This window comes from Enhydra lutris, unplaced genomic scaffold (genome assembly GCF_002288905.1).
Source record: "Enhydra lutris kenyoni isolate GAN:26980312 unplaced genomic scaffold, ASM228890v2 scaffoldscaffold22, whole genome shotgun sequence".
In the NCBI taxonomy this organism is placed as follows: Eukaryota; Metazoa; Chordata; class Mammalia; order Carnivora; family Mustelidae; genus Enhydra; species Enhydra lutris.
The window spans coordinates 8332425-8455753 of record NW_019154106.1 but is presented as its reverse complement, the minus strand read 5'-3'; the positions used below and the strand labels follow the sequence as shown (position 1 = coordinate 8455753).

General features: G+C 43.3%; 3 protein-coding genes and 1 pseudogene across 10 annotated transcripts in view; 2 read left to right on the top strand and 2 right to left on the bottom strand.

The window, feature by feature from the left end:
• Nucleotides 1-6504: 6504 nt before the first annotated feature.
• Nucleotides 6505-39127, bottom strand: LOC111149407 (HRAS-like suppressor 3). Of its 6 annotated transcripts, XM_022506441.1 has the most exons (7): nt 38675-39127; nt 38005-38187; nt 36270-36323; nt 34925-35002; nt 18143-18245; nt 12417-12685; nt 6505-6746 (listed from the first exon to the last, which is right to left on the bottom strand). In XM_022506441.1, the coding sequence occupies exons 4-7, from the start codon at nt 34937-34939 to the stop codon at nt 6645-6647; spliced, it is 489 nt and encodes a 162-aa protein (XP_022362149.1). In that variant the 5' UTR covers nt 34940-35002; nt 36270-36323; nt 38005-38187; nt 38675-39127; the 3' UTR covers nt 6505-6644. The 6 variants fall into 6 exon arrangements, with proteins under 6 accessions (XP_022362149.1, XP_022362148.1, XP_022362147.1 ...); XM_022506440.1 differs by lacking the exon at nt 38675-39127 and having other exon boundaries at nt 38005-38525; XM_022506439.1 differs by lacking the exons at nt 38005-38187; nt 38675-39127 and having other exon boundaries at nt 36270-37912.
• On the top strand, nt 14718-15867 carry LOC111150247 (annotated as a pseudogene).
• Nucleotides 39128-39185: 58 nt separating the features above from the next.
• Nucleotides 39186-91560, bottom strand: LOC111149406 (atlastin GTPase 3). 3 transcript variants are annotated; one of them, XM_022506438.1, is made up of 13 exons: nt 91476-91560; nt 77965-78179; nt 77678-77821; nt 69003-69107; nt 68473-68523; nt 61910-61966; nt 60224-60316; nt 59174-59312; nt 47490-47617; nt 46814-46870; nt 45065-45136; nt 44245-44676; nt 39186-43498 (listed from the first exon to the last, which is right to left on the bottom strand). In XM_022506438.1, exons 2-13 carry the CDS (start codon nt 78169-78171, stop codon nt 43412-43414), a joined length of 1572 nt encoding a protein of 523 aa, XP_022362146.1. In that variant the 5' UTR covers nt 78172-78179; nt 91476-91560; the 3' UTR covers nt 39186-43411. The 3 variants fall into 3 exon arrangements, with proteins under 3 accessions (XP_022362146.1, XP_022362143.1, XP_022362144.1); XM_022506435.1 differs by lacking the exon at nt 91476-91560 and adding an exon at nt 91139-91184; XM_022506436.1 differs by lacking the exon at nt 91476-91560 and adding an exon at nt 91139-91184 and having other exon boundaries at nt 77678-77818.
• A 7911-nt stretch (nt 91561-99471) lies between these two features.
• LOC111149423 (reticulon 3) overlaps nt 99472-123329 on the top strand; it is a 66910-nt gene continuing 43052 nt past the window's right edge. The window contains exon 1 of the mRNA XM_022506464.1: nt 99472-99789. Coding sequence (XP_022362172.1) covers nt 99651-99789 — 139 coding nt within the window. The 5' untranslated portion in view covers nt 99472-99650. The remainder of the gene's footprint in view (nt 99790-123329) is intronic.

Below are 123329 nucleotides of genomic sequence, written 5' to 3'. Positions count from 1 at the left end.
AGCAGGCTCCCTGCCGAGCAAAGAGCCCGATGCGGGGCTCGATCCCATGGACCCTTAGATCATGACCTGAGCCGAAGGCAGAGGCTTAACCGACTCAGCCACCCAGGCGCCCCTCTTTTTTTTTATTTATTTGACAGAGATCACAAGTAGGCAGAGAGGCAGGCAGAGAGAGAGGAGGAAGCAGGCTCCCTGCTGAGCAGAGAGCCTGATATGGGGCTCGATCCCAGGACCCTGGGATCATGACCCAAACCAAAGGCAGAGGATTTAACCCACTGAGCCACCCAGGCACCCCTGTGTGATTTTTTCTTATAAGGCCACCAGTCATGTTGGCTTAGGGCTCACCCTAATGACCTCGTCTTAATGTGATTACCTCTGTGAAGACCCTGTTTCCAGTAACGTGTCCTGGTGGAGATCCTCCTTCATTCTAAGCCTCTTCATAGAGGCTGAATTCAGGTCTGTCAACTAGTAATGGGACATCTGTCACTCTCGTTTTTTCTGTATTTTTAAAAAGTTAAATAGCATAGCATAATCATTGTGAAATTAGAAATGATGTTCTTGCAAAAAATTGGGACACCTTGGATAAAACTGAAGTTCCCCTTTTTGGTCCCCAGAGATAACCACATATCAGGTTTGAATATATCCTTTCTGTTCTTCTTTGTAAACAGGTAGGTATCCCAATAGGAAATATAAACATTTGGCAACAGGCCTTATGCAAACCCTTTGAGAGTACATGTGTTTTGGAATTCAAAGTTTTTTGGATTTTAGATGGAAAATTTTTAAATTGTGTATAAGCGTGAGATCGAGGACAGGAATAGGCATTCAGGTGATACCTCCTGACCAATCATTTACTGTTTCTGCAGGGAAAGGCAAGACTGATTCATGAAATGGGATAAATAAAGCTTATAAGAAGCCTCACGTCCTTTCAAGACAGGTTTTTCCTTCAAAGGAGTTGGCCACCTAACTTGGGTTTTTAGAGCTTTTTGGATTTCAGAATTACAGAGAAATCATGCATTTTGTAGTTTTGTATGTGTGTTTTTGTTTTGTTTATATATAGTATTTTACATGTATTAGGTATTTTTTCTCAGGCATCATTTTATTGTTTTAACAAAGTAATACACAGAGAGAGATACAGTTTAAAAGTCAGTAGTATTGGAATGTTCATAATAAAAAAGAACACCCTTTTGACCTCCTATTTCCTTTCTCCAGAGGCAATCGCTTGTCTTTGGGCTGTGTCTTCTGCTATTTACTTCTAAATTTTTCAACAACATACTTAGACTACTCCTTCTGGATTCTTACAATTGAAATATTAATAACTTCTTGTATAAAATTAGGGTTTAGCACCTTTACACTCTCCTGCCCTCACTCACACCTTCCTTCCCCTCATTCTTCCAATAGTTAGATCACAATTTTTGGCTAAAAAAGTATTCAGTAGCCTTATTCTATGGGTATATTTGTATGTTCTTCCTAAGGTTTCTTGTGAATTATGATTGCATTTCTTTTTTTTTTTAAGATTTTATTTATTTGACAGAGAAAGACACAGCAAGAGAGGGAACACAAGCGGGGGTGGGGGAGTGGGAGAGGGAGAAGCAGGCTTCCCGCCCCGAGCAGGGAGCCCCACAGGGGGCTCGATCCCAGTACTCTGGGATCATGACCTGAGCCGAAGGCAGACGCTTAATGACTGAGCCACCCAAGTGCCCCTATGATTGCGTTTCTTGTAATAAATTACCTGTATCATCTTCTTTGTTAGTTTAGTGTTCTCTGTGCTCATCACTAATGTGTCCAGAAAGAAGGAAGAGGCTCTGTTTCAGGCTCTGGTTTATTTCCCCCCGGGGAAGCACCACGCGTGGGCACGGCGCTCTCCTCGTCTCCTCCTGGACTGCCTCTTCTCATCCTGGTGCACAGCTGTCCCCCTGGCAATTTCTACCCCCACCCCCACCCCCGCTTTTTCCCCTTGATGTAGACTTTCAAGACCTGCTCTTCTAGCAATTTTCAAATATAGTGTCATATTTTGACTATAGTCAGCATGCTGTACATTACATCCCAGGACTTATAGCTAAAAGTTTGTACTTTTTCACTCCCTTCACCCATTTAGCCTGTTCCACACGACCTCTGGCAACCAACTACTTTGCTCTCTGTATCCATCACCCTGGTTTTTTGGTTTATTTGGGGTTTGGTTTGGTTTTAGAGTGCACATATCAGTGAGGTCATACAGTATGTGTCTTTCTCTGACTGATTTCACTTAGCATAGTACTCTCAAGGTCTACCCCTGTTGTTGGAAATAGTAAGATTTCCTTCCTTTTATGGCTGATGAATACTCCTCCGAATATATATACCACGTCTTCTTTATCCATTCATCCCCTGCTGAACGCTTAGGTTGCTTCCATACCTTGGCTATTGTAAATAATGCTGCAATGAACACGGGGGTGCATATGTCTTTTTCAGTTACCGTTTTTTTTTTTCCTTTGGATAAATGCCCAAAAGTGGAATTGCTGGAGATGGTAGTTTTATTTTTAATTTTTTGATGAATCTTCCTATTGTTTTCTGTCGTGGCTGCACCAATGTGTATCCCCACCAAAAGTGCATGAGGATTTCCTTTTCTGCACATATTCACCAACACCTGCTATTTCTTTTCTTTTTGATACCAGCAATTCTAACAGGTGGGGGGGGGTGTCATTGTGGGTCTGATTTGCATGTCCCTGATGATTCCTGATGTCGAGGGCTTTTTCATGTTGGCCATCTGTATGTCTTCCATCTTCTTAAATTGAATGACTAACTTGTTAATTCATACTTTTCTCTTTCCTAATCTAAGGATTTGTGTTATGATTTTTTTCTAAGCAACTCTTCAGTTGCGTGGCCCAAAGATCGATATCTAATATTTTTGCTACCATTCAGTTCTGAATATTATCTAATTTCCATTATGTTTCCATCTTTGTCTCATAATTTACCTAACAATGTGCTCTAAGACTGCTCAAAGTAGAAGGGTTTTCTAGCTATCACTTTGTTATTGATTTGTTAATTGCATTAATTGATTTCTTAATTGATAATTTAATGGCATTATGATTAGAGAAGACATTCTCTATGTTACCAGTCCCTTGACATTTGCTGAGACTTGATTTAAGGTCTCGGATATGGCCTGTTTTTATAAATGTTCCTTTGTGCATGGTCAGAAGGAATCTGTATGCCGCAATCGTACTATGTATATATATAGTGCCATATATATTAAATCAGCTTGGTGGTAAGTTTTTGAAATATTCTATATCTTCACTGATTTTTGCATCTCCTCGATTTATCAGTTCCTGATGGAGGTGTATTTCGATCTCCCACTATAATGGAGAATTTGTCAGTTTCTCCTTGCAATAGGCCAACATTCTCAGCATCTATTTTGAGATTTGTATTAGATGAATAATCGAGAATTATTGTATCTTCCTAGCGAGTTGGGACTTTCACAGACCCTCCTGGAGTGTCTTCCTACACCAACAACCAATCCTGTGGTTCTCCAGACACCAACTGGGTGTTGAACAAGTCATTTCAATTTTGACACTGACGCCTGGGAGTAAGGCCTCAGTCCCACGAGACTGCACCCCGCCCCCCTCCCACCTTCAGGTGTCATTCACAAGTCCCATACTTCTGACCATGGGTTATAAATCGGGGTTCCCACGACCCCTACTAGGTTCAATGACTTGCTGGAACAGCTGACAAAACTTAAGAAGGCACTTTACTTATGTTTAGCAGTTTATTATAATGGGTAAAACCCAGGAAAAAAACAAATGGGAGGCCTGCATAGGGCAAGACATGGGGGCAGAGGGAGGCAAGGCACCTTCATGCCCTCCTCAGGCACACCACTCTCCCTACAGCTCATGGGTTCACCAACCCAACTGCTTATCAAGTCTCCTCGTTCAAGAGTTCTTATGGGGCTTCATTGTCAAACTCACTCCCTCTCGCGGAGATCAGTGGGATTTGAGGGGGACGCTCAAAGTTCCAATCCTCTAATGACTTGGTCTTTCTGATGACCCGCCCCATTGTAAGGCTCTCTAGCACCCGCACCTGAGGTCAGCTCATGAGCACACACTTAGGTGTGATCAAAGGGGGTTCATGATGACCAACACCAAATACTCAGGAAATTCCAAGGAGCTCAGGCTAGGAACCAAGGAAAAGACCAAACATATTTCTTATTATGCCATAATTTTTAATGACCTTTGTGGCTAGTAACAATCTTTGCCGTAAAGCCTGTATTTTTTATATCAATACAGTTATGCCAGCTTTTAGTTAGTATGTGTCCTTAGTTCTAGCATATCTTTTTTAATTTTTAAAAATTATTATATAATTCACCGAAATAGATCCAAAGGTCTTATTTTATTTAAATGTTCAGGTTCAAATTTCAGATATATTTTAAAGATTTACTATGTAAATTTCTTAACATATAGAAAGTACTAGAAAGACTGTACAATGACCACCTACATACCCACTGCCTAGACTAAAAACTTTACTGTTTTGTCATATTTGCTTTATCTGCCTCTATTTTTTTTTAAATTTAGGTCATGTGTTTACATAAGCCTAATATCAAATCACTTAATAAAGTTAATAATTCTTTAAAATTCTTTAAGGCCCAGTCCACATTTGAATTTTCCCAATTGCCTCAAATTGCTTTCACGGTTGTTTTTCACATTTCGTTGTTTTGTCCCCAACATGCCTTTCAGTCTAGACAGCCTTCACACACCCTGTATTTCTCCTTCACAGCATGACTTTTCTTTAAGACAACAGACCAGTTGTCATGTAAAATGTTCATGCTTTGAATTTACCTTTTTTTTAAGGTTTGTTTTTTTTTAAGATTTTAAGGTTTTTTTTTTAATTATTATTTTTAAGTAATCTCCCCACCCCATGTGGGGCTCAAACTTACAACCCCAAGATCAAGAGTCACATACTCTGCCAACGAAGCCAGCCAGAAGCCCCCAGATTTTAATCTTTTTATCTGTATGCTTTAAGTGTATCTGCTGTAAACCATATTCCTTGAATCCAGTTTCTAACCGAGTAAAATGTTTATCTCTCACTTGACAAGTGTAGTCCATTTATATATATAGTGATTACCAACCAATATATTTGGAATTCGTTTTTCCATCTTATTTGGTTATTTCTACATATCCCACATTTTTGTACTTAATTTTTATTTTCAACTGAACTGGGTATCTTGGTTTTGTTTTCTTGTGCTTTTTTTCCCTCATTCCTTTTCTTATCTATAATTAGCTTGGAGCTCTCCACTCCACATGGCTCTACCTCTTCTCCCCTTCTGCCATGTGAGACAGGGGCCTTCAGGAGACCCACCCTTTGAGTTTGACCTGTGTCCCCTTCTTTTGGGAGCTTGAGAACTGGTAGGAGATCAACAGAGCTGAGACAAAAAAGAAAGAAAACTGCACCGGGAGAAAATTATTCTTCTATCAACCCTGGGACGCGGATCGGCGTGCGTTTATCCTGGACCAAATTGGGGCTAAGCAGGAGGGGGCTGGCATGAAGCCATGTGTAAGTGTAAGTCCTGTCCGGGCTTCCCACAGGTCTCCAGACAACCAGGGCCGACAGAGGAAACATTTGCAACCAGTTGGAGAAGCCTTGCCCTGTGGAGGGAAGGCCAGCTGGCCCCAGCAGAGAATTTCTGAGGAAGAAATTCAGAAGAATTTCTGAGACATGCAAGTCTCCTCAGAGAAATGGCCCCTTTGACCATCGGCCACGTCCAGCGAGCTATACCAGCAGAACTCAAGGGACCAGAAAGAAAGGTCTTGCCTCATCCCCAACCCTCCCGAGAGGGCTGCATAGCAAGGAGGTCAGTCATGGGGTCAGCCATGGCGGGAAGGTCTGAGGTAACCGTGCACCATGGGACCCAGCCCATGGGGCAGAGCTGACTGGCTGAGGGGAGTGTGGAGCTGAGGGGACACGGGAAGGGGGGTCGCAGGAGGGGTGTGGGGTCCCAGACTTGGGGGTCCACAAGCTAGCCCAAGTGGAGAGGAAGCAGGAGGGCTGGGAGTGGGAGCGACGAGGCCGAGGAAAGGTGTGGAGAGCAGAGAGAGCAGAGGGAGATAGGAGAAGATTTCACAAGATCGGCAAGAGCTTCTACTGACTTCCTCATGGCAGACGTTGGCTTTGGTTTGGTTTTGACTCCGCCAAACACCCACAGATCCAGCTAGAGTCCGAGAAGCCGAGCTGGCTCTAGTTCCAGGCCGAGGGTCCTAGCTGCCTGATGGGTCCTGTTCTGGCCCATCAGTCAGGGCTGTGGGTCTCCCTTGCTGTTCCCTTGTCTCCCCACAACCAGAATTACCAGAATTACCCCAGACCTGAAACAGCCAGAGCTGGGCTGACTCCTGCAAGACAAAGGACACAGCCCCGGAGACAAAGGGAGAGAATAGCGCCCAAGGCCCAGGGCGCCCGCTGGCATGGCCAGGCCCCGAGCCCCACTGCGCCCCCAACAGACTTGACGCCAGCCAGTTCCTGCTGCGTTTTCTCCAGTAAAGTGCTTCCTTGCTGGGCTTTATTTTATTCTGTAAAAATAAGCCTCACTCTAAAACAGAATGAAACCCACAAACCCAACTTCAAAACCTCTGGCACAACCAGACCCGCTCAGTGGATAACGTCCCCGCCGATGGGTCAGGCCCTTCAACTTATTGCTTTTGCCTCTTGTTTCTTGAGAACATGACTCCAATGATGCCCATGGCTGCCAAGCCCACGCCTGCGATGCCGGCCGCCGCAACGACATCTCTGACCTGCAAGAGAGAGGAGGGGAGGTCACATTCTGTCGGGGATCCGAGGATGGGCTGCCCGTTCAACAAGAACACTCAGTTCCAGGAGACTCACGTGCCCCTTGGCCCACCTGATAACTCAGGAGTCAACACATACTGGCAGGGAAATGGGGAGAAAAGGGCTGGATGGGGAAAGAACCCCTGGGTGGAGGCCGCTGGCCAGGGCTGTGCACGGAACCAAGGCCAACTCGACCTACTCTGTGGGTATTTTAAGCCCCTAAATCCCCAGAGGGTGGTTGTGCAAAGGACGGGGAGATGAAGGCGGGGATGGCTGAGCTCCTGGCGGCCGTCAGGCAGCCCTTGTGGCCAGTGGGAGGCGGTGCAGGAACGGCTCTCGAGGACTTACCATATCACACCTGTGCCCCCCGGGAAGCAAGGATCTCTCATGTGTCACTTGTCTTGTTCCTCGCTGCCTCCCCCACACCTGGTTCTGCCAGGCACAAGAGTGCTCTTTACAAGTTCTCAAAGAAATGACCCAACTCAGAGTAGTAGTGAGGCTCTACCTCACATTATTAGTATTTCTGACTGCATCGCTCATACCAGGAAAAAGAAGTGTTGCGAAAATAAGAGTAGAGGGTGCCTGGGTGGCTCAGTGGGTTAAGCCTCTGCCTTAACATGGCTCAGGACATGATCTCAGGGTCCTGGGATCGAGTCCCGCATCGGGCTCTCTGCTCAGCAGGGAGCCTGCTTCCTCCTCTCTCTCTGCCTCTGCCTGCCTCTCTACTTGTGATCTCTCTCTGTCAAATAAATAAATAAAATCTTAAAAAAAAAAAAAAAAGTAGATTTCAGGGTAAAAAGTCCCAAGTCAAATTTCACTCCCCCAGAAACCTGACCAAGAGTAAAGTAAGGCATTTGTTCTCGGTGTCATTTCAAAAGGACCCACAGAACTCTAAATTCTAAGGCAGCAGTGAGAAAAGTTGAGGATCAACCCTAATTATAACGGGATCTTTGGGGAAAGTCAGCTACTGGCAACACCAGGCAGCTCTGGAAACGGGACAGAGAAAGAGCTTCAGCTGGGTCCCTGGGGCCCCCACCCCCACCCACCCACCCAGCTACAACAGAAGTTCGAAAGTTGACTCCTGCAGAGGGTGAAATAGAAGACTTGAGGGCCTGGGAATTGAGAAACACATGTGAGGATGTGGCCATCATGTCAAAAACAATGCTAATTGTGAGACTCTTGGCCCTCCTACCCATCTCTGCTTCCAGAATACTACCTACCACAGAAGAGTCAGGAAAACCTTCCTGGGGGATCTGACCTGCCCAAGGAGAAACAAAAGTTACTTGGGGCACCTGGTTGGCTCAGTCAAGGGAGTGTGTGATTCTTGATCTCGTCGGGGTCACGGGTTTAAGTCCTTTCTTGGGTATAGCAATTACTCAAATAAATAAATAAAACTTAAAAGAAAGAAAGAAAAGATACCAATATCAAGGATTCCCAAACAAACTACCCACCCATATCACCCGAAGTGAAACTTAAAGTCAACAAGCCACTTGTCCCCTCCCAGTTCACTCGAAGCTTCCATTCAGCAGCAAACCCCCTTCGTCATGAGCATATCACCAAGATATGCCAAAAAAGCCAGAAAAGGCAAAAACACAGATTATCCCCTAGAACCTCCAGAAAAGAACAGAGCCCTGGGGGCACCTTGATTTTAGCCCCGTGAAACCATTTTCAGACTTCTGACCTCTAGGACTGAGAAAATCACGCTGGGTTGTTTTTTTTTGTTGTTTTGTTTTTGTTTTTTTTTTAAAGATTTTATTTATTTATTTGACAGATAGAGATCACAGGTAGGCAGCGAGGCAGGCAGAGAGAGAGAGGAGGAAGCAGGTTCCCTGCTGAGCAGAGAGCCCGATGTGGGGCTCGATCCCAGGACGCTGGGATCATGACCTGAGCCGAAGGCAGAGGCTTTAACCCACTGAGCCACCCAGGCACCCCACGCTGGATTGTTTTTAGCCACTAAGTTTGTGGTCGCTTGTAACAGTAGCCATCGGAAACTCATACGGTAACCAGCCCAGGGGAGAGCGGTGTGACTCACGAGCCTTGTGGTCCTGTATTCCAGGTACCGTCTTTCTAACCTAAAGCCACTTCTGGGGGATGCGGTCTACCTAAATTAAGAGAAAGACAGGGAAATGAGAAATGAAGAGATCACGGAACTAGGAAAACCAATCCAAGAGAAAGGCAAAGGAAATCTGAAGAACAACGGAGAAGGGAAGTCCTGGGGTACAGCCATGCAGTTAGCCGAGAGCCAGCCAGCGTGGACAGCAGAATGGCCATCTCAGGGATGGATGTGTCCAAGGAGAACAGCCTGGAACTCAGAGATTACTTGACGGGATTTCCCTTGTGGAAAACCGTACTGAGAACGGACAACGGGTATAAGGAAAACTAAGCAATGTAAGGAGATACTAATTACCTTCAAGAAAGAAAGAAACCCTTCCCCAGCCCCAAAAGGAAATTCATAATATACCACAACACTCGGCTGTGAGTAAAATTTACATAAACATAAAACACTGAGTAGTGAGTAACCTAATAAAAATGTATAATATATGCGCGCCTGGTAGCTTGGTTGGTTAAGCGTCTGCCTTTGGCTCAGGCCATGATCCCGGGGTCCTGGGATGGAGCCCCGCATCAGGCTCCCTGCTCAGCGGGGAGTCTGCTTCTCCCTTCCTCTGCCTCTTCCCCAGCTCTCTCTCTCACTCTCTCTCTCAAATAAAAAAATCTTTAGGGGCCCCTGGGTGGCTTAGTGAGTTAAAGCCCCTGACTTCGGCTCAGGTCATGATCCCAGGGTCCTGGGATCGAGCCCCGCATGGGGCTCTCTGTGTGGCAGGGAGCCTGCCCCCCTTCTCTTTCTCTGCCTGCCTCTCTCCTACTTGTGATCTCTGTCAAATGAATAAATAAAAATCTTTAAAAATAAGTAAACTTTTAAAAATCTTTAAAAAGTGTATAATATAGGGACGCCTGGGTGGCTCAGTTGGTTAAGCAGCTGCCTTCGGCTCAGGTCATGATCCCAGCGTCCTGGGATCGAGTCCCACATCGGGCTCCTTGCTCGTCAGGGAACCTGCTTCTCCCTCTGCCTCTGCCTGCCATTCTGTCTGCCTGTGCTCGCTCTCTCTCCCTCTCTCTCTCTGACAAATAAATAAATAAAATCTTAAAAAATATATATATATATAAAAAAAGTGTATAATATAAAAATCGAGTGTGACTGGGGGAGGGGAGGGAATGATGGTTTAAGCAATTTAACCTTCACTTAGCATAAGGAGTGGTCAAAAGAGCATATCTAAATTTTTTGAATAAAACGATGGTAGTGGAGCACCTGGGTGGTTCAGTCGGTCACGATCCTGGGGTCCTGGGATGGAGCCCTATGTCGGGCTCCCTGCTCAGCAGGGAGTCTGCTTCTCCCTCTCCCCCTCCCCCTCCCCCACTTATGTTCTCACTCTCTTTCTCTCAAATAAATAAATAAAATCTTTTTTTAAAAAAGCTGGTAGTATACACATATTGTTTAGAAATTCAGAAATAGGTAAATGCCAAGCTAAAAGAGAAAAGAATGAGTGCCTGGTGAGACGGGGAGGAGTAAAGAGGGGTTTTTTGAGAACTGGTTATCTTTTCAACTTATATGCTTGCATTACTTTGAAAATCTAAAACTTAAATTTTAAAACACTATTCCAGAAAAAAAAAAAAAAAAAAAGGACAAAGAAATAGAAGCCTGCCTAGTCAGCCCAGAAAGCTGATACAAAAGCTTTTTGTACTCTCCAACTTCAAATGCCAATGCCACATCTAAAAAAACTTGAAAGGTAAGAAGATGATGAGGAAACCATCCCCCAGGGGAGGCAAAGACCACGGTGTTTTAGGAAGACGAGCAGGTGACTCCGAAAACATCCCAACACTTTAGTCTGTTGCCCTAATTTGCAGGCTATCTGCAAGGCCAGTGTGTCCCGCGGCCCTGTCCTCTGCTTCTTTCCCAGTCTCTGAGCCACCATGTCCTTACAGCCCCCTTTCCAGCGCCTTCATGTTTCATCAGGTCCAGCAGCGACACTGAAGGGAACAGACCCCAGTGGAAACAGTTCAGATCAGCAAGAAAGAGAGAGAAAGTTCGGCCTCTTCCTATTTGCAGCACTACCCAGGCGTAGCTCTGGGGACGCCAGACCCCGTGACAATGCAAACGGAGAGTCTGCTCTCATGGCCACTGTCCCCAGTGAAGGCACGATGGCCCAAATCAGCAAAACTGTACTTTTTCCCACACGAGGGCGTGAAAGACGGTCACCAACATAGATCTAGAAATCTCACCCAGGAGCCAAGCCAGGCATTTAAGCAAAATCAAGAACAAGCAAAGAGAAAGACGTTTAATCATGATTTTATGCCAGCAAGTCCAGTGAGGACCATGTACCCCAGATCCCGGGAATAAAAAATATGAAAATACGAACTTTGTATGCAAAACTAACACCCTTACCTGACACGGTCGGCACTGCCCTTGCTCCTCTAAGCACAGAACTTACCTAGATTGTATGCATGTGGCTGCCACAAACCCTTAATGACCATTATAGAGAAGAATTTGGAGGTCTTCATGGGCTAAAAATAAATACATCTCGGCGCTGCCCCTAAGTGGGCCCCACGTGGCTGTGTGTGGTGACAGGAATCCCACCAGTGTCACTGACATCACACAGTACCCAGAGCTGAGGTTCCTAGCAGCCAGAGGCCAGGATGACAAAGTCTGGACCAAGCTACAGACCCAAGATGTGACTGCGAGTCAGTCTTTAACCTTCACAGTAGAGGTCATCAGGCGTGGCTTTGTGGCAGCCACAGCGCTTCTGGCTGGGCGGAGGTGGGGGGGGCGGAGACCCACATGAAAGCTCTTGTTCCCAGCGTTTTCCTTGCTAAATGATTTGTCAGGGTGGGAGAAACAGTCTGCAGATAATGGAGGAGGAACAATGTGCCCCGGTTCTTTACAGAACCTCATGGAGGGAGAATGCATGAGACAGCGGCTTCGTACAAAAGGAACTTTGTCAAGGAAATCAACAACAGCTCGCTGTGAGTGTGCTCAGTGAGGAGGCAAAGGGTACAATCAAACACAAGAGAGGGGGCCCTGGTTAGTCCTGAGAGTGCACATTTTATGGGGGGGACGCACTGACTTCTCATGGGCCGGCTGCTGGGTGAGCTGAATTACCGGAGCTCTGACCCCAAAAGGGCCACAGGTGGGCGGCACAGGTCATAAAGCAAAATATTATGAAACACGAAAGCTGTCCCTCGTTAGAAGTGCTAAGAAATCTTTTTTTTTTTTTTATCTTTTTTTAAACAGGAATTCTACGAGACCACCGAAAATGAGCTGTTTATTCTCTGCGTTAAGGCCTCAGAATTGTTTTGGGAAAAGGAAACTTCTCATGTGCTTTCTTCACTTGGAGCAAAGTTTAAGTGGGTAAAAGACAGAGAGTGTTGTCCAAAACACAGGATTTTTCCCGGGCGGTGACTCACATCGTGGGTCATGGTGCACAGCTGCGCCGGCCCACGGGGCCGACCTGCCCGTCTCCACACCCTCGTCCCCACCCCGAGCGTGGCATCCGTTTCCCTTCTAGATGCCCGATGCCCATCCCCCACCGGCTGACGGAACGGTCTGGCTCCCGGGGATGGGGACGAGGCTGAGGACGCACCTGGTCACTGCGGCGGACTCCGTAGCGCAGCTCATTCACGAAATGTTCGCAGTTCTCACAGGGCAGCGAATAGGGCAGCTCCCGCCCCACCAGCTCCTCCGCCCGCTGGACGATTTTGCTGGGAGGCAGTGGGGAGTACTTATCATCATGTTTGTTATTGACCTGGTACTTGTCTCTCCCAACCACATCACACAGCAGTTCCTTCTTCACTACGGCCTTCTCGGTCAGGGTGGACATGATGCTGGCCGCGCCAGCTCCCGCAACTTCACCTAAGGATTCACAAAGAGAAAACAGAGGGATCAGTGCTGGGCAGGCCTGTATGGATCCATCCACAGGCCCTTGGCACCATCCACAAGAGCATGAGCAGAAGGGAAGGGAAAAGGGAGCAGGGTCAGTTACAGGCTGTGTGGCTTTGGAGAAGGTGCTTGTGGTCTCTGGGCTCTGGCTTCCTAAACTGAAATGAGGAGTGGTAACGTTTCTAGAGAAGTGGACCTTCTATACCCGTGGCTCCTCTGCGGCCCTCTTGGTTATGCAAATATGGGCTGAGCAGCCCCTTCTCCCTGGGGGAACAGATTATGAACCTTCTGTGATTCCATCAAGGTCATACTCCCTTGACAAGTACAAAGCTGATGACTGCAGAAAAGGGGGATGGATGAGGAGTTCCCACCCTTCTTGGAGCAAAGGGACCAAAACCCCGCAGCAACTCCTAGAGGTGGGTCCCCAGGGAGACCCAGTAGGTACACCCGGCACAGCCCTTACTGAGGTTGAAAGTCTGGAAGGGGCAACCAAGCTCCAGAAATTAAACTCCCTGTGGAATACTATTCTGCCATGAAAAAAGATCTTGCCATTTGCAGCACCATGAACGGGCCTACAGGGTATTATGCTCAGTGAAATACATCAGACAGAGAAAGACAAATACCGTATGATTTCACTCATATGCAGAATCTCAAAAACAGAACAAATGATTATAGAAATTAACAAAAGGCAGAAACAGACAGAGAATGAACTGGTGGTTGGTTGCCAGAGGGGAAGGAGAGGGGAGATGGGCAAAATGGGCGAGGGAAAGTGGGAGGTACAGGCTCCCAGTTACACGTGGCAGAAGTAAGTCACGATGATAAAGGGCACAAGCACGGGGAATAGAGTCAACAGGGTTGTACTACACTCTACAGGGACAGGTGGTAGCTACATTCGCGGTGAGAACAGCATACCGTATAGACCTGTCCAGTCATGGCCCCGTACACCTGTAACTAATGGAACATTGTGTGTCAACTACATTTCAAGTAAAAAAATAGAAAACTCAAAAGAAAGGGAGTCTAGGCCAAGGACCAGGATGGTGGGGAGGGGAGGCTGACATCAGAACAAGGCCGGGCAGCCCTCCCAAGGCAGCCAACCTACACAGCTGGGGATGATGGCAAAAGAAGTGGGCCCCAGAGAGACCCACTGTCCCTCAAAGAGCCTCCGTGGCCCTGCTGGGATGGGATCTCCAAGGCCCTTTCCCACAGGGGAGGCATCTTGTTAGGCGGGCCACAGACAGTCTTCCACGTGACACCACGGGACAGCCACAAGCAACAGCAGGAAGGGCTGCTCAGATTCCAGATCTTTCCAAAGACGATTAGCCCCCGTTGCCCTGAGTAGATTCGTGAGATTTTGGAAGAGGAGTTCAGGGGAGTTCAGACTTGCTACCAGCGGGGTGGGAGGCATTTGAGGGAGCCACTGGAATAAAGAATAGAGCTGGTAGCATGCAGAGCTCTGAGTCTGGGGAGGGGGTTAGCCTGGGAATGGGACCAGGTGAGTTTCAGCCCCCAGGCAGGGAGCGTGGCAGGGCTGAGACAGGGGCGAGGTCAGCAGGGTGCCTACAGCACAATATTTAAGGAAGCTCCAACTCTCAGGGCCAGGCCCTTACAGAGTCAATCCCTAAGAGTGAGGCTTCCTTAAGCTTCGCGCTGTGGGTGCCACTCTGGTGGGAAGTTCCATAGGGGAACTCTGGGTTTAGATTCTGGCTGTATCACTGAGCGGTCCTGACATGCCACGTAACCTTGCTGAGCCAACACTGGCCACAGTACAGTCTTGGAAGCTTCCTCTAGGCGTGATGGAAAAGCCAGGCAAGAATTTTAAGGCATTTTCTTCCTGACTGGTCTTGGGTGAGTTCTGTCTCAGAGCTGGTGAGAAACACCCCCACATCCTGGTCATTGCCTTTTCCTCATCCCCCCAGGGATCTGCCCTATCAGCTTGGGGTGCCGTGATGGGAGAGATGGCCGGGCGAGATCTGGCGCTCCAGCGTGGTTAGGTACCAATAGCAAGATGTCTTCAGGAAATGCCAAAACTGGGCACCCTGCCCCCAAGTTCGAAGCCACAGCCATTAGGCTAGATGTCCGATTCAAAGGCATCAGCCTCTCGGACTACAAAAGAAAATACGTTGTGTTCTTCTTCTGCCCTCTTGATTTTTGCATTGTGTGCCCCATGGAGACCATTGCTGTCAGTGATTCAGAATTTAAGAAACTCAAGTGCCAACTGGCTGGTTTGTCTGTGGATTCTCATTTCTGTCACCTGGCATGGATCGACACACCCAAGAAATGAGTAGGACTGGGACCCATAAACATTCCCCTTGTATCAGACCCCACGTGGACCCTCACTCAGGACTGCAGAGTCTTAAAAGCTGCTGAAGGCACCTCCTTCAGGCGCTTCTTTACTCTTGACCATACAGTTTCCTTTGGCAGATGACTGAGGATGACCCCCCCCCCCCCCCCCCGTCGGCCGCTCTGTGGGTCAGACTCTGAGACTACTTCGGGCCTTCCAGTTTACTGAGAAGCCTGGGAAAGGGCCCCCGGCTGGCTGGAAGCCTGGTAATGATACCATCAAGCCTGCCGCGCAGAAGAGCAAAGAATAATTCTCCAAGCAGAAGCGAGCACTGGGCCGTTTTAGGACCAGGCTGCCGTGGGCGGCCAAGAAAACAAAATCTCTTGTGCATATACTGTCATGCTGAAAACACAAGACTTTAGATCCAGTGCGGATGTGGTATGGGGCAGGACAGGCCTCTCCTGCAGGGGCTGGGGCGGCCAGCCTTCTTTCCTCTGCAGAGAATGGCCTGAGCCGCGCTATGGGGTAGATCAACTGATGTGAGAGAGCCAGTAGGGAGACACCAGTTTTGATCTTTTGTGGTTTCTGTTAAACTTGAGCAGAGGGGAAAAAGGAAAAAAAAGAATTTAAAGGAGAGAAGTAACATAATCCAATTCATACTTTAGAATGATCGCGCGGGCTGCCCAGGGGAGGAGGGGTGGAGCACGAGCGGGCAAGAGGCAGAGAGAACAGCCGCAAGCTGCAAAGCTTCAGATGGGCAAGACAGTGCAGACGGTGAGAAGTGATCAGACCTGGAGTCTTTCTTGGAGAGGGAGGCAACCTGATTTCCTGTTGCATTAGATACCGGGTGGAAAAGATCGAGGATGACGCCTAAATTCTGGCCTCCGGCAGTTGGACAGCGTCATTCACAGGAGCCTTTCTTTCAGGGCATGTCAAGTTCAAGGCGCCAATCTGACACCCACGTGGAGATGCCAAGTAGTCAAGAGGTTATACAACTCTGAAGCTGGGAGGGGAGGCCTATGCTGAGGGGGGCTTAGGAAACATCCACCAACGGGAAGTACTAGAAGCCAGGGGCCCAAGGAGATCCCCTGGGTAGAGTAAGGATGAGGGATATAGAGGAAGAGGAGGAGCCCACACAGGAGACTGAGAAGGAAGGCCCCAAGTGAGAGAGGAAGAAAGACAGGCTTCCAATGAAGATCAGAGAGAGGTCACTTGTGTCAGATGCTACTGAGAAGCCAAGTCAGCCTCGACTGGAAGATCAACCTTCGGCTTTGTCAAGATGTGGAGGGTCTTTTGGTAGCCTTGATAAGTGCTCCTTTGCTTATCAGCTCAGAGGGCTGGTGGAGGGACCCAAAAACAATGACAAGAGGAAGTGGATGATGGAAGGTTCACTCTACAGGAAATTAGCTAGAGAAGACGTGAGGTCAAGGGGCTGTTTGTTCAGGAAGTTACTACAGTAGTTTCCATGCCATTTGGAATAACTGAGCAGAGAGGGGGACCAAGAGAATACAAGAGGTGAGGAATTTGAGGAGCAAAGTCCTCACGAAAGTCAGAGACGGGGTCCAGGACCCACATACAGAGGCTGGCTTTTTTTTTTTTTTTTTTTTTTTAAGATTTTTATTTATTTGACACAGAGAGAGAGAGAGAGAGAGAGAAAGCACACAAGCAGGGGGAGCTGCAGGGAGAGGGAGAAGCAGGGAGCCCGATGTGGGGCTTAATCCCAGGACCCCGGGATCATGACCTGAGCCCAAGGCAGATGCTTAACCAACTAAGCCACCCAGGTGCCCCCAGAGGCTGGCTTTTTAAACAAGGACAGGGGCATTTTCTTGCATCTTAACCAAAGAAAAGGCAGACTAGGAGGGTGCAGACTGTGGTGTGGTTCATCAGGCTGGGGAAGGTGCCACACACTCTGGTTCCTTCTGATTCCTCTGTATGTACAGGGTGAGGCCATCAGTTAGGGATAAAGGGGTGGGCAAAAGACAAAGAATGTTCAAGAATGTCACAGCTACCATGTTCACAGCAGCCAAACATGGGAACCAGCCAGTGTCCTTCAGCAGAAGCATGTGTAACAGGCTGCGGTATTTTCATATAACAGAAAACACACAGAATGCAAGAGAAGTCCTCCTACAGCTCACAGACCGAGGACTCTCAGGGGCAAGGGAGGAAGCCAGACCCAAAAAAAGCCCAGGCTTTGCGGCTCCTCCCACACAAAGGTATAGAACAGACAAAACTAGTTCACAGCCAGAGAAGCTCTCAGAGCGGTTGTCTGTCGGGAAGAGAAGGGTGGCTGCAGAGCCATGTGGGAGCCTCGTAGGGTAGTGGAAATGTTCTAGATCTTGATCTGGGTCACTGTCACATGGATGGAGGATTTATTTTTTTAATTCATTGACTATACACTTCACTATATTTTCACACTTTACTGTATTTATGTTATACCTCAGTTTAAGAAGTGCCTTCTTAGCGCAGTAGGCAGCGCGTCAGTCTCATACCTCAGTTTAAGTTAAAAGTTTAAGAAAAGCGGGGGTGCGCCTGGGTGGCTCAGTGGGTTGAGCCTCTGCCTTCGGCTCAGGTCATGATCTCAGGGTCCTTGGATCGAGCCCCGCATCGGGCCCTCTGCTCAACAGGGAGCCTGCTTCCCCCTCTCTCTCTGCCTACTTGTGATCTCTGTCTGTCAAGTAAATAAATAAAAAATCTTTAAAAGAAAAAAAAAAATTAAGAAAAGGGGTGGGGGAATTCTCACAATGGTTCTCCTAGTGAAGCACTCTTAGCTTCAGTTTATAGATAAGGAAACCGAGACTGGAGAGTAGAAACTAGATTCCTCACCAAGCCCACATCCCAAAAGCCCATGCTCTCTCACGGAGTTTTACACCGAAGAGGTGAATAAGTTTAATTAAAACCCACAGTATTTAAAACCATCAAAACCAGAGCCATCCCCTTGGAAGCCCACCTCAGCCCCTGTAGGGGACCCCTAGGATTCCAAGGAGCAGAGTTTGAAAACTATTGCCCCATACCAACCTTCCTTCTTGCAGCACTCAGGAACCAACCACCAGTTGGGGACCAATGAGAGAGGTGGAGTTCCCTGTTACCCACAGCTGCCCCATCTCCCACTCCTCCCAGCCCAGCATGGTGGAGGCCCTCAGTGCCCTTACTTGGAGGGGCCAGGTGGACCACGTATCCATCGCCAACGTAGATGGCCCAGTGTCTGTAGAAAGGGCGGAAGATCTCAATCAGGTCTCCAACCTTGGGCTCTGGCTGCAAAACCAAGAACAAGGCTATTAGAGGTGGTGCAAGTGAGACCTTGGAACCAAGTGGCAGAGGCTGGGGTCCCTTGCCAGAGCCCATCAGATTGGGAGGGTGTCTCCCCGACGTTCCCCAGCTGGCCTAGGGCCTGACCAAGAATTGGCCTGTCTCTGGCCATAGTGTCCTCCTAGCTGCTCACTCGATGATGAGTGGCTGAGTGTGTGCGTGTGAATGTGAGTATATGAGTAAAGGACATTCCTTTCTCCTGTGCACTAGACTCACACCAACGCTTCCGACACCAGATCCGTGGTTTCTCCACACCACGCAATCTAGTCCTCGGTGGAAAAGGACGGACTGGATATCCTACAGTTTATCTCAATTCTGATGCTAACTGCCCGGACCTAACGCAGACCCCAGGGGTGAAGGGCTCAGTCCCACCAGACTGCCCCCCCCAAACTCAGCTGCCAGCCACATGTCCAGATTGTCCCCTGCACTTCTGACTTACTAGCTGTAAATCAGGGGCTTCCATAACCTCCTCCTCTGCTAGAATGGCTCACAGAACTCAGGAAAACAGTTTACTTAACTAGATTACCAGCTTGTTATAAAGAATACAACTCAGGAACAGCCAGATGGCGGAGTGGCGGGGGAGGGGCACAGCTGCCACGCCCTCTCCAGGGGCCAGTCTCCCAACACCTCTGTGTGTTCACCAACCCAGAAACTCCCCAACCCCTTCCGTTTTTACCGGGGCTGTGTTACACAGGCAGGATTGATTATGTCATTGGTCCTAATGATTAACTCACCGTCCAGCCTCTCTCCTCCCAGCCCCGGAGGTAGGGCTGAAATTTCCAGCCCTCTAATAGGTGTGTTCCTCATCACCTCATTAGCATAAACTCAAGTGGGGATGAAGAGGGTTTATGATGAATAACAGAAGACTCTCATCTCTTATCACTCCGGAAATCACAAGGCTTGTAGAAGCCCAGTGCGGGGAATTGGGGGAAAAGACCAAAACTGTATCTCTTATTACTTCCCAAGCAGTGTGTGTAGGGATGAGTGTTGTGTGCTGGGGAAGGTGGGGAGCAGCAGCTAGGAGCCCTGCCCTGCTGGGGATCGGGGAGTACGGAGCAGAGCTGGAGAAAACCTCCAGAGGTTCAAGATCACTTCCATTCAGCATTATTGAGGCGCCAACAACAGACACTACCAAGTGCTGGGGGTGCGGGGCATTCGATTTGGACCAGAATCAGGGGTGACAAGCTTCTCTGGTCCAAGCCAATCTTAAATCTCTTTAAGGAGCGAGGCAACTATCCCTTTAGAAGACCTAGAGAAGGATCCCCTCTGTCCTCTGGCCAAGTCTTCGGGAGTGGGCTCTGACCTGCTCGCTCCTCATGGCCAGACCCGGAGGGATTTGCCTACATCCCATCGCCAAGCTCCATGGACCTGACTTAGAGAGTCCGTCAAGGATGCCCCGGGGAGGACTCACCCATGCATGGCCTGCCTTGGGATAGAAACAAAGGAAGTGGGAAGAGCCAATCACAAACTCCACGAGGCCTATGAAGCAAGGTCAATAGCAGCCCATTTCCATTTATATAAACATTAAAACTGAACATCTATGTTACATGTGGCACGAAAAACATCCTTTCACAGAAATGGTATGTATAAATAAGGTTCTCTTATGCAGTGATTGTAATTAGTCTGCCAAAAAGAAGGCACCCAAACCTTACAGAGAACCTATTTCGGAATAATAGACAATGGTTGCAATTTATGGATCCCACTTGCTTTCCAGAATAAAAGGAAAAAATATTGTTGGTAAGAATTAGGGAGCCTTCAGAAATCCCCCAAAGGGAATTTAACTGGTGGGGGAGGAGGGTTCCTCCACGAATAAGCAAGGACATAAAGACAAGGCAGGAATCCTGCCCTGGGGAAGGCCACGGATTCAACAGGAGACAGTGTGGGCACCTGGGTGGCTCAGTTGGTTAAGCAACTGCCTTCAGCTCAAGTCACAATCCCAGAGTCCTGGGATCAAGTCCCACATCGGGATCCCGGCTCCACAGGGAGTCTCTTTCTCCCTCTGACCTTCTTGCCTCTCATGTTCTCCCTCAATGTCTCTCTCTCAAATAAATAAATAAAATCTTTAATAAAAACAAACAGGAGACAGTGTGAACATCAGTAATACAATGTCAAGGAATGAGCAGTCACTGGTACACAGACCTGAGGAACTCACTGTGCTCTGGACAAATACCAGAGAAAGGTGGCCTGCATGTTGAAAGGCGCCTGAAAAAAATTTTCTTTATTACAATGACAAAAATATCTACAAAGAAATTCACCATAAACACCCCAAGATAATGGGGCAGCAAATGCATGGTGATGAGTAGAAGAAGCCATACCCCAAAAGCAAGACAACATCATATCCCATTTATGTACCATTCCAGAAAAGGTATCATTATAGGACAGAAAGTGATCGGTGATTGCCAGGTGCTGGGAGTGAGGTGGGGAGCAGACAACAAAGGGGCAGGAGGAAACTGGGTGGGGGGGACTGAGCTTCCCCAACTGTTCCGTGTCTGACGGTGGTAACAGTTACACAGTTGTATGTTTTGATGAAAACTCATAGAAACAAACACTAACAGGGGGGCCTGGCTGGCTCAGTGGGTGGAGTGAGCGACTCTTGATTTTAGAGTTGTGAGTTCTAGTCCCATGCTAGGGTAGGGATTGAAAAAAAACAAATATAAACTTTTTAAAAATATATTTTTAAAAAAAGAAATGAACACTAAAAGGAATAAATTAGACTTCAGGTTTTTTCAACACAAAATTTTTTTAATGTATTTTTTTTTTTTTAAATTTTGGGGTACCTGGGTGGCTCAGTCAGCTAAGTGGCTGCCTTCAGTCGGGTCATGATCTCCAAGTCCTGGGACAGAGACCCCAGTCAGGCTCCCTCTTCCACAGGGAGTCTGCTTCTCCCTCTCCCGCTGTCCCTCCCCCCACTGTTCATGCTCTCTCTCACTCTCAAATAAATAAATAAAATCTTTAAAGATATTTGAGAGAGAGAGAGAGAGAGAGAGCACAAGCAGGGGGAGAGGGAGAAGGAGGCTCCCCACTGAGCAGGGAGCCCAATGTGGGGACCCTGGACCCTGGGACCATGACCTGAACCAAAGACAGCTGCTTAACCGACTGAGCCACCCAGGGACCCCTAAAACTTTTTAAATTTTAATAGCTGTCTATAGCTTGAAAGGAAAAAAGTGTTGATTTTTAAATACACAATCAAATTCCCTGCCCCTTTCAAGGGCAAAGGTACCTATTTCCAAATATGCACAAGGTCAAAACATAATACCACTCAAGGACACTTTTTTAAAACAAAGTGATGGGGCGCCTGTGGCTCAGCCGTGGAGCATCTGCCTTTGGCTCGGGTCACGATCCCACGGTCCTGGGATCGAGCCTGGCATTGGGCTCCTTGCTCGGCAGGGAGCCTGCTTCTCCCTCTGCCTGCCGCTCCCCCTCCTTGTGCTCTCTCTCTCTGTGTCAAATAAATAAATAAAATATTTTTAAAAAAATAAAAAATAAAAATGAAGTGAAAGAGAGTGCCTGGGTAGCTCAGATGGCTAAGTACTTGACTTCAGCTCAGGTCACGATCTCCAGGTCCTGGGATCAAGCCCCACGTGGGGTTTCGAGCTCAGCAGGGAGCCTGTCTCTGCCTCTCCTTCTGCCTTTCCCCACTACTCAGGCTCTCTGTCTCTCTCAAGGGAATAAATAAAATCTTTAAAAAAATAAAGTGAAAGGTGGTGGACTGATCTGTGGAGCCCTGCCTGCTAGTTTCTAACTAGTGCAAGGACTCTATGTTCACATGGCAACAGGGATAAGCTTTTAGACACAGAGCTAAGTGGAAACATGAGAATGAGCTCTGCAATGCAACCCCAATTGTATCAATTAAAGATACACACACGCAAACCAATGATACACATCTTAGAAGAAGCACACCTGAAAACATCATTCTAAAAAACCAACAAGAGGGTTGCCTGGGTGGCTCAGTGGGTTAAGCCGCTGCCTTCGGCTCAGGTCATGATCTCAGGGTCCTGAGATTGAGACCCGCATCGGGCTCTCCGCTCTCTGCTCTCTGCTTCTCTCTCTCTCTCTCTCTCTCTCTGCCTGCCTCTCCGTCTACTTGTGATCTCTCTGTCAAATAAATAAATAAAATCTTTAAAAAAATAAAATAAAAATAAATAAAAAATAAAAAACCAACAAGAACAAGAACAGAAGCCTATGGACTAAAGAACGCACACTAAACACATCAGGATGCTGGCCGCTGGGAAGACGGAGGAAGGCATGATAATATCAGGAAACCAAAGAAACCTAAGCCAAAAACCCACAAGACAGGGGTCACGTAGGGACCAGTGAGGACAGGGTGCCATGCACTGAGACAATGAATGTCGTCACCCTCTATCATAAAATCCAGCTAGAGAAACAACTCCATTGAGTCAAAGCGAAGAACTCCAGGAATTAGACAGTATGAGAACAGCAGCCCAGGTGTCAAATTGGTTGCCTCTGCTTATTTTCGTATGCAAGCTCAGAACGGTTTTTACATTTTGAAAATGGTTGGGGGAAAGTCAAAAGAAGGATGTTCTGTGACACGTGCAATTACAGGACATTCAGACTTGAGCGTGCGCAAAGCTTTATTGGCACACGGCCACACCCCATTCATTTACCTCTCGTCCTGGGCTGCTTTCTCTCTACAGCAGATGGGCTGAGGAGTGGCAATGGAGACCGTGTGACCTAAAATCTTCCACTCTCTGGCCCTTTACAGAGAAAGCTTGCCAGCTCCTGCTGTAAGAGAATGGACTGTGATACCTCCCGCACTCATTCCACAGTCTCGGGGGGATTCGCTGCCAGGTGGTTCTTCCTAGGAAGAAGGGGGCTAGCAGGAGGCCCCAGGAAGAGAGCTCCCTCTCCAGCCCAGGGCTCAGGGGACCCCCAGCCCGCACAGTAACCAGGGCTCCACTACGCAACGCAGGCTCTAACAAGGGCAAAGCTGAGACTCTGTGCCCACGGGATTTCAGAACAAAAGGTCTTTATCTTTCCCACAAAAGCAGGATTACAAAGAACTGCATTAACAACCGTTTTCCTTAGCAAGCAAACTGAGGACCAATTTCTGGCCTCCGAAATTATTGGAAAAACAACCTAAATAATTATTAATAGGACCAATTAAATAAATGATCCTGCATTCATATATTCATATGTACATACCGCCGCTAGAGAAAACAAGATGGATTTATGTGAGCTGACGTGGAACTGGTTGAGAAAAGCACATTGAAAAACATTAATATTCCATTTTTGCTTAGAATACATTTTAAAAAATTAAAATAAATACTTTTTTTATACATTTATAAGCAAAGTGTACCACACATTAAGCATGATCTGAAGAAAATACACCAAAATGTTGTATATTTTATACAGTGGGGGTTTGGGATTCAGACTTTGACAAGTTATATTATTTCTTTTCTTTTTTAACCAATATGAGTCACTTTTATAATAAAAACTTTTTAAGATTTTTAGATGGAGAAAAAAAGTTCCTCAGGGGGATGAGCCTGAAGTTTTCTCTCTTCTTTATTTTTTTATTTATTTTTTTTTTTAAGATTTTATTTATTCATTTGACAGACAGAGATCACAAGTAGGCAGAGAGGCAGGCAGAGAGAGAGGAAGGGAAGCAGGCTCCCCGCCGAGCAGAGAGCCCGACGCGGGACTCGATCCCAGGACCCCGAGATCACGACCCGAGCCGAAGGCAGCGGCTCAACCCACTGAGCCACCCAGGCGCCCTTCTTTATTTTTTAAAAAAGATTTTATTTATTTGACAGAGAGAGAGATCACAAGTAGGCAGAGAGGCAGGCAGAGAGAGAGAGGGAAGCAGGCTCCCCACTAAGCAGAGAGACCGATGCAGGGCTCGATCCCAGGACCCCGAGATCATGACCATAGCTAAAGGCAGAGGCCCCAACCCACTGAGCCACCCAGGCGCCCCAATCTCTCTTCTTTTTTTTTTTTAATATTTTTAAGGATCTATTTATTTTAGAGTGAGAGTAAGAGAGAGAGTGGGGTGGGGGAGAGGGACAGTGAGAGAGAGAGAAGAATTTCAAGCAGACTCCTCGCTGAGCACAGAGCCTGGCACAGGACTCCATCTCAGGACCCCATGATCATGACCTGAGCCAAAATCAAGAGCCAGTTGCTTTACTGACTAACCCACCCAGGCGCCTGATGCTTGAGGTGTTTTAATTGGAAAAGGTGAATATTATCTGTCACCAAAGCCTCTTGAAAACATCTCCCACCTGGAACCTATAAATATGACCGTGCTAATGATTCCTAAAAATCAGTAACATTTAAATGTAGGATATAAAACTATAAACAGATTTTAAAATAATATAGATGCATTTGTATCAGGTCTTAGAATAAAGACACTCAAAGGATAAAAGACAAAGAAAAAGGCACAAAGGAAAAGAGTAAAAGGTTTTACGATTTAAAAAATGTTAAAGGTCTTATTATTAGAAATTTCTATCACTGCCTCTGATGTTCATGCTCCCTTTTAAGGGAAAATGATTGCCCATAGTCCCCATTGCCTAGGCAGCTGCCATATTTCATATCCTGTGACCACTGCCTCCCACATCAGTTGGCTGGACCTAGAGAAGGCAAGTAGGTCTCATCCTCTGATCCTCCACATGTGTCCTTAAACTAAGACTTCTTTACTTGACCTAGCTTAAGTGGACAGCTTGCTACCAATAGCCAAATCAGCCCGACTAATACATTCTCTGCATTGAAAAACAACAACAAAAAAAACCCCCCACAAACTACCAAGATAAGCTGGAAGAAAATGACAGAAAATTTAATATCTTTAATATATGAAGAGTTTTTATGAATCAATAAAAATGACTTAAATTCCAAAATTAAAAAGGGGACAAAGGGCATGTTAAATAACTTTAAAAGGAGAAATACATATTACCACTAATTTAACTAAACATATTCTACCTCACTTGTAATCAAATAAATGCAAATTAAAAACTGGTTTGGGGGAAATTAAAATACTAATATTAAAAATAAGAAAAGATACAAGTAAACACACACTGTCATCCATTGCTGATGGGAATAAAAATCAGTACAACTCTTCTGAAGGGCAATTTGGCAATTTTTTTTTATAATAGTTAGTGACTACAATAGTAGCCAACATCTTTTTTTTTAAATTTTTTAAAGATTTTATTTATTTAGTTGACAGACAGGGACCACAAGTAGGCAGAGAGGCAGGCAGAGAGAGAGGAAGGGAAGCAGGGCTCCCGCTGAGCAGAGAGCCCGATGCAGGGCTCGATCCCAGGACCCTGAGATCATGACCTGAGTTGAAGGCAGAGGATTAACCCACTGAGCCACCCAGGCGCCCCAATTTGGCAATTTGTATCACTAACCTTAAAAATATTCATACTCTTTAACTCAATTTCTATTTAGAGACGAAATCTTAAGGAAATAATCTGAAATGCCCACAAAAGCTGTCCATCAGAAAGTGACATCCAATGGCGAAACATCAGATACCTAAAAATTCTATGTAAAAAAATTATTTAATTCTTGCCATATTTAGAAGTGCCTGGGTGGCTCAGTCATTAAGCATCTGCTTTCGGCTCAGGTCATGGTCCCAGGGTCCTGGGATTGAGCCCCGCATCAGTTTCCCTGCTCAGTGCGAAGCCTGCTTCTCCCTCTCCCTCTCCCCGTCCCCTGGCTTGTGTTCCCTCTCTCACCATCTCTCTGTCAAATAAATAAAATCTTCAAAATCTTAAAATATATATATATTATAATTCTTGCCAAATTTATATACTAGGACACTATATGTTTTAAAGTTCTATTTTAGAAAAATACTTAATGACAATAAATGCCCATGACATAATGGTTAATGAAAATCTTTATACAAAACAGCATATTTTTTAAACTTTTTTTAAAAAAGAAAACACATAAAGAAAAGCTGTGGAAATACACCAAAATGTAAACTGTTTATTGGCAGTCAGTGATATCTGGGGTATTTTTCATTCTTTTCTAGTTTTCCAAAATGCTTAAATACACATATATTCATTTTAGAAGCACACACACACACACACACACACCAAAAAAAAAAAAAAACAAAAAACAAAAAAAAACCCTGACAAACATCAGAGTGTTCAGTTTGGGGTAAGTTATACGATGACCACTATGTAATAAAATAAATACACACCACAGAAAGACTAGAAAGATACACACCAACATCTTCACAGGGAATCCTTCTGGGTGTGGGGCTAGGGGCGGTTACTAGAATTATTTTGCTTCCTTCTCTTTTTCTGTATTTTCCAGCTCTCCTGCAATGAGCATTGTTAAGTTCATAGCATGCTTCCTGACATTTTATTATGAAAAATTTTCAAACATAAAATTTCAAGTCTCAAGCGTTCAAAACCGAAAGGGCTGTTTGGTGAACATCTGTGTACCCCACCACCTACTTGCTACACTTGTGTTACTGTAGTTGCTTTATTCCAAATACGCCCACCTGCTCATTCCGTCTGTTGAGTATCTTTAAACTCTTCTTTTAAACTCAAATGATCGTTTTTTGCGAAAAGCAGAGGTTAAGCGCTGAGGGGATCCAGGACAATGACAAGGGCAATAACACTGTGTGACGGGCTCTAACTCTGCTCCCGAACCCACCAGGTTCCTGACTCTGAGCCTGCAGCCTTTATCCCCAGCTGTGGTTCTCGGACTCGAGTCTACACACAATTTGCTGCAGAGGGGGGTGCTGGCATGCTTCCAGGATCACCGTGCCTTTTTTTTTTTTTTAAGATTTTATTTTTATTTATTTGACAGACAGAGATCACAAGTAGGCAAAGAGGCAGGCAGAGAAAGAGAAAGGAGGAAGCTCAGGCTCCCCACTGAGCAGAAAGCCCGACGCGGGGCTCGATCCCAGGACCTTGAGACCATGACCCGAGCTGAAGGCAGAGGCTTAACCCACTGAGCCACCCAGGCGCCCCTCACCATGCCTTTTTAACAAATATTCTCGTCCACCTTAGGGCAGTGCCGTAAGCGGCCAAGGATGCCCACCTCTGCATGCGAAGGTCAAAAAAACCATTTATTTGCTCATTCACTCAACAGATGCTCACAGAGCTAGATTCCAGGCACCAACCTGGCACCTGCACTGTGTCTATGAACGAAATAAAAATCCCTACCTCCATGAGCTTTTGTTCAGTACCAGGGAGAGAGACAGAAATGTTTCCATTTCTTTTAAGCCTTAGTAAATATGTAAATCATCTAGAATATTAGAAGAGATACCTAATAAAAAAGAAAGAAAAGGTAGGGCAGTGTTAAAGGAGCTGGAGGGGAGGGGGTGGGAGCAGTATTAAATGAGGGGTCTGGGAAGGCAGACAGTGGGCCCTGCAGATATCTGGAACATTCAGGCAGAGGGAGCCGCCTGAGCAATGGCCCCAGGTGTTTGAGGAGCAGCCCGGAGGCCAGTGTGGCTGCAGTGGAGGGGACAAAGGAGGAGAGAGGTGTGGAAGTGGTGTTGATGGCTCAGATGAGGCGGGGCAGTGGGGATGACAAGTAACGGGTTCTGGATTTCTATGAAGGTCAAACCTACAGGGTTTGCTGACGGAATGAGGTGGGGCATGAAGGAAAGTGGGGTCAAGACCACCCCAAGGTGATCAGGCCAGAGCAAGTGGGAGGCAGGATGAGCAGGCTCGGGAGAAGTGGGTGCCCCTGCTTGGGGTGCTGGGGTGAATCGCCCACCAGGTGGCCAAGTGGAGAAGCGAGGGAGGCAGCTGAAAACGGGCCTCTGGAGGTCAGGAGTGTGCTCCAGCGTGAGGGCCACTGTTGGCCTCCATGAGCGTGGCTCCTCTCAGAGTTGGAGGCCAAAGTCAGGCTGAACAGGTGTAAGGGAGGAGGGGGAGAGGAGCTGCAGATGATGCTAGAAAAGGTGGCCCCTGAGATTTCTGGTGAAGTCCTGAAGCAGGTGAGAGGGTCCACATGTGGTATAGACGGAATTCCGACCGGAATCCTACACTCACCCCCTCACATCCTCCTGCAATCTGAGAAGGTGGTGGGGAGGGAGTGGCCTTAAGGGGGATGATGGAGACAGGGAAGCAGGGGTGCGGGCAGCCTGAAGCAGAAGCACAGCTGTGAGGGGACTGCCAGCTGCCCAGGGGGGCATTTTTTTTAAAGTTTCCAGGTGGTTCTACAGTGCAGCCCAGAGTGAGAACCGGAGGAGAGGGTATCTGAGGGGAGAGAGCTGTGACCCTGAACGTCAGGCTGAGATGAGCAGACACACCTCATTTTGCACACGGGGAAACTGAGGCTGAAGGAGAGCAGGTCACTTACCCTCTGTCAGTCTGAAAGTGGCAAAGGGGTGGCTGAAGCCCCAGCCTCTTCCCTCACAGGAGAAAGGACACAGCCAAGCCCTCCAGCAGACTATTCGGTCCGCAGCCCCTGCAGAGTCATCCGCATTCACCCCCGCAGAGTCACCTACATTCACCCCCGCAGAGTCACCCGCATTCACCCCTGCAGAGTCACCCGCATTCACCCCTGCAGAGTCACCCGCATTCACCCCTGCAGAGTCACCCGCATTCACCCCTGCGGCTCTGATCCAGTGTGAGACCCTCAGCTGTGGGCCCCGGGCGGGACCAGAGAGCACAGCGACAGCACGTGCAGAAGAATTTTCAACCCAAGCAGTGAAACAAAACAAAAATAAATGTGCTTCTTGGGGCACCTGACTGGCTCAGTCAGGGGAGTGTGTGACTCGGAGGTCGTGAGTTCAAGCCCCGTGTTGGATGTGGAGCCTACTTAAAAAGTAAATAAATAAAATAGATTCCTTTTAAAAAAGTATGTTTTTAAAACATTAATTTAATTTAATTAGTTAATTTAATGTTTTTAAAGAATGTGCTCCGATTCATACACTTCCGGTCCCATTTAGTCTCATTGGTCAGAGCTTTGCGATTTTTTTTTTTAATGAAATATTTCAGATGTACCCAAAAATACAGAAAGTAGGCTACTGAGCATGACTCATGAGCATGTCTAAATCCAGATGGATTTCGTTTTCAGAAAAGGCATACTGACTACAGCCTTGGGGCTCCAGAGTCAGACAGTCTGGGTTCAAATTTAGGCTCTGCTACTTCCTAACTGGACAGCCTTGGACAAGTTACCCAACTTCTCGCAGCCTCAGTTTCCCCAGCTGTAAAGTGAGAAGAACTCACGGGGTTGTCCTGAGGATCAAACGAGGTAATACATACAAAACACTGAGCAAACACCACAAATACATGGGAAGACTTCGGTAAACGGCAGTTTTTGCTGCCACTGTCACTGGGTGTGTTTTCATTATGTTTGATTTGAAAAGTTCTCAGTTCCAGGACCAGCTGGAGATGCCGTGGAGGTTGTGAAACCAGCCTGAGAGCAGGTTCTCCTTGTTCTTAAAACCACATGCTGTGGCAAGTGTGGAAATTCTGATCTCAGCCCCTTCATTCCTGATGCTCTGGGGAAACTCCTGGAAAATTACAAGAAAGACCGAAGTCCAACGTGGGTGCTGAGAGGGGATTTTCCAGCAAAGTGCTGGGAGTTTGGTACCAAGGTTCAAGGAAAAAAGGAAACCTGGGAGGGGCTGGGCATCAATACTGACTATCCAAGTCTGTGTTTTCAGAAGCAGAGCCCATGTCCACCCAAGATTCAGCCCCTCTCTGCTCTACTGCTGTGTGACCTTTAGGAATCACTGAGCTTCTCTGGGCTTCTCTGGTACAATGGAGCCATACAGACCCATCCAGCAGTTTGTGTGAGGAATAACTGAGATCATGGGGCAAAAGCTGTAAAACCAAGTACCTGGGAGAGGGTAGAGACCCTGCGCCCCTGGGTGGGTGGGTGCAGGAAGCATGTGCGGGAGGGAGGTCTAACCACCCACACTCTCCAGCCTCAGCCCTAGAGAGAAGGTAGAGGAGGGGCTGGGCTGACATATCACCTCTTCCCTTGCCAGCTGCTGAGAGAGGAACAGGGGCAGCTCTAGTGAGTACCAGGTCCAGCCCCTATGAGGATCCTAGAAAAAGGAGGCAAAACTTCCAGGGCCCTCCAGGCTCTTGGCCTCCAGGCCTGAGGCCGGGGCTATGCATGAATCGGGACTGCCTCCTAACTCCTCTGGAAACCAGGATGGCCACCACCACTATCAGCACTGCGTGCACACGAGTTATCTGGAATTCTTAACAGCCACCCTATTTTATAGGTCAGGAAACAGCTCAGAGATGGGAAGTAACTTGCCCAAGTTCTCAGTGCTCCCCAAGAAGCAGTGGGAAGATTCCACTGTAGGTTTTCCTGAATCCAAGGGCCAAATTCTTTCCACTATACCAGGGAGTTCGCACAAAGGTACTGACTTCCAGTAAAAGCCACATGGTGAGCTTTGCCTCTACATCACGCTCATTCTAAGCAACTTTGGAACACGGAGAGGAGAGAAATGATCAGCACTGGCCCTGACCAGGAGGTGTCACAGGCTGAACTAACAGGCTCAGAGAAAAGGGGAATCCTCCTATACTACTGGTGGGAATGCAAGCTGGTGCAGCCATTCTGGAAAACAGCATGGAGGTTCTTCAAAGTTCAAAATAGAGCTACCCTATGACCCAGCAATTGCACTACTGGGTATTTACCCCAAAGACACAAAGGTAGTGATCCAAAGGGGCATGTGCACCCCAATGTTTATAGTACCAATGTCCACAATAGCCAAACTATGGAAACAGTCCAGATGTCGATCTGCAGATGAATGGATGAAGAAGATGTGGTTCATATATACAGTGGAATATTATGCAGCCATCAAAAAAAGAAATCTTGCCTTTTCAACAATGAGGATGGAACTAGAGGGTATTATCCTAAGCGAAATAAGTCAACCAGAGAAAAATAATTATCATATGATCTCACTGATATGTGGAATTCAAGAAACAAAACAGGATCGTGGGGAAGAGAGGGAAAAATAAAACAAGACGAAATCAGAGAGGGAGACAAACCATAAGAGACTCTTAATCATAGGAGACAAACTGAGAGTTGCTGGAGGGGAGAGGGTGGGGGAATGGACATAAAGGAGGGCACGTGTTGTAATGAACACTGAGTATTATATAAGACTGATGAGTCTCATAAATCTACCTTAAAACCAATAATATGTTAATTAACTGAATTTAAATAAAAATAAAGGAATAAATAAATAAATAAATAAATAAATAAAAATAAAGGGCTCAGAGAGATACTGGCTGAACAGTAGACAAGCAGTCTCTCCATCCCAGGGAGGTCCGGGCAGCTGCTCTAACAACAAATGACATTCGACAAGCCCAAAGAGGCAGGCAGCCACACACTCAAAAGAGCAGGAAGGTGGGAGCTGTATTCTTTGGGTGCATATAGGGATAACTTGTCCATGGAAATTTTTAAAACCATAAGAACACACCTTGGGGGGTGGTGCCTGGGTATCTCAGTGGGTTAAGCCTCTCCCTTTGGCTCAGGTCATGATCTCAGGGTCCTGGGATCAAGTTCCGCATCAGGCTCTCTGCTCAGCGGAGAGCCTGCTTCCCCCTCTTTCTCTGCCTGCCTCTCTGCCTACTTGTGATTTCTCTCTCTGTGTGTTAAATAAATAAATAAAATCTTAAAAAAAAAAAAAAAAGGAATGCACTTTGGGGTGCCTGGACATCTCAATTGGATAAGTGGCTGACTTTAGCTCAAGTCATGATCTCAGGGTCCTGGGATCAGGCCCTGCATCAGGCTCCCTGCTCAGTTGGGAGTCTGCTTGTCCCTCTCCCTCTGCCCCTCCCCCTGCTCATTTTCTCTCTCTCCTTCTCTCTCAAATAAAAATATTAAAAAATCTGGGGCGCCTGGGTGGCTCAGTGGGTTAGGCCGCTGCCTTCGGCTCAGGTCATGATCTCAGGGTCCTGGGATCGAGTCCCGCGTCGGGCTCTCTGCTCAGCGGGGAGCCTGCTTCTCTCTCTCTCTCTCTCTCTCTCTCTCTGCCTGCCTCTCCATCTACTTGTGATCTCTCTCTGTCAAATAAATAAATAAAAATCTTTAAAAAAATAAAAATAATAAAAAAAAATATATTAAAAAATCTTTTTAAAAAAACCAACAATAGGGGCGCCTGGGTGGCTCAGTGTATTGAGCCTCTGCCTTCAGTTTGGGTCATGGTCTCAGGGTCCTGGGATCGAGACCCACATCAGGCTCCCTGCTCAGTGGGGAGCCTGCTCCCTCCTCTCTGCCTACTTGTGATCTCTCTCTCAAATAAATAAATAAAATCTTTTAAAAAAACAACAATAAAAACATACCAAAGGTTGGTCTGCTGTGTATCAGGTACCAATTTTAAAGAATATTAATGGTAAAATACTAGTGACTTAATTTTAGTGATAAAATACTACTCACCCCTCCCCCGAAGCTATTTCCTTGAAGTTCTAATTGCTGCCGTTATTATTAAGATTTAATTACATACATGAGCCTCAAATGAGCACATTTTTATTTCTTTTTCTTTAAAAAACTTGGTCTTCTACATGGAAGTTCGATCAGAGAACACTCCGTTGTTTAGTCTGCGGACACACAGATTTAGCTACTGTTCCAACAGTAAGTTCCAAGTGGCTCAGAGTGGTTCGAGCTCACGCTGGGCACGGTTTGTGCGTTTTCCTGTGTTTCAACACAAAACACAGAGGAGTTGGCTCTCCCAGTGCCAGAAGAAACTAAAAGAGAAGTGGATCCCTTTTACTGAGAACTAGACTCATTCTAAAACAATGGATTAAATAAATGTCAGTGCCCACTATCACTCAACAGTTTCCTCTAATCTTTTGCAGAAGAAGGAAAACGGGAGAATTTTGCCAAATAAGATAAAAACATATGATGAATTTTCTGGTGACGATGTTTCAGTGAAAATATTTCATATGTGGAGATATTTAAAAGCCACTAGATTGATTTTTTTTTAAAGACATAGGCAGTATTGTAATTTCTGGAATTTACTCCAAAATGTGATTTTTAGGAATCTCTATCAAACCTATCCTCACATTTAAGACTTTTCCTAGTTGTATATTTGTGATTTCATGTGAGAGGAGCTTTTGAAATTAAAATTAATAAAAAGTGCCCTTCAGTCAGCTGTGAGCAAAGACAGATGACAAATCGAGCTCAGCTGAATACGGAACATGGACATGCAAAGATCAATCCTGACAAAGTCACAGACAACTTTCCAGAAGTAAAAGTTCTAAAACAGAAACTGTCTTGTTGCTATTATTCGTGACCATGACCAATCTATAAGCTATCTTTCAAAACTACATTCATGCAATTAAAAACTTCTTTAAAAGATTTTATTTTTAAGCAATCTCCACACCCAACATGGGGCTCAAACCCACGACCTTGGGATCAAGAGTCACGGGCTCTCCTGACTGAGCCAGCCAGGTGCCCCAAATTAAAAACTCCTAAACTCCTAATCCATGACTTTTTCCTATTTTTCTCCATAATATTTACCTTATTTTTCTTTTTCTTACTTTTTTTTTTTTTTTTTACTTTTGCACTGGCATGATTCCACATACAAACCTCAATAAATAAGAAAATTTTCACTGTTTCTTTCCTGGATACTCTTACTATCTGTTTCATGATTATTATTGAAAACAGTGTTGTCGGGGCGCCTGGGTGGCTCAGTGGGTTAAAGCCTCTGCCTTCAGCTCAGGTCATGATCCCAGAGTCCTGAGATCAAGCCCCGCATCGGGCTCTCTGCTCAGCGGGGAGCCTGCTTCCTCCTCCCTCTCTCTCTGCCTGCCTCTCTGCCTATTTGTGATCTCTGTCAAATAAATAAATTTTAAAAATCTTTGAAAAAAAAAACAAAAAAACAGTGTTGTCAGACCGAGGAGAGGGATGCTTAAAATGACCACTAGGGGCATCATCTACGCCAGGTCCACCCCGTTGCCAGTCCTGGTAGCATCTTTTTGTGGACTGAAATAGTAATACCAGTGAATTACAGGGGAGCACTCACTCTGCGTAGGGAGCACTCTTCCCAGCATGTCCTGTGTATTGAGTCTTATACACTCTGGGGAACCAACTGGCTTTGAGACAAGAAGTGCTCAGAACAGCGGCCCCCGCAGGCCTGTGCCCCGCCAAGGGCTGGGTAGGAAAACAACCCCAGGTGGGTCTACATCCGAGGCCGGTGCCCTGAATCCCTCTGTCGCAGGTTCTGCTAGATCGAAGGGAAGCATTTGCTAAGCCCCTTTATGATTTCTGAACCAGATCACAGGTTAGAAAAAGAAAAAGTGAAAGCTGAGAAATTGCTGTCAGGGCTGATCATGGGGTGAGTCAGCCGAGACCAGAAAAGCCCGGAGAAAAGGTTAGACCCAGGCAGGGTCTGGAGCAGCAGGTGCAGACCAAACATCTGGCTCCAGGAGCCAGTCCAGATGTTCTGGTCTGACAGGCGGGAGGTGGGGGGAAATAGGACAGGGCCATCCCGGAGCAAGTTGCCCCTTGCTACCTCCCTCCTCCCGGATGTCCTGCCTGTCCTGGCATTTGTTTCAAGAGGAGTACTGAGACATCTGGACCAGGAGCAGGCTAACCCACATGGGACACCTGATGGCCCGCCGCTGCGGGAGGTGTGGTCCCACATCCTCCAGGACCCTCACTCCCAGTAACAACTCAGGCTCCAGGACAATGAGTCCCACTAAAACACAGCCCTCCCGCAGCCCACAATGTCCCACACTTACCATGGACGCACGCATCTTTTTCCGTCCTGTGGACCCTCAATTCCAGGCTGGAGTTGGGTGTATCCGCTGTGTAAAGGCCTGAGGCAGGGGAAGCAGGAATTCATTATGTCATTAATAGGGAACTGCGTTACCAGGACCCCAGGATACCGCGGATTCTGGCAGAGACCGTGCGCGGTTCTCCTCTAACCCCTCCCAGGGCCACCAGCTCACACTTGGCGTTCCTCACTGGCCCCCTCCCTGTCCCTGAACTTGACTGTGAACTTATGAATCCCTTGAAGAGTCAGGGGAGGCTCACCAGACACCTGAGAGGCGGCGGCGCAGCCCGGGGAGGATGATCATTGTCGCCTACCCACGGTGGCGCTCGCGGCCTGGGGTGCCAGGGGGCGCGGCTGCTGGCAGGCTGCCCCCTCACTTGTTTACGCCCGCCTCCCCCAACTTCTCCGTCTCCCATGCAGCGTTCCGGGGGCTACTAGAGAGCCACCCCGAGCACCTCATCCTTCCTTAAGTTCGGGGAAGGCCGCTCCACCCACCTCTCGAACTTGGGAGGCAGCGCACCGCCAAGGGACCAGGTTTAATGGCCGCAGAGGCTCCAGCCAGCGTAAGGTCACCCGGCTCCTCCCCGCGCGGCTGACTAATGAGAGCCTCGCTGAGCTCCCTGCCCCGCGGCAGGGACAGCCTGTTCCAGCCCCTGGGGCAAACGGGCAGGGATGCCTCCCACTCACCGCCACTCCCTACGCCCTCTTCCACCTAGAGGTGCCCCTGAACCCAGTTCCAGCGCCACCACCTCCTCGCGGATTCCACATACGCGCCTCGGGCCGCCCATCTTGTATTACACAGCCACTTGGATACAAACCACGCTGGACTGTCATCCGTTTACTTATCTCCTCCAATCAAGTGGGCTTACAGTTTAAAACTATATTAAATTTGAAAACCATGTGAAGGCTTTCAGAAGTCCGGCAGAAAGAAAGCCCTTTTAACGACTGGGTCTTAAGCCATCAGATACCCCCCAAACCAAGTCCACAGCTCAAATTCCATGAATGAATGACCAGACACAGGCCCTTCCTGGCACCCGGCTCTGGCTGGACTCTGGCTCCCTAAGAGTGGAACAAGCTCCTGTTCATCCCTCTTGTCCCCACTCCCAGCCAGCCCTACACCTTGCCTTCGAGATGTTTGGGCCACATCCTGGCCCAGTCACTTGCTGGCTGTAGGGTCTGGGACACCCGTCCCCCTCTGAGCCTGGTCTATTCATCTTGTAAACAGAGCGATGGTGATGCTGGACAATATGTAAGATCACAGGTGAAAATACATTCCCCAAAGGGAGAGCTGCAGATGAAATGATGCTTACGAAGCACGGAGCCTGGTGCGTGGCACGTGGTAAATCCTCGTGGGGACACGTCAGCTGTTAACAGGAGGAAAAGCACAGGCTCGTCAATGACATCACACGTCAGTCACCAGCTTCCCAATGGGAGAGTCAGAGGCAACGCAAATACATACCAGAGCTTTATGGGCATTGTTACTTACCCAACAAATCGTTTTGCATATTAAACAAGTGACTACCCGTAAACACTCCAAACCCAAGGCGCAGAGGTTGGGGTTGGAGAACACCAGACTGACTTCTGCTTCTCCTGACTCTCTGCTTTCAGAACTGCCCGGAGGTGACTGCCCATTTCCCGAGTGTTGTGCCAGGGAAAACAAAACAAAAAGCATCCTGACGAATGAGGATGTCAGGAAAGTGATTTTCACCTTCCACACAGCGCTGAAAAGCGGAGCTCTGTAAGACCCCAGGCCAAGAAGCTACCACTTGATGTTGGTGCCGCCACCAGCAAGAGTGTCTCCAGGCCCCTTCCCAAGTCCACCACCAATGTTCCCACGGGAAGCCATGCCAGGATCAAACTGAGCGCTGACTCCAAAGCCTCTGGTCTTTTCTGCAACCACAGCCATGGAGCCCTGCTCTTTGTGTGGCAGGGGACGGGGTGACGGTGGGCCGAGGCGGGGTCATGGTCATTATTTGCAATGTCCCCATTCTCTGCCTTCTAATGAGGACAATGGCTCCCCCAGGAGAATCCAGTGTTTTGGGGTCTCTGAGAAAGTTAAGGAAAAAATGGCTCAAACTTATGCTGAAGGCATGAGACCCTCTGGGGATTCTGAGCAGGTGGGGTAGGACAGGTAGCAAGGCCAGGCCAGGAGAAGGAAAGGGGGAAGGGAAAGAGGGGAGAAAGAAAGAACAGCAAACCACATTTAAAGGAGCAGAATCCATTAGGAGCATTTTGTGAGAACACGAGGGTTTCTGTTACTTGACATTAACTCTCAAAACCTGAACACTCATCTGGGGAAAACTCCCATCAAGGTCAACTGAATATAGTCTTTCTTCTTTTTTTTGAGTAGGCTCTGTGCCCAATGTGGGGCCTGAACTCAAGACCCTGAGATTAAGAGTCCCTGCTGACTGAAAACAGGTTTTTTAACACTTATCTGGGCTACTCTGGTGTGGCTTTGTGACCGTTTGACCAGAAAAATCAGGTTTTCATGAAAGAAAAGGAAGGTGAAGTTTAATTTCCTCCTGGAACCAATTTCTGAGACCCCTTAAGTCCACTAATGAGAACAAATCCGAGAGGCTCTGAAGAGCTTCCCCTGCATACATGTGCAGCATAACCACCTACTTCCCTTTGAAAGAACATTCCTGAAATGTTCCAGGCTTTCTCATTCTCCCATTTGTTAAATGGAGCAATAGTCTGGGGCACTGGGACTGTGATGGGCATTTGTTTTCTGTCTGTCCAGCAGTCTTTCACTTGGTGACTGTGTGTTTCCGGTGGACCTGCCAAATCACGGTGCCACATCACCGTGACTAGGAACACATGTGACCTCAGTCCGGCTCTCAGGCCCCAGCCCCCAGGCTATAGCAACTGACCCTGAAGGAACATAGGACCCAAGCCAGACCAATCAGAAGCCGTCTCTAAGTTGGAGCTATGTACACACACATTCTTAAATAGGCAATGGGTTTTAAAAAAAAAAAAAAAAGGGGGCTCTTCCCCCCAGAGACATTAAAGTGGTGTGATGTAAGCCTGGAACCATCTGTCCCTTACCTCCCCTGCGGCACAGAAGAAATCCATCTGCAAACACAGATAATACAGCCGCCACAGATAAGAGAGGTAATTGCCCTGTTGACACATGAGTTCTTCCAGTGCCTGATGTCAATTTTGCTCCCAGACATCCAGTTACCATCAGTTCTTCTTTGATTCAGCTAGAGTTGAACTCATCTTTGCACACTGATATATGGTAATCAAAGGCAAGAATGTCAATGCACCAAGGACAAACCATAATTTGCTTGGCTTCTCCCCATCCACACACGCCCACTTGCCCCACCTCTTTCCTTCTCCCCGGCTTGTGCTATGGGGGGCATCGCCACTCTGATGGTAGCCCTCCGGTGTGCACCACACCCTTCCTATCCTACCAATTTGTTAGTTTGCACTTTCCCTAACTATACTGCGATGAACGCAAGTGCAACAGCTAGCCTGGCACCTTCCATATGACCACCATGAGAGAAAGACAGAGGGAGAGAGGGAGGGATGGATGGCTACTGACCACACCAAGTATATGGTTTGTTTTTTTTTTTTTTAAAGATTTTGTTTATTTATTTGACAGAGAGACAGATCACAAGTAGGCAAAGAGGCAGGCAGAGAGAGAGAGGGAAGCAGGCTCCCCACTGAGCCACCCAGGCGCCCCCCAAGTATGTGTTTTGAACTATAAACATACCAGAAATCTTACTGCAGGGCCAAATAGGCTATGTGTAGCAATTAGCCAGTATTTGGGAGGTCCAGTGCAATTTCTCCACTGGCTCCAAGGTCACCAGTGATAGATAGAGCTTCATCCCCTCCCAAAGAGGAAGCATTCAACCAGATGGGGCAACCAAATGAAAGTGCTGCAAGTTCAAGGGTCCTCACAAGTCCACGTTACTGTAAATGAAATTTGTGTTTGATTTTAAGCAATACCTCCAAGTCCTCAGCCTTCTCCAGCACTAAGCTAGCAACACCGTCCGGTATGTTTTCACAGGACAAAGAAAGGTGACACACCCGAACCACATTACCACTAACTACCCCAGACATGGAGTTATTATCCCTCCCCTCAGATATCCTATTCACTTTGCCAAGCCCAAATCTATTTCACAGACCTGCCCGTATTAAAGAACGGAGAAAGAAACAAACAAAAAAAAAAACACAAAAAAAAAAAAAACAAAAAAGAAAACAAAACAAAAAAAACACAAGACTTGGTGCTATGATCTTTATTCAATTAAATGACCTTACAACTAAGAAACAGAAAACATGCTTTTAAAATAGCATAATCTCATCCCATTGCACTTTTAAAAACGGGTATTAAATTTTAAAGCCATTCAAAGGCAAGGGTCTGGGAGAAAGAATTTTCAACGAATCATTTTATAAAGAAAAGAAAACGAAAACTTGTAGATGCTCAGGATTAATATGGATCCCTTTAAGGATTAAGTCCATGGCAGCATTTAGCCATCTAAATTAGGAATCTTCAGGAATCAAATGCAACCTTTCCTTGGTCAGAAGAGCACTACAGTTAAATTTTAGTTCTGGCACATGAAAATTCCTTCCAAGGAGGAACATTTTCTTTTGAAATCCTTCTGCTCCTAGACCTGTTTTGGAAAGTTCCTGTTATGGGGGTACTTCTGTCACTAATTTTTAGTTATTTTCTCCTTCCTTTTTGTTTTTATTTTTATTAGCTTAAGGTGTTCTGTGCACGAAAGATGAGAGGTTCAAGTCACAGTGCTAAATTTTCCTTTTTAAAAAACACCCTTCAAAAAGTGGTTTTTTTTTAATCCTAATTACATCTGTTAGTAAACAGGACACTTGTACATTCATTTTTCAGAGAAGGCACTAGGATATCTTAATTTAGAAAAACAGCTTTAACAAGCTTAGCTAATTCTCTAGATGAAAGACATTGCCCCTATGACTCTGAACACGGTGAGCCATCGGTTATAGTCCTGGCAGCAGAGAACCTACCTGGAGCCGCACGTAGCACCTGTCCGTCCGCTCGGCTCTCTACCGGTCTCTGAGCCGCCTCCAACACTGTCTATCAAAGGGATGATTCCAGGGTCACAATCCAGACCCACGAGGGCAATCCCTGACATAAAGCTAGTGAATGGTTTTAAACAAGTCTCCCAAATACGTCTTAGGCACTCTAACATAGATGAGAGCCAAAACAGAACTACAACACGATGTAAGTAAGAAAAACTAACCCAACACAGCAAATGGGCTCTTACAATGGGCTTCTTAATGTCATCTTAAAAAACCACTTACACAGTTTGTACTTTCATAACTGAAGCTTGTCTTCATTGCGCCCTATTCCTTGACTAAAATTTTTTCAGATCTAAATGTAAGCCAGGAAGATGTAGCCCACGCTGGCTTCCTTGGATGGCAGCCAACCTAAATCATCCTAAATTACATTTCAATATTTCTTTGGGGGAAAAAAAGTCTAATGAAGACTTCCATATAAACTACTTAAAGAAAGAAAACTCCAGGAAAAAATAAAAACTTTTTTTTTTTCAATGATTTTTGCCTGGGTTTAGGTCAACCTACTTATCTGTAACATAGGGACCCATCCAAACTCACCCTATCCAAGACACCACTTTTATAAGGCAGGTAAAACACTGGCTATGGCCTGCTAATGGAACGCTCAGCCAGTAACGAGGCAGTTTGTCTGTTTATTTGCCTAAAGCCTTTCATCTCATGTTAAGAGACAAGAGAAAGAATGGATACAGCAAAATGATATTCATAGGCAATTCTACCAAGTACGAAGACAGCGTTAATAGGTAGCCCCCCGCGGAACAGATCTCTTGGTATATCGCTAAAACAGGGTACGGCTCCAAAGACGCTGGATCATCACACATGATCACTTCCCCCCACTGTATCTACAAACCAATCCAGAAAGATTTCTCATGAAAGAATTGAAATTTTGACTCTATTATTTTTACTATAAAAAGCTAATTGGATTTTTAAAAAAATTTTTTCCTGAAATGAATACTTCCTATAGACATTCTAAAAACCTCTTTTTATACGTTAATAGGACAATGCCCCATATAACTGCTGGAAACGTGCAAACCATAAATGCTTCTGTGAAAAGGCTGGTCTGGAGTGGCAGAGCTACACACACCAGGCAAACATTTGCACTGTGAACACCTAAGCAATGTCTCTGACCCACAAACTAAAGGCTGAGGGAAGTTAAGAGGTACAAGACATGCTTTTCAACCTGGTTATAAATCTCCCTGGACTGTTCAAAGCCAGCAATGAGAATGCATCTTTTATTGAAAAAGTTGATATAAAACTACCAATTTACTGTAAAAATAGAGAAAAGAAGCCAAAGAAAACTCATTAAGGATCTTCACTGAGAAAACTTGATCCAATGCTTTTCAGAGCCAGAATAAGTTAACCTATAAAGACAAAAATAATAAGGCTTCCCCAGGGAATTAACCAAATTATTTAAGATCGAAACAGAAATGGTGAATCTGAACAGTAACTAAATCCTAAGAAAGTCATACATTACCACATACTGGTTCACTTTAAAAATTCTAATACTTTAGTATTAAAATACGTTTTAGACACATCATCATTTTCTCACCATTAAAAGCGTCACTTTAGACAACATTTGAAATCTATAAATGTGCCTTTACAATGCATTAAAAGTCAAGTACCTCAACATCTGCAAGGCCTTTAGCGAATATTATGAACCTTCAGAAAGATGTGAGGCCACCTGAAAATGTACCACAATTTCAAAGAGAAGTTTCCAATTCAACAGTCAACACTAAGCATCACTGATATGCAAGTAAACAGTTTTTAGAACAAGCTGGAACTTTCCTAAAATTTAATGGCAATTGAATAAACTAGCAAGAACTTCAGGGCAAGATGGTATGTAGACATGAAAAAAATATAAAATGCTTGGAATTAATTCAGACCCATAAAAATACTTCAGTGGTGAAGTGTTTAAAATAGTAAGAAGAAAATTCTTGATAAAGAGATTACATGTTTCTTTCTTCTGCCTTCCATTCAGACTTCACGTATGTAGAATCTACACTTGGGTTTCACCTTAGCCTTTCTATCTCCCTCCCACAATAAAAATTATCTTAAGAATTAAGGCTCTCCTACCTGAATGTTTATGTAAATACTTACAGGCAAGTTTTATGGAGTTTAAAAACCCACAATTCACCATTATATTATAATCAAAGGAAAAGGCAACTCATAGATAAAATGTTCTTTATCACCCAATCAAGGTAAATAAAAAGATTTCTTAGACACTTCTAGACCATGTCCAGATTTGGGTGTGACTTCAGTCCTCACTAAGCCAAAGCTATTTTAAAGCTACCAGACTAGTCAAGTGAGGTTAAAGAAAGGTTCACTGAACAAAACTGACAATTTTAGTTTTATTATTAAAAAGATTAGTGGCCAGGAGAACAGAAGTAAATGTTTTGGATAAAGACCTGATTTACTCCTAGGCCACATGAAACAGGACAACTGAAGGCAGTGATGTCTGGTAATGTCTTTCCTCTAGTCCTCAATAAAGTTCTGTTCTTATGTAGAACTCTTGAAACAAGACCTCTTAAATGACAACTGTGAGATATATGAACACCTATGTGTATATAAACCTGCAAACGGTGACTCTGACCAAGGCACAAGTTCAAGTGACTTATCAGAGGTCACACAGTACATTTAAACTCAAGCTTTTTTGTTTAAAGTATCACACTTACTCTTTTCATTATGAGCCATTCTGGCTCTTCAAGGCCTGTTTGCCTCTTTTCTAAAAAGAAGCTAGAGGAATGAAGGCAAAAATAAAATAAGAGTATGTTCCAACAAAACTGTCAGCCTGTCAGTAAAAGACCATAGATTTCAGTGTATGGTAGATTTAAATAGGTTGTGGTTTTTCCACACTCTCTGGCAAGCAGGATTCTTTAACATTATAAGATTTTAAAAGTGTAATGGCGTCATTTTCAGTCTTTTGTTCTGAAGCTTTTGCAAGTTTTGTAAACATTTTAAAATAGTAAGGTATAAAAGAACAGACCGGTTTCACCCCAAAACAGCATCTTTCATGAGGTTATTCTCGATTCCCTCCCTATTGTGTCCTCAAAAGCCTGGATACAATCTTAAAAGGCACTAAGTGGTACATACAGGATTTAAAACCACATTTGCAGCTTTTCCCTTTAGCTTTCTCCCCCATAAAGTGCACAAAGCAGAGAGTAATAAGAAAACAGACATAGGCGTGGATCTATATCAGCAAGGAAAAGAAATGCTTCCAATAGCAATGGAAGTAGGTTTAAGAATTTGAAGCCACGGGAAAGGTCTATTAATTTATTACTGCTGAGTTTCAGCTCTTCCCAGGTGATCCCAGATCTGCGTTCCTCTGCACTTGGACCTGGCGTGGCAGAAACCCAGACATCAGGAAGGGCTGGCGGCGTTCTCTTTGGATCCCCTCGTCAAGATGCTATTGAGCTTTTTTATCCACAGGGGGCCTCCCAACAACGGCATCCCTCATCGCGGCCTGAGTGGAATTCCCCATATGAGAAGTAGCCTGCAAGAGTCCATTGATTCAACATATCAGTTAATAAAAGACAACCCAGCACCAAGAGAAAGACTTCGGAGGGAAACCTTCAGAAATCTCTGTCTACATCATGGGTTAGGTTCTCAGAAAATCGGGAAATGAAAATGCAGGTGTCGGGGGAGCCTGCGGCAGCAGAGACTTAGCTAAGCCTCTGCTCTGCTATCCTAGTTGGGTGGGAAGCCATCTTGGCTCCTCCAAAGTTTCTGGCTTAACGGATCCGTTGGCAGTACTCAGAGAAAGAAATCAGGCTCAAGGATCCGTGCACCTGGAAGACACGTCAATGTCAACGGCCATTGGCTTTGTGAAAGATTTAAAGCGAAAGAGATGCCACCCATTAGCAGAACTCAAAACAGAGAAATTTCCCAAGCTCCTGATTTTCAGTGAAGCAAATTAACCTCGGAGGAGGGGAGAATCACACAGGAAATGTGTCTGAAGAGCATGTGGTTAGATGCTCCCCAAGAGCAGCACAGTCTGTCCAAGTCGGAACTTTCTCGCGTCAGAGGGCAGTTTTTAGGCATGGAAACAAACTATGAGGAATAAATATGGACATTCTAAAGAAGGATGAGACAACGTAATGCCTATCGAAAAACAAAAGCCGGCCAGGGGAAGTTTCTCATGCCTTCTTTCACTGTGAAGCTCTTCCAAGTGGCAACACTCTACGATAAAGGCACAAACATCTGTGGCTGTCCCGCAGCCTGGTCCGCGGCACCACTCACCTGCTCTAGTACGTATGCTGCGCCGGAATCAATTGCTCCTCCCAGCTCGCGATACTGACCAGAGTACCTGATATAGCCCCAAGTAAGAAGTGCTATTAACAGCAGCCCAACCACGCAGTTGAACAGCTGGGCCACAATCTCAAGACCAACAAAGCCAGTGAGGCCTGAGGCTATGTACAAAATCACGATGCCCGTGAAAAGCACCGCGGGGGTTCGGAAGGTGCTGAAGACATTCTTGCTGGCATTGTGTTTGCAGAAGTTCTCATAGAGCTCCTTGATCTCCTCCTCCAGCTCCTGCTGGTAACGAAAGCTAAAATCCTGCCCACCCATCTTCTTGGTCTTCCTAAAATGGTCCAGAGCAAGCTGCTTGAATTCGCAGTGCTTCTCCTCTAGAATGTCTGGAGACAAATAAGGTTTCTCTCCCCCACAAACCTAAAAAGAATAAAGACATAACATGTTGAAGATCCCTTTGAAAACAAGTGCCCAATGAAACAAGTAAAAACACTGAAAAAGTCAGAACATTTTAAGATATGAGAAATTAACTTTAAAATGATGACCAAGACCGGTAAAGTCTGGGTTCACTTCCTCTGAAAAGTACACGGAAATAAGCAGAGAGACATTAACTGCACCAGAAGAAAGCTTGCTTTCTTCTTGCTTAGCAATGGAAAGAACTAGAAGACCCCAATGACCAGGGGGACCTGAACACAGCTTTGTTGTCTCGTCGGCTTCAGATACAGTAAACAGGATCAGTTTGGGCTTCCGAAGTCAGGAACAGGACCCGGTGATCGATATGTTAGAATGAGACACGTGCCCAACATACCTCCTCCATGTTGTTATAATAAATGTCTTTGGCGGACGCTGCGGCTGCTAAATTATTGGCTTCAGCGGTGGCCTTTTAAGAAAGGAAAAGCAGAAACTCGGAATCCCCTCTTTTAACGTTCTTCCACAAATAGTCAAGTGCCACCGTCCTCTCACCCTGTCCCATTCTTCCTTTTTTTTAGGATACTTCTGCCATTTTTTAGGTTTCTCCATTTCCCAATTTATGAAATAAAATATTCCTTTTCTGCCAAAAAACATCCTTATACATAGAGTCTTTATCATCAATTAACCTCTAGAAATACCATTAAGAAATAGATGCGGGTTAAGAAATAGATGTGGGTCAAAAAAGAAGGGAAAAAAATTGTCTTTATGTGGACTCAAACTCTAGCTTTCTTTGTGAAAATATTTTGCTACTAAAGAAATAAACATGGGGTGCCGGGGTGGCTCAGTCAGTTAAGTGTCTGCCTTCGGCTCGAGTCATGATCCCAGGGTCCTGGGATGGAGCCCCACATCAGGCTCCTTGCTTAGCGGAAAGCCTGTTTCTCCCTCTCCCCCTCCCCCTGCTTGTGTTCCCTCTCTCGCTGTCTCTCTGTCAAAGAAATAAATAAGGGCGCCTGAGTGGCTCAGAGGGTTAAGCCTCTGCCTTCGGCTCAGGTCATGATCTCAGGGTCCTGGGATCAAGGCCCGCATCGGGCTCTCTGCTCAGCGGGGAGCCTGCTTTCTCCTCTCTCTCTATGCCTGCCTCTCTGCCTACTTGTGATCTCTCTCTCTCTCTGTTTCAAATAAATAAATAAAATCTTTAAAAATAAATAAATAAATAAAATATTTTTTTTAAAGAAACATTTGACAGTAAACGGCCTTATGTTCTGCACATGAAAGTCAGAAATTGTGTTAACAAAATGACATCTTGAAAATAGCAAAATGTTGTAAATAAAAGTGGCTGAAAATAAAAAACCTGACCAGTAAGCAGTAAACAGGTATGCCAGGACGTGTTCTACTAAAGCAGACAACAGGTAACAGGACAATAATTTGTCTAAGATAACTGGGCCTGTTCTACCTGGGTATAATAAAACAGTGCTCTCCACAGTACGTTTGGTGGGAAGACCAGGCCCAGTGAGGGGCTGTTCTGCTTTAACTGTATCCCCATGAATATACACAAAAAACCCAGGGAGCAAGGATGCCTGGGTGGCTCAGTAAATTAAGCATCTGCCTTTGGTTCCGTTGTGATCCCAAAGTCCTGGGATCGAGCCCCATGTCAGGCTCCCTGCTCAGTGGGGAGCCTGCTTCCCCCCTCCCTCTGCCTCTCCCCTGCTTGGCTCCCTCCCTGTCAAATAAATAAATAAAATCTTGTAATAAAAAACAAAAAAAACAAAACAAAAAAACCCAGGGACAGTCACCATGAAGAATGTGGTAAAAATTAACATACTTCAGCATAAACAGGCAAGGAGAGCAACAGTATTCCTTTTTAAGTCTTATTTATTTTAGAGAGACAGCACGTGCACAAGTGGCAGGGAGGGGGGGTAGAGGGAAAGGGAGACAGAGAATTCTCAAGTAGACCACCCCACTGAGCACACAGCTCTATACGGGGCTTAGTCCCAGGACCCTGAGATCATGACCTGAGCCCAAATCAGAATTGGACGCCTAACTGCCTGAGCCATCCAGGCACCCACACTCTCAAAGGACGTGGCTTCTTGCGTGTAGGTCAACAAGTACCAAACAGTATCATTTAGGACGTCAAAGAACTGCTTACCTGAAGCATAGATTTGGGATGAGGCAGATCTTCTCCTTGGTAAATTTTAATATATGCCTTAGAATATAAACATAGAAACGACTGTGAAAAATGTGATTCTGTCACATTTAATAATACTTTAATGTTTAGAAAGTGACCAAACTGCATTTTCCTAAAGACCTAGATCAACACCCAGGAATTAGCAAAAACACAACACACATTTGAGTGCATGTTAGCATTTTTTAGTTATCTAAAACTGTTCTCAAGCAGCACGAGCCTAGCAAGACTAGGAGTCCCACCAGATTCCCCATGCACACTGGCCTCACCACTACCTGTGGGCACAGTGACCGTCCGCCTTGAAGAAGCCATGTCACATCTAGGTGCCGTCTCCTCCTACTCACGGCAACTTCCTAACCACCTCCTGTCCACACCATCTTCCTTGAGGAACCATCTTCCTTTAGCCACAGTAATTACTCCTCTAAGAAAGTGCAAAGAACATCCATTTGGTTCTTAGACCGATACTGCCACCCAGTGGCCCACTCCTGGAAGGACACTGGAGGCTCTGAAAATGCCTCTCACCATCTCCCCCATGAGAAACTTGTCCCTAAGCTTTAAAATAGTAAAATTCAAGTTAGTTTATGACCTAGATCAGTTTTACCAAAAGTCAAATATTTTGATAATTAAAACCCATATTTACCTTAAAATACTCCAAGAGCCCCCGACAGGTGACTTTTGAGCCATTGATCTCCTTTTCCATTAAGTTAGCTGGGTTTAACACAAATGGGATCAAGACCTGTAACTGCTCTTTGAATTCACTGGCAATATCTGTTCACAAGACCACGAAGAAGAAAACAGTAAGCCAAACAGGTTTATTCGACCAAGCTGAGCAGAAAATGCAATCTTCAGTCTACCTATTTTAACATTTGCTAGTTGAAAGTGAGGGGAGGGAGGGGCGCCTGGCTGGCTCATTCGGTTAAGTGTCTGCCTTTGGTTCAGGCCATGATCCCAGAGTCCCGGGATCGAACCTGACATCTGGCTCCCTTCACAACGGAGAGTCCAATTCTCCCTCTGCCCCTCTCCCAGCTCATATTCACTCTCTCTGACAAATAAAAATCTTTAAAAAAAAAAAAAAAAGGAAAGAAAGAAAGAGAGGGGAGGGAGTCCCAACCATGTCTGACACTTTCTGCCCATGACCACATTGCTAATGGACCTCTGTGTGAATGTACCTGTACCGTCTCCTTCCTTCCCTTCTCGAGATTAAGGGCTGCCTAGTCCACAACAGAACACGCAGAATATCCTTCCCCTGGTTTTCATTCCGGGGGATGTAGTCTACTCCCTAGCATTTCACGAAATCTCACTTTTTAAAGAATTTTACTAACACAGTCTTCAAAACAATCAATTATCAACCCTTCTAGTCCTCTCCCTTTACCACACCTTCACGCTCCCCTTGGATCCATGAGGAATCACTATTCATCATCCACTTGCTTTCCTGTTGTTCATTTTTACGCTAAAAGAAGCAGAAGCACCTATTCCTCATGGCATTTTTTTTTTAAAGATTTTACTTATTTGACAGAGATCACAAGTAGGCAGAAAGGCAGGCAGAGAGAGAGAGAGAGGGAAGCAGGCTCCCCGCTGAGCAGAGAGCCCGAAGTGGGGCTCAATCCCAGGACCGCGGGATCATGACCTGAGCCGAAGGCAGAGGCTTTAACCCACTGTGCCACCCAGGCGGCCATCATGGCATTTATTTTCTATTATTTCCTCAAGACCTTCTGGGCCATCCTGAAAGAAAAAAGCTACTATCTCAGGAAAGAGGACAGCTCCTTTGCAGCTTCTATAAAACACCCACTGAGGGTTCAGGAGAGCCATTAATGAGAGCTCCTTCCTCAAAGTGAGAACAAGCTGGTCCCTCTCTGAAGACACAAGGGAATCAAAACACAAGGAATCTTCTTAGGTTCCCAACTAATTCAAACATCAGCTGAAAAGAAAGTAACCCTAATACATAAAACTGAGAAGTCTGACTTCAAATTTTATTCATTCAACAGTCTTCCAGAACCTTTTCGTGGCAGACATTGTTCTAAGAGTTGGGGACAGAGCAGTGAATAAAACAAAGTGGCTTCTAAATTTTTCCAATTACAAATTAAGACTCTCTGTAGAAAAATCTTCAGGTTACTTTTATTTCCTTAGATTCTTTCCTTGGAATATATGGTCCTCTAAAAGCAATTCCTAGATAATACAATGACAATGTACACTCCTGGAAGACATTCAAAATGAATTTAAAAAATCAATAAAGCCAGATAATGATGATTAACATTTGAAGAATACCCCTTCCTTTCCACGGCGCCTATATATTGCTGTCGTTTTTGTGAAAGACTGTACCAATTTATACCTCTCCCACCAACGTATAAGAAGGTTGTTTATAACTCTCAACACACTAGAGTTGTTTTTTTTTTTTTTTTTTTTTTTTTGAGCAATCCCTATACCCAATGTGGGACTCAAACTCATAACCCCGAGATCAAGTGTCAGGCTCTACTGACTGAGCCGGCCAAGAGTTGCAACACATTAGAGTTTTCTTGTTTTTAAAATCGTTACTGACTTGGGCCTTCTGCTTGACAGTACTCTGGACTGGAGAATCTGAGGAGGCCTTCTCCCTGACAAGACCCTGCATCCAATCTGTTCCGTTGCGTTGCTGGACCTGGACGTGCAGGGGGCAGCAAGGAGCTGAGGAGGGGCAGGAGGGAACGGGACCAGAGCGACACACTAAGTTCGTGTGATGCTGCAGCTTATCTGAGGCCGTTCCCTGCGACGGGGAGGGGGTTAAACTTTGGGCAAAATTAACTCCTAAATTAAGCTGAAACCCGAAAGGGGTCTGGAATTGTCCAGGTCAGTAAGCCTCTAGCTCCCTGAAGAGGCACTTATCTCTCTGCAGGAAAAATCAGGAGCAAGTTAAAGATGTCCATTATTGTTGCTTCTATACAACATTGCACTAGGATCCTCATCTTCCTACAGGTCCACAACAAACTTTAAAAATATAAAATGTGATGTGGAAAAAAAAGCAAAAACTCCATTCTTCATTAAGTGTCATAGACAGTACCTACTATCTACACATATAAATTACTAGAAATAATGGGAGTTTAGCAAGTTGCACAAATGAAAAGCATTGGCTTTTTATAAAAGATTTTATTTATTTATTTGGACAGAGAGAGCACAAGTAGGCAGAGCAGCAGGCAGAGGGAGAGAGAGGGAAGCAGACTCCCTGCTGAGCAGGGAACCCGATGAGGGACTCAATCCCAGGACCCTGGGATCAAGACCTGAGCCAAAGGCAGATGCTTAAGCAACTGAGCCACCCAGGCGCCCCAATGAAAAGCATTTTTTAAAAACCTAACAAATTATAAATAATGGGAAGACAGAGTATTCAATAAATGATGTCAAAGTATTGGTATCTGATAGAAAAATAGAAAATGGATCTCTACTTCATACATACACAAAAATTAGTTCCCAGTGGATTAAACACAAATATGAAAGACAATGCCTGAAAGAGAGACAGACAGCAAGGTGTGTGTGCGGGTGTGCGTGTGTGGAGAAAGGAAAGGATTTTCTAAAACAAGACTTAAAAAGCACTACAGGGGCGCCTGGGTGGCTCAGTCATTAAGCGTCTGCCTTCGGCTCTGGTAGTGGTCACAGGTTCCTGGGATCGAGCCCCGCATCAAGCTCCCTGCTCAGCCGGAGGCCTGCTTCTCCCTCCCCACTCCCCTTGCTTGTGTTCCCTCTCCAGCTGTCTCTATCTGTCAGGCAGATTAATAAAATCTTAAGAAAAAAAAATAAGAAAAAAGAAAAAAGCACTACATAAGATCAAAGGTGAATGAATTCAACCACATTAAAACTAAGGCACCATTAAAAAAAAAAAAAAAGACAAGACAGAAAATGGGAAAAGATATGTGCAACATATAACTAACAAAGTTTCATATCTTACAGTACACACATAGGGTCTATACATTGCTGAGAAAGACAAATCCAATTTAAAACTGAACCAGCATGAACAGGAACTGCAGAGGAAAGGAAGCATGAATGTAAATAAATACATGAAAAGATATTCAATCCCATTAGTAACCAGAGAAATGCAATTCAAGACCACAATGACATACTGTTTTATATCACTAATTTGGCAAAAGCTAGGTATCTGGTAACACTAAAGATTGCCTAGGAGATGGGTCAACGGGAATCTCTACATACACTGAGGAAGGCAGCGTAACGGGAGCCACCACTCTGGAACACACTCTGACATTAGCCAGTAAAGGTGAAAATATACTAACTCTACCTTCCAGGAATCCTGCTTTTAAAGCACATACACTTGGGGGACCCCCATACATGCACATATACTAAAATGTCTGTGGCACTATTCATAATAGCAGGAAACTAGAAAAGCTCATGTTTCCATTGAGAATAAACTGTGCTATATTCGCAGAAGGCACAATTATACTACAATGAAAGTGAATGAACTAAAACTACATGCAGTAACACAGATAATATCAGAAATAAAACACTCAGGGGCACCTGGCTGGTTTAGTCCTTTGAGTGTCCGACTCCGATTTTGGCTCAAGTCACAGTCTCAGGGTAGTGGGATCGAGCCCCATGTCAGGTTCCGCACAAAGGGTAGAATCTGCTTGAGACTCTCTCTCTCCCTCTCCCTCGGCCCCTCCTCTCACTCTAAACTAAATAAATAAAATTTTTAAAGATTTTATTTATTTATTTATTTGAGAGAGAGCATGAGACATAGAGAGAGAAAGCATGAGTAGGCGGAGGAGGGCAGAGAGAGAAGCAGATTCCCCACTGAAGCAGGGAGCGAGCCCAACGTGAAACCGGATCCCAGGTTCCTGGGATCACGATCGAGCCAAAGGCAGATGCTTAACCGACTGAGCCAACTAGACACCCTAAAAATTTTTAATTAAAAAAAAAAAAAAAAAAGAGATAAAACACTCAATGAAGGGGCGCCTGGGTGGCTCAGTGGGTTAAAGCCTCTGCCTTCGGCTCAGGTCATGATCCCAGGGTCCTGGGATCGAGCCCTGCATCGGGCTCTCTGCTCGGCGGGGAGCCTGCTTCCTCCTATCTCTCTGCCTGCCTCTCTGCCTACTTGTGATCTCTGTCTGTCAAATAATAAATAAATAATCTTAAAAAAAAAAAAAACTCAATGAAAATACAAGTTAGCCATATACTATTAAGTTTCAAAAATTAAAGAAACTTAGCAACAGACTACATGCTTCAAACACAAATAATGATTTTTTTAAAAATTCAAGGGCAGGGGCACCTGGGTGGCTCAGTGGGTTAGGGCCTCTGCCTTCAGCTCGGGTCGTGATCCCAGGGTCCTGGGATCGAGCCCCGCGTTGGGCTCTCTGCTCGGCGGGGAGCTTGCTCCCCTTCCTCTCTCTGCCTGCCTCTCTGCCTACTTGTGGTCTCTGTCAAATAAATAAATAAATAAAGTCTTTAAAAAAAAAAAAAATTCAAGGGCAAAATAAGCCAAATTGAGAATAGTGGTAATTTCTGCGGGGAGACAGGGAGGTGGGATAGGGAAGTAGCACACAGGAATAAGACAACAGCAGCACACTGGGAATGCTGACTGGCAAACCACAGCCCTGGAGCCAAATACAGCCTGCTCAGTGTAACTGTCAATACAGTTTTCCGAAAACACACCATGTCTTCATATATGCATTGTCTATGCATTGTTACAAAAGCAAAGACAAGTAACTGGCCCACAAAACTTAAAATATTTACTATCTAGTCCATTACAGAAAAAATTCGCCAATTTTGATGCTCATTATATGAGGTTTTGTATCTTACATATGTAAGTTCTATGTATCCTTTTACATATGTAGTACTTTTTTGCATTCTTTTAGATACCTAATAGTACATTTTAAAATTTAATGGTAGCTCTTTGTTTTGATTTGCTTTCATTTCTATTGCCGCTAGTCAGACCAAACTTTCTACCGTATTGGTTCATCAACTGATCTCCTCTTCCCCTACCAGGTGATACAGATTATATTAGAATATAGTCAGTCTTCACAAAATAAACAAATATGCTATCTTCTATCCTTATGTAGACTATAATCACTGAAATATTTTCTCCAATTTTTTGCCTTTTTTTAAAATATGCATATTAGGTATTCAAATCAATACCATTTTTCCTTGACAATTTCTTTTATTCTTCCTAAGTTTAAAGAGTCCTTCCCCAATTCCAGAGGTCTAATAAAATTAAATTTTCCATGCTTTAATTTTTACAATTTAATTTTGTAATCTACATAGACTTTACTTATGCCTCATAAATTAAAATCTGCATGACATTTCTCTCTAAATAGTAACATGTACTTCTCATCTCTACCAATTCCCATCCCATCTTAAATAACTGATCAATTATAAGAGCTCATGACATCAAGAAAATTTTTTGGTTTTTTTTAATCTGTCCCACCTAAGTAAATGGGTACCAACTTTCCATCAAAATACTCTTAATTCCACAGTCTCCTCAGGATGGCGCCAAAGTACGGCCTTTACCAATTTTAAAAAGGGATTAATCCCCATATTATACATCGATTAGTGGCTTAATACATGATAATGGGGACATTTCAATGGGGGTGGGGGGGTGAGTTGGACTCTTCAGTAAATATTTCTGGGACAAATAGGTAGCCACTCAGAAAGTAAGATGCATCTAAACTAGATCATAAATTATAACAAAAATAAAACTAAAAAATCTCAAGGAAAAAAGTGGGACAAATTCTTTATAACGTGGAGTGAAAAACTGTAAAATAGTGTACAGACTATGCTAGTCTGTGTACATTCATATTTGCTTGCACATACTGAAGAAACTCTGGAAGCCTGGAAAAGGAAGAGACTTTTCACTGAAAACTTTATAATTCTTTTAGGGATTTTAAACATGTCAATGTATTACCTATTCCAAAAAACAAAAACAAAAACAAAAACCACCCTTTTTTTAATGGTTTCAACTTTTATCATACTAAAAGACTAAGAATTTCAAAAACATTTCACTCAAGAAACTAGCACAATCTAGCACCAGACTGTTCCTATATTTGATTTTACCCAGATTTAATAGACCCTCAGCTATTAATGCTTCTACAAAGCCTGTACCAAAACACTGGTTTTAGACTCAGAACAGACAAGAACTACCCCCTGACAGACGATCTCAAAATCTCATGGTGTCAAAGAAGATCGTGCCCTACAAACTCTTCTGTTTAATTTCTAAGTAAACAACTCAGTGGCTACTGCATTAGGTCTCTCTGCTCTAGAAAACACAAAGATGACAGCTTTCTTTATGATGACGACAGAGTCATCTGTGTCTGTTGAAAGGGTCTCAAAACTGAGCTAATCTAGCTAACAGGAAGCAGCAGATGAGCAGCGATTAAACCAAAACTAGGACTGTGTTTGGTGAGTTGTTCCCCTCTGAACAAATGGTCATTCTTTGGGAGGAAAAAAAAAAAAAAATACAGCAAAATAAAGTCACTAAAATAATCCCTCAAGTACTTAAGAGAACATTTGCAGAATATGTAACTCTTACTAAATGTAAATGTTCTATAGCAAGGACATTAAGGTCCTTCTGTGGATTAGCCCTAACTGCTCTCAAGCAAATGATGTCTTTTCGAGGCTATACGGAATGGGGCTTGCAGGATCTCAACCGAGTCATCATACAAGTATATACTTGAAAAAAGACAACACGTAGGCATTTTAACTCTGAAAACTACATCGGCTCCAGTGACAGGTCCCCCACAGTAAAGTTTATGTGGTTCTTAATCAAGCACTTGCCAAATACTCCAAGCCACTGTGCCCAATTTATGCTTCACTCAAAACCCTTCAAACCTTGTTAAAAAGGTTCCCTAAAATTACAAAATATCCATCTGCAAAGCCCCTAAAAAGTACACAAACCTTTGCAGAGCTAATAAGAATTCTTTATAAACAATCCTAATGACTACAGTTCCTGAAACAGACACACAAGGCAGACTATAAATACATATATTTTTTAAAAAAGATTTTATTTATTTGACTGAGAGAGAGAGTGCGTGAGGACACAAGCAGGGGGACCAGCAAGCAGAGGGAGAGGGAGAAGGAGGAGAAGCAGGCTCCCCTCTAAGCAACAGCCCGACACGGGGCTTGATCCCAGGACCCCAGAATCATGACCTGAGGTGAAGGCAGACACTTAACCAACTGAGCCACGCAGGTGCCCCTAAATATTTTTAAAGTAAAGCAAAAAAGGAAATTTTTATTTTTCAAATCTTTTCTTTTAAAAACATAATTATAAATGTACATTTTTAAATGAATACGATCATACAACATATGCTATTATGCAATCTTTTCACATGTAATAATATGTCATAGGGGCACCTAGGTGGCTCAGTGGGTTAAGCCTCTGCCTTCGGCTCAGGTCATGATCCCGAGGTCCTGGGATCGAGCCCTGCATCGGGCTCTCTGCTCAGCAGGGAGCCTGCTTCCTCCTCTCTCTCTGCCTGCCTCTCTGCCTACTTGTGATCTCTGTCTGTCAAATAAATAAATAAAATCTTTAAAAAAAATAATATGTCATAGACATCTGTGTAAACACAGATAGACAGAGTCATCTATACCTTAATCTTTTAAAGGACTTTGAATAGGGGCACCTGGGTTAAGCATCGGACTCTTGATTTTGGCTCAGGTCATAATCTCAGGGTCATGAGATGGAACCCCACGTCAGGCTCTACATTGAGTGTGGATCCTGCTTAAGATTCTCTATCCCCCCTTCCTCCTTGCTCTCTTAAAAAAAAAAAAAAGACTTTAAATAACTTTTAAAATAAACTTTAAAAAGTGCAAATGTATCATAACTTAACCAGTTCCTCAAGAACACCCATTTGTTTCTAATGATTCCCTATTATAATAATGCTACAGTGATATATGCCCTTGTCCATGTATTTCTAATTTACTTATTTGGATAGTTCCTTAATTAGATACTTTCCTAAAAGTGTAATACCGGATCAAAGGATATAAACATTTTAAGTTTTGAGACTGACCCATAAAGACTATGAATTTGTACAAATACATTTGCACTTTCTCAATTACTGCGATGTTAGCTGTATTTTCATGAGCATATACTAACCATCTGTACTTCTTCCTCTGGACTTGCCTTTTCATTAAAGAGTAAGATTTTAACGTATCCATAAATGTGTTTTAAAGTTCAATGATGAATGACGGAAACAAACAGTACATAATTACGACACTAACAACTACTTGTACAGAATTTGCTCTCTATTTTATAAATATAATAGGAAAATCAGTACACTGAATATTTAGTGGTAAGCTGTACATATTTAAATACATACAGGGTTGAACAGTATCCCCCAAAATGCATGTCATCCTGGAATCTCAGGACATGACCCTGCAAATTTACAGATGTAACTAGTCGAGATCATACTGGATTGGGGACAGCCTAAATCCAAACAGTGGTGTCCTTATAAGAGGAGAGAACACACAGAGACACAGAAAGGCGGTGGCCATATGACAGAGACCAGAGTGACACACACAGCTCCAAGCCAAAGGACGCCAAGGCCCACCAGCAAACCCCAAAAGCTAGGTGAGAAGCTGGGAGCAGATTCTCCCTCAGAGCCCCCAGAAGGAATCACTATGGATGCCCCGATTTCCGAATTCCGGTCTCCTAAACCTGTTAGGCAGAAAATTTGTTCTCAGCCGCCCAGTTTGTGGTACTTTGTTGGCAGTCCTAGGAAACAGATACAAATGCACACCCAACAGTGATACAAAACTTCAAAAGTCGGGGTTTGAAAATGTTAAAAAGCTCTTCCTATCTCCTGGGATAACATGAAAGTGAATTTTTTTTTTTTAAGATTTTATTTATTGACAGAGATCACAAGCAGGCAGAGAAGCAGGCCGAGAGGGGGAGGAAGCAGGCTCCCCGCTGAGCAGAGAGCCCGATGCAGGGCTCAATCCCAGGACCCTGAGATCGTGACCTGAGCCGAAGGCAGAGGCTTTAACCCACTGAGCCACCCAAGTGCCCCTAAAAGTGAACTTTAAATTTTTTTTTTAAGATTTTTATTTATTTATATGACAGACAGAGATCACAAGTAGGCAAAGGGGCAGGCAGAGAGAGAACGGGAAGCAGGCACCCCACTGAGCAGAGAGCCCGATGCAGGGCTCGATCCCAGGACCCTGAGATCGTGACCTGAGCTGAAGGCAGAGGCTTTAACCCACTGAGCCACCCAGTGCCCCTAAAAGTGAATTTTAAAACAATGTTTTGAAACATTAAAATGTTTGAAAACATGGAGAAATGCCTTTGTGTATATTTCTACCCGATGACCTGAGAGCACGCTGAGGCTCAACTACATGAGGGAGTCACTGAAGCCGCCCCTCCCCAGCAGCCTCATTTAGGAACGCCCCAGACACCTCCCCTCCCAGTGATGAACAAACCCGACGTTAGGTTTGGTAAAGGTATGTCTAATGGTCTAATAAGAGTGTTAAAAGCCTAAGGGAACACATCACCTACATGCTCAACTTTCTCTCGACTCCACTCAAGAAAAGTCACTTGCAACTGCTTTTCAGGTAAAAGGTTCTAGCCCCAGTATTGCCTGAGCAGACTTCTCTCTAAAGCTAGACCCCAAATTCAGATTTCTGAATTGCCATCTAACAGGCTCTAGAAGTCTCCTGCTCAGGAAAGCCGCCAACCCCATAAAAACACCACACAGTGACAAACAGAGGGCAAAACTAAGTCTCTCAAACTCCGTTTCTTCTGCACTATGAAGACCAGCTGGAATGTAAATCTTAAACCGAACAAGCACATTAATGTTCTTGGATCAAATCAGTTAAATAAGTCGAAAATGATGTAGTTTATGTTTATTATGAGACTATGAAAAACTCCCACTTCAAAAGCCAAGTTCTCCTGGAAACTAAACATTATATACCTTTAAATTATTTCCCCAAAGTAACAGAAGAATTTCTATTTTAGCCCAATATGACTTTGGGGCAAAAAGAATCTAGATGTGGGATGCCTGGGTGGCTCAGTGGGTTAAAGCCTCTGCCTTCGGCTCGGGTCGTGATCCCAGGGTCCTGGGATCGAGCCCCGCATGGGGCTCTCTGCTCAGTGGGGAGCCTGCTTCCCCCTCTCTCTGCCTGCCTCTCTGCCTACTTGTGATCTCTGTCAAATAAATAAATAAAATCTTAAAAAAAAAAAATTAGATGTGCATCTCTACCCCGCCCCTCCGTCCCCACTTACTATTGGAGTGCTCTGAGCAAGTTCCTTAACTTTCCTAAGCCAGTTTCTCCATCTGTGAGATTAAAGGAGACCGTATCAGCTGATGGAATCACTGGGAGCATGAAGCAGGACAGTAAACTAGCCCAGCACTGCTGCTGTGGTCTCAATGTTTGTGTCCCCACCAAATTTGTATGTGGAGATCCTAACCCCTACAGGGGATGGTACTAACAGGTGGGGCAGGTATGAGCAGTGATTAGGCCATAGGGCAGAACCCTTGTGAACGGCACTAGCATGTTTATAAGAGACTCCACAGAGCTCCGTAGCCCTTCCATGCATGAGGGTAAAACCAGAAGTCTGAGAACAGGAAGACAGCCCTCTCCTGACCGTGCTGGCACCCTGACCCTGGACTTTCAGCCTCCAGAGCCATGAGAAATAAATGTCTGTTGTTGGTAAGCCACCCAGTGTAAGGCATTTTGTTAGAGCGCCCAAAGAGAAGCGGCGGGAGATACAGCGGAGCCTTGAGAAATGGCAGCTACTTCTACTGCTACTTTCCTGGTGCTGGAGAAGCTCAGGTAAGTTCGTAAACAAAGGGGCTAGTTTAACACACGTAAACTGAAGGCTGGGCATTACATGACTCAAGGCCTTAATGAATAAGGAACAAAAATAAGAGAATGGAATCCAAGAGTCCCGACTCTAATTTCTCTAAGCTGCTACCTAGTCACCACTTCCTGACATGCACATATGACCCAGCACCAGGCTCTGCACAAATCACAAAGATGAAAACACGCAGCCATGCCACGCATCACATTACCTTCCTTTTGGACACTTAATTGTACTTGATAAGTATCAGGTGACCAATGTTTAGTGTTCCTTTCTTTAGTGCTTTTATCTCTCGTAAGCCAGTAATTACAACAGGCCTCTTACACAGATCATTAATGAATCTGACCACCACCATGTCAGATGGAAAAGTTAAGGTGAACTCTAATGGTCACACCAAGGCAGAAGCAGAAACTGAAGCGGACTCTTGGTACCATTCTCTCTAAGTTAACATGCTGTCCCTCTGCAGCACTCGCTGGATCCATGCCTGACAATCTCTGGTCACTACTTAATTCCAAAAATTGAATCACAGGTCTAAAGTAACATAATTTGTAACACACCTTTCAATTTCCCATCAAAGTCAGGGCTTGTGGCCACCTGGAGTCCAGGGTGTGGTAGGAGAAAACAGGTGACGTTGGAGAAGCACGAGTGAATGTGATTTCGGACGTTCTGAATTTCCTCGTGTTGATGTTCTTTTACCTGCCAATGAAGACCAACAACTTACAAAAGACCATTTGTTTTTCTTCACTAAGAACCACTAGTATAGGACAAAGGAAAGATTTCCCAACTGAGATGGATCATAGCAGCCTATGTTTTGTCCAGTAAGAAAACTCAGAACCCTAGAAGCAATAAATGCATACATTTGATTAACCACAGTTTGGCTCCCACAGCAACCAAAGAACAGGGGCTTAAGAGTTTCTTAATAAACAGTATTGCACAACACTTCCGAAGAACGAGAGATGGTTTGTGGGCATGAAGGAGGATCTAACTAGTTAGTAGGAATTGACAAAGGACTCCTGTATTTTGATTTTGGAGAGCAAGCTAAGCCTGTTTATATCTAGCCCAAAACAGAATTTTGAAGAATAACAGAACAAAAGTTCTGAATATGACATTCTTTTTTTTTTTTTTTTTTTTTTAAGATTTTATTTATTTATTTGACAGAGATCACAAGTAGGCAGAGAGGCAGGAGGAAGCAGGCCCCCAGCTTCCCTGATGTGGGGCTCGATCCCAGGACCCTGAGATCATGACCTGAGCCGAAGGCAGAGGCTTTAACCCACTGAGCCACCCAGGCGCCCCTGAATATGACATTCTAAAGGCACATATAGAACCTGGTGCAAAATGTGAAACAGAAACCACGATCAAAGCTTGGGCCAGAATCCAGCGTCCTTCAAAATTCCTTCAAAGCCAGAGTCCTTGCCTGTAATCCCTATGTGCTCCATACCCAGGTTCTTCACTCCTACATGAATACCATTATGCACCAATATTCGTAAATATTTAACACACTTAACAGAATTTTCCATATTCTGCTTTAAATACTACAGCTAGAGGCAAATGAGAAAGTTACCACTACTTTCTTTATAGGTAATTCCTCAGATTATATTTCTACTTACCTGTAGACGTTTATCCAAAAAGGACATCCCTCCCTCTAGTCCGTAGCTGTATTCGTAAGGGAAACTCCAGTCTCGAACCAAAAACATCAGCGTCTATTTAGGAAAAAGAACAGAACATATTATTAGGTTGTATACATTCATTTTCAATATGACTAAAATACTTCTTTGCATAGAGCCAGCTTTTTCAAAGGGGGCAAGAAATTATGAAGGATTTATTTCTTCTGTAAAGTCTTAGAAACCTTATAAACACTAGAAGGACACGTGTAAGTCAAGTGTGAGGTGAATATATCCTATTGGCTGTTTTTGTTCCCATGGGTTGACAAAAGCAGAAGGAAGAGATTGAGAAGATATTAAATTCAGGACTCTGCTCTACAGGCAAGCATGAGGAATGTAGTAAAGGACAAGAAAACAACACAGTACCAGCTAATCATGAAATCAGATCTACTTTTAACATTAGAAAGAAAACTAAATAATAAATAATAGTACTTAAAGCTACCCTAATCTCATTGAGGTTACTATGCATTCTCATCCTTGTGAAGCAACTGGCTAAAGCAGGGGCCAGAAAACCTTTTCATAAAGGACCTAAGAGTAAATATCTTAAACTGCTGTAACAAACAGCAGCTATGGAGGACCCCTGGGTGGCCCAGTCGGTTAAGCGTCTGCCTTCAGCTCAAGTCACGATCTCAGGGTCCTGGGATCGAATCCCACATCAGGCTCCCTGTTCAGTTGCGAAATCCACTTCTCCCTCCGCCCCTGCTTGCACACGCTGTCTCTCAAATTAAGTAAATAAAATCTTTAAAAAAAAAAGAAAGAAAGAAAGAAAGAAAAGAATAGCAGCAGCTATAGACAAATGAGTGTAACTATGTTCCAATAAAATTTTATCTTCAACTTAAAAGTCAGTGTCTACAGCTAATTTATACATGTCATGAAATAGCACTTTCTTTTTTAAGATATTATTTATTTGAGGGACGCCTGGGTGGCTCAGTTGGTTGGACGACTGCCTTCAGCTCAGGTCATGATCCCGGAGTTCCGGGATCGAGTCCCACATCGGGCTCCCAGCTGCATGGGGAGTCTGCTTCTCCCTCTGACCTTCTCGCTCATGCTCTCTCTCACTGTCTCTCTCTCAAATAAATAAATAAAATCTTTAAAAAAAAAAAAGATATTATTTATTTGAGGGAGCAAGCAAACTAGAGAGAGAAAGCTTGAGCAGCAGGGAGGCAGAGGGAGAAGGAGAAGCAGGTTCCCTGCTGAGCAGGAAGCCAGATGCGGGAGACTTGATCCCAGAACCCTGGGAGGATCATGACCAGAGCCAAAGGACACCCAAGTGGCCCAATAGTATTACTTTTTTAATTTCAACCATTTAAAAATATAAAAACTATTCTTAACTCATAGGTCACATAAAAACAGACAGCTAGCCTGATGTGGCCTGTGAGCTACAGTTTGCTGATCTCTGAACTAAAACAAAGACATGAGGGGCACCTGGGTGGTTCAGTCAGTTAAGCATTCAACTCTTGGTTTTGGCTCAGGTCATGAGCTCAAGCCCAATGTGGGGCTCAGAGTCTGCTTGAGATTCTCTCTCGCCCTCTACCCTCCCCCAACTCGCAGGCACACCCTCTAAAATAAATAAATCTTAAGAAAAATAAAATAAAACAAAGACATGAATTACATTTACAGTTAGCATTCTACCTGGAAGGGTTTTTGGAAAATTTCATCCATAGCCAGACGACCGTATTCTGTGAAGAGCTTTAAAAAAGAAGAGTTAATGGTTGGTTTGTTAGGTAAATTATTTAAAGTATTTCTATGGCTATTATTTAGCGATGATTCCATTTAACAGACTCAATACTACTATGAGACCAAAGTTCTAGAGTTTCAAAAGGCTGGAGAGCCATGAACCTTAAGATAATCTGTTATTCTTCTGTCTCACATTCCATGTCCCAATTCATTAACAAACCCAGAATCCAACCACTCACAGCTCCCAAGTGGCTTGGAATATTACAACAGCTTCCTAACCGGTCTCCCTGCCTCAGTCCTTGCTCCATCCCCAGACTATCCGCAGGACAGCAGCCACAATGGCTCTGTTATACGGTCAGTTAAATCATATCGTGCCTCTGCTTAAAACCCTCCAACCTCACAGTAGAAAAGCCAGTCCCTTCCAGTGAGATCTGGCTTCCCTGGCCCTCCTCACTCTTCCTCAGATACGCTGTGCACACTGCTGCCTTAGAGCCTTTGTTCCAACTCCTCCTTCTGCTGTAAAGTTCTCCCCAGATAACTGCACAATCCACTTCTTCGCCTTTTGCCGTCTTCACTCAAATGGCTCCTTCTTACAGAAGCCTTCCCGACCATCCGTCTCAGAGATTACAAGTTTCCCCACAATTCTTCTTACTCCACATCTCTTTTAAATATCTTTTCTTAACCCATCTCACTATCTAACATACTATATCTTTACTTATTTTGATTAGTTTCTGTCCTCACTACTAGAATTTGTGCTCCAGGAAGGCAAGATGTTGGTCTGCTCCCTGCACTACTGCATCTCTGGCAGCAGGAAGAGCACTGGGCCCAGAGCATGGACGCCAGGCAAAGGACCAAATGACCACATTCCCTAAGGTCAGGGCTTACAAAGACATTCATCTCTATGTCCTCATGAAGCCTCTCACTAAAAATATAGCAAAATGAAGTTCAAAAGTTATAAACTCACAGGACAAAGGGGATGAGAAACGATATGGCAACAAAGAAGAGTTGTCATAAACACTCTGGAAGGAAAACGGACGAATGAAAACTATCTCAGGTTTTGGCTTTCTCTGCCTTATCTGTGACAGACAGGCCAACAAGAAACAAGCAGATTCTCTCAGCAGAATCCCCGACAGGCTCAGAAATTAGAAGCACCAGCCACCATGAAGGAGGGAGTGAGGGAGCAGGGCTAACAACTAAAGAAACATTAAAAGTCTTCGGAGAGAGGACCTATACTCCCAGATCCTGCTCCTTCCCTGTGCTCCAAATCCTCTTCCTGCCCCCACAGAAGATGGGAAGTGTGCTGTCTGGAGGGGATAAACCAGAAAGAACTTACACTTTGATACCTCAGCCAAAAGGAGTAAGGTAAGTACCCTACTTTACTGGAAATGGGCACTTAGGTCAAGGTCTATATACCAAACAGTGAGACTCAGCCTCCCAACCTGTCGGAGCCACACCAAGCTTCTACCCACCCAGGCAGGAGTTTCACGAATTCTCTGGGGGAAATGACAGCCCCGGAACATGTTGCAAACAGACATTCAGGGGTTGCAACAAAATACAGTCACCTCACTGTGATCCGAAGCAGTCACAAGGTCGACCCTCTTGCCAAAGGTCCCAGTCAGATTTTTAACAGTTCACTCTTAAATACACATGGCCAAGGACACCAGACCTTTGAGAAAAGCTACTAGCAAGAAAGACGAAAACCTGTGTCCTTCAATTCCAGAATATCATATTATTCCTTTTATAATTTCTTTCCCTCCATTTTCTGTTATGTTTTACTAAAACATCTCTCATTATTAACAGACACAACCTCTCCCGAACTGGTGCTCCAATTTCCCTTGTCTGCTGTGCCCTCCCATTCTCCCTCTCCTCCACCTCGCCCTCTCCTCTCTTCCCTTTTTCCCTCTTCTCTCCTCCCCCACCCTGCCCTTCTCTCTCTGCTTCGCTCCCTCTGGTGTGACTTCTGCTCTGTCCTTTCATTCAGCCCGCCAGGGAGATTTTCTCCAATTTAGCTTCCATCTCCTTCTCTACTGAAGTTTCCAAATTTACTGACACAGTGTTCATTTCCAAGTTTTTGTTTGTTTTCTGAATGTTGCTTTTTAATAGCATCCTGTTTTTTCTTGGTGCAACAGCTGCAACATTTTATCTTGCTGAACATATGCATTTACAAAGAATGAAGAAAAAGCCCACACCAAGGTACATTACCATGAAAATTCATGTCAAGAATAAGATCTTAAAAGCTTCAGATAGAAAAAGGTCACATACAAAGGATCAGATGGTGTGGGACTTGAGCAGCAACACTGGAAGCTGGAAGGCAATGAAGCAATGCCCTCAATTCTAAAAGAAAATTAATTCTATCCTGTAATTCTACAATAAAATTAAAATATTCTCAGACTTACAAGAACTCAAAAAAGTTATCTCCTATGTATCCATTCTATCCTTTCTCAGAAAGCTAGTGAAGAATGTTTAGAATTAAGAATAAACCTCCCCCCAAAGTGGGGGGGGGGATAAACAAATAAAAGATTAAATAGGGTGCAACTGCAAAAGGAACTGAAAAGAATTCCCAGGCCCTGATTTCAAGCTGTATTACAAAGGTATAGTAATCAAAACAGTATGATATTGGAACAAGAACAGACACACAAATCAATGGAACAGATTAACTTTCTATTCTCCAAAAAATAAACCCCTGCATATATGATCCATTGACTTTATGAAAAGGAAGCCAAGAACATACAACTAGTCAAGGACAGTCTCATCAACAAATAGTGCTGGGAAAACTGGACAGCTACACGCAAAAGAATGAAACTGGACCATCTTCTTACACCACACACAAAAAGTAACTCAAAATGGATCAAAGACTTGGACATAAAACCTGAAACCATAACACTCTTAGAAGAAAACATAGGTGGTGGGGCGCCTGGGTGGCTCAATGGGTTAAAGCCTCTGCCTTCAACTCAGGTCATGATCCCAGGGTCCTGGGGTTGAGCCCCTCATCGAGCTCTCTGCTCAGGGAGCCTGCTTCCTCCTCTCTCTCTGCCTGCCTCTCTGCCTACTTGTGATCTCTGTCTGTTGAATAAATAAATACAACCTTAAAAAAAAAAAGAGGAAGAAGAAGAAAACACAGGTGGTAAGCTTTCTGATGTTAAGTCTCAACGATTTTTTGGATTTGGCAACAAAAGCAAAGGAAGCAAAAGCCACAATACACAAGTGGAACACATGAAACTAAAAGCTGCACAGCAAAGAAAACCACCAAGAAAATGAAAAAGCAACCTACCAAGTGAGAGAAAATATTTGAAAATCATTTTTCAGATAAGGTTAACAGCCACAGTATATAAAGAATTCATACACCTCAACAGGAGAAAACAAAAAACAAAAACCCCACAATCCAATTTAAAAATGGGCAGAGGGTCTAAACAGACATTTTGCAAGGACCCATCTGGCCCTTCATGGCCAATGGGTACATGAAAAAATGCTCACCATCAATAAACTAAGAAATGAAAATAAAAACCATAATGAGAAACCTCCTCACACCTGTTAGAATGAATATTTACCAAAAAGAAAAATATTAAGTGTTGGTGAGAATGTGGCAAAAAGGGAACCCTTGGGCACTTGGGTAGCTCAGCTGGTTAAGCGACTACCTTCGGCTCGGGTCATGATGCCAGGGTCCCAGAACTGAGTCCCACATCAGGCTCCAAGCTCAGCAGAAGTCTCCTTGTCCCTCTGACCTCCTCCCCTCTCATGCTCTCTCTTATTCTCTCTCAAATAAATAGATCTTAAAAACAAAAACAGGGGTGCCTGGGTGTTTCAATGGGTTGGGCCTCTGCCTTCGGCTCAGGTCATGGTCTCAGGGTCCTGGGATCAAGCCCCGCATCGGGCTCTCTGCTCAGCAGGGAGCCTGCTTCCCTTCCTCTCTCTCTCTCTGCCTGCCTCTCTGCCTACTTGTGATCTCTGTCTTCAAATAAATAAATAAAATCTTTAAAACAAAACAAAACAAAAACAAACGAACCCTTGTCCACTGTGGGCAGACATTTAATTGATGCAACTATCATGAAAAACAGTATGGAAGGTCCTTAAAAAATTAAAAATGAGGGGTGCCTGGGTGGCTTAAAGCCTCTGCCTTCAGCTCAGGTCATGATCCCAGGGTCCTGGGATCGAGCCCCGCATCGGGCTCTCTGCTCAGCAAGGAGCCTGCTTCCCCCCTCTCTCTGCCTGCCTCTCTGCCTACTTGTGATCTCTGTCTGTCAAATAAATAAACACAATCTTTAAAAAAAAAAATACAGGGGCGCCTGGGTGGCTCAGTGGGTTAAGCCTCTGCCTTCGGCTCAGGTCATGATCCCAGGGTCCTGGGATCGAGCCCCGCGTCGGGCTCTCTGCTCAGCAGGAAGCCTGCTTCCCCTCCTCTCTCTTTCTCTCCCTGCCTGCCTCTCTCCCTACTTGTGATCTCTCTCTCTGTCGAATAAATTAAAAAAAAAAAAAAATACAGAAACGACTAGAGTGACAGATGTCCTATTACTAATTGATAGAGCTAAATTCAGCCTCTATGAAGAAGGGTTAGAACGAAGGAGGATCTCCACCAGGACACGTTATTGGCAACAGGGTCTTCACAGAGGTAATCACATTAAGATGAGGTCATCGGGGTGAGCCCTAAGCCAACATGACCAGTGTCCTTATAAAAAAAAGTCACACAGATACAGGGAGAAGAATGCAATGTAAAGACAAAGAGACATGCAGAGGGAAGGCAGAAGCAGAGACTGAAGGCCTACAGCGAAGGCCAAAGAATGCCAAGGACGGCCGGCAGACCAGCAGGAACCAGGAAGGTCAAGCACGAACTCTTCCCCACAGGCTCAGGAGGGTGCGGCCCCGTGAACAGCTTGAGTTCTGACGACCGGACTCTAGAACTGTGGGATTTTGTTACAGCAGCCCTCACACATCACCCGGGCCTACTCATGAGGACCTCTGACCGACTGATGACACGATCCATAAAGAACTACGTCACCTCAAACATGAGTGTGTCTGGGGCACGGGGTCCACAGCCGCACACGGCTCGGTGGTCAAAAACGTGTGCGAAACGAAGGAGAATACAAAGAAGTGTCAGGTGAAAAGGTGTAAAACTCGGGTCTTGCTGGAAATGTTTCAGGAACAACAGCTCCCAACCCCCAGAGCAGAACCGCCAGTTATAAAGTACAAGCCAAAGTTGAGGAATTCATTTTCTTTGCTTTTTAAAGGACTATAAATTAGAGCTAACTCAAAGTGATCCCCATAATAAATGACACCCATACTGCTCTGCAGGTCGATATGTTTTCTTGAGTGTCAAAGGGATAAGTGAGATCAGAAAAACATGCCAAGAATTGCATTCAACTCTGGAATACCCCTGGAAGAGTATTTTACAGGAATAACATGTAAGAAGGGCTGCATGGAGAACAAAAGACAACGACTAATAGTAGTAGTAGTAACAGTAATAATAAATAACGGCTCACAGTTATTAAGCACATACTCTTTTCTAGGCACATAATGCTATGCATTTTATAAATGACATTCCTAGCCTCACCTGGATTTTTGCAAAGCGTCACTGAATGCACACCTGTCCCTATATATCTAAACAGCCAGAGTGATCCTCTGCTCAAATATCGCTCCTCTCCTCAAAACATGCCTCCTGGGACGCCTGGGTGGCTCAGTTGGTTAAGCAGCTGCCTTCGGCTCGGGTCATGATCCCAGCGTCCTGGGATCGAGTCCCACATCGGGCTCCTTGCTCATCAGGGAGCCTGCTTCTCCCTCTGCCTCTGCCTGCCATTCTGTCTGCCTGTGCTTGCTCTCTCTCCCTCTCTCTCTCTCTGACAAATAAATAAATAAAATCTTTAAAAAAAAAAAAAAAATGCCTCCTATATCCATTCCCTGTGACGAAAAGCCCAAGCCCTTGGCAAAGGTCAGGCATCAGCAGGACCTAAATGCCTCTCTGACTTTATCACTAAGCCTCCTCCTGTCACAGGGCACCTGGGTGGCTCAGTGTGAAGAGCCTGACTCTCGATTTTTGCCTCAGGTCATGATCTCAGGGTTGTGAGATCGAGGCCCACATCAGGCTCTGCACTCAGCAGGGAGTCTGCTTAAGATTCTCCCTCTCCTGTCCCTCCGCATCGTGTGCACACACACAGGCACACACACACACAGACACAAGCCTCCTCCTATCATACCTCCTAGTCCTAACCACTGGCCTCCTTGCTGTTCCTCGATCCTGCCAAGCACCCTCCAGTTCAGGTCTTTCTTCTTGGTGCCCCCTGTCCTATACCACTTCCTCCCCAGATATACAGCAGGACTTTCTCTCTCTCTTTCTTGGGTTCTGTGCTCAACTCAGTAAGGCCTTCCCTGATTATCCCACAGTAACAGGGTGCAGGACCACTGTGAGCCAAAACCTCCTACCCATAGTTCTATCCATTACTAAACCTATTCAGCTTTAAAATTTCCCTTAGTCTTAAAACTTTTAAATGATACATTATGACGTTAAACTTTTTATGATGCATACATACCTGTAGCTGCTGAAGATCGTCTTCCTGAATGTTCTGGGACAAATTATAAATCTAGAAAAGAAAAATCCAGATTGATAACCACTCTCTAGCTTCACTTCAAAGGAATCCCAAATAAGCCTAGAGCATTGGAAAGAAGCTTTGCACAACTGAAGGTTTACACGTAAGAGCATGAGGTCTGTTCAAACAATATTACCTGTCTTTTGGAAAACTATGCATATAATGTTGAAACCACCTAATTCTTCCTTTACAGCTTAAAATCAGTTTTCCTAAGTTCTTACCAAATCTCTATTTCCTGTGTAATTAAAGTAATTTCAATTTCCACTTTTCAGACTCTTCTTGGAGTATTTTATACATACTTATAACCGAACTGGAAAAACAGTTAAGCTCTTTCTTGAGCTTAATTTATACCTATAGCCTAAAAAGAACATTTACATATCATCTAGGCATTCTGATAACAGAACTGAAAACGGATATACTCTCCCTTTGCCTTATTTCCTCTACAAACTTTTAGCTTAATCAAGTGGTGATACCTGAACAGAACTAGTCATGGTACTTAGAGCGAAGATGGTGGCACAGTCCTTCACAGTAGACTGGCTGTCAAATGCCCCCTGGGTATCCATCAGAACAACTGCGACCTAAGAGAAAGGGAAATACCAACAAGATATGTTAGAGCGAGAAGGGGAAAAACACAGAGAAGAAACTGAGAAGTACAGGTAACAATTAAATGAGGCTTTGGCACCTGTTTGTAATTCTACAGAAAAGTAGTTATTGAAGTGCCTTGTCTTGATCGGAGAATTTTCCTGGAGATTATCTGCTCTGGCCTGATGAGATGGTATGAAACAGAGACCCACAGAGCCCCACCAATTAAAAGAGTCAAATGTTGAGACCAATTATCTCACTTACCAAGCCAGTCATTCAGATATTTTTATTCACAAAAGTAATAATATGATTATCACTTTTCTGTTACTTATATATCAGGTCCCATTAATCTCATTTTATATTTTTGAATTTTCATACCCCTAATCCCCACTGTGATAGAACCAATGTAAAAATCCACACAAAAGAAAGCATTATGCCGAATAGAAAGATAAGATCAAACCAAATAAAGTTTCTAGCCAGCCTCAAACAAAATTAAAAAAATTTAAATTAAAAAAAAAAAAAGCTTTTATATTGCAAAGTTAAAGATCAACAAAACAAAAAGGCACCACAGAATAGGAGAAAATATCTGCAAATGATGTATCTGGTAAGGGGTTAATACCTAAATATATAAAGAACTTCTACAACTCAACACCAAAAAGGAAACATTCTGATTAAAAAGTAGGCAGAGGATCTGAGTAGACGTTTTTCCCAAAAAGACATACAAATGGCCAACAGACACATGAAAAGATGCTCAACCTCATTAATAATCATCAGGGAGATACAAATCGAAACCACAATGAGGTATCAGTCAGAATGGACAGTATCAAAAAGAAATAACAAGGGGTGCCTGGCTGGCTGAGTGGGCAGAGCACGCAACTCTTGATCTCAGGGTCATGAGTTCGAGCCCCACACTGGTATAGGGATTAATAATAAAAAATAAAATTAAAAAATAAGTGCTGGTGACATTGTGAAGAAAACAGAACCCTCATACGCCGTTGGTGAAAATGTAAACTGGTGTAACCACTGTGGAAAACAGTATGTAATTTCCTCAAAAAATTAAAAATAAATAACAAGTGTTGATGAGGACGTGGAGAAAAAAGAACACTCAACCATCATCGGCAGGAATACAAACTGGTACAGCTACCTTAGAAAACCGTAGGGAGGTTCCTCAAAAAAACTAAAAATAGAAATACCATATGATCCAATTAGTTCCACTACTGGGTATTTACCCGAAGAAAACGAAAACACTAACATGAAAAGGTACATGCACCCACCCTGTGTTTATTGGGGCCTTATTTACAAGAGCCAAGATATGGAAGCAGCCCAAGTGTCCACCAATACATAACTGGATAGAGAAGATGTGGTATACATCTTTGAATATTACTCAGCCATAAAAAAAGAAAAAAAGAGAGATCTTGCCATTTGCAACAACATGGATGGACCCAGTTAGTATTAAGCTAAGTGAAATAAGTGAGACTTAGAAAGACAAATACAATTTCACTTATATGTAGAATCTAAAAAACAAAACAAAAGTACTCTTGAATACAGAGAACTAGTGGTTGCCAGAGGGAGGTGGATAGGAGGACAGATGAAATAAGTGAAGGGGACTAAGAGGTACAAACTTCCAGTAATAAAAGAAGTTAAGAAGATGAAAAGTACAGCATGCGGAATATAATCAATGATATTGTAATAACACTGTGTGGCAACAGATGAGGACTACACTTACCACAGTGAGCAATGAATAATGTACAGAACTAACAAATCAAGAGGTTGAAAGTAATCTAACAGTTACGTTATATGTATCTCAATTATACTTCAAGAATTAGAAAAGAGGGGCGCCTGGGTGGCTCAGTGGGTTAAAGCCTCTGCCTTCGGCTCGGGTCGTGATCCCAGGGTCCTGGGATCGAGCCCCGCATCGGGCTCCCTGCTCAGCGGGGAGCCTGCTTCCCCCTCTCTCTCTGCCTGCCTCTCTGCCTACTTGTGATCTCTCTGTCAAATAAATAAATAAAATCTTTAAAAAAACAAAAAAAAAGAATTAAAAAAATTTTTTTTAATTAGAAAAATAAAACCACCATGAGATACTACTTCCCATCTATGCTGACTATAATCAAAAAGACAAACAAGATCAGGTGTGGCAAGCATATGGCAAGCCTGGGAGCTTCCTGCATTTCCAGTGAGAATGCAGGGTGCTACAGCTGCTTTGGGAAGCATTTCTGCAGTTTTTTGAAGGTTAGCTATGGAGTTCCCATACAACCCAGAAACTCTACTATATTCCCAGAAGTAATGAAAACAAGCTTAATCATACAACTCGGGACGCCTGGGTGGCTCAGTTGGTTAAGCAGCTGCCTTTGGCTCAGGTCATGATCCCAGCGTCCTGGGATCGAGTTCCACATCGGGCTCCTTGCTTGGCGGGGAGCCTGCTTCTCCCTCTGCCTCTGCCTGCCATTCTGTCTGCCTGTGCTCGCTCTCTCTCCCTCTCTCTCTGACAAATAAATAAAATCTTTAAAAAAAAAAAAAATCCTACAACTCATCAGGAAGGAAAGATTATTCTAATTAGAATAATCTAATTAAATAAAGGACTTGAATAGACATTTCTCCAAAGATGACATACGAATGGCCAACAGGTATGTGAAAAGGTATTCAATATCACTCATCATCAGGAAAACACAAATCAGGGACGCCTGGGTGGCTCAGTCCATTAAGCAATTGCCTTACGCTCAGGTCATGATCCCAGGATTCTGGGATCGAGCCCATCATCGGGCTCCCTGCTCAGTGGGAAACCTGCTTCAACCTTTCCCCTTGCTCATGCTCTCTCACTACCTCTCTCTCAAATAAAAATAAATAAAATCGAAAAAAAAAAAAAGGAAAATACAAATCAAAATCACAATGAGATACCCATTTTAGTAGGTGTGAAAGGGTATTATCAAAAAACAAGAGAAATAGGGGCACCTGGCTGGCTCAGTCGGTAGAGCAGGTGACTCTTGATCTCAAGGGTCATGAGTTCAAGCCCCAGGCTGGGCACAGAGATTACTTTGAAAAAAAGAGAGAAATAAGTGTTGGTGAGGATGTGGAGAAATCAGAGCCTCTGATCATACAGCTGCTATGGAAAATAGAATGGAGATTCCTCAAAAAATTAAAAAGAGAACTACTTGGGGCGCCTGCGTGGCTCAGTCAAGTGAAGCATCTGCCTTTGCCTCAGGTTATGATGCCACGTACTGGGATCAGGCCCCACATTGGGCTCCCTGCTCAGTGGGAAGCCTGCTTCTCTCCTCTCCTACTCCCTCTGCTTGTGTTCCCTCTCTTGCTGTGTGTCTGTCAAATAAATAAATAAAATCTTTTTTAAAAATAATAATAAAAATTAAAAAATAAAAATAGAACTACTTTATGATCCAGCAAATCCTCTTTGGGCATATACCCCCCAAAATTCAGACCAGTATCTCGAGATACCTCCATTCCCAGATTCACTGCCACATGATTCACAACAGCCCAGACATGGAAACAATCATCAGTTGATGAAAGAATAGAGAAAATGTGGTATCTACCTACAATGGAATACCACTGAGCCTTAAAGAGGAAGGAATCCTGCCATGTGTGACAACACAAATGAACCTGGAGGATATTAACTGAGATAAGCCAGTCACAGAAGGACAAATACTTCTTGATTCCACTTATGTGAGGTATCTAAATAGTCAAACTCAGAGAAATAGAGAGTAGAATGGTGGTCGGCAGGGGAGAAGGGGAAACGGGACTTGTTTAATGGGTATAAAGTTTCTGTGATGCAAGACGGATGGGTTCTTGAAATCTGCTACACAACACGGTGCCCATAGCTGACAATATTATACCGCACACTTGAAATGTTATTAAAAGGGTACATCTCGTGTTAAGTGCCCTTACCACAGTAAAAACAAGGAAGAAGAAAGGATATGTTCACACCCATACTTGTACATGAATGTTCATGGTAGCATGATTCGTAATAACCACAAAGTAAAAATGACCCAAGCATCCTTCAAATGATGAAAAGATAATGTGTGACACGTCCACACAACACAGTATTGTGCAGCCACAAGAAGAAATGAAGTACTGATGCATTCTACGTCGTGGGTGGGTCTTGAGGGCACTGGGCTGGAATCACCAGCACCGGGCTGGTTGGGTAGAGGGGTCAGGGAGGCCAGACACAGAGACCACAGATTTTATGACTCTGTTTGTATGAAATGCCCAGAAGAGGCAAAGAGATCCGTGGAGAAGGAAAGTAGATCAGTAGTGGCCAGGGGCTGGGATAGGAGGGAAATGGGGAGTGACTGCTAATGAGTAGTGAGTTTCTTTCTGGAGTGATGAAAATTTTCCAGAAGTAGATGGTGGTGATACTTGCTCAGCCTCATGACTACACTAAAAACTGCTGAATTATGTACTTTTAAAGCATAAATTTTATGATATGTGACTTAGATCTCAATGAAAAAGAGCTCAAACTGGCATATATTTACTAACTAGAAAAATAAGCCTGTATCAGGGAAACAAGAAGACTAGAGACAGGCTCTTGAGGAACAGGAGTCATACATACACTCAGATAAAGTGCTGGATATTTGGGGGAAATGGTATTCTTTTCATGCAGTGAAATGGTAAACTGTCATAAACACTGTCAAGAACAATTTGGCAGAAGCTAGAAAAAGGCGGAATGGGCCTCTCGGACCTAGCCATTCCACTTCCAAGTGGCTTTCTAATGTTCTGAACCAGAACACAGAGAAAGAAAAGTATACTTAACATTCTGACTAAATACACACATACATAAGGCTAAAACTAAATTTATCTGTGTACTGCATTCTAACACTTTTCTACTGTTCTAGTTGTTTTTTTTTTTTAAGATTTTATTTATTTGACAGACAGAGATCACAAGTAGGCAGAGCAGCAGACAGAGGTAGAGGAAGAAGCAGGCTAGAGCCCGATGCAGAGCTCGATCCCAGGACCCTGAGATCATGGCCTGAGCCAAAGGCAGACGCTTAATCCACTGAGCCACCCAGGCACCCCTCTAGTTTTTTCTTTTTAAATACTGGTCATGAGGGGCACCTGGGTGGCTCAGTGGGTTAAACCCTCTGCCTTCAGCTCAGGTCGTGATCTCAGGGTCCTGGGATCGAGCCCCACATCAGGCTCTCTGCTTGCAGGAAGCCTGCCTCCCCCTCTCTCTCTGCCTGCCTCTCTGCCTGCTTGTGATCTGTCAAATAAATTTAAAAAAAAAAAAAAAATACTGGTCATGAGTCAATAAATTCATTTCTCTACCATTAATGGGTCATGGTCAGAGTTCAAAGAACCTGGAGTCACGCTTGCACTCAAGGTGACATTTAACAGATCATTCACTGTAGCAAGGATTATAAAAATTTAAAAAAAAAAGAAAGAAACAATCTACATGTTCACCAGTGGGTAAATGGGCAAATAAAAGAAGATATATTCATATGAAGACTACCACATAACAGTTAAAAAGAATAAACTGGAGCCACATATTTAAGAATGTAGATTTTCAATTAAAAAGTAAAAACAAATAATCTACTTTAAAGATTTTATTTAAGAGAGGAAGAAAGAATGCACAAGCAGAGGCTTGACATCATCATCCCGAGATCACGACCTGAGCCAGAATTAAGAGTCAGATACTTGACCAACTGAGCCACCACCCAGGCGCCCCCCCCAAAATAACTATTTCTTTAGCCAGATAAACTGTAAGCTAAAATCTCACCAGCTATATTAAAAAACAAGAAAACCACGCAAAACTGTTATTTGGGTAACTTCTAAAGAACTGCTTATTCGTATGACATTTACCCAATATTATATTGATTTTTGAAAGCTCTCCTGATCCTGCTGAATGTCTGAACACAGTATTTTTTAAAAGAGTAGAAATGCAACAGTGAGCTACCCCTACACCTCTACCGGAATGGCAAAAATTGAGAAGACTGACAACATCAAATGCAGACAAGGATGCAGAACAAGAGAACTTTCACATTCGTTGCTGGAAAAAATGCAAAATGATACAGGTACTTTTCAGTTTGACAGTTTCTTACAAAACTAAATATCACCTTGCCATACAATCCGACAATCGTGCGCCTTGGTATTTACCCAAATTAGTTGCAACTTATGTTTCAACACAAATGCTTACACAGCAGCTTTATTCATAATTGTCAAAACTGGAAGCAAACAAGAAGTCTTTCAGTAGGTGAATGGATACACCGTGGTACGTTCAGACAATGAAATATTATTCAACGATAAAAAGAAAAGAGCTATCAAGTTATAAAAAAAGTGAGGAACCATGAAAGCACACTGCTAAGTGAAAGAAGGCAATCAGAAAAGACTACATGTTGTATGATTCCAACTACATGACATTCTAAAAAGGCAGATTTCTGGAGACAGTGTGAAGATCAGTTGTCGCCAGGAGTTGAGGAGGAGGCGGGAGCAAACAGGTGGAGCACAGAGGGTTTTCGGGCAGTGTTCCTACTGTCTGAAACAGCAACAGCGGCTGCACACTATTACACACTTATCAAAACCCAGAGAACATAAACACAAAGAGGGAACCCTAATGCAAACCATGGGCTTTAGTTAATAATAGAATATCAATTATTAGTTCATTGGGGCGCCTGGGTGGCTCAGTGGGTTAAGCCTCTGCCTTCGGCTCAGGTTATGATCGCAGGGTCCTGGGATCGAACCCTGCATTGGGCTCTCTACTCAGGGAGGAGCCTGCTTCCCCCTCTCTCTGCCTGCCTGCCTCTCTGCCTACTTGTGATCTCTGTCTCTCTGTCAAATAAATAAATGAAATTAAAAAAAAAAATACTGGATCATTAATTATAACAAATGCATCACACTAATACAAGATATAAATAGTAGAGAGAAACTGGCAAGGGGAAGGGCCATCTGGAAACTCTGCATTTTCTGATCAACTTTTCTATAAACCTAACGCTGTCCTAAAAAATAAAGTCTATTAATGTTTCTAAAGGTCAGGAAACCAAAATGATGTCAAAAAAATTGAGCTTTATAAAGGAGTCAATTCAACAAGATTAAAAAAAAAATGAGGACATTACAAATTTTAGATAACTAAAAGCAAAGCTTGCTCACTACTAAGAGTGTAAAGATTTCCTAAACGATTATGAAAATAGAGCAGTTAGTTGCCCACCAATTCTAAAGAAAGGGATCATATGGTGAAAAATAATTCTTTATTCCTAAAAAGAAAATTATGAAAGCATCTACCACACATTACCAGAAAAGGAGAAAGAGAGCAATGATACAAAACAATAGGACTAAAATGAAAACTGTAGGCCTGTTGAAATGCCAGATCGAAGAGCAGCTGTATTACTGACAGCTGTGAAAGCATGCTTTAGGACAGAACTAAAAACAGAAGGAATGGGTTAAAATCTGTTTAAGAAACAGCGACACCCCCAAATTCTCTCTGCCACTTTGAGGAGACACAGGACAGGACTTGCTCCGGACAAAAAAATGTGGGGGAGGCTATAGGACAGTCACTTACTGGACACAGAAGAAATGGGGTAAGAGGTCTACTGATGGCTGGGGGGAGCAGGTGGGGTGCTCACATCTGCATGTGAGATGCCCTAGTGTCCTGTATCTGCTCAGCTCCCACAAGAGTGGCAGCCAGGTCTATGCTACCTTCACAGGAGTAAGAAAGTAAAGAAGAGAAGTAACATCTGAAACACTTGAGGTCATTAACCCTTGGGAAGTGAAAACAAGCAGAGGGAAGAACAGGGCACTTGATAGCTACCTTTTGATTCTGATAGCTACTATTTGTTAGAAACGTTATATTACTGAGGTGCCTTGGTGGCTCAGTCGGTTGGGCATCTGCCTTTGGCTCAGGTCATGATCCCAGAGTCCTGGGATGGAGCTCCACGTAGGGTTCCCTGCTCAGCAGGGAGCCTGCTTCTCCCTCTGCCCCTCCCCCTGCTCATGTGTTCTTCCTCTCTCTCAAATAAATCTTTTTTAAAAATTTTAAAAAATAGGGGTGCCTGGGCGGCTCAGTGGGTTAAAGCCTCTGCCTTCAGCTCAGGTCATGATCCCAGGGTCCTGGGATCGAGCAGCAACTCTGCTCAGCAGGGAGCCTGCTTCCTCCTCTCTCTGCCTGTTTCTCTGCCTACTTGTCATTTCTGTCTGTCAAATAAATGAATAAAATCTTTTTAAAAAAAAGTTTAAAAAAAATTTTTTTAAATAAAAAAAAAAGAAACCTTATATTACTATTTGACCTTTTAAAATATACTCGTGTAGGCGCCTGGGTGGCTCAGTGGGTTAAGCCTCTGCCTTCAGCTCAGGTCATGATCTCAGGGTCCTGGGATAGAGCCCCATGTCGGGCTCTCTGCTCAGCAGGGAGCCTGCTTCCTTCTTCTCTCCCTGCCTGCCTCTCTGCCTACTTGTGATCTCTTTCTCTCTGTGTCAAATAAATAAATAAAATCTTAAATATATATATATATATACTCGTGTTATTTTTAAACCATGCACTTACATTATTTTCAGATGAATTATCAGAGTACACATTAAAGTTCTTGTCCTGTTGTTGTTTTTGTTAATTAACAAGTCTTTTCTTCCTTACCTTCTTCCCACCGGGCTTCTCCACAGTAAAAACTTCACTCCAGATCTGAATCCCTGTTGTTTCTGGGTCAGAGCCCCCTCTCCATGAAAACCCTGTTAATGGTTCTTCTGAGTCACCCAACCAATTTGAATGACCACCTTCCTTCTATAGGGAAAAAAAAAAGAAATCTCCATTAAGTCTTAAATTTTGAGTAATTTTACATATCAAGGATAATCAACGAGCTTATTTTGCTCTTTTGGACACAAAAGTCTCATTTTCCAATCTGAAATGAAACAATTCTAGTTTACCTGGAAATATAAATATCGTAGCATGAAGTCCAGGAAGAAGGACTTGCCCTTTCGGAAGGCACCAGCCACCGACACCACCACCACATCAAGGTCTCGGATGTGGTCCTGTAAAAGAATGCTGGCCAAGGCTTTCTCTTCTAACTCATAGGAATGCTGGTCTTTCTGAACCAAAACAACCTGCACTGGGCCAGGCTTTCCACTCTCCATGGCATCACCTAGATTGTTGTAGAGGAAAAAAAAATTAGTTTCAAATCTTTTTTAAATTTGTATTTTTGAACATGGGAAAAGCAAAAATTTTTAAATGACACAAAAGCACAAACAATAAAAGAAAAAATGACAAATTAGACTCCATTAAAATTAAGAGTTTTTGTTCATTAAAAGACATCATTAATGTGAGGATGGGGTAACTGGGTGATAGACATTAAGGAGGGCATGTGATGTAATGAGCACTAGGTGTTACATAAAACTGATGAATCACTGACCTCTACCTCTGAAACCAATAATACATTATATGTTAATTAACTGAATTTAAATTTTAAAAAAGACATCATTAAGAGAAAGTAAAAATGAAAACCACAGACTAGGAGAAAATACCTATATCCAAAAGACTCACATCCACAGTAAATATAAAAATCCGTAAGAAAAGGACAAATATTCCAATTTTAAAACAGTAATAAGCAGGGCACCTGGGTAAGCTCAGCCAGTTAAGCGTCTGCCTTTGGGTCAGGTCATGATCCCAGGGTCCTTGGATCAAGTCCCAGGTCAGGCTCCCTGCCTCTCCTTCTCCCTCGGCCCCTCCTCCCTGCTCGTGCCCTCTTTTCCTCTCACTCTCTCTCCCTCAAATAAATAAAATCTTTAAAGATGAACAGAGCGCCTGAGGCAGGGCTCAATCCCAGGATCCTGAGATCATGACCTGAACCGAAGGCAGAGGCTCAACCCTCTGAGCCACCCAGGTACCCCAATAAATAAAATCTTAAAAAAAAAAGATTCATATCAACTTTATTCAAAATAGTCCCAAACCAGAAACAATCCAAATGTCCATCAGCAGTAGAAAGGGTGCCTACCACTGCTAAGCCTTTTAATACACATTTTAATCTTCAGAATAACATAATACAGCCTCATCTTTAAAAATAAGGAAACTAGGGCTTACAAAAGTTAAACGTCTTGTCCAACATGTTCTGGAGAAAAGCTCGAAAGGCTCTTTATGTGCTAGGACTTGCAGATCACTCTTTTTTTTTTTTTTAAGATTTTACTTATTTATTTGACAGACAGAGATCACAAGTAGGCAGAGAGGCAGGCAAAGAGAGAGGAGGAAGCCGAATTCCTGCTGAGCAGAGGAGCTGCTCCATCCCAGGACCCTGGGATCATGACCTGAGTGGAAGGCAGAGGCTTACCCCACTGAGCCACCCAGGCGCCCCTTGCAGATCACTCTTAACAACCTAGTCAACATTTTAGGGGCAATTAATTCTTTACCTCACAATTAAGCACTAACTAGCAGTTTCCCTACCAAAGTTGAAAGCAGAAAGATATCAATTCTTTGAAATTCACAGAGCCACTCAGCAGCTATGGATTTACCAAAAGTTTACAAAAAACTACCAGTGTGGCCTCAGGGATGAAGCAAAGCACTATTTCCTGAAGTATAAGTATGCAGCACTGGTATAAAAGATGTTTTCATGTAGTTAAAAGGACATTATTTTAATAATTACGTATTTTCATGTGTATAAGGAAACAAAATCATGTTTTAATGGTTTACTACTTAGAAGAATGCTAAGTTTAAAAGATGAATCAATTCAAAGTAAATTGAAAAACAAATATTAAGCAAAGCACAGTACAGGCAAGCAGATATGGCCAAAATCCCAAATACAGTGTCTGTCGCGGCGGGCGTGACAAATCGACCAGGAATGTGAGAGTAAGAGGATGAAGGAAAGAACTCGAGAAGCAGAGAGATGGGGGCAGGAGGAGCACTGAGGAGGATGTCCAACAGTGCTAAGTTTATTCAAAGCATTAAGGCCATATATATAGTGATATTACAATAGGAGAAGCAATACATCTGTGTCTAGTTAAACAACCACAAGTTCCCATAGTAAGTTTCACAATTAACTATAAGCAGACCTCGTGATGCCAAATGGCTGATGCCAGTACAATTGTTCTGTATTGATACAGCAAACCTGAAAGTAATTTATGGGATGTACTAGGGCAGCAAGGACCAGCCATGAACTTAAGACCCCAACCGAATTGTTCTCATTTGTTTAGCAAGCGTGTGGGAAGTCACGTAGGCCAGCGCACAACACATAGCACAGACCCTTTCTCAGTGGTACTCAACTTTTCCCGTCCTAAACCTTTTGTTAGGTTATTCAGACTTTAAAGGAGGCACAAGTCGGGGCCTGGTTTGGTCCTCGTCTCAAGCCTTATTGCAGCCTCCCACAGGTCCCCAAATTACTTTTGTCTGGGAAACACTGAAGGCTGCGTGATCACAGTAAGAAAGTCAACAAAACAGCTTGCCTGCCAGATTCTACCCACTGAGCTATGGGAATTACTACTCACTTTTTATACTTAAAATATCAGAGAGCAACAAAAGGTTCTTCCCACTTTTATATTTTTATCAAACTAGTGGAAAACAAGTTATAAATATACTTAAACTGCCATGATACCCTTGTAATAAATGTGTATTACTATCTTTCTTCCCCATTACTGCCTGGGTAAGAAGGAAACATTTCTGTGAATAATCTCTTGCGGTCCTTTTTACTGCCACAATAGGAGGTGAATCCAGGACCTAAAGACCTTCAATCTTTCATATGAAAGAACTAACGAGGGCGCCTCGGTGGCTCAGTTGGCTAAGCGTCTGCCTTCAGCTCAGGTCAGGATCTCAGGGTCCTGGGATCGAGTGCCGCATGGAGCCCCCCTATTCAGTGGGGAGTCTGCTTCTCACTCTCCCTCTGCTCCCCCTGCTGTGCTTGCTCACTTTCTGTCAAATAGATAAAAATAAAATCTTAAAAAAGAAAAAAGAACTAACGAGAACTCACTCAGATCTTATGGATAAACCAGTGTTAAGTACTGCACAAGACTCAGAGCAGTTCCAAATCAAGTCCCTGAGGTGGCTGGTTGCTCCCCCAATAAGTCATTTTCCCCTCCTGCTATGGCGACTGATTTTTCGCTGGGCATCAAACTGCCCAAAAGAAATCTTCAACCCAACCTTGCAGCGAGGGTTATCACTGTGTGACTAAGTTCAGACTGGAAATGATACAGCAAATTCTGGGGCAGGCACTTTCCCCTTTTCTGCTCTCTGGATGTATTTGGGGGAGGTAGTCATCATGCACCAGGCCCATGAGGACAACGCCCCAGAAACACTGGAGCAACAAGAGACGTAGGGCCTCAGACTTCATGTAGCAGAACTGCCCTGCTGGCTCACTTTCATGTGAAATAAGTAAATAAATGTCTACCTCATTTAGATAACTAATTTGAAGGCTCTACCGAGTACAGCCAAACCCAGGAACCAGTTTAAGAGTCCCCCAGGATCTCACAATTAAGTTCATGATACTGGCTCTTTCCATTTCATCTATTAAACCATTAAAGTCTACCGAACAAAGCAGGCACACAACAGCCGATCACAGGAAGAATGAATCCGACGGGCTGTAATATAGTGGAAGGCCACAACCCTGAGAATGCAGGTGGTTTTGCCAGAGCAACAGACACAGAAGGTAAGGTTCCCCCGGCTACTGACAAGACGGAATAACCCAGTGACAGGAACGTATGCAGTTGTGCACAATGAGCTGTACTTCAAGAGAAGCTGAAGACCACTGAGGACAGTTGCGGGGGGAAAAGGTGATAAAGCCCTTCACTCAACTCTTCCTCTCCTTCTGCCCAGAGCACAGTGAAAAGGAAAGAGAAAACCAGACTACATTTAGTTGGAGGAGGGGGCTGATCTTCCATTTCTCTTCGAATGGTTTACTGGACACACTGGATTTAGAAAGATCTTGCTCCTTTGGTTCCCATCCACTTAAAGGAAAAATCATTGTGAACCGCACACATCACCAATAATCCAATTTAAACAAATAAAGTTGCTCACTTTTCACCATATCATCTTTCTCTCTCATTTTCTAAGACAAGACAGTACCTTTTTTTCCTAAAAGATTATTTATTTTGAGAGAGAGCAAAAGGGAAGAGAGGGAGAAAGGAAGAGAGAATCTCTAGCAGACACGGCACTGAGCATAGAGCCTGACACAGGGCTCACTCTCACGACCCTGAGATCATAACTGGAGCCAAATCCAAGAGTCAGATACTCAACCGACTGAGCCAGCCAGCTGCCCCCAAGACAGTATCATTGATCTTCCAAGTAAAAACTTTATTTTTACTCACCCCTTTCCAGGTGTCATATAAATGCCCTTTGCTCTTTAAAAAAATTGCTAAAAGGGGTGCCTGGCTGGCACAGTTGGAAGAGTATGCAACTCTTGATCTTGAGGTCATGAGTTCAAGCCTCACATGGGGGGCAGAAATTACTTAAATGAGTAAAACTATAAACATTTTAACAAAAAAATAAATGTCCTTTGACGATTTATCCCCATATCTCAGGCTCCCCAATCCTTTAAGATCTCTTAATCAAAACCTCAGGACCTTCTCCCTTAGATCTTACCACCTCCAGATCTTTCTCGCCTGTCAGGTACTATCCCCAAGCGTTGCTTTAATGATGCAATCTCACCCGTTAGGGCTGACCTCCTTCAACATAGTACATAAATACATCGCGACAGCAACTACATAAGGGCGACCCAAACACTTTATGGATCAAGGGCTCAAAGCTGAATCTCCATCCTCTAAGTCCAACCCTTTCACCATTCTCCCCGCTGCCTTGCTTCCTCTTTTTCCTCACCCACCTCGTCCTCTCAGGCAAATTTATTTTCACTAGTCTTTCTACTGAAGAAACAGGATTCTGGTCCTGTCCTGCCTTGACTCCAAAATTTCAAATGTATAACTTATTCAACCACTTGTTCCCATGGCCTGAAAAACACATCCTCCCCCCCAAACTCCCTTCAACACCCACCTTCTCCTCCCTCTGGCCCTATCCTCTGCCTATCACTTTACATGGTATACTAAAAAAAAAAAAAAGAAGAAGAAGAAAAGAAAAAAAATACTTTCTGGAGTCTAGATACAGCGGGGCTTGAATGCTTCCTTTCTCCCCTCTAGAATGTAAGCTCCATTAGGGTAAGAATTTTTGTCTCTGCCGTTCAATGCCATATCCCCCAAGATCCCAGAACAGTGCCCACACATAGTAGATATCCAAAAAATATTTCTGGAATAACTGAATGAACTCCACCACTTAAGTCTCAATGTAACTATGGATAAATTTCTAACCACTTGCAGGTCCATTTATATAGAAACTGAATACTCATCTCAAAGCCCAGAGTCTAATACATACTAGAAACTCAATAAAGTGGTCCCACTTTCCTATTAACCTCATACATACTATATTATCCCACCCACTCTAATATTAATATTAATCATGACTTATCACTCAAGTGGGAACTTCTGGGGAGTAGGGAAACTGTTATACTCAGCCCCAGTATCTAAAAGGAAGAGTAACAGTCTCCTAGTATTATGAGCACTAAACCCAGTAATACTTGTCAAGCACCTCAATAAAAACCAGTTTCTTCCCTTCCCCCTTGCGGTCTCCTTTCTTTCTGGGCCAAACTCCCTGAAGGTGTGTCTTCATTCATGGACCTGCCCATTCCCTGCTCATTCCCTTGCAACCTGACTTTCCTCTCAACCTCCTTGCTCAAACTCTTCACTAGTTTATCAAGGACCTCTCTTGCCAAATCCAATGGCCCTTCCTTGATTCGCACTCCACCCTCTCTACATAACAAAACACAACTGGCATCTGCTTCTAGAACTCCTGAAAACCTTTGGTCTCAGAGACAGTGCCCATTTCTAGCTCCCTCCCAACCTCTTCACCATCTTTTGCTACTTCTTTTTCTCTTCAGCCTTCTCTGAGCGCCATGGGTGCTCTGCTTCAGTCTCGAAGTTCTCCTTCACTCCCTCAATAAGCTCTTTATTCTTGTCATTTCACTATACCCTCTTTTGGTGATGCAACGTCATTAATTCCCAACCTACATTCAGGTCCAACACACGACTGCCTCAGGAACAGATGCACCTGGATACTCCACCGTCACCTCCTTCTCAGGAGTAGTGTGTAGAAATATATGGGCACAAGAGTCAAGAGACAAGTTCCTGTTCCAGTTCTACCACTAACAGCCTATGTGACTCTGGGCATGTCTAGTCTGTGGTCTCAAGAGTGAAATGAGTCAAGATTTAACTTCTAGGGGGCGCCTGGGTGGCTCAGTGAGTTAAAGCCTCTGCCTTCAGCTCAGGTCATGATGATCGAGCCCTGCATCAGGCTCTCTGCTCGGCAGGGAGCCTGTTTCCTCCTCTCTCTCTCTGCCTGCCTCTCTGCCTACTTGTGATCTCTGTCTATCAAATAAATAAATAAAATCTTAAAAAAAAAAAAGATTTAACTTCTAGAAACCTCGAGGACTAACACTCTCTATGTCTATTTATGGCATTACTGCAATGAATCCTCAGTTACTCTACTTCTTTCAAATCTCTACTTCTCAGCCTCCACAGCTTCCCTGACTCTATCTTCCTATATACCGTATAGCTCCAAATCCAATTGTTTCCTTTTATATATATATATTTGAGAGAGCGAGCGAGCGTGGGAGGAGTGGGGGGAAGAGGGCACAGAGGGAGGAGAGAGACTCTTAGGCAGACCCCACACTGAACGTGGCGCCTGACACAGGGCTCAATGCCATGATCCTGAGACCACAACCTGAGCTGAAACCAAGAGTTGGACACTTAACTGACCGCACCACCCAGGCACCCCTCATTTCTCCCTTCTATGACTTAAGCTTGTTTTGGCAAAGGTTGTTATTCTCTGGTGAGGCAGAATGTACAGGAGAAAGGTCTTCCCCAACACTTAGGGCCCAGCTGTAGAATGACTGTACAACCACATGATTAAATCGTTTTACTTCTCTGGGTCTCAGTTTCCTCTACAAAACCAGGCAGTTAGGTGAAGCTATTTTTTTTTTTTTTTTTCTAGCTCTAAGATTCAATGACTCTTCAACAACTGAAAATTTCCTGAATGTCTAGATTGGTCAAACTTGCTAGGTAACCTATACATCCCTCGGGTTAAATTTAAATTGTACAGGCCTGGCTAAAGAACAGATCAAAATTTATAATGATAAAAACATTAAAGCAACTTGCTCAGCAAGGACTCACACAAAAGTTTCTGAGTTTTGGGGTTTTTGTTTTGAGGGGTTTTGGTGGGAGAGAGGAAGGGTTTCCCCTAATTGCAATGAAATTACTCCCACTTCTCAGGAATCTTAAACTCTGGAGATCTTACCTCCAGGAATGGTATTAGAAAAACCTTTAGGGTGCCTGAGTGGCTCAGAGGGTTAAGCCTCTGCTTTCCTCTCAGGTCGTGATCTCAGGGTCCTGGGATCATGCCCCGCATCGGGCTCTCTGTTCAGCAGGGAGCCTGCTTCCCCCTCTCTCTCTGCCTGCCTCTCTGTCTACTTGTGATCTCTCCGTGTCAAATAAAGAAATAAAATATTAAAAAAAAAAAAAGAAAAGAAAAACCTTTAGGGGACAACCTTTTATGCCTTTTCCCTTTAGGAAAGCAATTATTTCCCAAGATCTAGATAACCACTCTGAGACAACAGTAATCCTCACTTATATGAATGGTTAATGCTTATTTAGATGAAGAGTTGATGCTGTATTATGTTCATTTATATGAATAACAGAAGAGACATTTTGAACACACAGATATGGCCTGAGTATAGCCACATCTGTCATCCATTTACACATAAGTGAACTGAAAACCAATGTTTAAAAAAAAAAAAAGGCAAGTAGACCAAATACTGTATCATACTGCCAATTCTGATTATTGCTGTAAATAGTACACGGTAATACTGAATCAGCCATCATTTCAGTTATGTAAGAATTGCTAAAAATTCTTGGATAATTAAAAAGCCTTTCAACAGTCCATGTGGAAGCTACAAACTTTTTTCTAATTACTTTTAAAGTAGTGATTTAGCCTTTACTTCTGGCACAACACACCTTAACCCAGACTAACCAGTAGGTTTAAATGTGCCTGTTCAAATAATCTCTGTAATAACCGCATTCAACAGCCTGGCTCTGCACTAAAATGAGAACAGACAACCCAAGTAGAAAGAAGCTGAAAGACTAACAAGTGAAACTAATTCTCATAGGAAAACTGTAGAGATCTGAGCAAATGACAGCATTAACTCTTTTAGAATGATCTAACTCTGAATGTTTGTCTTAAAGATGTTTTATTTGAGAAAGAGAGAACACGCAAGGAGGGGCAGAGGGACAGAGAGAGAGAATTTCAAACAGACCCCCTCACTGAGCGAGGAGCCCAAAAGGGCTCCATCTCATGACCCCAAGATCACAACCTGAGCTGAAACCAAGAATCAGACGCTCAACTGACTGCGCTTCCCAGGAGCCCCTGCAGCTACTTTTTAAAAAGTCTTTTAGATTGGGGTGCCTGGGTGGCTCAGGGGGTTGGGCCTCTGCCTTCAGCTCGGGTCCTGATCTCAGGGTGCTGGGATTGAGCCCTGCATTGGGCTCTCTGCTCGGCGGGGAGCCTGCTTCCTCCTCTCTCTCTGCCTGCCTCTCTGCCTCCTTGTGATCTCTCTCTCTCTCTCTCTCTCTGTCAAATAAATAAATAAAATCTTTTTTTAAAAATAAATAAATAAAAATAAAAAGTCTTTTAGGGGCGCCTGGGTGGTGCAGTCTGTTGAGCATCCATCTCTTGTTTTGGCTCAGGTCACAATCTCAGGGTCCCAGGATCAAGCCCCATGTCAGGCTCTGCACTAGATGTGGAGTCTGCTTGAGATTCCCTCTCCCTCTGCCACTCCCACTTATGCCGCCTCCTTCACTCAAATAAATGAATAAAATCTTAAAAAAAAAAAGTCATGGGGCGCCTGGGTGGCTCAGTGGGTTAAAGCCTCGGCGTTCAGCTCAGGTCATGGTCTCAGGGTCCTGGGATCGAGCCCCGCATCTGGCTCTCTGCTCAGCGGGGAGCCTGCTTCCTTCTCTCTCTCTCTGCCTGCCTCTCTGCCTACTTGTGATCTCTCTCTCTGTGCCAAATAAATAAATAAAATCTTTAAAAAAAAAAGTCATTTTAAAAATGCAAAAGTAGCTGCAGAGGCTAAATAAAAGTCACTGAGACTACGGAATCATCATCAGCCTTTCCAGTCCTATGGAAAACATACATTCTGGGGGCGCCTAGGTGGCCCAGCGGGTTGAGCCTCTGCCTTCGGCTCAGGTCATGATCCCAGAGTCCTAGGATCGAGCCCCACATCGGGCTCTCTGCTCGGCAGGGAGCCTGCTTCCCTCTCTCTCTCTCTGCCTGCCTCTCTGCCTACTTGTGATCTCTTGTCAAATAAATAAATTAAATCTTAAAAAACAAAATATATATATATATATATATACATTCTAAGAAATAAGTTCTATTAAAAAACATTATAGGGGAGGGATAAAAATATATTATGTGTTTAAAAAAATTAAATTAAAAAAAATTTAAAAAAAACATTATAGGGGAAAAAAGTTTAAATTCCCATCAAATATTTGAAAAGACCATCTGAACAGTGATAAACTCAATGAAACTAGTTAACTGGAAGCAAGTACAACTGCTTTTTCAGAAAATTCATACAGAATTGAGTTCATCAATTCAACAATGCAGACCAGGGTTTCTCAATCTCAGCACTACTGGTATCATGGGCTGGGTAACTCTTCGTTGTGAGGAGCTAGCTAGGCTGTTCATTGTAGGATATCTGGCAGCAACTCTGGCCTTTACCCACTAGATACCAGAAGTGCTACCCCTGGTTCTAAGGGGTAGAAATGTCTGCAGATATTGCTAGATGTCCCATCGCAGCAAAATCCCCCCAGGTGAAGAACCACTACGGCAAAGCCGGCCCCAGTGCTCATCTTTACTATTCAGAGTTCCAAAGAGCATATTAACTACAGTTTCAGAAACATTTCACTGAGTAGAGTGTATGACTCAGGGCAAAGTTATGACCTGAGTTTTCCACTCTCCTTTTGAAACACATTACTAAAGGGCAAGAGGAACACACCCAAAACCAGAAGCACACCATTTCATGCCTTGTTCTCGATGGCAGTCTTTAAAGTCCCTAACTCAGGCAAGGCCAGCGAGAACGCATCATCATATATGATGGTAAGCCCTCAGCCAACTCAAACTGCTGGGTGTGGTTCCATTTTGCTGATGGTTGGGAGTGCTTTTATACAGTCTATTTTGTCTTAAGGCAGTAAGTATGCTGGTAGATACACGTACATTTTTAAAGCTGTTTCAATGAAAATACTACCTATACCCAACAGAAGAGAATATGGGGAAAATTTACATTGGAATCAATTAAAGGGTTTAAGAGGAAACTTTTTCTCAATTCATGTGTCACAACAAATCTTTATACTTTAGCACAGAATGCTGAACAAAACCACATTTTGTCAATTTTGTAGTGGTTTATGGATTTATAAAGACCAATTATGACTAAACAGTACTTAAGATTCAGAAATGCAGAGACTAGGTTAAATCTAAAAATGATGCCAGGCTATGCTATAGAAAAAAAATTATTAATAGACTGAGTTCAATATTCATCTTATTTGACTCTTCCCTAAAAATAAAAAATCACCAAAATCAGGGTGCCTGGGTGGCTCAGTTAGTTAAGCGTCTGCCTTTGGATCAGGTCGTGATCCCAGGGTCCTGGGATCCAGCCCTGAAATGGCTCCCTGCTCACCAGGGAGACTGCTTCTCCTCCCTCTGCCCTTCCCCACTGCTTGTGTGCACAAGCGTGCTAGTCCATGCTCCCTGTCTCTCTCTCAAATAAATAAAATCTTAAAAAAAAAATCACCAAAATCCATTTGGTTACCTGAGGGTTTTGTGTTCCAGATGAATAAGGCTTTCTTAATTGTCAATATTTGACTTGGATTCCTTATGATTTCAAGACATAAAAAGTTAATCTTGTTTTTTTTCACTGACTATACCAGCAAAGGCTATTTCCTAACTTTTAATATGCTTTAGCTGTGAAATACATCAACAAGTTCTCTCAATATACATGCTAATAAAAAGCATCCTTTACAAATTTCCAAAGAGCATCAACTTCTCAATACACTGATATTATAAATCAAACTTCCTATTAAGTAAACAAATCAATTCAAATGTAAGCAACCACCTATAGGGAAATTTTATTCTATATTAGTATGCAAATTAGAATTACTCAAGATTCTTTTCTTAACGTTGCCCGGCCACACAATGAATTAAACCACAATCTGTGGGTCCCATGCACTGTCAGGTTTAAAATACCACAGGTTATTCTAATCATGCAGCAGAATGCAGATCCAAAAGCCCAACTAAAGGTTTTTTTTCTTTTAATTAAAGCTTTCCCCTCATTTTTCCCCCTTTGATGTTTTTTAAAGAATATACTCCCAAAACTTCAAAGACAACTTGGGAAAATGCTTTAAAATTTAGATTAACTTTAAAATGCAGCTTTGTTATTTGAACAATTTCTCAGTTCACAAGGCCATAGAAACTTTAACAGGTATGCATTATAGGCAAATTCTAGTTCTCAACAAGTTCACACAACCTGGGGTTCCCTATTTCACTGGAATCTTAATATGTAGCCGAACTGTTAAGTGACCTAGCACTGGGGATTGGGGGAGGTAGAGAGAATTTTATATTAATTTATTGCTTCTTATAATTCTCTATTATCTCATTTTAAATTAGTGTGCATTTATCCTTTATTCTAAGATTTAGAAATCATAAAAATGAAAAACACACGAGCTCCACCATAGAACACCAAGTTAACAAAGCCTATTCTAAACAACTTCTATTGAGTGAAAGCTACAGAAAGTATGCTAGTACACCTATCTATCCTGTTGTCATTTTTCCTAATTTCACGGTTACTCCAATGAGAGAGTAAACGGTAGCTAATAAAACAACGTGCTGTCCTACTGTTAATTCCTCATTACATAGAAATCCTTTTCATCCAAGCCTTTCCTTTACAGGTGGTAAAACAGAAACAGGGACTTCTAGACTTCAAGCTAGTTTCTATGGAAAGTGGGGCGGGGGGGGGGAGCACTAATTTGAATTTCAGTTCACTGCACTACTGAACACCTGACATGGATTAAAACCACGTAGGTTTTGCTTCTCCAAAAGCAAGACAAAATGTGAAACTGCGTTTTTCGTCCGTTAGTTCTTTTCTCCCTTTCACAAATCATTCCACCCAGCTTCGTGTTCAACTTTGAGGGCTGAGATTTATTAAGATTCTTCAGTGTTTTCATTTTTTGCCTTTAGATTTCGCAAGTGAAACTTCTGGCGATTTCAACAGCACACACATTAAGCAAGAATAAAGCCAGGTAAAATGACAGATGAAGTATCCCTCAATCTTTGAAGACTTTCCACTTGGTTTTTTTTTTACCATTCTTTCTGTCTTCAGGAAAGCAAGAGAATGTACGATCCCAAACGTACTAAAAGAACTTCCTAAAAAGCCATTAAGGCCACATTCTTTTATCTCGTTTATGGAAAGAAGTGCGGGTTTAAAATCAACTTTCCTAATGCTTGCCAGCGCCTCGAGGTCGTTAGGATAAAAATAAAGCTTCCAACTCCAAGACACTTCGCAGCCGTCAAGCGCTTTGTCAAAGACAAAGTAAAGCATCTACCTTCCCGCTAGGACCGGGACCCCGGTTGCCGGCCCGCGAGCCTGCGGAGCGCCAGGCGGGAGGGAGCCGCAGCCCCGGAGCGCGCGGCTCCGCCAGGGCGGGGCCGCAACTGCGGGGCGCCGCCCGCCCGTCCCCCGGCCCTAGAGCACCGCGGGCCTCCCCCTAGCGCTGGGCCCAAGCGCCCGGCCCGACCTCCGACAGCTGCCGCTCCCACCCGGAGCCGAAGGAAGCGCCGCCCGCACCCCGCCGGCCGGGCCTCGCTAGCAGCCCCCGGCCCCGAATTCGCGGGCCGAGAGTACCCCGGCGAGGGGCACAGGGTCCCAACCCCGGGACGAGGAACGGGCGGCGGTGCGGGCGGGCGTTCCCCTCGGAAGGAGTCGGGAGGGCGGCGGAGGGGCCACGGAGCGGGCCCGGGGAAAATTGGGCGCCTCACCTGCTCCTCCCGAGGCAGCCGCTACCACTCGCTGAGGGGACAACATGGAGCCTCCGCCTTCAGCAGAAGCAGCAGGGGCGCAGAGAGGGGCGGGCTGAGTCGGGAACGAACCGGGCCCAGGAGGCGGGAAACGGGCGGGGCCTGGACTCTAGAAGAAACTGGGTAGAAGGAGGGGCACGCAGAACTTTGAGGGAACGAACACAGGGCGGGTCTACGAGGCCCGACAGACCGCGCCCCCCGCGACAGGCACTGCGCTTGCCGGACCGGGATGGGGAGGCGCACGGGTCAAATCCCGCCACCGCCCGACGCTGGAGCGCGCGAGCGGGCCGCGGGCTACCTGGGAGTGCGCCTTGGGTGCGATGGTCCGTTGGGAATTGTAGTTCCACGCTCTCTGGGTGCCCCGCCTGCGGGTCCCTATTCTGCGCACTCAGCCGGGGCGGGAAGGAAGCGGAAGAAAGGGGAGGGGCTTGACGCGTCTGTTCGACGACTGAACTACAACTCCCAGTAGGCCATCCGGGGAGGGAGGGGAGGGGCGGGCCGGCTCAGGCCGGGGATCGCCCGCCCGCCCGCCCCGCCGAGATCCAGCCGCGGAGATCCAGCCTTGAGACCCGCCCGGGGGCGGAGGACTTGGGATAACCCGCCGCTAATCCCCACCTGCCGCTTTTGACGGTTCGGTGTTTAAGGACTAAAGAACCAAAAGGAGGCCTCAAACCTGGTGACGTGAGCGTCACTGGTTTTTGTTTTCTTTTTTTAATAACGATTTTGACTTCACAACGAGAGGAGGACGTGACTTCATCACCATCATCATCAGTTTCACCCCATAATCGCATGCCTGGCCAAGCCTGGTGATGGACCATCACCACCACTCTAACAGCTAAAACTTCCAGTGAAACTCCTTCCACAGGCTCTGTCCAGCCTAAGCCATGGCCATGTTTTGTAAACGTCAGGTTTACAGGGGCTTGCTTTAAAGGTACTTTTGCAAGCACACCCTACACCTACTAAACTGTGTGTTAGGTCCATACAAAACAAGGTTCTCCGAAAATGATTTTATTCACACGTCACACGTGATTAAGAAAATGTCAGTTGTGAAGAATCTGTTTGGGTTTGCTGGGGTAGGGGCGGTTATCGGAGATTAGTAGCCGGTGGATCTTACGGGAGACTAAAGCAGCCATCCCATTACCACCCCCTCTTGGCATCACCATATCCTCATTCGTTAGACAAATTATTATACTTTCTTCTGCCTCTAACTTTTTAAATTTATGCCTGTTTGTTTTTAAGGAATCTCTACACCAGACCTGGGGCTTGAATTCACCACTAAGAAATCAAGAGCCGCACGCTCCTCTGACTGAGCCAGAAAGGTGCCCCACGTCTGCCTCTGCCTTAACTATTATAATCTACCCAGAACCTCCTTCCAGCAACCTTCAGGCCCTGCCAAGCCTTTGAGCTGTTTTTTTTTTTGTTTGTTTCTTCCTACTTCCCAAGAGATTAGGACAGAGGTGAAGAGTGAGAGATAATTCTGTGTAATCTTATCTAAAGAAATCCTATTTTGATTTCTCTCACCCTGCCTTCCTATTTTCCCCCAAACTTGATTGAGATTACTTGAATACCCGCCTCTAGGCTTGAGATTTAAGAGTCTCGATTAGATCTAGCCCACTCAGGCCGGCAAGAAACTAGCCAGTAGTGGTTATTGGGGTTTTACACTACATGTGCAGAAGGCAGGACCTACAGGATATGACACAAGTCCAGGCCATTATGTGGCATGCTCAGGAAGAGAGAGGGGCTAAAGGCCAATGTCTGGTCACAATTGCAACGCACAGTGTAAGAATTTAAAATTGCACACACATCCCAGAATTCTCCAGTACCCTTCCCTGTCCAACTTCATTAGACTTCTTACCATCTGACTTGTGTTTTATTTTTATTTATTTGAGGGAGAGAGCAAGAGTGGGCATGGGCTGAGGGGCAGAAGGAAAAGCAGACTCCCCACTGAGAAAGGACCCCCCACACACACACACCCCCACCCCAACCGCCCGGTGATGCGGTGCTTGATCCCAGGACCCTAGGATCCTGATCTGAGCTGAAGGCAAACACTTAACTGACAGAGCCACCCCAGGTACCTCAGACTTATGTTTTAAGTAAAACATAATCTTTTTGTTTCTCTTCCCACTAGAGGAATTTTGTCTGTTTACTTTGTTTATTGCTATATCCACAGTGCTTCATACAATGCCAAGCAAATAATAGAAACTAATATTTATTGAACAGATGAGAAAAGAAGGGATATGGGACATTTAACACTGCTCACTCACTTTATTGCTCCCTTAATATAAGCCCCTAACTTTTGCTTTCGACCAAAATACACTGCTCTATTTTAAGGGCTCCCAATAGAGATCCACTGAAATCCATCCAGTTGGGAAGTCACCAGCAAACACGGATAGACACAAATCTGTCTCAATTAATTTCATCCAAGTCAGTGTGAGCACATCAGCCTTCCCCATACCTTGTAGAAGTTTTTGGGATTTAGAACACAGTCCAAATTATGGGTAGACTTTAGGATTAGTCACAGCTTAAAAGCTACTCCTGTAAACGAGAACTACATTTTGTTGTTAGTGTTGTTTCCTTCTCAAATAACCAGGGTCATCAAAACAGTGGACATTCAAAATGCTAAATATTGATACTGATTACAGCCTGTCCTCAGCCATCTCACTCTGGATTGAGTCATCATGTATTATGATCAGAGCCTGAGCTTTCCTTGTGGTTTTCCAGAAGCAGGTGACATGTAGACATGTTTGAGTGGTTAAGACCGCAGTATTCAGGGTCAGACTCACCTGGGCTTTGCATTTTGGCTTTGATACTTACTAGCTGTGCAAACCTGGGTGATTTATTTAAACTCTTTGAACTTATTACCTATTGCCAAATGATTTGAGTTGTTGTGGGTTAAATGAGATGTAAGTATTTGGCAATTATGACTGATGTATAGTTAGTGCTCAAAAACTGGTAATCATATTTCATTCTGGAAAGCCAAAACAAAGTCATAAGTATCCAAAACAATCAAGTATTTATGAAGCATAGAAATAACAAAATTGTTTTCTGCAGTGACATCTACCATGACTCAGGTCCCAAAGCTTTCCAAAAATAGCTTTCCAAAATTATGTGCCAGGCATAGTTCTAGGCAGTATTGCGGATATATGCATAAGACATATTCCTGTCCTCCAGAGACTCAGTCTTGTGGGGTAAACAGCCAAGTAAATAATAACTCACTGGGACTGTGCAGGGCCTTAGTTCAGCCTTTTCTCCTATCGCCTACTCGTAGGATCCATGTTTAAGCAACAGTCTGGGGCCTCAGAAGGGACAGACTGGACTACTGACATCCCTGGGCATCATTAAAAAAAAAAAAAAAAAAGACTATTTTAGGGAGGAGGGGTAGAGGAAGGGGGGAGAGAATCCTCAGACTCCCTGCTAAGCGGAGAGCTCCACATGGGGACCCTGAGATGCCAGAACCCTGGGATCATGACCTGAGCCAAAATCAAGAGTCAGATGCTTGGGGCTCCTGGGTGGCTCAGTCAGTTAAGCATCTGCCTTTGGCTGAGGTCATGATCTTGGGGTCCTGGGATCAAGCCCAGCATCAGGTTCCCCACTCAGCAGAGAGCCTGCTTCTCCCTCTCCCTCTCCCTGCCACTCCCCCTGCTTGTGCTCACACTCGCTCTCTCTCTCTCTGACAAATGAATAAATAAAATCTTAAAAAAAAAAAAAAAGAGTCATGGGGCGCCTGGGTGGTTCAGTGGGTTAAAGCCTCTGCCTTCCGCTCAGGTCATGATCCCAGGGTTCCGGGATCGAGCCCTGCATCGGGCTCTCTGTTCCGCAGGGAGCCTGCTTCCTCCTCTCTCTCTCTGCCTATCTCTCTGCCTACTTGTGATCTCTGTCTGTCAAATAAAATATTTAAAAAAAAAAAAAGAGTCAGATGCTTAACTGACTGAGCCACCCAGGCAGCCCGACTATTTTCTTTTTATAAACTATGACACCAAGTAAATAGCTCATTCTATACACAGAACAGAAATATATTAAATATTTAATATACAAATATTTAAATGATGCCCAGCTGGGCATCTGGAGTCTTGGGGTCCGTGAGACCAAGTCCTGAGTCAAGTCAGGCTCCGCACTGGGCATGGAGCCTGCTCAAGATTCTCTCCCTCTCCCTTTGCCCCTCCCCTGCCTCTCTCTGAAAAACAAAAAAGAAAGAAAGAAAAGAAAAAAAAAATAGCCAATCCAAACTCACAGACTGTTATAAAGTTGGAATATCAGGCCCTCAACATGGAGGTAACACACTAAGACTGCAAGACCTACCAGCTCCTTCATTATTGTTCATGTTAACAGCGTGTCTCTCTGCCTCTTCAAAAGGATACTAGAAAAGATCACTAGAATTTACTATTAAGGAAAGGAAGCAACATATCTATGTATAGCATGCTATCATTTCTGTTAAAAAGAGTAAAGGAGGGTGCCTGGGTGGCTCAGTGGGTTAAGCCGCTGCCTTCGGCTCAGGTCATGATCTCAGGGTCCTGGGATCGAGTCCCGCATCGGGCTCTCTGCTCAGCAGGGAGCCTGCTTCCCTCTCTCTCTCTCTCTCTCTCTCTGCCTGCCTCTCTGTCTACTTGTGATCTCTCTCTGTCAAATAAATAAATAAAATCTTTAAAAATAAATAAATAAAATAAAATAAAAAGAGTAAAGGAGGCGGCACCTGGGTGGCTCAGTTGGTTTAGTGTCTGCCTTTGGCTCAAGTCATGATCCCAGGGTCCTGGGATCGAGACACGCATGGGGGAGGTGGGCTGGTGTCCCTGCTCAGCAGAGTCTGCTTCTCCCTCTGCCCCTCCCACCACTCATGTTCTCTCTCTTGTTCTCTCTCAGATAAATAAAATCTTTAAAAAAATTTTAAAAAAAAGAGTGAACAAGGATAAAGATTTGTTATATTCATCTTTGCATTTGCCACAAAAAGCTCCTAACGGTACTTACCTATGAGTGTGCAGAGGGGGAGACTAGGAGCAGGAGAGGGGTTAATAACAGAAGAAAACTTCAAGGTATATATACACTCATCTATATGTGAATATGTATATACATATATATACACACACATATTTATATAAGTATATTTGAAGATATTTTTTTAATTAAAAATATTTTTTTCTAATAGTTAAGAAAAAGATGGGATAATGAGATGGCCCAGAAACTGAGGGGGGAAATTAGCTGTGTAAATACCAGTCCTATAAGGACAGGGGCAAGGAAGAAGAGGCCCAGCCCAGTGCCTCACCAGTAGAAACTGCTCCACAGAACTGAGAAGTTGCTATGCTCCAGTGAGCACTTTAAAAATCCCATCTGAGCCCTGCCCTACCTGTAAACATTCACTGAATCCCCATTAGCCTTAAAAGGAAGCCTCAAGGGGGACCTGGGTGGCTCGGTGGGTTAAGCCGCTGTCTTCGGCTCAGTCATGATCTTGGGACCCTGGAATTGAGTCCCGCATCGGGTTCTCTGCTCGGCAGGGAGCCTGCTCCTCTCTCTCTCTCTCTCTCTCTCTCTCTCTCTCTCTGCCTACTTGTGATCTCTGTCAAATAAATAAATAAAATCTTTAAAGAAAAAAAAAAAAAAGGAAGCCTCAAGCAGCAGCTCCTTCTGCCCATGGGTCCTGTCCCCATGCTTTAATAAAATCACATTTTTTTTTTTTAAAGCGGGGCTCGATCCCAGGACCCTGAGATCATGACCTGAGCCGAAGGCAGTGGCTTAACCCACTGAGCCACCCAGGCACCCCTGAAATCACCTTTTTGCACCAAAAAGAAAAAAAAAAAAGGAAGCCTCAGTTCCTTAGTGCTCTATTACTGCTTTTCCACACTCTGGCCCCAAGGCATCTTCCCCATTTTCTCTCCCTCTTGTTAGCCCTTGGCTCTAGCCAACCTGGGCTAACCACACCCAAAACCCCTTACACGGGGTCATGCTGCAGATCCTCCAGCCGCCACAGATGGCTGTGCAGTCTATGTGTAGGTCTAAGGCAGCCCATGGAGGGGAGGGGCAAGAGGGGATCAAATCTAGGCCAAGTTCTGCTAAACAAGCCAGCATTGATTGAAGTGCATCATGGGTTGGGCTGGGAGAAAGGGGTGCTCTTCTGTGACTGGTCTGCCCAGAAGGAGGTCTTATCGTACACTTGCAAAAAAGCAGCCCCTGGCATTTGATTCATACCATTCTCCTCTGCCTATAGTGACCTCCTTACCATTCCAAACTCCCATCTGACTTCGTGCTCCTTCATAAAACCTCCCCAAGCCACTACAACTCCATAGTGATTCCCTCTCCCTTTAAATTCATACAATTCACTTGCCATCTAAAACAGAACAACATAGCTTTGTGTTGCTGGGGGTTGTTTTGGTTGTTATAATTTTTATTTTTATGTGAGTATGTTTTAAGCCCCAACTAGCTTGTAAGCTCATTGAAGACAGGACAAACATTCTTTGGATTCCTCCAAATTTCCCAGGAGAGTGTCGTTCACTCAGCATGTGACCAGTAAACATGGAACAAACCATATATACAAATAACATCTCAAGCAAGAGTCAGTCTCAGGGAAGTTTACTGGTATAGCAAGAGGGAGCAGGAAGGAAAGGTAGCTTCAGGAACTGGACCTAGCACAAGGCCTCTGATGTAAAAAATCTTAAGAGTATGAAAGGACCACCAAGACAACATCAGTGTCTTGATTTTTAGCTCTTTTCTTTGCTTCTAGTTACCATGAAAACAGGTTTCCTTTCCGAGGAGGGTCTTGAGATCCTAGCAATCGCTGTCAGGGCTAGGGAGCAGCATCGTTGATTTCCTTATCCAGCTCCTAATAACATACGTTTTTTAAGCTTTTGCATTTATTAGAATGAGTAGATAACGGGCTTGGTTATCAGATCGGCTTGTATTTCCCTTTGTCATCCAAAGGACAGATTGCTGCATTGCCAACGGATGCTGTGAGGGTCAGAGTAAGATATTTGCCATGAAGTTATTTTGGGAAATATCTTCTGTGCCTTTTTTTTTTTTTTTTTTTCAGAGCCCTGCGATGGCTAGTTTTTTTTTCCTATCTGAACTTTATCTGATCTTAAAAACTGTCAAGGGCAGATGTAATCCACTTCCTGTTCTAGAAGATTTCCACTGGTCAGATCCCTTTTTCTCTGGGTTGCTGCCTGGCTCACTACCTCCCCCTTCACTGCATCTCTACAGGTCTGCCTATCTTGGAATTGCCCTTCAGGTCATTGATTGCTGCTTTAGCAATAATAAGGCTTATGGTTTTGATTGTGGTCATTTCCAGTTTATGTTCCCCTTTCTAAAAGAATTATGCATATTCAGATATTTTAACCAGGTGTGTAGAGAAGGCTTTCTATTTCACACTCCAACCAAAAACAAAAAAAACAAAAAACAAAAAAGAACAAAATTCAGTATAAGCTAGATATCTGGTTCAAATAAATTCTCTGCTAAGGACTCCATCTAGGCTATAAATAAAATTCAATTATGTGTATTTTGTGCCATATTCTCAATTTTTAATACCTCATTTTACCCTCCTCCATAACTGCAGCCAGGATGTTATCTCTTGGCTCTCCTTTTTCTCATTGGCTCAGCTATTTTTTCCTTCAAAATATATCTTCTTTACCGGATAGCCTATTTGGAGGAAAGGAAAACCTTAAGACCCAAGATGGACCCCTCTTTGGGAACAGAAACAACCTAAGAATATGAAGCAGGTTCTGCGGCTGCATTGCAATGTGACTGGAATGAGTAATAGTTTTTCATTCTGTATAGCATCTTGCTCCACCTACCAAATGGGAAACAGTGCCATCTCCGCCTCAGGGTGATATTACGACACATCCAGAAAAATGCATAAGGCACCCTGCAGAGTGGGCCTACCCACATTGTGGTTTTCACTTTTCATTGGCGTCACAGGCAGAAACGCAACAGACAATAGACATCTGCTCTGGAATTTATGGGAAAGACATACTCCAGGTAGTGGAAGCAAAAAAAAACTAATATCGTTAAAACACACAATCCGCCGACCCTAAAACATTCACAAAAGACGTGTAAAGAGACACTAACCTGCAGGGCCCCCTCCCACTTTGGCCGCAGTGGTGGGCGGAACTTGGTACTTGGCCACGCCCCTTGCGTCTGGTTCCCGGAGGGGCGCGGCCCAGCCCGGCCTCTCGCGCGGACGCAGCGTGAGGCCAGTTTTGCCCCTCCTTCCCCGCCGGAGCGCGGAGGGACAGCTCTTGCGCTTGCGCCCTGCGTAGCTGGGCGCCTAGGCGCGACCGCCGCCCGCCCGAGAGCGCTTTGTGCGCCTGCGCGCTCGCGCTCCCGCCCTCTTGCTGCGCTCGGCTGAGTCAGTCAGTCTGTTGGAGTCTGTCCTCGGAGCAGGAGGAGCGAAGGGACTTCTGAGAGCCAGCTGCTTGATTATTTTCTTTCCCCTCCCTTTCTCCCGCCCCGCATCTCTCTTCATCCCTTTCCTGCCCTTGCTCGCGCAGCCATGGCGGAGCCGTCGGCGGCCACTCAATCCCCGTCCGTCTCCTCGTCGTCCTCCGGGGCCGAACCCTCGGCGCCCGGTGGCGGGAGCCCTGGATCCTGCCCCGCCCTGGGGGCGAAGAGCTGCGGCTCCTCCTGTGCGGGTGAGGCGCGCCGGGGGAACCCCGCCCTCGAGGGGGTTGTTTTTGGGGTCGGGGAAGGTAAATCACCCTCTCCTGTCGGAGGCTTCAGCCCCCGGGAGCGAGCGTCTGGAAAATGTGCTAAGGGGGAGGGGAGCGTAAGGTGGTGCAGGCGGTGAGGAAATAACGGGGTGTGAGGCAAACAGGTTGGGGGCGGGGAGATATTCTGGGGAGTGGGCGTTAACACCGAGGCAGGGCAGGTGGGGAAAAACACCAGTCCGGGGGAGCGGTCCGCTGAACCGGGGTGATTTAGTGGAGGATTAGAGAGATTGAGAGGATTGGGGCGGGTTGGTTGTAGGAGAAAGCACTAGCTACGATTTTGAAGGGATGATGGTGAAAGGGTTGCATTGCAGGTTTGCAGGCAGATGTTGACATAATCGGAAATTCATGGTAGTCTTACAAAAAAAAATTTTTTTTTCGTTTTCCGTGGGGAGGATCAGGAAGTTTGATGGAAACATTGTAGCCGTTTTCTATATTTCTTTTTTTATCTGCTTATACTGTTTTTGTTTTTGTTTTTTTGTGGCTAGACTCTAAATGTCCGCTTTTCTGAGGCTAAGAGGTAAGAGGAGGCGTGATGAGAATAGCTCAGGGAAGATTTGGGAGGGAGCAGCTGATGGTCCAAGATGGATCCGTGGCTGCATCTGCAACACAGCCTGCTCTTCACTGGCGCGGCGTGGGGGTGGGGACAAGCAATCAGTTGCTTATATTCCCGAAGATAATAGAGTCATGCCAAGCCATCAACACATTTTGATTTCATGCTCTCTCTGGGCTATTATTGACCGCAATGTAACAAAAGGGGGTGTTTAGCGCAGAGAGGGGGAAGGGGGAGAAAAATTAGACAAAGCAGGAGCTGGTTGAACCCCATTCTCCTATCCGTGTGAAAGGCTAGGAGCGAAGCTGCAGGCCGCTTTTAGTTTCCATTGTATACGCGTTAGCCTGCTGGTGGGAGCTGGCTGGCAAGCTCCAACTCCCCTCGTGCAGAGATCTGCAGTGCAGATGCCTTCTTGAGGGGGGAAAAAAAATGCACCATGAGCAGGTGGTGGTTCTTAAAGGAACTCAATCTTTGAAGAAAAGAAAAAAACCTTTTTGTCAAAGAAGTGGGCCATAAGCCTGGGAGAGTACAGATAATTCTGCCCTGTATTTAGTTACCTTAAAGGATTTTGAGGGATTTTAAAATACTTCACTGTCTCCTTTGCCAGAATCTTAGGTTGATGTAAGGAATGTAGAATTTCTGATCTTTGCTTTAAATATATTCTCTAAGTGTTTGGATTTTGTTTTGTTTTGTTTTTTTAAGTAATCACACCCAAGGTGGGGCTCAAACTCACAACCCCAAGATCAAGAGTTGGATGCTCCACCAACTGAGCCAGTCAGGCACCCCTTTTTCTCTAGGTGTTTTTTAACAGTGGATTTCTACAAAGCTTTGGTACCCTGCTGGATTTTCCAGTGTGGTTTTGGCCATTTCAGTAGAAACAGTATCAAAGGAAGCTTCTGCAAGGTCAAGATTAGCTGCCCAGATAAAGGAATGAGGCAGCAAATTTAGAACTCTTCTTCCCTTTAAACCACCAGCGTTTCTCCTCCAAATTTTCATGTTCTGGGCAAAGGTCCAGATGAACAGCAGCTTCCCTATAACTTAGCAACTTGGTGTTTTGGATTTAATCACTTGTCGTTGCTTACCGTTTGGTTGTTGGCCCTTTGGTACACAGCTTTTGATTCTTCCTGATTATAACTTTTTGGTTCACCTGCAAAATGGATACTGTGTCTTAAATTCTTACCTATTGCAGATGTGTATTAATATTATTTTAAAAGCATTAATATGGTTTTGGTGGGCCTCACTACTTGAAAACTTTAGCTTAAGATCCTGCAACGTGTCATTACCATTCATTGGAGAAGCTCTTCTTCCCTGCAGAATATTTTCTCCATACCTCAGGAAATGTCGTAGGCTTCTGCATTATGAAGATAAGATGAAATTTGTTACTCCACAGTTTAACCTATTTAAAATGGATATTTAAGAATCGACTTGATTGTTTAAAAAATCTACTGGTGTTGATTCAACCTTCAGCTTCACATTCTTTCACCAAGCTCATCTTGGTTTTAGAGACTTTGAAAAAGTAAAAGAAGTGGTTGCTTGATGTCCTGTAGGAAAAGCTTTGTCTTGATTAACCTGTCCAGTAAAGCTTTTAGAAATACTAGTTTCTACTAAAGGTCATAGGTTATGGCACACTCTGTTCTAGTGCCTCAGGTACTGGCACAGCCAGGATTGTAATAGGCTTGGAGAAGGAAGTCAAGGTCCAGAATTGGCTTTCCAGATTTCTACCTTAGAAGAATATAAAAGATCTCAAAGGCAGAAAATGTAGATTAAGGTAAAAGAGATTTAAATATTTGGTGTAGGGCGCCTGGGTGGCTCAGTGGGTTAAGCCGCTGCCTTCGGCTCAGGTCATGATCTCAGGGTCCTGGGATCGAGTCCCGCATCGGGCTCTCTGCTCAGCAGGGAGCCTGCTTCCCTTCCTCTCTCTCTGCCTGCCTCTCTGCCTACTTGTGATCTCTGTCAAATAAATAAATAAAATCTTTAAAAATAAATAAATAAATAAATAAATATTTGGTGTACTTTTCAGGAGGAGAATTGCCTTTATTAGACGTCATGTATAGGTACATGTCTGTTGTCTGGACTTTGAAAGTTGACTCTTTATAGCATTCGAAATTCTGTAACTTGCCAGAGACTGTTCTTTATTATTGCTGTGAAAATCATGGTGCCAGAATAAAGCTGTATTTCTTTTATCTGTTCATGGAAATTAACCCAAAGCTAGAACAGCTTGGACAATTTATAAAAAAAGGGTGGGGTTTATTTTAAATACTTATTTTCCTTACTCATGAAATTTAGTTGTTCTCTGTAGTTTTTATGGCACCATTTCACATTTGTCCTATCATGTCAATCAAATGTGAGTATGCAATTTGCATTTTCCATCTTAACACTTAGACATCTACTTGTTCAGCACTGACATTAGCTGAATTATATTCACGTCAGATTTTCAGTGGCAGTATAACATGGTGATTTGAGCTTCAGAGGCACAAAATTTCAAGCCTAATTCTGTCTCTTAATAATTGTGCATATTATGAGTCTCTGCAATATGACCTAGGCAAATTTACTTTGTGCCCTAGAATCTGAACTCTTACTAAGTAAAAATAGCTAATATTTGATACATCTTTTTGCAGGTTACAAACTGTTTGCACATATATACAAAATAGCGATTGAATTATAAGCAAGAAATCATAATCTTCGTGATAATGTAAGATCTGAGATGAAGTAAGATTTGATAGGACTTCTTTTTAAAACTGAATCTGTTTCGGGTGCCTGGGTGGCTTAGTTGGTTAGGCTACTGCCTTCGGCTCAGGTCATGATCCTGGAGTCCTGGGACCGAGTCCTGTATCAGGCTCTCTGCTCTGCAGGGAGTCTGCTTCTCCCTCTGACCCTCCCCTCCTCTTGCTCTCTCTCTCATTCTCTCTCTCAAATAATAAAATCTTTAAAAATAAATAAATAAAAGTGAATCTGTTTCAGCTTTTGACCTTTCTCATTAATGTCGTAAAGCTACCACCCCTTTCATTCACCTTGTCTGTTAGAAGGGAAGTGGGAGACAGCCACAGCGTTTTGTAGATAGCTTGACATGCCACCAACATGCTTAAGTATTGGAGCGCCTGGCTGGCTCAGTCGAAAAAGCACGTGACTCTTGATCTCAGCGTGGTGAATTTGAGCACTACGTGGGGTGTAGAGATTACTTAATAGCTTTAAAAAATATATGCTTAAGTATTGTTTGCGGCGTTCTGAGGCACTATGAACCTACTGTCACTGGAGGCAAGAGTACAGAAGACAGCAAGAATGGTCATGTCGATATGGTTTACATTTGCCTGTTGAGTTGGATGATTTTTTATTTGCCAGGAATAAAAGGTTTCTTTTAAAGCTTTTTTCCTCTTACAGTCACATTCACAAATAATTTAACCACTCTGATCAAACAAACCAGTCTCATACATTTGACAGGTATACCTTAACCCTAAATTGAAATCTCTAGAGGATTGTTCATTAAATTGCTGGTAAGTGTATCATGTTTTTAATTTTTATGATTTTAGAGATGGTCTGAAAACAAAATAAAATAAATATCATTGCTTTTATTTTGTTCTGTGGCAAGGAAATTACATATTTGTCCTAATACAGGACTCACTGTTTTGTTTTGGTGGGGGAAGGTCAATTCCTGTTCATGTTTCAAGCGCTTGTCAATGAAGTTTGGTAGTGAAGGAATTGGTGACATGTCATTGAAGCTTAGGGAAAGTTAAAGTTTCCAGTTTTGTTTGAGATTGTTTATTGTGTAGAAAAGCACTTCTCTTTAGTAGTGATCCTGGAATTTATGGTTTTTGTAATTCCAAGTGGAATTATAAAGGCTCCAAATAAATGAATAACTATGCATATTGTATGTACTTAGCTTATAGTTTGTGTTTGACTCTATTGTTAATGGTGAATTTATACGTACCTCCTAAACTGTATAAACTTGTGAAAAATATATAAATTTTTCAATAAAACTTTCCAGATAAAAATCACCAAGTTGGCCTTATATTATCTCATTCAGAAGTTGCCCAGGAAACTGATTTAACCTTTTATTCAGTTCATTCATAACAGCTGTTAACTCTAGAATTATTTTTGGTCATGGGGTATGCTAAAGATGTTTTGAAAAATTGTGTATGCCAGATAATTTTAGCTATAATCAGTTTTGCTTGTGATTGCATTGTTGAAGTCTTCTGCTGCATTTCCATGACGTATATAAGACATGTTGCTCTGTGATTCTGCAGTTTCTCAGACAGAATCCCTTTAAATAGGATTTGTGTTTTTATTTTGTTAGGAAGGGGTATGGTATAATTGTCAATAGGTAGCCCTCTCATTTTTTTTTAATTTCAAAGAAATATACTTCCCTGTTTTCTCCAACTGTTTTATTTCTCCCGGTAGCCACATTGTCATAACCAGGAGAAGTGTGATCTTTCTGACACGTTCCTCATTGGCTACTTGCCCTTAGGATATATTGAAGGGTATTTGGGGAACATTTTTTAAGCAAAACTGATACGGAGCCCCTTTTGTCCTGTTACCTGAAGGCATTTCAACAGTGAGAAAAAGTGTCTTCATTTTATATAGGAGGTAAAATATTTGATTTTTATGTCTTATATTTATTTGTGTACTGCTTTATGGTTTAAGTTTTGCCCATACATTAACTTAATAAATGTTTGAGCATACAGTAAAGCTCTTTGGAAGATAGGCAAACAAAACAGATCATCTAGATCTCTAGAGGCTGTATTTAATAGGAGAAAGCCTTATGTTATGTTAATCTGTGACGTAGGTAGTGATATAAGCCTTATTTTACAGATGAGGAATCAGGCTCAGAGAGATTAAGTTACATGTCTAAAGGTTTGTTGCTCTAACATTGAGGGTAGGATAAAACTAAGGGATTGAGGGCCCAATTCAGTTCTCTTTCAAATGATACACACTGCCTGTCTTTAACATTTGAAACAACATGTGGTAAAAATCATCCAGTCACCCTCTTTACTTCAGTTTCTGGTTGAAGTTAAAAATTTTGCTTCCTAAGCCAGCTGCCTTTTTGCCCCACTTGTCTACAGAATCTTCTCTTGTCACCTTCACTAGCTGTTTTCCACATTGTTAGATCTGACGGCTCTCAGACCTCATCCTAAGTGCCCTATCAGCAGCTTCTGGTAAAATTGATCACTTGCTTCCTCATTGAAATACCTTTCCATTGGTCTTCCATGACCCCACATAGGCTCATTGGCTGCTCCTGTATCCTTTGCTAGTTCTTCTTCTTTTTTTTTTAAATTTAAGATAGAGTTCACATAAGCTAAAAAACACCATTATAAAGTGGCTTTTTGTATATATACAAGGTTGTGCAATGATTGCCATTGTCTAGTTCCAGAACATTTTCATCCCTCCCAAAAGAAACTCTATACCTGTGGCAATCACTCTCCATTCCTTGGCAACCACTAATCTTTCTGACACTGTGGATTTTCATAATATTGGTCTTTCATATTGCTAATTTTTTTCTTGTCTCTACTTGTAACATGTATAGGACTCTAGGACTCAATTCTCAGAACTTTTCTCTTTGCACTGGTCTCATTTATGATATCCATCTTGTGGTTTGAAATACCATCTGTAAAGTGGTGACTTCTAAATCTTTATCTTCAGTCTTCATGTCTGATGGACATCTCAAACTTACTGTGTCTAGACCTGAACTCCTGATCTTTCCTTGTATAATCTGTTCTTCTCACAGTCTTCTGCATCTCAATAAGTGGTCATTCGTTGTCCATCTTTTGCCCAAATCAGAAATCTTGGAGTCACCGTTGACTCCTCTCTTCCCTTCATACAGTATCAGCAAATCCTATTGATTCTACCTTCAGAATCTATCTAGTGTCTAACCATTTTTCTCCACCTTCATTGTTATCACCCTGGCCCAGGCTGTTATCCTGGCTCTCCTGGATTATTGTGCTTCCTGCTAACAGTTCTTCAGATTTTATTTCTTTCCTCTTCTCAGTCTGCTTTCCGTACAACAGCTGGTGTAAACCTGCGACAAAATGAGTCAGATCGTATCACTCATGGGCAGATGCTCCAGTAGCTTTTGATCACACTCATCAGAGTCAGTCCTTAGAGGGCTGTTGAAGCCTTATGATATCTGGCCTCAACCTCCCTCTTACTCACCCAGCTTTATATACTGGCTCCCTTGCTGTTCTTCACACCAGGAATACTCCTCTACCTCAGAGTCTTATTTGCTGTTCTCTCTGCTTAGAATGTTCTTTCCCATATATCCTCACAGCTTTTCTCTCCCTCACCTTTCTTAGGGTTTTGACTACCTTACGTAAATGGCACACAAAAAAATACCTTATAGGCCTCCTCTGCTTTATTTTTCTTACCATCTGTCGTATTATTCTTCTATTTACATATATATGGTATATAATCTGACTTACTTTATTGTCTGTCTTCCACATTAGATACAAGTTCCACCAGAGTAGGGGTTTTTGCTGTTTTATTCACTGCTCTATTTCTAATGTCTGAACAGGACCTGGTGCAAAGCAGGCTCTCAGATATTTTTGAATGAGCAACTAGTCATTTTTGTTCAGCTACTAAAATTACAGGTATTCAATAAATGTGGAATGAATGGAGAAATTCCATACCCAGAAAAACATGCATATAAGCAAAGTATTGCATAGGCTTTCACAAGGTCCATAGTTCATGGAGCACAGGTTAAGAATGTTTGGTTTTTGAAAATTGGAATATGAGTTTTGCAAAAACTTAACCCCTGTGGAAATTGACATATCCACGAGAGTTTTTATGTAAGCCCATAAAACTGTATCTGTAATAAATATATCTTATGTTTAAGATTAGTTTCTTTTATTACTTTCTTTACCTCTGGACTCATGGTATTTTTCACTAATGGCTTTAATCCACAGAAGTTTCTTTTCGTAACCACTTGAATGCCAAGTTTTGGAATGTTATGAAGAGACTCCATTTCCAATAAAGACTCAGTGGTAGGCTAGTCTGATGTGTCAGGATTAGTAAGTTTAGGGGCGCCTGGGTAGTTCAGTGGGTTAAGTCTCTGCCTTCGGCTCAGGTAATGATCTCAGGGTCCTGGGATCGAGCCCCACATCAGGCACTCTGCTCAGCAGGGAGCTTGCTTCCCCCATTCCTCTGCCTGCCTCTCTGCCTACTTGTGATCTCTCTCTCTCAAATAAATAAATCTTTAAAAAAAAAAGATTGAATAAGTTTAATTTTTGTTTTACTCTTTTTTTTTTTAATTGTTGGGTGTCTGGGTTGAGGCACCCCAACATTTGGTTGAGCAGCCTACTTTTTTTTTTTTTTTTTAAGATTTTATTTATTTATGTCTATCTGTCAAATAAATAAATAAAATCTTAAAAAAAAAGATTTTATTTATTTATTTGACAGAGAGAGAGATCACAAGTAGGCAGAGAGGCAGACAGAGAGAGAGAGAGAGGAGGAAGCAGGCTCCCTGCCGAGCAGAGAGCCCAATGCGGGACTCGATCTCGGGACCCTGAGATCGTGATCCAAGCCGAAGGCAGAGGCTTAACCCACTGAGCTACCCAGGTGCCCCTAATTTTTGTTTTACTCCTAACAAAATCTGAAGTTTTGATTCAGTGCATTGATCTTGAACATTATTTGGAAAAGGGTAAGACATTTCTAAAAGTACATGTACTGTTTTAGAAGTTGGGTCATTAAGGGGCTCCTGGGTGGCTCAGTCAGTTGAGCAGTCTGTGGTTGGCTCAGGTCATAATTCTGGGCAGCCAAGGATTGAGCAGCTTCAAGCTTTCTGCTCAGCAGGAAACCTGCTTCTCCCTCTCCTCCCCTCTCGTGGTCTCTGTTGCTATCCCTGTCTCTCTCAAATAAATAAATAAAATCTTAAAAAAAAAGAATTTGTGTCATTCAAATACTTGTGACCAATTTCTTACTTACACAGTCCATTTTATTTCTTTCTGTTAGACTTTTTTTTTTTTTAAGATTTTATTTATTTATTTATTTATTTATTTGAGAGAGAGCATGAGAGGTGGGGAGGGTCAAAGAGAGAAGCAGACTCCCTGCAGAGCAGGGAGCCCCATGCGGGACTCGATCCTGGGACTCCAGGATCATGACCTGAGCCAAAGGCAGTCACTTAACCAACTGAGCCACGCAGGTGCCCCTCTGTTAGACTTTCTAATCGTGTTTTTTTGCACCAAGAATTCTGCTTGTTCTTCCTCTTGGACTGCATACACGTTTACTCCATAAATGTACAAAGAAAGCCTTTCAACTTTAGGATTCACAAGAGTTAAAGTGGGAAGTGCTTAGTGACTTGCATCTAGAGAGTACAGTGTGGAAGGACGGTGGAGAAGTACTACCTGGAGAAACCAGGCAAACCATCTCAGCCAGGGGATCGAGGTTAACATCTTCAGTGGTAAGTCATATTGATAGCATGTACCCTTGATCTGTTATGACAAGTATGGCCCTTTACCTAAGTGGTAATCTTCTCTAAAACTCCATTCTAACCATGAGACAAACTCAAATTGAGGGACATTCTGACCAGTATTCCCCCTATATCTGACAATACTCCTCAAAACTATCAAGATCACTAAAAGCAAGGAAAGTCTAAGAAATTGTCATAGTCCAAAAGAGGCTAAGGAGACATAGTGACAAAAAGGAGATATGGTATCCTGAATGGGATTTTGGGGCAGAAAAAAGGCATTAGGGGAAATTAATGAAATAAAAATCAAGTATGGCGTTTACTTATTAGTGATGTGTCAGTGTTGGTTAAATATGACAAACGTATTGCCATATTAGTGTAATTTGTTAACAGTGGGAGAAACTGAGTGCTTTACATAAAATAACACTCTACTACGTCTGGGCCTTTTACATAAATCTAAAATTATTCTAAAATAAAAAGTTTCATTATTTTTTTAAAGAAAGCCTTAATCATGAAATCAGAACTGCTTTGGACAGGACGCCTGGGTGGTTCAGTTGGTTGAGCCGCTGCGTTCGGCTCAGGTCATGATCCCGGCGTCCTGGGATCGAGTCCCACATCGGGCTCCTTACTCAGCGGGAGCTTGCTTCTCCGTCTGCCTCTGCCTGCCACTCTGTCTGCCTGCGCTCACTCTGACAAATAAATAAATAAAATCTTTTTAAAAAGAAAAAAAAAAAAAAACTGCCTTGGACAAGGCAAGGAGATCCACTTTCATCACTAATATTCAGTAATACAGTGGAGGTCCTAACAAAAATATAAAGGAAGAAAAATATATACATATAAAGGAAAAAATGGTATAAAGTTTGGGGGGGGAAAGTTGGTCTGCCTATCCCTGCAATTCTGGTAGGACGGGGGGTATGAATTGGCTCAGTGAAGCAGCTTCTACGGAAATGATAAGAGTTGCCATCAGGAATTGTGGTCATGAGAAAGAGTGGAAATACCCTTTTCAGAGAGCCTAGATCTATAGACAAACAAAAACTAACCAAAATCTTAGTTTTTTGGGTTGTTTTTGTTTTTGTTTTTTTGAGAGTAAGCAAGGGAGAGCACAAGCGGCAGGGTTGAGCAGAGGGAGAGGAAGAAGCAGGCTGCCTGCCGAGCCAGGAGTTAGATGGGGCTCCATTCCAGGACCATGACTTGAGTCAAGGCAGATACTTAACTGACTAAGCCACCCAGTGGCCCCATGACAAAAATCTTTTAAAGGTAGAAAGAAAGGATGTTTGAAAGAGCTAATGAATTTCTAATTTTCATTGTATTAATTTTAGATAAAATTTCAGACACTTTTCCTTATGTATTGGAAGATGCTTTAATAATCTGTGGAAACTAACAAAAAGGCAGACATTCTGAGGTTAAATATGGAAGTCGTTCATTGTATGAAGTTGTTCCTAAAAGTAACCTTGCTGGGGCACCTGGGTGGCTCAGTGGGTTAAAGCCTCTGCCTTCAGCTCAGGTCATGATCCCAGGGTTTTGGGATCGAGCCCCAAGTCGGGCTCTCTGCCCAGCAGGGAACCTGCTTCCTTTCCTCTCTCTCTGCCTGCCTCTCAGCCTATTGTGATCTGTCTGTCAAATAAATAAATAAAATATTAAAAAAAAAAAAAGTAACCTTGCTGCTTTTCTAAAACAGTCTTCTGTTGGTGTTGAAGGGCAGTTTTCACCAAAATGAACAGTTCATTGGAACAATGTTTTTACTGGGGGTTTTTACTTTTTCTTACGTGAATTTGTATTTTTTACCAAAATGGGGTCATGTTGTTGAAATTTTTCAGTGTTCTTTATTCAGTGTGCTATCAACATCATTTAGTGTCCATAAATTCCCATCTACAGCAGTTTTTAATGAATGGTGTACCATTGTATGGATATATTGAAATTTATTTAATCAGCCTCTAATAGACCTTTTACTAAGTCTATTAAACAAATAAAAAACTGAAGCCAAGATTATACAGTAGCTTTTCAATTAAGTCTAGGGCTCTACCTGCTGCCATAGTTCTTTTTAAAACACATGTGATACTGTCAATCCCTTACCTTAAAATTGTCAGTGATTCCTCATCCCATATAGGATATAATCCAAATTTCATAACATGACATTTAGAGTCATTTAGAATTTGGCCAGTTATTCCTTCTTTCCAGAATGCCTTCCTCTGCCATGGTCACTTGACCGTGAAGACCAAGTTTACCATCTCTTCTGCAGTGTACCCTAGTGACCTGCCTATGTAGCAATCCCACAACTCGCGCAGTTGTACTGGTTTGTATTTCTCTTTGAGTTACTTGTGGGCACAGCTGTCATCTTGGTGTTCCAGTGCCGATACAATGCCTGGACCCAGCTAACGGTTACTGTTGTTACTGAATGATAATGTTTGATTTAAGTAATAGCATATGAGAATTAAGATCACCATTTTTTTTTTTTTTTTTTAAGATTTTATTTGACAGAGCGAGACGGGGAGAGAGAGGGAACACAAGCAGTGGGAGGGGGAGAAGCAGGCCTCCTGCTGAGCAGGGAGCCCCTATGCGGGGCATGATCCCGGGACCCCAGGACCATGACCCCAGCCAAAGGCAGTCACTTAATGACTGAGCCACCCTGGCACCCCTAGATCACCATTCTTGAGATTAGTTTCCTATGGCATAAATATGGAATATGAATACAGTATGGTTTTGTTAGTTAGAAGATCTCATGCAGTATTGTCAGAAACTGTCACTGGTTATCTGTGTTTTGATTAGAATAGATGCTATGTATAAGAATTTTTATGTTGAAATTTTCCGTTGTGAGGGAGCGTTAGGTGGAGGTGGATAGTCAGGTTCATAGGATCCTTTTTGGCTGTGGGCTAAACATATTAGCATTTATTTTTTTAGGTTTATTCAGACTTAAACTCATCATCTGGGAGAGATTTAATATTGAAGGTAAATAGAGGGATGAACCCATCCGGAAACACTGAAGAAGCATAGAAACACTTGCTTTAGAAAAGGAAAGGAGATGGGGCACCTGGCTGGTTCATTCGGAGTATGCGACCCTTGATCTCAGGAGGAGAGATTGAGCCCCACGTTGAGGGTAGAGATTATTAAAAACAAACAAGACAAAAACAAAAAGAATGGTTTTTCATTTGTGGTGGTAAATGTGATGCTTCAGCTTAATATAATTAAAAAGCAGTGAATTTTAAAAATTCTGGTCCTGAGTTACTGAATTGTGCCTGTGCTCCACTAAGCTCTCCATTGCTGTTCCTGTGCTCCATATTTTTTTTTTAAGATTTTATTTATTTATTTGACACAGAGAGCGAGATCACAAGTAGGCAGAGGTAGACGGAGAGAGAGAGGGAAGCAGGCTCCCTGCTGAGCAGAGAGCCCGATGTGGGGCTTGATCCCAGGACCCTGGGATCATGACCTGAGCTGAAGGCAGAGGCTTAACCCATTGAGCCACCCAGGCGCTCCTCCTGTGCTCCATATTTATTCACAAAATAAATTCGTACTTATTGATGCAAGTTACAGCCCAGTCCTTTAAAGCAATCAAGCTCCCTATTTTAAGTATATTTCGAATATTTGTGAAAGCATTTATAATTGCAAGGAAAAAGGAGTAAAGGCCAGTATATTTAGGGACACTTTGTTGGGGGGCTGCTTTTCACATTCTATTTTTATTAATTTTTTCCATTTTTAGTGAAAAGGTAATGTATATGCTTTGTTTTTTAAAGGGCCAAAGGTCATACTGAAAAGCAGATCTCCCCCACTTCAGACATCAAAGTCCCTATTGCTAGCAACCAAGGGGGGGCACATATGTACACTTCTATACTTCACTTTTTTAATTTCTCCAATTATATCAACATACATAGCTGTTCTTTACTCTTTTTTGTAACAGCTTTTCGTAGCGTACTTTTTCAAACAATATTCCTTTGTTTGGATGTAACTAGTCTCCTATTGGTGGTCACTTAGAGTATTCCTAATACTTGTAACCAGTGCTCATACGAATATTCTCATATACATGTGTTTGTATTCTATGCTAATATTGTAGGTTAAATTCCTCGAGGTGTAACCGGCCAAATTAAAAGGATGACTATTACTGGTGGGGACAGTACATGCATTTATAATTTTGATAATGTTTCCAAATTGAGAGGAGTATAATTTTAGAAGGTGGAATATTTCTCATGCAGTCCTATTTTCCTAATGGATTATTTGTGATCTTTTTTTTTAAGTATTCAGGGTCTACTTTGCATATTTGCCAAGTATATACCTTTAAATGGTTGTATTAGTGACTAACTTTTCAAAATGCAGTTGAGAATGGTTAAAAGCAAATATCCGTTAGTACTCAGGTACCTCTTTTTTCTTTTCTACAAAGAGTCAAAGAGTTGCAGGATAGTATCCTCTTTCTTGAGGTTATACTTGTTTAAAAATGCTAGAGGTTCCTCTTTTTTCTTTGAAGGTGAGAATATATGACCAAAACATTTGAATTGATTAACTTATAGAAATGCAACTTGAAAATGAAATAAGGTTTTGCTGCCAGGTGAGTGAAAACAGTAAATGGAAATAAAGATATGAGTTTTCCCCTCTTGCTTAAACCCAATGAAATTACAATGCTTGACCAAAAAAAAAAAAGTTGGAGAGTTAAAGTTAAAATTCCTGTGTGAGGTTGTCAAATTCTCACGCTCTATATTTTCTTTCAGATTCCTTTGTTTCTTCCTCTTCCTCTCAGCCTGTATCTCTATTTTCGACCTCACAAGGCAAGTCTGTCGTTTTTTTGTGTGCATTAATAAAAGAAAAATGTTGAGAAAGAGGCTGTAACTGGGGATATGAGGCACAAGTTTTTTATTGCTCCCAAATCCCTTGAGATACAAACTACAAGCCAGACCTTCATATTTGGTAGTTTGCATTGGATTTCCTATAAAGGTTAATAAAATAGGGTAAGACTAGTTAGGTGAACCCTTTAAAGGGCATAAACTTTAGGTATAGTTTTAAGCATTTCTTAAAAATTATAAACTCACCCACAGAATTTAGAGCATACAGAATTGTAGCTCATAAAACAACCCACTGTAGGATGCATTTAACCTATTGATTTGCAGTTATGTAACTGGTTTGGAGTGGTAGTGGATTTGGAAAAAAAAAACAGTATAAAAGTGTGCTTCCACTGAACTACCAATACACTAACTGAGCTGGAGTACTTCAGTGTGAATTTATCTGAGATTTGTCCCAAGAGCTAGGCTGGTTCCAAATTGCCTGGGAACACTGAACAAGTCAGTTGACTTTTTGGCAAGCAAGGCTTGTTTTCCTAGAGATTAAGCTGTAGCTTTGTGGGGTGGTTTGTCTAATCTGCCGGCCAGTGAAAAAGGGAATCAAGTGTGATAGCTATATGTTTGTTGGGGTAGCACTACCAAGAATCTGCAAGAGAGAGCACTATGCTCTGTTACACTAATAATAAAGCAGTTTCATTTGTGTGGTTGTAGTCAACCTAAAATATAGGTCAATGGGAAATGCTTATTTTTAAAAAAGGTAATTAAACTCACTAGATAGGTCTGAAAAGCCCTGTGCAAACAGATTATTGTCCCAGCTGGAATTCTCTAGATGTAAAGTCTGGATGCTGGTTTGATAGGAAGGCTTTGACCTTCTAAGAATGAAAACGTAATGGAATAAAGTGAATGTAGTATATTTTTTATGAAACATGGTAGATAATTTGTTGCTTTTAAATCAGGCTGATAATATTAGGTTCCCTGGCCCCTTTGTAATGTGTCTCATTGTATGAATTTGGGTAACTTTTGGGTCAAATCATGACCTTTGAAATTAAGTGTTTACATTAAAAGTAGATATTTTGTGAATATTAGAAAAATAACTCAAACCCACAAAGTGACTGGACATCTGAAATCCAACCAGATTGATTTTAAGAGTTTTTTTCCTTATGAGTAATTTAATAATTTAGGCAAGTGGGTATTATATTCCAGTTTATCTGGAAGATAAACTGGTAAAAATAGCATAACGTAACAAATGATTACATTTTCTCTATTGTAAATATTTCAGATCTTTTAAAATACATTCTTCATGGTTATAACCTTCAGCCACTTTTTTCGTACAAAAGGGGATAATTGATACCCTAAATAGTGTAACAATGCAAGCCAAGTACAACATACCTAATGTATGGAATGTTGACAAGATAAGTGTCATAGCTTAAAAAATTATACACACATTCAAGTAGAATAGAGGTAAATAAAAAGGATTTTGCTAATTAAAAACCAACATTTAAGTAGGCTTCAGTGTCACAGTGAATATGAAAGTTTGTAAAGGAAAATAGATTTGCCATTTTTCCTTTTTGCTTAAAAAGTTATTTTGAGCAGTGCAGATTCAGGATAATGTTATTGTTAAACGAGTATTATAAAGAGGCAGTTAAAAAAGCCATATCCCTGAAGGTGTTCCAGTCTAGCCGCTATTACCACTAGCATTTTTCTCCTGCAAAAAAAACACGTAATGGAAAAGTGACCCAGTAGGTGCTCTACTTCACTGGCAGGTCTAGAGATCGGCCTGTTGTTTGAGGAAACACCTTGGCAAGTGATTAGGTGCATTCCATTCCAGAGTAGCCAAGAATGGTAGCTTCTAGTGTGCTTTATAAAAATAAGGAACGAGGGTGTTGGTGTCCTTGTTTCACTGGATTAAAACCCTTGGGGAGAATAGATGGGACCAGTCTGGCCCAATGCAGAGCTCTCACAGTGGCTGCTGCCACCAAGAGGAACCTTGAGTCCATCACTGGCATTAACCCAACTAACGCATCTGTCTCTGGCTTCCTTAACTCTCAGGCACTTACTTTGCCTTGGAGAATGGTGCCTTGCTTTTAGATCTCTAAGCCATAGTAACAATTTTTTTTTTATAAGATTATTTATTTATTTATTTGACAGAGATCACAAGTAGGCACAGAGGCAGGCAGAGAGAGAGAGAGGAGGAAGCAGGCTCCCCACTGAGCAGAGAGCCTGATGTGGGGCTCAATCCCAGGACCCTGGGATCATGACCTGAGCCGAAGGCAGAGGCTTTAACCCGCTGAGCCACCCAGGCGCCCCCATAGTAACAATTATTAAATACGACATTTTCATGTTTGAGAATGACCTCTTCGATCCTGAAATAGTTGTTGTTGGCCTCCAGGGAGATGAATGTACAAAAAACTGCCACTAATTTGTGGGCTGGATAAAGGAAGGGCAGTTAAATTTTCAAAAGAAAATTATGTAATATTTATTAAATTGTAGTACTTTGAAGTAGACAGCTATTTAAGGTAGCAAAGCAAACTTTTTGACAGCCATTAAATACATTTGTAATGACGTATTAGAATAATCAGTTTCTTTTTAAATAAGTTGTATTCCTAAGTAGGTCCTTTGTAGTCTTTTCTCATTGATTCCTTTTTTCTTATCAAACAGAATTTAATTTCAGCCTAATCCCTAAGTGTTTCAAAATAGGGGAATGAATTTTAATGGTGTTTTCCTATAATGTAAAATAAAGATATTAACAGATGCATACATGTAGGATGTGGCTCGTTTTTATTGAGCTTTTACTGTGTTCCGTACTTTATGTGAATCGTTTCATTTAATCCAGCCAGTTTCATGGAGGAAAGGTTACTAGCTCATTTACCAGTTGACGTGGGTTTAAAATGATGCAGTAACTTACTCAAGATCACAGAGTGAATAAATGACAGACGTAGGACTCCAAAGTCCATGCTCATAAGCACTGCCTTATGGTAACGATGATAAAAAGTATATTAGTTGTATTTTAGGGTTTGCAGATATTTTTAGAGATGTCATTTTGAGGTTAATGTTACAATCACAAGAGCAGGGGAAGAGGCAGAAATTACTATTTTAGCCATGTCATTGCTGTTAGTGATGTAATTTAGTATCATGGGGGGCTGTGCACAAAATCAAAGTGCAATTTGGTTTCTACTTCTGAAACCTTTGATAAGAGTGGAGGCTGAAACACTGATTTTCTTTAGAAAACATGGAGAAAAAGTAGATAAATATAAGATGGGAAAGAGGGGAAGCTGAGGAACTGGAAGCACATTTGCAGTAATGAACATTTGCATTCAATTTGAGTAATGCAGTAGGCATCTGGAATAGGAAGTTAAACACTGAACTTTGGGGCAAGCATTTGAGGGAAAAAATTTGCCAGTTACAGCCTTTTTTTTAACAAAAGCAAAACATTTTTCTTTGTACAGAAGAGACTTTTTGTTTAGAATCTAGCTTGGCTGCAAAGTGTCTGCTGGCTAACTTCCTATTTTGATGCTGTGGCTGAAAGTTGCTGATACTGTTTTGCACGAGAATTTGTCTTTCCTTCCTGTTTTGTGAACATGAGAAATTTCAAGTGTAGGAAAACCTATACCTGAATATTTCAAGCCTCCCTTGTATGAATATGCATAGTATTTCTTCGCTGATGTGTATGGCTTTTCCATGGTGCAACTATCCTTTTAATTAAAAGTAATGAATTTCCTTAGTGAGGAGGGAGGGGAAGTAACCAAATGGTATCTAAAACAGAATTCTTTTTCTTTTTTTGTTAAGATTTTATTTATTTATTATATGAGAGAGAGAGAGAGAGAGCATGAGAGACAGGGAGGGTCAGGGAGAAGCAGACTCCTTGCAGAGCAGAGAGCCTGATGCGGGACTTGATCCTGGAAGTCCAGGATCACGACCTGAGCCGAAGACAGTCGCTTAACCAATTGAGCCACCCAGGCGCTCCCTAAAACAGAATTCTAAGCTATTCCCCTTTTTAGGGAGAACTCTGATAATAGGATATGACACTCATTATTTACTTATTTCTAGATCACATTATTTTCAGTAATCAAGTTACCAACACCTGAATAAAAATATTAAATCTTTTTTGAAAAGTCAGTTTGGGGAATAAGAAACAAAGTAAAAGGAAACTATTTTGAAGGATAGAGTAAACAGTATATGAAAAGGGTTTTTTTTTCCATTTTGGTGTATTTACTTGAAGTGAACACAGTATTCACTTGGAAGTTGATTTTTCATCGTGTCCTTTTTTCTTTTTTTTAAAGATTTTATATTTTTATTTGACAGAGATCACAAGTAGGCAGAGAGAAAGGAGGAAGCAGGCTCCCTGCTGAGCAGAGAGCCTGATGTGGGGCTCGATCCCACAGCCCCCAAGACCCCGGGATCATGACCTGAGCCAAAGGCAGAGGCTTTAACCCACTGAGCCACCCAGACGCCCCTCTTCATGGCCTTTTTAACTCCCCACCTTGTTCTGAGATAAAATACTGCAGGCATAAAAGAGGGAACATTCTTCCTGAATTCCCACACCTTAGTCTCCAGTCAAATGGAGCTTTTGCCTTATTCCAATCAAAATTTCGAGTGAGTCACTATACTTTAAAATGAGTAGATTGAAGTATTTAAAGCAGGCACAAAACGACTGCCCATTCCCTACTAACCTGTAAGCTGTGCATCTGGACAAGGACAAGGACAAGAGTGAGAGTGAAAAGGATCAGGTTCATCTCCTGTGGGCTTATTACGGGACTAGAGTTCTGAAGTACAGCTTAATTTTTTTACCTTTATAAAATTCATAAAGTGTAGTACAGCTCTGGTTTTCAACCAGGTTCATTACCTAGGAAACTTGTAATGCGGATTGCATCCCTCTCAGGAAATTCTGAGTCACCTAAGGCAGAGATCATACATGAAGTACTGGTAGTTCTAAAGTTTGAAAGGGAGTGTCAAAGATGACATCCAAGACTGGTTTTGTGTCATGTTGTTATATTGTTCAGCTAGTTGACATTGAACTAAAATATACTTTGACCTTGGTGGTAAAATGAAACCTTTTGTTCAGGAAAAGTTCTTTTTTCTTTTAACATTGCCTTCGAATTTTTTATGTGTTGGGCTGTCTTAAATGTCTTTACGTACACAGAATCCAGCATGATTCTTGGAACGCCACAGGCATTCGTTTTGTAATAACTGGTTCAGAAGTTGCATCACCCAAACTTTTGAAATAGGTAAAAGCTCTTTAAATTACTTTAAATTACTTCTTTTTATTTGAGAAAGTGTCAATCTCTGAATGAGGATTTATATACTCTCCCCTAATCAAAAAAGCATATGATCTGGAGTCTCTGTGTCAGGAGAAAAAAAAAAAATTTTTTTTTTTTTTTTTTTGAGAATGTGGTGTCTGCAGACATTTACTGAGGATTTACTAAGTGCCAGATAGCACTCTAAGCAGTTTTCATGTATTAACTCATTTAATCCTCACAGCAGTTCTCAAGTTAAGTTTTTTAGTATCACCGTTTTTTTTTTTTAGATGAGATTAAGCAACTTGTCAAGGCCACATAATTAATAAGTGTTGATCAAATGATTTTGCATCTTTTTTTTTTTTTTAGATTTTATTTATTTATTTGACAGAGACACAACAAGAGAGAGAACACAAGCAGAGGGAATGGGAGAGGGAAAAGCAGGCTTCCCGCTGAATAGGGAGCCCGATGCGGGGCTCGACCCCAGGACACTGGGATCATGACCTGAGAGGAAGGCAGGCTCCTTTTTTTTTTTTTTTTTAATATTTTATTTATTTGACAGAGATCACAAGTAGGCAGAGAGAAGCAGGCAGAGAGAGAGGAGGAGGCAGGCTCCCCGCCAAGCAGAGAGCCCGATGCGGGGCTGGATCCCAGGACCCTGAGAGCATGACCTAAGCTGAAGGCAGAGGCCTTAACCCACTGAGCCACCCAGGCGCCCCCGAAGGCAGACTCTTAATGACTGAGCCACCCAGGCGCCCCTATTTTACATTTTGCATTTTGAATTTTTTGATGTGGGAGCGGTCTGGAAATTTAGACTGCCAACTTAGTTTTCTAGTCTTATTTTGAATAGTACACTTCACTTAAGTGGAGACTTATAAGTATTTAGAGCTTAGGAAGATACGGGTAAGCAAGAAGCTCAGTACTGGATAAATTTGGGAACATTCTCAGGTTATGACATTTTTCACCTCTTACCATATATAATTCCCTTTTTAAACAAACCTATTAGGTGTATAGATCCATACCAGATTTTTAAGTAATTAGAATTCTTGAAAATGAATATGCACATTAAATCCTATTACAGCAAATACCTAAACTAGAAAATATTCATAATGAGGGAATTTTTTGACAGACATTGATTTTGAGTAATGTTGAAAGTCTCTTGTAGTGCATGTAAAGGGTTGAATCTTTTGAAAAGGGAAAGTGAATCGGCATTTTCTGAAATGTAAGGTGATTCAGATTCATTCTGTCAGGCAGTTTTACAGCGTACACGGTATTGTAAAAACTAACAACCTTCGAACCCCTGGCGTTTTCTGCTGTTTTGCAGTCTTGGACAACACCAATGACTGTTAAGTGCCATACTCACTAATTGGAGGAGTCTTTGCTTATGGGAGCTGTTCTAGAAAAGGCTTAGTTAGATTCTGGTCTCGTTCTATTTAATGTTTTCATGCCTTTATAAACTCTTTACTTCCAGCCCAGTTTTTTCCATTGTCTGGGTACAAGTCAGCTCTGTCCAAGTTTGTTAGGGCTTCAACTAGCCAAAGAAACTTCTTTTCATTTGCTGAAATTCTAAACATGATAATTAAAGTTGAAGCACAGATGCGGATGCTAACTTATTTTGTTACACATGGGAAAGCTTGATTGACAATGGTGAGGGCTGGCACCTGTGTCTCACAGTCTAAGAGGAATTAGTGCAGCATTGAGCTCTTTTTGCCCCCAGGCTAGCCCCCCCCCAAAAAGCACTATCCACTCCATATATTGTCACAGAATTATTACTAGGAATATGACTGAAGTTTTTTTTGTGTGCATAATAGTGACATCATATTAAAGAGTTAATTAAATAATGTTACAAGTTTTATTTATTGCAGAACTTGCTGGTATTCTGAGAATAAGATTTCTAACCTAATCTTCTAGCTTTACCTCAGATTATTATATACCTAACTTAAAACTTCTGGACTATTAAGAGTTCAAGGAAAAAATAAAAAAGAGTTCAAGGAATAAAGGAGAGAAACAAGGCTTGGAAAACTGACAAGTTTGTATCCTGACAAAGCATGTTAGAAGGGTTCCACCATGCTTTTTCCCCCTGGTAATAAGCGCATTCTTCTGTTAGCATTCAGGGTAGGTTGCTTCCTTTTTCCTTTCCTCCAGCCCACCACCACCACCACCACATCATCATCATCATCATCATTGTACTCACTGATTCTGCTCCTTATCTGTCTCCTGCTCTGGGTGCAGGTGCTCTTACAGCACCACATACACAAGGGATCTTTTGTTTTGTTCACTGCTTTTAATCTAGTTTCTAAGGCAGTGTCTGGCACATGATAGGCACTAATATTTGTGGAATTATTACTAATTCATTTTGTCCACTTCTGTCTAGAAGATGATTGGTCTGAATCATCTGATACCTTAGTCTCTATAAAACATATAAGCCTTGCATTCCCTATAAGGTGGGAGTCAGTGTTGATCGTGTCAGAGTTCCATTCATGTTTGAAGGGAGGGGCTCCCAAACAGTTTTAATCTTTAATCCAGATTTAATCTTTAATCCTTAATACAGATTTAATCCATCGAACGTTTCCTGGTAGAAACAGTAACCAGTAAGTTCAGTAATAATACATAGCTCAAATCATGGAATATTTCATATTTAAATGTAGCCTATAAATGAACTACTAAAAATGTAGCTCTTTAAATTTCAGGGTTGTTTTTTTTTTAAGATTTTATTTATTTATTTGACAGACAGAGATCACAGGCAGACAGAGATCACAGGCAGGCAGAGAGAGAGGAGGAAGCAGGCTCCTGGCTGAGCAGGGAGCCTGATGCGGGGGCTCAATCCCATAACCCACTGAGCCACCCAGGCACCCTAATATTTCAGGGTTTTAATCTGTAATTTAATCTATAATGCTGAGCTTCATTTATATTGTCTCCTTAATCTGGTTTTACTGAGTCCTAAATAATGATACTATATCATACTATATATTGATAGATGCAAACCATCTTTACTACCATTAGGAGTAAATGTGAATTACAGCTTGCTTCAGTTATTTTCTGTCCCACTAGTACAGTTTGTACCACCAAACTGTTTTTCCTCAATTTTCAAAGACCTTTTCCCCCAATACCCAGACAATAGTTAAACTATTCTATTTTTTTTTTTTAAAGATTTTATTTATTTATTTGACAGAGATCACAAGTAAGCAGAGAGGCAGGCAGAGAGAGAGGAGGAAGCCGCTCCCTGCTAAGCAGAGAGCCCAATGCGGGGCTCGACCCCAGGACCCCAGGATCATGACCTGAGCCGAAGGCAGAGGCTTTAACCCACTGAGCCACCCAGGCGCCCCAATAGTTAAACTATTCTAAAGGTCAGATCCTATTACATGAAATTTCAGTGATATGTTGAAATAGAGGAACTTTATCTGGCATTTGGAAACATTTTTTATAATAGTTAATTCTATTTTTTGGAGTAAGATATTTCATTTTTATTTCTTTTCAGCCTTATAAAATAATTTTTATAAAGTCACAATTTTGCTTCTGTTATTCAGCTTCTCACATGAAAAAGAGCATAAGCTGAATAAAAGTCATCCCATATGTTTTTCTCTTTCACAAATTCACAGTCACTCATTCACACTCAGCGTTGTGCTGTCCTGAGCCTGTTCAGGTCTCATTTGACCAAACTGAATCTTTGATGCACTCATTTGGAACTATGTATTTAAGACCTACTTGTTCTGACTCCAGAGATAACAACAATGTGCAAGAAAGACAGCACTTACTACCCTTGGGACAGTCTAGATCTTTTCTTCAGTAAAAACTTGCTAGATTGGAAAGTTGGAAAACAAGGCGATAAATCATTGGCTGCTGTAGTATTAATAACTGATAAGATTTAATTAATCTATTACTTTAAGAGGGATATTTTCTGTTTTAAAAGTATCTCTGGTGTTAACTCTTTTATTTTTAAGATTTTATTTATTTGAGAGAGAGCGTGAGAGGGGGCAGGGTTAGAGGGAGAAGCAGGCTCCGCACTGATCAGGGAGCCCAATATAGGGCTCCATCCCAGGACTTCAGGGTCATGACCTGAGCCGAAGGCAGTCACTTACCCCACTGAGCCACCCAGTGCCCTGGGGTTAACTCTTCTTAACCACAGAATAAACCTTACCAGTTTGCACAGTTTTGTGCTGGTTAAATTGTCAGGTTGGTGCAAGATTTTGGAGCAGACAATCATTTCATACGCTTCAGTTTAAAATGAGGCCGTCTAGGGGTCCCTGCGCGGCTCAGTCATTGCCTTCCGCTCAGGTCATGATCCCAGGGTCCTGGGATCGAGTCCCACATTGGGCTCCCCGCTTGATGGAAAATCTGCTTCTCCCTCACCCACTCCCCCTGCTTGTGTTCCCTCTCTCGCTGTCTCTCTCTCTCTAATAAGTAAATAAAATCTTTTAAAAATAAAAATAAATAAATAAAATGAGGCCGTCTATACCTGAGACCAATTTTCCCTGTGGGTAGAGTAGAGTAATTCTAGTCTGATTCTGAGGCTCAGGAGGGGATCC

What these genes read in the sequence shown, in the direction of transcription:
- LOC111149407 (XM_022506441.1), bottom strand. An exon ending in GGTCCACCTGGCCCCTCCAA is followed by an intron (nt 12,686 to 18,142) that starts GTAAGGGCACTG and finishes GTGAATCCTTAG; the next exon opens with GTGAAGTTGCGGGAGCTGGC. An exon ending in GAGTCCGCCGCAGTGACCAG is followed by an intron (nt 6,747 to 12,416) that starts GTGCGTCCTCAG and finishes TCTCTCTTGCAG; the next exon opens with GTCAGAGATGTCGTTGCGGC.
- LOC111149406 (XM_022506435.1), bottom strand. Translation starts at nt 91,184, where the DNA reads ATGTTGTCCCCTCAGCGAGTGGTAGCGGCTGCCTCGGGAGGAGCAG. An exon ending in TTTTGGATAAACGTCTACAG is followed by an intron (nt 59,313 to 60,223) that starts GTAAGTAGAAAT and finishes CTTCATTGGCAG; the next exon opens with GTAAAAGAACATCAACACGA. An exon ending in CTTTGATGGGAAATTGAAAG is followed by an intron (nt 47,618 to 59,173) that starts GTGTGTTACAAA and finishes TCTTGTGAACAG; the next exon opens with ATATTGCCAGTGAATTCAAA.